The 113,523-nt window shown below is 49.5% G+C and overlaps 6 protein-coding genes and 1 non-coding gene across 21 annotated transcripts; 1 reads left to right on the top strand and 6 right to left on the bottom strand.

Moving 5' to 3' along the window:
* Positions 1–2,390: 2,390 nt before the first annotated feature.
* On the bottom strand, positions 2,391–22,667 carry BBS1 (Bardet-Biedl syndrome 1). Of its 3 annotated transcripts, none has more exons than XM_042905534.1 (17): positions 22,595–22,667; positions 22,185–22,261; positions 22,016–22,050; positions 18,356–18,628; positions 18,194–18,240; positions 18,016–18,054; positions 17,824–17,896; positions 14,813–14,944; positions 13,973–14,079; positions 12,277–12,397; positions 11,952–12,110; positions 10,488–10,557; positions 9,846–10,004; positions 7,089–7,222; positions 5,952–6,086; positions 5,246–5,332; positions 2,391–5,021 (listed from the first exon to the last, which is right to left on the bottom strand). In XM_042905534.1, exons 1-17 carry the CDS (start codon positions 22,639–22,641, stop codon positions 4,935–4,937), a joined length of 1,782 nt encoding a protein of 593 aa, XP_042761468.1. In that variant the 5' UTR covers positions 22,642–22,667; the 3' UTR covers positions 2,391–4,934. The 3 variants fall into 3 exon arrangements, with proteins under 3 accessions (XP_042761468.1, XP_042761467.1, XP_042761469.1); XM_042905533.1 differs by having other exon boundaries at positions 22,185–22,288; positions 22,595–22,651; XM_042905535.1 differs by lacking the exon at positions 2,391–5,021 and having other exon boundaries at positions 5,249–5,332; positions 5,873–6,086; positions 22,185–22,288; positions 22,595–22,651.
* Positions 22,668–23,591: 924 nt separating this feature from the next.
* Positions 23,592–58,903, bottom strand: DPP3 (dipeptidyl peptidase 3). 9 transcript variants are annotated; one of them, XM_042905592.1, is made up of 19 exons: positions 58,836–58,866; positions 58,105–58,282; positions 57,447–57,721; positions 48,065–48,154; positions 47,322–47,459; positions 46,417–46,491; positions 45,694–45,787; positions 41,964–42,094; positions 41,723–41,853; positions 41,589–41,647; positions 38,433–38,627; positions 38,124–38,236; positions 37,698–37,790; positions 36,253–36,315; positions 36,034–36,158; positions 35,792–35,912; positions 34,536–34,715; positions 27,234–27,396; positions 23,592–24,113 (listed from the first exon to the last, which is right to left on the bottom strand). In XM_042905592.1, the coding sequence occupies exons 3-19, from the start codon at positions 57,714–57,716 to the stop codon at positions 23,941–23,943; spliced, it is 2,214 nt and encodes a 737-aa protein (XP_042761526.1). In that variant the 5' UTR covers positions 57,717–57,721; positions 58,105–58,282; positions 58,836–58,866; the 3' UTR covers positions 23,592–23,940. The 9 variants fall into 9 exon arrangements, with proteins under 9 accessions (XP_042761526.1, XP_042761525.1, XP_042761524.1 ...); XM_042905591.1 differs by lacking the exon at positions 58,836–58,866 and adding an exon at positions 58,500–58,573 and having other exon boundaries at positions 57,447–57,724; XM_042905590.1 differs by lacking the exon at positions 58,836–58,866 and adding an exon at positions 58,500–58,573.
* Positions 49,478–49,584, bottom strand: LOC122201598. The gene has a single exon (XR_006194278.1). It is a non-coding gene; the product is annotated as a U6 spliceosomal RNA (small nuclear RNA).
* A 3,516-nt stretch (positions 58,904–62,419) lies between the features above and the next one.
* PELI3 (pellino E3 ubiquitin protein ligase family member 3) lies at positions 62,420–71,458 on the bottom strand. Of its 2 annotated transcripts, XM_042906700.1 has the most exons (8): positions 71,296–71,458; positions 69,987–70,139; positions 69,384–69,455; positions 66,915–67,044; positions 66,177–66,278; positions 65,185–65,379; positions 64,677–64,865; positions 62,420–63,393 (listed from the first exon to the last, which is right to left on the bottom strand). In XM_042906700.1, exons 2-8 carry the CDS (start codon positions 70,136–70,138, stop codon positions 62,824–62,826), a joined length of 1,410 nt encoding a protein of 469 aa, XP_042762634.1. In that variant the 5' UTR covers position 70,139; positions 71,296–71,458; the 3' UTR covers positions 62,420–62,823. The 2 variants fall into 2 exon arrangements, with proteins under 2 accessions (XP_042762634.1, XP_042762635.1); XM_042906701.1 differs by lacking the exons at positions 69,384–69,455; positions 71,296–71,458 and having other exon boundaries at positions 69,987–70,242.
* A 9,280-nt stretch (positions 71,459–80,738) lies between these two features.
* On the top strand, positions 80,739–84,220 carry MRPL11 (mitochondrial ribosomal protein L11). Of its 3 annotated transcripts, XM_042906773.1 has the most exons (6): positions 80,739–80,826; positions 80,942–81,132; positions 81,506–81,601; positions 82,421–82,514; positions 82,601–82,777; positions 83,926–84,220. In XM_042906773.1, exons 2-6 carry the CDS (start codon positions 81,010–81,012, stop codon positions 84,087–84,089), a joined length of 654 nt encoding a protein of 217 aa, XP_042762707.1. In that variant the 5' UTR covers positions 80,739–80,826; positions 80,942–81,009; the 3' UTR covers positions 84,090–84,220. The 3 variants fall into 3 exon arrangements, with proteins under 3 accessions (XP_042762707.1, XP_042762706.1, XP_042762708.1); XM_042906772.1 differs by lacking the exon at positions 80,739–80,826 and having other exon boundaries at positions 80,837–81,132; XM_042906774.1 differs by lacking the exon at positions 80,739–80,826 and having other exon boundaries at positions 80,840–81,132; positions 82,601–82,760.
* A 9,572-nt stretch (positions 84,221–93,792) lies between these two features.
* On the bottom strand, positions 93,793–98,755 carry NPAS4 (neuronal PAS domain protein 4). Of its 2 annotated transcripts, XM_042905963.1 has the most exons (8): positions 98,421–98,755; positions 97,550–97,701; positions 97,262–97,364; positions 96,881–97,142; positions 96,590–96,699; positions 96,107–96,242; positions 94,552–95,987; positions 93,793–93,821 (listed from the first exon to the last, which is right to left on the bottom strand). In XM_042905963.1, the coding sequence occupies exons 1-8, from the start codon at positions 98,593–98,595 to the stop codon at positions 93,793–93,795; spliced, it is 2,403 nt and encodes an 800-aa protein (XP_042761897.1). In that variant the 5' UTR covers positions 98,596–98,755. The 2 variants fall into 2 exon arrangements, with proteins under 2 accessions (XP_042761897.1, XP_042761898.1); XM_042905964.1 differs by lacking the exons at positions 96,590–96,699; positions 97,262–97,364; positions 97,550–97,701; positions 98,421–98,755 and having other exon boundaries at positions 96,881–97,052.
* Positions 98,756–107,062: 8,307 nt separating this feature from the next.
* On the bottom strand, positions 107,063–109,657 carry LOC122200801. Its single transcript, XM_042906558.1, has 4 exons — positions 109,603–109,657; positions 108,830–109,204; positions 108,117–108,294; positions 107,063–107,468 (listed from the first exon to the last, which is right to left on the bottom strand). Exons 2-4 carry the CDS (start codon positions 109,139–109,141, stop codon positions 107,308–107,310), a joined length of 651 nt encoding a protein of 216 aa, XP_042762492.1. The 5' UTR covers positions 109,142–109,204; positions 109,603–109,657; the 3' UTR covers positions 107,063–107,307.
* Positions 109,658–113,523: the final 3,866 nt, after the last annotated feature.

Below are 113,523 nucleotides of genomic sequence, written 5' to 3'. Positions count from 1 at the left end.
TGAGCCCCAACACTGGGTGTAGAGGTTATTAAAAAAAATCTTAGAAAGAAGAGATCAACCTATAAATGGATTTTTAAATCTAGACAACACTGTCTTCCAGTTGAAACAGTCATTTATATTTATTGTAATTGATGTACCTGGAAAGATTTCTACTTTGTTATTTGTCCCACCTTTCCTTAGCTTTTAGTTTATCACCCTTCTTACTTAAAGTTACTTTTTACTGGGTACAGAATTCTAGGTTAATAGTTATTTCCTCTCATATGTTGAAAATAATATTCTGTCTTTTGGTCTCCATTGTTGCTATTAATAACATCAGCTGTTATCTATTTGTTGTTCCCCCTTTGAAGACACTTTTGTCTCCAACACTTTTAAGACTTTTTTGTCTTTGACATTCTGCAGTTTACTGTGATGTGCCCAAGTGGTGTTGTCTTTGTATTTACCCTAATGGTATTCCTTGGGTTTCCTGATTCTATGAATTGTCTTTCATCTGTTCTAGAAAATTCTTAGCCACACCTTCACCTGTTTTCTCTGCCTCTACTGAAACTGATTGGACCTCTCTACTCCATCCTCCTTGTCTCTTAATAACTCATATTTTTTGTTTTTTGCATTCTGGATTATTTCCACATATCTTTAGGTCTTTCTTCAGCTCTGAAACCAATCTATTTAGTTTTTTTTTTTTTTCTCTAAGTGGTTGTGCCGACTCTTCCATTGAGTTTTACATGTCAAATATCTTATTTCTCCTTCTAGTTGTTTGCTTTTCAGATTTGCTTGGTCATTTTATATGCTCTCTACTTCTATTTTAGGATCTTTTTCTTTAAATATATCAAAAACACACATCTTATATTGTTTGGTAATTCCAGTACTTTTTTTTTTTAATTTTTAATGTTTATTTTTGAGAGAGAGAGAAAGAGAGAGCATGAGCGGGGAAGGGGCAGAGAGAGGGAGACACAGAATCCGAAACAGGCTCCAGGCTCCGAGCCGTCAGCACAGAGCCCGACGCGGGGCTCGAACTCACGGACCCTGAGATCATGACCTGAACCGAAGTCGGATGCTCAACCGACAGAGCCACCAAGTCACTCCTTAAATTGCCCTTCTTTTTCTTGTTTCCCAGAGTGGAAACTTCTAAATTACTGATTTCAGATCAATGCTACCAGTTTCCCTCTAAGCACTGCTTTTGCTGTATCCCACAAATTTGGTAAGTGTGTTTTCATTTTCATTTAGTTTAAAATATTTTTAAACTTCCCTTGAGATTTCTTTTTGACCCACATGTTATTTAGAAGGGTGTTGTTTCATCTCCACGTATTTGGGGGAAATGATGAAAAGTTAGGGGATTTTCCAGTTACCCTTCTGTTAGTGATTTCTAGTTTAATTCCATTTTGACCTGAGAACAGACACTGTATTATTTCCAGTCTTTTAAATTTGTGAAGGCCTACGTTATGGACCAGAATGTGGTCTGTCTTGGTGAATGTTCCACGTGAGCTTGAGAAAAATGTGTATTCTGCTGATGTTGAAATAAGTCTATAGAAGTCACTTGTTGACTGATGGTTTGGTGACCTCTATATCTTTTCAAAGACATTATAGTTAAAGATTGACCACAGAACAGAAAGAGCTGAGAATTAAAATAGTGGAATTTTAAAAAACAGTTCCAGAGAAGAGCTGAAAGAAAAATTTTTAGAACATAGGATAGAAAGACAATATGAGAGAAGAGAGAAGAAAAACAGACAATCAATCCTGTTCTCTCTGGAATTCCCATTTATCAGGTGCTCGGTTAGTGAGAATTCCAGAGAGAAGAGAGAAAATGGGAGGAAATCGCTTAAGAAACAAAATTTTGTAGAAGTGAGGGATATACATTTCTACCTCAGAGCACAACAAATAACGACACACATGTAAGTCATGTCCTGACATTTCAGAACAAGAAGGCCAGGAGCAAAAATGGCATGCAACTTCTCAACAGCATTACCAAAAATCAGAGCACAAGGGAATACCGCCGTAAAAATGATTTTCTTGCATGAAAACTATTTTCAACTTCAAATTTTATGACCTGCTATCACACATGTATGTGAATGGGATAAAGAAATTTTTAGACAGTGTACTAAACTTTTTTAACTCTAGTGACTTTTTAAAGGCAGTACTGTGGATACACTCCACCAAATGAGGGGTAAAAGAACTATAAGGATGAAGAGAAGGGGTCCAGGAGTCAGAGGCTCTAGTCAGGAGAAATAGTCTGCAGTAGTTCTAGAGAGCAAACAGTCCTCACTGAGGCAGGGGATGATGGAAAGTATCCAGAAAAACAAAGTAACTGTCAGAATGGATGAGGGAAGAATGAACAATTGCTACATACAGAAAACTAACCAAATGGGGGGAAAAAAAAGGCAATTATTAACTCCATGAAAAATTAAAAGGTAATTTAATTATATCCCAATTTTGGCTCTGCAGGGAATAACTTTCATATAGTAAGATAAACAGCCATCTAAACAGTAAGTATTGATTTACCTAAAAACTGGGGAGAAAAGGCGCAAAGTACTCCACAAGAGAGCTAAAGCCTCGCCTTTTACAATAGGGACCCAACAGATAGTGTCTAGAATGATAAATCAAGCAAGAGTAGTATAAGCATATTTTTAAGATAAATAGCTAATGGATACCTGGCTGGCTCAGTCTGTGGAGTATGCGACTCGTGATCTTGGGGTTGAGTTCAAGCCCCACCACTGGATGCAGAGATTACTTAAAAAAATAGCTAAGAGAACTGAAAATGATTGTAGCAAGGGAGCAGTAGTGGGGAATGGGGAGAATTTTCTCGTTATAAACTAATTCCATAGTACTAAGTAGGTACGTGGTTTTAGATAAATACTTTTTTAAAAGATAATAACTTCCCTCATCCCTAATGTACACAATCTCCTGGAGCTCCAACCAGTGAGTGCACTGGGTACCATGACTGTTCCTGGTTTCATATTGCTTTATGTATACTTGTCCACATCAGTGCAGTTCATGTATTTTTAATAATAGATACATAGTATTACATCACACAAACTCTCTTTAGGTGCTGGGCATAGGAAGCTTCTCCACTTCCATCATCATGAATAGCTACAAACTAGACTTGGTGTTCCGAGCTCACACAGTCATCACATGATCGGGGAAGAAGAGATTGTATGGTCATATGGCCCAGTGAAGAGCTAGCCCAGCCCCAGTGACAGAGCTCCAGCGATAAGGGGCTTACTACCTTCTAGAGCAGGCCTTTCCATCTCTGCCAAGCTCTCTTAGGAAGCTCTGCAGGTTAAACCTCCTGCTTCGTCCAACTGTGACTCACTTGGCTTGATCTAGAGACCCTTCACCACCCTGACCCAATTAATCTATGTCTACAAGCGGCCAGGCTCTGCACAGAGGAGGGGGATGGGCTCTTTCTTTGGTCCATACCCCAATTCTTTCTTAACCTGGCCCCAGAATGCATTCCTTGGGAGGGTTTGGGGTGAGCTGAGAGCTGTGTCACCCCAATCCCTTGCTGGGGTCCTGGACAAGAGGTTATTGCCCGGCCATGGCAGTTAGTGTGGGGCCCTTGGTCTCAAGGGCAAAAGCCCTGCAGTTACTCCTGTCAAATCCCCCCTTTCTGGAGTGGAGTCCTCATTTCCTCTAGAGCGGCTGCCAAGCTCACAGGATGCTAGAGCTCAATTTGGTCACAAACTGCCTCATTTTACATGTGGGGAAACTACAGCCTAGAAGGATTTGGTTACTTCCCACAAGCCCGAGGTACCATATGCTAGGCTGCACCTGATCATACAGAGGAAAAGACAGGTGCTCAGGGAGCAGGGTTCCTGGCTCCTAAGTGCTCAAGGTGGCCCTGGTAGCACCAGCCTAACACTGGCCAGGGCTCACGAGGCACTGAGGTCCGGGACTGTGGGTCTAGGGCCTTTGTGGTCTGAACATGTGCTTTCCCTCAGTCTTTAGCCTCACTCAACACCTCTGGTCCATGCCTTTCCAGCTAATGCCACTGCCCAGTAAACTTTCCACTTATGTGATTGATCTGGGCTCCAGGGCACAGAAGAGCAGTTCTGGGCTTCTGCCTCCTGTGCCACCTCCCCAGGGCCCGGAAACGCCTCTCCTGCGCACCCCAGCCCCACTTGTGCTCTAACTGAGCCTTCCTCTCCTGGGACGCTCTTTCTGGACACGAGCGACAAAGTCAGGAGCGGCAGTTGTGTGGTGTTCAGAAGCCCGGTGGGGGCTGGGGCCACTAGCTCCTGGCATGGGCGCCCTATGCTTTCCTGGCACCACCTCCTCCCTTGGCGATCTTCATGGAGCATCACAGGCCTGAGACTTTGGCTGAGCCCAAGATTTCAGGAAAGGCCCCTGTGGGGAGGCAACTACTCCCTAGGCTCCCTTGTTTGGCTCACAAGGAGAAATCAGAGCATGTGTTTTGCCTGTAATCTGACCAGCATCAGACAAGCCTCTGGAACCCCAGGGAGCAACAGGGGACTCAGTCTCACCCAAGAAAAGCCTCTGATTACCCCAGGCCAGGCCGTGGCCAATTCTGGCCTGGGCCTGCAGCAACCCAGGAGTAATGTGCCTACAGAAAGCAGCAAAGGAGAAGGCTGGGCCCGAGCCCCCTCATCTCACCTTGACCACTTCAGAGATCTTCCTTCAGCCCTGGGGGTGATTTCTGGACAAAAGTGGGGAGGATGAAGGGCAGCAGTAGTCCGGTGGGCAAATGCCTGGGTTTTCCTGAGGGGGAAGGAGCTGAACCTCCTGGGTACTCACTGACCTGCTGCTATCAGTCACCCAGCAGTCAGGGTGGTGAGAAAGGGGACACTTAGGAGAGGAGAAGGAAACCGTGACCCCAACATACTGCTGCTCGGGGACTGGGCCATTGACTCTGCCCAGCTGAGTGGAAGCGGCTGAAACTTCCTGGTCCCGATTCTACAGGGGCTTTAACACCAGTCCAGGGGTCAGGCGGCTGCCAGCCCCTCGCTCACAGGCATGTTGATGTGGGCACTCAGGAGGGGTGCACTCTGGCCTTCACGAAGCACCAGCACCTACGGAGGAAGTGCCGTGGCAGTAGGGGCATGCCCCCTTTACTTCCTGCTCCCTGCAAAGGCCAAGCCCAGCCTGGTCTGCACTGGTCCCCGTGACAGGCCACCAGGGCTCTGTCAAAGGGGATGGGGAGGCTGCAGACACCCACCCGGACCTGGCAGCCATGTGGGGGCCTTGTCCACCTCACTCTGTCTCCCCGACGTGGTACCAACAGTGGGCGACCTACCTTGATCATGTCCGAGATGCCCTTGTCACTGAGACTCTCCACAAAGGTCTCTAGTGGGTAGCTGAGCCCTGGCACCAGCAAGGGGACCTGGGTTTGGGGACAGACAGGTAAGGAAATCAGCTCTCATGCCTGGACAGTGTTTGGCAGATTCCAAAGCACTCTCACACCTGCTATAGCAGCTGAATTCAGCACAGGCCTGGCAGGGCGGGTGGGGCTGATGGGCCCATTCACAGGGCATATGGGTTCAGTGAGGGGAGTGGACGCTCGAGGACCACATGTATGTCCAGGATTAAACTCAGACCAATCCCAGAGTCTTTCTCAGCCTCTGGTCCTCCCAACTTAGGATCAAATTGGATCTGGGGGGGAAATTAGGCCCTTCACTCTGTGGAAAATTTTCCTTGGGGCAGAAAGAGGCTCCCATTCCCACCGCAGGCATGGCTGCGAGGCAGGATGGGCTCTGGGTTCTGGCTCTTCTCCTAGAACCTTCTGTGTGGCTCCTTGAGACCTCTCTCAGGCCGGGAGAAAAGCAGCCAAGGCAGGTCTTGGGCATTCTCCCCAGGGGAGGACCCTGCCATACCCCAGCCTGGTCTGTGGCTGTGGCCACCTGCCAGCTCCCTCACCACTGACCTGTTAGGGCTCTGTGGGCACCTAATCAGGCCCCAGCCTGGTCTTCCTCAATCCATGTCTCAGTGGGGCAGCCCAGTACCTTGAAGAAGGCCCGGGGCAGGGCGTAGAGCACCTCGTTGTACAGGAAGCAGACCAGCAGCCCCAGGATGGGTCGGGCTGCTGAGGTGTTCTGCAGGTGAAGTGTGAGCTTAAAGGTGGGACCCAGGCCCTGAACCTGTGGAGAAGGTGGGGTGGGTGGAGGAAGCCCTTAGGAACAGTGGCCTTGGGCACTGAATCCCACGTGCCCTGGCCCTGTCCTCCTGCTTTGTCATCAATGTTCTCGAGTTACTCTCTGCCAACTGCTCTAATGTATCGTCCTGCCCCTCAAAAGGCCCCTCGGAAGGCCAGAGGCTAGTTCCTGTTTGTACAGGGATCAGCAAAGGCCAAGTGGGGGAAGGGGCTTGACGTAGACTGCTCAGGAAGCTGGTCAGAGGCAGAGCTGGCCCAGAGATGAAAGCCCAGCTCCCACCTATGGCCTCACCACTGTCCCTGCTGCTCTCTTCCCAGGATCTGACTTCCTCCCACTCTCACCCTAGGGTAGGCACAGGGATTTCATGTTCCTGCCTTTCATTCTCAGTTGCTTTGTAGCCTCTCCCTCTATCTATCTACTTCCTTTAGGGAAAGAGAAATTGGAAACCCATTTGGGTCAGACAGCACGCCTCTGGGACCCATCTAGCCCAGATGACCTTGAGGTTTCTTGTGTCTGAGTGCAGGGTCTCCTCCTCCCGTGCACGTCTCAGGACTTCCCTTCCCTGTAGCAGGCAGTCCTAGGCCCCAGGCTGCCCACAGTTACTGAAACAAACAGCTTTCTTCCTTGTACCGTAGCCGTCAGAGTCCCTCCAGTCCTGGGAAGAAATGTCCCAAGGTGACTACTTGTGTGCCCTGCCCCAAATGCGGGGGCTTGTTTTGAGGCACGGCATGGGCTGAAGGAGCTGGAGAGTGTGGCCCACTCCACGGCCCGCTGAGGGGAAGAGGCAGCACAGCAGAGGGGAGGAGAGAGAGCACTCTCCTACAGGAAGACAGACACTTGGTCTCTGGGCCTCTGGGAGGGGAGAAGGGGGCACAAGGCCTAGTGGGCTCAGAACTGGCTCTGGGGCTGAGGGGTTCCTACCCACCCTTGCCCTCTGCCCCTCTGGCCCTGAGGTGGCCTGACTGCCCCCTAGCCCTGGGTGCTCACCACAGCGTGCAGCTTGAGGGGCTCCCGGGCTGTCACAGATACAGGATTCAGGCTGGACTCAAGGGCCTGCACGTAGGCGCGGGCAGTCCGGAGGCGCAGCAGGTAGAGGTCGGTCTGGAAGGTCCGGTGCATGGCTGAGGAGAGGTGCACAAAGGGCTGGTGTCGGAGGGAAGGAGGGAAGGAGGGGGCAGAGGCAGGGGAGAGGGTGTCTTGCGCAGGCTGCTGTTCAGACAGCATAAGAGGAAGGCAGGGGCCGCAGGAGCTGGGAACGTGGGAAAGGGAGGACCAAGGTGCAATAGCCTGGCCTCGGTCCGGTGACACTGGACGCTGTGGGCCACACGCTGGCTGCCTCCTGCTTTCTGGTTTCCTACCACTGCACAACCCCCCTCTCCGGGATGGCTCCTTCGATTTCACCCTAAGGGCTAGTGTTCCCTTAAGTCTTGTCCTTGGTCCTCTTCCTCTATGCCCTGCCCCGGCTGTGAGCACTCCACTGAGGAACAGCTTCGAGCTCCTGAGGGTGGGGACTTGTCACTACCGAGGCTGCAGTGCCCCGCTCAGGACCAGGCCCACGTCCACTCTCAGTCCTGCTTCCAGCTGCCTGATGGTCACCACCCGGACGTCCCATCGACACCTCGAACTCAACACCGCGGACACGCACGTCATTCCCCCGACTCCGTCACTGCGTCCCCATCCACCAACGTGCCCAGGCTCACCTCTCACGGTTACTCATTTGCCAAGGTCTGAGGACTCTTCCTCAAAGCCGCCTCCAGAGCCCATGCCCTCTTCGTTCCCCCGGGACCCTCTTCCAGGCTTAGCACGCTGGCTTGCCAGTTGGTCCTCGCCCTTCCACGCGTGTCAGGCGCCTCCCACCCCTCAGAGGTCTCATGTCTGGACGTTAGCCTGTTAGCCCGTCTATTAGTCTTTCCTTTTTCCTCTAGTACTTTTACAACTTATTTTTAATTTACTCAGAATTCATTTTTGTGTTTGGTACGAAGCAGAGTTCTAACTTCTTTTTTCTAGAAGCATGCAGTCCCAATTATGTTTTTTGGACAGGCTTTCCTTTCCCCACTAATTTGAAACAACACCTTTAACATAAACTGACTTTTCCCATACACGAGGGTCTGTTTCCGGACTTTCTAAATGTGCCCTGGATCGATATCAATCTCTGTATCACACCACAGCTGCTAATTCCTACAGCTTTCTAGTTCATATAGTTCCTTCTGCTGAGAGGCTATGTCCCCTCATTCTTTTTTTTTTTTTTTTTAATGTTTATTTATTTGCGGGGGGGGGGGGGGTGGTGGAAGGGGCAGAGAGAGAATCCCAAGCAGACTCTGCACCATCAGCCCAGAGCCTGATGAGGGGCTCAAACCCACGATGATGAGATCGTGACCTGAGCCAAAATCAAGAGTTGGATGCTTAACTGACGGAACCACCCAGGCACCCCAGAGGTCCCCTCATTCTTAAATTCCATCCCCCAATTTCTTAGATTTACTGAAAATCAACTGGTCAAGTCCTCAAAATAAACCCTATAGGGATTTTCACTGTAACGTTGCTATGTTCCTAGATTAATTTTAGAAGCTGTTAATTAATCAGCAGCTTTAAAGCATTAGGTCTTGCTACCCTGAGAGTCTCATCATTGAAATATTCAGATGGTCTTTTACGTTCTTGAGAGCAGTTTTATAACTTTCTTTCTTAGACTGACATTTTCTAGGGATTTTGTTGCCATTGTGAATGGAAACTTTGGATTTTCCAACTTGGTATATACCAAATTATTGAATTTTGCATATTTTACATTTGGTCACTTTAGAGAACTTCCTAATTATTTCTTGAATGTTTCAATTGTTTCTCTTGGATTCTCTCAGCTACAACAGCCTGCTAGCTCTTTTATCCTCTAATTTACCCTTTAAAACTATCAGTAAGGTCCCTTTATAAGACAGAGCTGGTCGAGTCACTGTATTTTTCGGCTTAACATCTTTCCCAGCCCCCACTACCTAGAATCAACCAAACATCTTAGCTTTGCACTCCAGGCCCTTTCGGAGCCAGCTCTGCCCTGCCTTTCCAGCCCCTGCTCTGGCCCCCCTGGCCTTCCTGCACTACACCCGCGACCACGTGGAAGATGCCACTTAAATCCAGGTAGGATCCTGTGACTCTACTCACGCCTCTGCCTGAATCTCCCTTCCCTATCCTTCTCTGGCTGCTGGACTTATAATCATTTTAGGGTGAAGTCCAGTGTCACCTCTCTCTAAAGCCTCTCCCAGGCGCCCAGGCAAACTTCCTCACTCTTGTGAGTCTCAACAGCCCTTTGCAGAGACCTCTTCTACATCTGTCACGCATGTGAAATTAGCAAGGTAGACTGAGTTCCTAAGGTAGGGGTCTAAACCTATTTCAAGGCATTTGGCACAAGGCCTGGCATAATCCTGGGTACTGAATGAAGGGAAGAATGAATGAAAGAGCAAGAAAAACTGAATAGGAAAAGGAAGAACCCTGGTCAAATTCAGCTTCTCTCATGAGAATTCCTGCATCTAGAAGCAAGTGTTCTCCCCTCTGCATTCGAAGGGCATGTGCCCTCACCCACGGGATCTCCCACCTTGAGGCAGTTATTGGAAGCAGGGGACACCTCCCAGGCTGTCTCTGGACTTCCAGAGGCAGGAAAGCTGCCTGGTTGCCCAGTGCTTGGGGCACCCAGGCGGGTTCACCCAGTTCTTGCTGCTTTAGAGCAATGGAGAAGGAAGAGGCAGGACCTGGCCTGAGACTCACCGGTGCCAGCCTCCCGCTCTCGCAGCGTCTGATCCACATAAAGCCGGGTCTTTCGGGGCACGTTGAGTTTCAAGGCCTGGGCTGGTGGGGGGCCCGCCTCACCTCCCCCTTCCACAAACACTGCCGTACGCTTCAGGATCTTGATAATCAGGCCACCGCCTAGGGAAGTGGACAGACAGAAACAGATCTGTCCTCCCCAGTTCTACCCTACATTCCCATTCTTTCCTCCCCAAACAATCTGCCTCATTATAGACCCAATTCTGTCCATGTTTGTCGTCCTGCTGAGATTCTGGGTATCTAGAAGGAATAAAGGATGTTTTAATGTCCTACTATCCATCCGTTCATTCAGTAGTTACTTATTAACTATTGTGATGTTAATAGTTAATTAACATAATAAATGTTGATTAAATATTGTGATGTCTCCTCAGACACTGAGGAGACTGGGGTGAACTGGAGACACTGGCGCCTGGGAAGTGAAACCAAACTGCTGATGAGCTGGCCTCAGACAGTACATGTGTCTACAAGCCTTGTTTCCCAAACCCAGACCTGCCTATGCTTCACGTCCACATCTTCTTTCCTAGGATCTAGCCTGTCACCTTTGCGTCTAACTCTAAAACTCTTGCCAGGTCTAAGTCTGCTCACCTCGTGTGGTCATGATGAGGGTGTTATCTTCCCGTCCATACCGGCCAAAACAAAGGCTGGTCACTGCATCCTGTGGTGGAGACACCAGGACTTAGTTGGGAAAATACCATGGAGAGGAGAGCAAGACTGGGGTGGAGTGATAAGGCTGGGAGACCCCAGATATGATATAATAAAGAGATGTGAGGTAAGGCCTGGGGCAATGCTGCCTCTGACATATTTCCTCTATTTCTCATCTCCCATCCAATCTCACTGCCGCAGTCACAGTTCCAGACTGAATGTCATTGGGCTTCTGGGGTCACCTTTCTAACAGGTCCCCAGCCTGGTCTTTCTCCTTAATCTGTCCTTCACACTGATGCCTTTCAAAAATATAAACAGGATCGTGTCTATTTTCTGCCAAAAAAATTCCCATGGCTTTTGTCCTCCTGGTTAGAACAACTTAAGGCCTTCCACATCAGACTCCAACCTCCCTTTACTGTCCCTCTCCTCTTTACCCTCCTCCCACCCCTACAGCAGGCCTATAGTTCAAACCAACTGCTCTCAAACTTTACACATACACATGTTTCACATGTGATATAACCTGAGCTTTCTTTCCTTTTTAATGCTTATTTATTTTTGAGAGAGAGAGAGAGAGAGAGGGACGGAGTATGAGCAGACAAAGGGTAGAGAGAGAGGGAGACGCAGAATCCGAAGCAGATTCCAGGCTCAGAGCTGTCAGCATGGAGCGTGATGTGGGGCTCGAACCCACGAACTGTGAGATCATGACCTGAGCTGAAGCTGGACGCTTAACTGACTGAACTATCCCGGTGCCCCTCTTTCTTTTCTTAAGTAGGCTCCACGCCCAATGTGGGGCTTAAATTTCCGACCCTGAGATTAAGAGTCACGTGCTCTACCCAGACAGCCAGGTGCCCCCTCTGAGCTTTCTTTTTTATGTTGCTGGTTGTGGCCCGTTAAATTAATTTAATGACCCACAACTTATGTTTGAAAAACTCTAATCCAAATTCCTCAAGCCACCTGTATTCCTTAATCAAGAACATTCATGCCTCTCAGCCTTTGTTCATGCTGTTTTCAGTCTGGAATATTCTTTATGTATTCACTTGGCAAATTGTTTCAAGGCCCAGAGGAACTGTCACTTGCTATGAAATGGCTTGTGAGTTCCACCCCCATTTATCCTTCACCACCACCCCCAGGTGCTAGGCCCCTCTGTGCTTTTTCAGTACTTTGTTCCGCTTTAGACTTGCTTGTATTTGAATTAGCGGTGTCTCTGGCTAGCTGTCATCTTAAATTATAAATTCCCTGAAGGCAGGATTTAGACATTGTTTTATCCCCCACATGGGCTGTGCACATGAGATGCTCAACAAATGTTTCTGAGATACATCAAAAGTCAAGGGCATCGGGTGGGGATCAGGAGAGGCAGCTAAGAAGCCCCAGAGGTGGGACCAGAACAAAGAGGAGTCAGCAGCTCACCGGGGTGCGGATGACATTGAGCAGGGTCTTATCACGGTAAATGCGGACTTCTCCATTGGCCAGCCCAGCCATGACGGCCTGCAGGCCCCGGGAGTGCTGCTCCAGGAGATTCATGGTCAAGATGGCTGCTGGCATTTGCACTGTCCACAGCTTTTTACCCTGGGAGAGAAGAGCTTCTTACCCTGGGAGCGTTCAGGACACAGCGTGGAAAGAAGGGGTGGCTGGAGTTGCAGGGAAAGAGACACCAGAAGGAATCGCTTGCTAAGGGGGACCAGAGACACATACATGGAGGGGCTGGGGGGTGATGCTTGCCCAAAGGCCACACCTTGTGGGTGAAGCCATGCAGGCTGTCTTGGGTGCTGCCCACCACCAGGACCTTGTGTACCCGGACAAGCCCCACAGGCTGGGCGCTCAGCTCGATGCAGTACTTGGGGCGCTTGGAGTCTCTGTGGAATAAAGACACACTCTCCAAGCTCCAGAGCCTCTCCAAGCCTCGCCTTCCCTGGCCGACACTCCTCTTTCTAAGCCCCACAGACTATCCCTGAAGGAACCTTGGCCCCAAAGTAGATGACCATAGTATTGTTTCCACGTTTACCACTTAGCAGCTGTGTGACCTTGGATAACGTGAAGTGTGTCTTCTTTCCCAGTCTCCCTGCTGCCTTTACTACAGTGATTTGTGTGATAACCTGGCATTTAATGGTTTACAGTGAGTGTACTTAGGTTAGGTGAAGTGCCACTGGACTTAGGCAGTGTAGCAATTTATCAGAAATGCATGAGAAGTCTGCTATGTGTAGATGCACTGTTTTCAGTTTCCCAGCTTCTAAATCTTTCTCTTATCAAGAAAGGAGGGGTAATTCCTGCCTACTAATCACAGGCTATGGCTCCCCTTTCTTCATATGATGGCCATCAGATGATCATATCCCATCTGATGACCCATCCGAGAGCCTCCCTCTGGTCTCTGGTCCTCCTTCCAATCTACTCTCCACCCAGCAGAGTAATCTCTTAAAAATATAAACGGCTCATAATATTCTTCTGATTAAACCCCATAAGAGTTTTCAAACTCAAAATCTTTATCATGTCCTAACAGGCCATGCCTGGTCTGCACACATCTCTTTCCACCCTCCCCCCTGCCCATCAAGTTTGAGGAGCACATGGCAATGTCTTTTCTATCTTGAATTTGCTTAAGTTTTCTCTGCTTACAACACTTCTTCCCCACTTTTGGAATAACTGGCTCCTTCTTAACCTTCCAAATTATCTCCATAGACAGGTGTTCACTGATCACCTTGGCCCTATTATTTTTGCCCACTGAGCTTGCATTTTTCCTCCAAAGCATGCATCCAATTCAAAATACATCTTGCTTTGTTGACTTTAACATCTGTCTTCCCCTGAGGGCAGGGCCTATGTTTAGTTTATATCATTTATTTTTTTTTTAACGTTTATTTATTTTTGAGACAGAGAGAGACAGAGCATGAACGGGGGAGGGTCAGAGAGAGGGAGACACAGAATCTGAAACAGGCTCTGGGCTCTGAGCTGTCAGCACAGGGGCCCGATGCAGGGCTCGAACTCACGGACCGCTAGATCGTGACCTGAGCCGAAGTCGGAGCTCAACCGACTGAGCCACCCAGGCGCCCCTAGTTTATATCATTTAGCAATACATCCTCTATGCTTTATATAATGCTTAAAACATGGTAGGTCCTCCAAAATATTTCTTTAATTAGAAAATGATTATCAGCCTAATGCATAAAGAAGTGTCACATACCTATAAAGCAATACAGCAAATGGGAGGCTGTTTTTGTTTCTTCCCATCACTGACTGCACTGCTCACGTGCTACAGCCACCTTACCCAGTCTCTCACTTTGCCTGCTCATCACACAAGCCTGCAGGTGGCCCCCTATGCACGTGAGCTCACCTTCCTAGCCAAGTTCCCAGCTCTTTCCACTCCCAAATACCAGCCCCAAAGCCCCTGAAACCAGCCGGTTTCTGAATGTTCCTTCTGGCCCCACAGACCACGATGCAGTTACCTTCTCAGGATATAGATGTTCCCGTTGCGGCAGGCAGCAGCAAGCCGGAACTCCACATCAAACTGGCCAGAAACATCCAGGAAGACGGGGACGCTGGGTAGGCTCATCTGCAAAGGAGAGGCTCAAACATCCCAATTTTTCTGGTGCCCATCTTTCCCTACCTTGAAATAACGCCTGTGAGTTGGTTCCTTGTCCAAAGTCCCAATCTCCTCATTGTCACCCTGCTGGTCACAGTTTTTGTATACTTTTCCCGGAGGGAAACTCAGCAACAGTTTTGTCTATACCTTTGACAAAACTATGCCACTTCTAGGAATGTACCCTAAAGACGTATTTAGATAAACATGCACAGGGGTTTGGGCAAGGAGGCCTACTGCACTGGTGCTGACAGTAGTGAAAACTGAAAACAATGTAAACATACAGTGAGTGATAAGGTAAATAAATTATGGTCCATTTATATAATGGATGTTGTGTGGCCTTTAAAGAAGCTAATGTGGTTTTATACAGATATAGAAAGACACTGATGAGTTCCTAGTATGTGAAAAGAGGTTACGTGATCCTTACCACAAAGCCGTTTTTGCAAAAAAAAATGTATTTATGAGTTATATATCTGTGTCTCAATATAAAAATGTCCAGAAAGACATGCCAAAACTTTAATAGTAGATATTGTGGGTGGTGGTATTTTTGGACATATACTTTTTTCTTTATGCTCATCTACATTTTATAATTTTTCTACAATGTGTATTACCAAGAACTAGGGGCAGGAGATGGGGGAGGGAGTAGAGGGAGGGAATGCAGCCTGGGCCTCAGCTGTGCCAAGGGCCTGGCCCCATACTGACTGACCTTGGCCAAAATGATGAAGGCCTCCGGGTCCAACACCAGGAGCTCCTTGTTCTCAGTGCCCAGCACCAGGCAGGAAACAGCATCCTCGTCAGCCAGGTTCTTCTTCAAGGTGGTCATGGTGGTGATGACTGTCTGTAGAAGAACTCCAGGAGTCAGCCAGGGGGTCCCCACCCACCATCCCCACAGATACCCCAAGGACACCACAGGAGGGAAGAAAGAGAGCAAAGGAGGAGGAAGAGTATCAGAGATGTGATGTAAGTTTTATGTACAAAAGTATTTATGGCAACAAACCTAAGTTTTTTTTTTTTCAAAAAAATTTTTTTGATAGTTATTTATTTTAGAGACAGAGCACAAGCCGGGGAGGGACAGAGAGAGCCAGAGACAGAATCCGAAGCAGGCTGCAGGCTCTGAGCTGTCAGGACAGAGCCCAGTGTGGGGCTTGAACCCACGAACCATGAGCCTGAGCCGAAGGCAGACACCCAACCGACTGAGCCACTCAGGTGCCCCAGCAACAAACTTAACTTTCTAACAACAGAGAACTGTTTAAGTCAATTACAAATTTCCATCTGATCAAAAACCACATAGTCATTAAAGAAAAATCACACTTTTAAAAGAAGATTCAACGACAGAGAGAACACTTCTAATGTATTCAGAGAAAAAATGGGTAAAATGTTATGTTAGTATAATCCTCGTTTAAAAACATATGAATAAAAAAGAACATGCTGGCAGGCGAAACTCATATTTATTCAAATTGGTTCTATCTGGACAATGAAATCACAGGTAATGTTTAATTTCTTCATTGTGCTTTTGTAGAATTTCTACAGTGGGCACATGTTCCTTTTATAATTGTGATTGGAGAGAAAACTTTTATTTTTTATTTATTTTTAATGTTTATTTATTTTTGAGAGACAGAGTGTGAGCGGGGGAGGGGCAGAGAGAGAGAGGGAGACACAGAATCTGTAGCAGGCTCTGGGCTCTGAGCTGTCAGCACAGAGCTTAGACTGACATGGGGCTTGAACTCATGAACTACAAGACCATGACCTGAGGACGCTTAACCGACTGGGCCACCCAGGCTCCCCTGGAGAGAAAACTTTTTTTTTTTTTTTTTTTTCAACGTTTTTTATTTATTTTTGGGACAGAGAGAGACAGAGCATGAACGGGGGAGGGGCAGAGAGAGAGGGAGACACAGAATCGGAAGCAGGCTCCAGGCTCCGAGCCATCAGCCCAGAGCCTGACGCGGGGCTCGAACTCACAGACCGCGAGATCGTGACCTGGCTGAAGTCGGACGCTTAACCGACTGCGCCACCCAGGCGCCCCTGGAGAGAAAACTTTTAAAAGAGAAGAGGATGATCCCTTTTTTAGAAATTTGTCCTATGAAAATAATTTAGCAGGACCAAAATTTTCTCTGGATAAAACTGCTCATTGTGTCTTTTTTTTTAATGTTTATTTTTATTTATTTTGAGAGAGAGAGAGAGTATGCATGAGCAGTGGAGGGGCAGAGAGAGAGGGAGGGAATCCTAAGCAGGCTCTGTGCTGTCAGCACAAAGCCTGACTCAGGGCTTGATCTCACAAACGGTAAGATCATAACCTGAGCCAAAATGAAGAATCAGACACTCAACCAACTGAGCCACCTACGCAACCCATGTGATTATCTTTAAGATTAAAAAAGAGGAATCATTCTCAATGCCTAGTGGAAAGAAAAAGGTTACAGAAACATGGATGTTAATGGTTCCCAATTATATAGCTATGACATATATCTTGGAAAGATTGCCTCACTCCCCTAAACTGCATCTTTGAAGCAATAATTAATTCATTTCATGATTTTATACGTACTCAAAGATACCGACAACAGTGGATTTAAGCTGCTGATCAGCAGGAGACAACAATATTTCCCACAGAATTGGTCTAAGGCTAGCCAAAAGCTGAGGCATGCGTTGGCCAATGTGTTGGCTCAAGTGGCTTCTACAGGAAGTGGAAGGTTCCCATGAGGCTTTCAAAAATGCAGAGAACAGCTCTGGGATGGGACTGAAGGTCAGCCCCTAGGTCAGGAATCACTAGAGTTTACTGAACAGGTTCATCAATAAAACCATTAAAATGATAATTAAGAAAAATATGAAGTGAACAAAAGGGATACATTTCTTAGCTAATGACCTGCATGTGAACAGTTACATAAACTATGAATGAAATAATTGACAATTAAGGAAATAATCAAGGGGCCATTAAGAATGGAGTTCTTTTCTTTAAATTTAAACCTTTTTTAAAAATTTATTTTAGAGAGAGAAAGAGAACAAATGGGGGTGAGGGGCAAAGGGAGAGAGGGAGAGAGGGGGAGAGGGGGAGAGGGGGAGAGAGGGAGAGGGGGAGAGAGGGGGAGGGAGAGAGGGAGAGGGAGAGGGAGAGGGAGAGGGAGAGGAGAGAGGGAGAGAGAGAGAGAGAGAGAGAGAGAGAGAGAATCTCAAGCAGGCTCCACGCTCAGTGCAGAGCCCAACATGGGGCTTGATCCCACAACCCTGGGATCATGACCAGAGCTGAAATCAAGAGTCGGATGCTCAACTGACTAAGCCACCCAGGCGCCCCAAGAATGGAGTTCTTAAAGACTGTTTAAATGCTCAAGATATAATGTTACATACTCAAGGAAAACAAATTATAAAGCATATTTGTAAGAAAATGTACCAAAATGGTAAGAATGAGTACCACTGGGTAGTAAGATTATAGTCATTTCTCCTTTATACTTCTCTTTATTCTCTAATGAAAATATGTTATCTTTACTCTTAAGAGAAGAAAAGGTATGTAAAGTTCTGTAACTACATATGTTAATTCAAAGCTGCCACTGTTGACTGGAAACGTAAGGCCCTGCCGCTTTGTGACCATTACGTGTGGTAGGGGCTGGAAAGGAAACTATAAAGTGACACTAGTGGGGGTTGGTTGTAGAATTTACCACTGATGTTATGAGGTCTTTAAAAAAATTGCCCACCTTTTTTACAGGGAAACAAAGAGCGAAGGGCCATTACCTGCCGCTTGATGGACTTGGATTTGTGCTGGCTCACAAATGCCTCCATTTCACTCAGCTCCAGCTGTAGAAACCTGCACACACAGAGAACTGGCACCTGCATGCCCTGGGCCTACTTCCCTCCACAGGCCATTCCACAGCCACTCCCTCCCCCTGGAGCTTCTGGAGACCCGGTCTTCCACAGGGCCCTTACCTGAGTGACTGTACCGACAAAGGCACCTCTGCCTTCTCCCTGAAAGGAGAGGGGCAATCGTGGCAGATTTAGTCGAGGAACAGGGCCCTGGGGTTCAGACCAAGCATGGGATGAAGGAGAAGGGGTGGGGGGTTAAGGGAGGGATGGGAGACATATGAAGGGGAAAGTGGGCTCTCACCGGATGCCTTCCAGCATCTCCTTCAGCGTCAAGGGGTCAATCCGGTCCTGTGACAGCAAGGGAATAAGGTTAAGTCTGTGAGCTCCAGAGGCAGGCAGGGAATGAGGATGACTCAGTGGCGGCCATCTTTGCCTTCTCATTCCCATCCCCGACATCACTTACCTCCTTGGCCTGGTTCCAAAGATCTTGTTCCAGGGGGTTTGGCGGCAACTGGGGCAGGCTGAACTTGAAGTAGGGCCTAAGATTCTTATACACATACACACAAGGGCCCGAAGCGAGTGCCAGAGCTGGTGTCCGGGGTTCATGTTGCTCCATAAGGAAGGTGGCGGCCGCAGCTGGCAGTGCAGGTAATGGGCTTTCAGTCAGCACTGTGGGTCCTTTGAGCACCTTCAGGCGGGGATGCTGCCCACCTGGGCCAAGATCCCCCACCACCAGCTGTAGAAAGAGGCTGGCTTATTCCAGGCTCAGGGTCTAAAGACCTCTCCACTGACCCCCTTCTTGGGCTTAGCCTTTTTGCCAGTGCACATTCATTCACTCCTGTATCAATGCACCAAAGGTGTGGGGCAAGGAGACTCTGCAAAAAGGCTTGCAAGTTATATGACCTTGGGAGAGTTGATTAAACTTCCTGAGCCTCAGTTTTCCTACCCGCAAAATGGGAATATCTATCTCATGACACTTGTAGTGAAAATCAAATGAGGTAATGAATTAAGCAACCTGGTAAAGGCTAGTAAGGAGTAGGTGGCAGATGATGTTTTCGTTATTCATTTGGGAATCACTTCTTCAGAGCCTGCTCCATACCAGGCACTATTCTAGACAGTGGACAGTGGCTAAAGTCAGTGAGGTGCTGGAAACTCATATCTGGGCCTCTGAAGCCTGGCTTCCGAATGGGAAGAGAACACAAGCATGCATGCAGACAGGATGTGCTCTGTGGACAGAGAGAAGAACCAAGCTCCCCGGTCTCTCTTTTCCACCCTCCAAACTATCCTCCAAGCTACCGTGTCTGCCAAGCAAGCCCATTCTCCCAAGTGAGGCCTTCAAGGCCTCTCTGATCTGGTTTCCAACCTGTTTTCCATCACCTTCCAATCTATGCTATTCTCCAGCCAGGATGGGGGCTGCCACAGAACATCTGGATTCTGAGAATGTACAGTGTGCCAGGAGCAGTGTGTACAGTGTGTACAGTGTGTACAGAATGTACAGTGTGCATGTAGTGCAGGCACTACATGCATCCTTTCATTTAATCCTTTCAACAACTCATGGGATAGGTACTATTATTAGCCCCATTGCACAGATGGGGAAGCTGTGACTTAGAGATGTTAGGTAACTAATTTACCTAACTTAGAGATGTTAGGTAAAAGTCACTCAAGCAAGTGGCGGAGCTCGGACTGGAATCTAGGTCTGTCTGAGTCTAAACCAGTGGTATTGACTACTAGTTTACTTACTTACTTACTTATTTATAGAGTTTGAGTGTGCGTGAGCAGGGGAGGGGCAGAGAGAGATGGAAAGAGAAAGGATCCCAAGCAGACAGCACTGAGCCCGACTCGGGGCTTGAACTCACAAACTATGAGATCCTGACCTTAGACAAAATCAAGAGTTGGACACTGAACCTAATGAACCACCCAGGTGCCCCTTAACTACTACTTTTATTGGCTTTTACTTTCTAACTTCAAATTTACTCTTTCAAAATATGCTATAAACTTCCAAGTCTCTGTGCCTCTACTTGTGCTGTTCCCTCTGACTGGAATGCTTCCCCCCTCCCCTCTTCCATACCTTCTTGATACATTTCTTTCATCCTTCAACACCCAGTTCACATGTTACTGCCTCCTGGTGCCTCCGGATAGATTTCACTATTCTCTCCCTGCTGCTCCCATAATACTTTCCATATATTCAATTTTAACATCCTTTTGTTTACTCCATAAAAATTTACCAAGTACCCAACTTGTGCCAGGCACTGGGCTAGATTCTGGGAATCAACAAACTAGCTCTTAAAAGTTATTTCACAAAAGCATCGAATATTTCACATTAGTTATTGGAGCTGTGATTTCTATACCTTTCACTGCTATAAATCCAGTGCCAAGCACACACTAGGTATTCACTCCATATCTATGGATAAATTAAGGGCAGTGTCTGTATCTCTTCCCGACTGTGTACTGATTCATTTCTTTTTTTTTTTTTTAAGCATAGTTTTTTTTTTTAAATTTTTAAGTCTTTATTTATTTTTGAGAGAGAGACCAAGTGTGAACAGGGGAAGGGCAAGGAGAGGGAGACACAGAATCTGAAGCAGGCTCCAGGCTCTGAGCTGTCAACACAGAGCCCGATGTGGGGCTTGAACTCACGAACTGTGAGATCATGACCTGAGCCGCTCCGATGCCCAACCGACTGAGCTACCCAGGCACCCCCTGATTCATTTCTGACTTTAGTGTCTGCACAATGCCTGACACACAGTAGAGGTTCACTGCACACTTGCCAAGTTGCAGAATGCTTTAAGGACAGGAATTGGGGGCATATGTCCACCGAATTCTCCTGTACTCTCCGTGAAGGGTAGGGTTCCAGACCTATCTTCTAACTGCCCAAATAACATGCCCACTGTGGGTTCAGTGCCCATGGTTGAGCCATAGTGGAACAAACACATGACTGGGAATGCAACCAGACCCAGGTCTGCCACTTTTTACAAACTCACTAAGCTTACTCACTCTGAATCTATTTTCCCATTAACAAATTGGGAATAATATGTATGTATGTACATATGTACGTGAAAATGTTCAAAGAGGGTCTAGTCCAGAAATGGACACTCAATATATGTTAACCCACTTTAAGCCCAAAATATTTCTCAACCTTTTAAAAACCTGTACCTTTAATTTTAAAATTTATTTATTTATATTTTACTTATCTTTATGTTTTTATTAAACTTACAATTTAACCTTTTTATTAAAGTTTTCAGTCATATACAAAAGCAGAGAGATTAATATAATGAATCCCCACATACTCACCATCCAGTTTCAATAATTAGTAACTCATGGCTAATCTTAAAATCTATGCTCATTATATATTTTTAATTTTTAATGTTTACTTATTTTTGAGAGACAGAGACAGAGCATGAGTAGGGAAGGGGCAGACAGAGAGGGAGACACAGAATCCAAAGCAGGCTCTAGGCTCTGAGGTGTCAGCACAGAGCCTGACGTGAGGCTCAAACCCATGAACTATGAGATCATGACCTGAGCTGAAATCGGACGCTTAACCAAGTGAGCCACCCAGGCGCCCCTATTTATTTATTATTTTAGAGAGAGGGAGAGCATGCAAGCGGTGGAGGGAGCAGAAAAAGAGAGAGAGAGAATCCCACGTAGGCTATACTCTCAGTGCAGAGCCCTAGGTGGGACTCCATCCCACGACCCTGGGATCACTACCTGAGCCAAAAACAACAGTCGGACATCAACGACTGAGCCAATCAGATGCCCCTTGCTCTTTTAATAAACATAAAGCTCTCTCTTCCCTCCCTTCTACTTGCTCTCCAGATTCCAATGCCCCACTCCCAACCAACGGATGTGCCCTTCCAGCAAGGAATTATGTCAAGTTAACAAAATTAAGAGGCTTTGTGTTGGTAGAATCCCCAGCAGCATTCTGTTCTGCTTTGCTTTCTGCAGTCTGTATTCTGAAATCAACAAGTTCTCTTCACTGTCCACATAAAAATAAAACTTAACACGAAATGTACTTTTTCAGGGTACATGAGCTCCAGATTACGCTGAACTCCTTTGGAGCCATCAGGAAACCTCATTTCTGATATCTCCCCACCCCCCAATTCTCTTTCAGCTGAGGGGATATGCTTACCTTGTACTCCCCATCCCCATGCAAATCTGCCAGCGCTGGAAAACACAAAAGGGCCATAAACCGGGGTTTCAGAAGCTTTGAGGCTTCACTACAGAACCATTATTTGACCCCTCCACCCCACCCCACCCCCCACACCCAGAAGCAGGGGTTCCTGGTCCCAGAGACTCACCCAGGCAGCTGGAAAAGGTGTGGATGTTGGCCACGGGGTCGTAGTGTGCGTCCAGCCATTTCGAACTGGCCTCGTTGCTGGGAGAGGAGGGAAAGAGTTGGGCGCTGAGTCCCAAGGGAGAGTAAGAAAACTTTGAGGGGGCTAGTCTCAGAGTGAAGTGTGTAGGGCGCTCTGAAATGGGGATACAGAACCTCTGGGTCCAAGTCCAGGCTCCACCACAGGCTCCCTGAGTGACCCCGAGTCACACACACGCATATTCACTCCTTGCGCCTCAGTTTCCCTACTTGATCCCTAAAATCCGTTCAAGGACACCCGGTGCCTTCCGAGAACCGCAGGTGCCCAGATCCCAGGGCCCAAGACCCCCTCTTTACATTTATAGGAAAGGAGGCCTCGAAGACCCCGGCCTTCACCTCTCAGCTCGGCCGCAGTCGGAATCAGACGAAGACGTAGCAGCCATCTTCGCAGACGTCGCCTTGGCAACCGGCTTCGGCCAGCCGCCGCGCAACGCCCAATAACTCCCGGGCTCGGGGAAGCGCGCGTACAAAGGTTCCGGGCACTCAGCTTTCCGGCCCAGGGCAGGGAGGTCACCGTGCGGCAGACGCTGCACTCGGTTGAGTTTCTGCCTGCTGAGGCGCAGTCTCTGGTCCCAGCTCATAGGTTTTACCTTTGCTCCTTCCCAGCTAGAACTTGGGGGCGCTGAATCTCTAGGCTATTGACAGGACCCTCTGGCCTCAAGGCCTGGAGGGAAGCCCTTCTAGTGTTTATGAGCAGTGAGAGTAACTGCTTACCCTCTTCATCCTCATGGTTAACCGGGCTGGAAAGATTCTATGTCCTTTCTTCCCATCTTACTCTAGCGGTCTGGGCTCGGAGAAACAAAACACGGGGTTAAGAGATTAAATCCTAGGATTGACTGACGTTGAGAGTTTCTATAGTTTTTAGTCTCCTGTAATATTTTATTTTATTTTTAATTTTTTTTAACGTTTATTTATTTTTGAGACCGAGAGAGACAGAGCATAAACGGGGGGGAGGGTCAGAGAGAGAGGGAGACACAGAATCGGAAACAGGCTCCAGGCACTGAACCATCAGCACAGAGCCCGACGCGGGGCTCGAACTCACGGATGGCGAGATCATGACCTGAGCTGAAGTCAGATGCTTAACCGACTGGGCCACCCAGGCGCCCCTCCTGTAATATTTTAAAATACAGGAAATGCCACAAAGGAGGACTGCAAAAATGGTTCTATGTTCCTCTTTGTGTTTGTCTTGTACCATCTAGAGGTGATATCAAAATCCTATTGTAGAGGGGAGCCTAAAACTGACCTTCCTTCCCTTCCCCAGGGCTCCCATTACCCTCCTGGGAACAAATGAGAAGTGAGGCAAACGCAAGGATTCACACAGATCACAAAGATGGTGGTTGTTTCTAATATTTATTTTTCTGGTTATAAAAGTAATACATGAAGAGCACTGGATTGGGAGAGGTTTTGAGTCCTGCAGGATCTAGACAGGTCACTTCTCACAACTTCCATTCCCTCACTTGGGAAGCAGAATAAGGAGCCTGGCCTTGCCCACTCTACCAAGGGCAGTGCAGATCAAATGAGCTAACACAGGAGAAGCACTTGGTAAACTGGAAAGTGCTGACAAATGGAAGAGGTTAGTGTCACCACCCTCGGCTGAGGTAGCACCAAGGTCTGAGCTCCTGCTCCTCCCCTAGCATACACGTGGTTTGATGGAGTTGAGGGAGGAGCTGCATAAATCGGTCTCAAGCCTGGCCAGATGGGGCCTCACTGGGGCACTTCCAGAACCGGGCATCAGCTGTGGCCAGTTGGGTGAGGATCTCCTCCAACTCGGGCCCGTCCTCTGGGAAGCGCTCAGAGAAGGATTGGATGAGACCAGCAGCCGAGGCCTCATACTCGAGGAGCTGCACTTCTGAGCCTGGGGAGGAGGATAAAAAAAAAAAAAAAAAAAAACAGCAACAGGGAAAGGTCTTAATAGGGAAGCAGATAATCATAATCATAGAAGCAGGTAGTTACCAGGTGCCAAGAATCGTGCTCGGTGTTTTATTATCTAATTTAATCCTTATAATAACTCTATGAAGAAGGAAGTGTTAAAGGGGGAGTAGTCAATAAATTGACTCTAATCTAAAGGGGGAGAGTCAATAACTTTATTAAGAAGGAAGTGTTAAAGGGGGAGTAGTCAATAAATTGCTGCACTCATTCACTCATTCATTCATTCATTCACTTAATGAGTATATACTCTAGTGCCATGTTAGGTTAAACAGATAGTCCTTGACCTCCAAAAGCTTACAGTCCAGCAACTGCTTCATCTCTGACTACTGTGGGACCTTGGGAAAATTTCACAAGCTCTCTAAGCCTCACTTTCCTCATCTATAAAATGGGAATGAGCATAGTACCTCTTCTCTCAAGAAGCTATGGTGACTAAATACAACAATGCACAGGGGTACCTGGGTGGCTCAGTCGGTTGCGCATCTGACTCTGCTCAGGTCATGATCCCAGGGTCATGGGATTGCGCCCATGTCATGAGTTCAAGTCCCACTTTGGGCATAGAGCTTACTTAAAAAATAAAATAAAAATAAATCCTCACACCATAACCCAATGAGGTAGGTATTACCCCCACTTTACAGTTAAGAAAACAAGCTTAACTGTATGTCAGTTAAGGCTCCATGCTAATCATGGAGCCTGCTTAAGATTTTCTCTCTCTCTCCCTCTGCCCCTCTCCCCCACTTGTGCACTCTCTCTCTAAAATGAAAAGATAAATATGATAATGCATGGAGTAAATGCCCAACAAGTGCTAGGTATCACTAGCATCGTTATCTCTGAACCCAGCAGAGTTAAAAGGGCACCCATTTAACTCACGGGCTGTTCTGGGGGTCCCCTGAATACTCATGGGAAGAATTTCCCTCCAACATACTTCCAATGCTTTACCACTCATAGAACCTTGTTGTGCTCTTGTGGCATTGTGGGGTGTATGTAGCTAATACCACAGGCTTTGGGTTCAGACAGCCCATGTTCAAATCCTGGTTCCGCCACCCACTAACTGTTGACCTCAGACAAATACACAGCTCCTCTGTGCCTCAACAGGGGTAATAACTTCCTCAGTGGGTTGCTGGGAGTTAATCACAGGAAGTTTTTACCCAGTGACTACCACATAAAAGTCCTCAAAAGTTAGTCACCACCACCACCACCACCGTATCTTTGAAAATCCAACCTGCTCTTCAGGCTTAGTTTAACCACTTCCTCCCCAGAAGCTTCACCGATTCCCCTGAAGGTGAATGTGACCTTCTCTAAGTGTTCAGATCACCGTTTGGGCCTCTTGGGTGCTTATTAACACTCCCTGGGTGTGATCATTTCTCTCTAGGCCTTATTCCTAATGGACTGTGAACTCTTGAGGCAAGGGCCTGGGTCTGATTCATTGCTCCATCCCCAAGGGCCCACATAGGGCTGGACAAGCAGAGCAATGCTGTTGTAGTGAGCATTTATTATGTGTCTGGCATGATTACTCACTTGACATGCATTGAGCAGCTCCGGTGTGCCAGGCCCTATACTAGCTACTTGCTGGGGATATGCCATTTTCGCTGACATGGAGGCAAGGCAGACAAGGAAAATAGCAGAGAGTGACAGTGCATGAAGGAATCACTTTAGGTTGAGGGGTCAAGGACAGCCTCTCCCAGGAGGTGCCATTTTAACAGAGACCAAAATGACAAGAAGGACCAACCAAAGATCGGGGGAGGACTGTACCCAGCAGGGGAAACATTGAGCGCAAAGGCTATGGCAGCGGGGCAAGCTCAGGGGGCTGGAGAAATGGAAAGGCCATGAACCTGGAGGCCAGTGAGTCAGGGAAGAGGGGTCCCAGAGGCCTGCTAGGGGTCCGGGCCAAATCCCCTGGAGCCTCTGGAGTGCAGCGTGAAGAGTTGGAAATAAGCCTCTTAAATGTGTTTTCCTTGCCAGTCGGAGGTAATAACTTCATTTAGCCTCCACGACTGCCCATGACTATGGTAGTGAGGAGCGCTCTTAATTCGGCTCTTGGTTCTTCCAGTAAAGAGCTGTAAGCCTTGAACAATTTAGTCTCTGTGCTTGTTTTCTTAACTGTAAAGCGGGGGTAATACCTACCTCATTGGGTTATGGTGTGAGGATTTATTTTTATTTTATTTTTTAAGTAAGCTCTATGCCCAAAGTGGGACTTGAACTCATGACCTCAAGAGCCAGCCAGGCACTGCTATGGTCAGGATTTAAAGGGTTAATCCAAGGAAAGCACTAAGAGCTTGAAGAGAGTACTTAATTTAGGTTTACTACAGCGTCAGCACACAACCAACACTGGCTCTATGACTGAAGACACCCAAGCCAAGAGAGGTTAAATGATAGGCCAAGGTCACAGAACAGCTCTGAAGCTCATGTGGTAACCACGGTATGGCACTAACTCATGTGACAGGAGTCAGGAACGATGGGTCAGGAGGGGAGCGGAAAGTGAATGCAGCAGAGGGCTGGGACCCCAGGGGCCTCTAACACAACAGGTACAAGTGCAGTGCAGACAGGGTCAAGGCTTCTGGAAACAGGATTATCATTTGAGGAGGGAGAGGGACCATGGGGCTGCTGATCTCTCTGCTGGGCTCTACAGAGTCACATTGTCCCCAGAGTTCCACCAGCCTGCAGGGTTCCAACTCACTGCCTGCCCTGACCTCTCCTCATCCCCAGGCACCGAGAGGCCTGATTCTCCAGGACTATTCCTGGCCTCCCATAAGCCTGAAGTCTGTCTGTTTCACTAGCCCCTGCTCTGCTGGCCTTCCTCAAACCTCCAGTCACTGTCTTATAAGCAGCACAACCGTGTGTGTAGCGGGGAGGTGGTAGATGCTGAGGTTTTGGCCTGGGGTTTGGTCTGGGGTTTGGCCTGGGGTTTTGGCCTGGGGTTTGACTATGGCAGGGAGGGAGAGAGGCAGGAGTCACTTCAGGTAGCCTGAGCCCAGGGATTGGTTCCAGGCCTCGTCTCTAATGGGGCCCTGAATGGCCCCCCATCAAAGGAGGCTCAGCAGTCTGTTACCTTCAAGACGAGTGTTGGGCTGAACGATGAGCTTCCGAGATTCCTTGCGGAGCAGCACGGTATCCCTGAGGGTGAGGAAGCACTCAGGGGGTGCATCAGTGACTGCTGCGTACCCCTCATACAGGGCCCGGCCTCCGGCCACATCTCCCGTGGACTTCAACACCTGTGGGAAGGCAGGAAGAATCAGTGCACCTCCCCTGCATCCATGGGGCTTTGCCAGGGGCTGCAGCCAACTGTGCCCAGCCCTGGACAGTATCTGCTCTCTCGTGGTGTTACTGTGCTGAATATGTGAGAAATGTAGATCAAGGGCTTAGCTCATAGTAAGTGCCCAGTAAAGTGAAGCGAGTATTTCTCATTTGGTTGTCTCATTTGAGCTGTGGACAGAGAAAGCATTACCATCACTTTTTTTTTTATTTCACATACACAAAATATATAGTATATATATTAGGTTATAACATATGGGTCATAAACAATGTAATACATGGGTTATAAAAAATAATAAGACACCCATGCAACCAGCACCCAGCTTGACTTAGCTCCTGCCTTTTTTTAAAAAATTAAATTTTTAAAAAAGTATTTATTTATTTTTGAGAGAGAGAGAGAGAGAGCGAGAGCGAGCATGTACATGAGCAGAGGAGGGACAGAGAAAGAGGGAGAAAGAGAGAATCCCAAGCAGGCTCTGCACCATCAGCATGGAACCTGATGTGAGGCTCAAACCCATGAACCATAAGATCATGACCTGAGCTGAAATCAAGAGTCAGACATTTAACTGACGCAGGTGCCCCCACACCAAGAAAAAAATTTTTTTTTATGTTTATTTATTTTGAGAGAGAGAAGAGACAGGGCATGAGCAGGGGAGGGTCAGAGAAAGAGGGAGACACAGAATCTGAAGCAGGCTCCAGGCTCTAAGCTGTCAGCATGGAGCCTGATGCAGGGCTCGAACCCACAAACCACAAGATCATGACCTAAGCTGAAGTTGAACACCCAACTGACTAAGCCACTCAGATGCCCCCAATTTTTAAAAATTAAGTAGGCTCTATGCCCAGCATGGGGCTAACTTATGCCATCAAGAGTCACATGCTCTATCCGACTGAGCCAGCCAGGCACCCCAAGTTAGCTCCCTTCTTGACTGCATCCTGGGGCTTCCTGTCTGAGGATATAGTCCCCGATTCTGTGCTTATCATTTCCCTGTGTTCCCTAAATTCTGCTCTCAACCATGTTATTTTAACTTTGGCTTATGTCCTATGATTTGCTTTTTCTGCTCAATTTATGTCTGAGATTCATCTGTAGCTATAGTTCACCCATCTCACTGCTGTCCAGTATTCCACTTATAAACACAAACAATTTAATCTCTTCCCATGCTGATGGGCAGCTTGTGCTATTTGCCATTTGGCACCGCTGTTGACACCCTTTGTATCTCCTGCTGAACAGAATGAACAGATGCAGGTTTCTCTAGGAGAATCATTTGTCTAGAGGTCAGGGGAATGCTCAATCTTAGATGAGCCCACCTTGTTCTCCAAAGTTGTTGGACCAGGCGATGCTCCCAGAAACAGTGGCTGGCAGTCCTGACCACCTGGTATACCCGGCTGGTGTTGGCAGTTCTTCATTTTTGCCAAGCTAGTGGTATAAACCTCATGTGGTTTAAGCTGTGCTTTCCTGATTGCTCAAGAGGTTGAACGTCTTCCCATAAGTTAATGTATCATTCATTTTCCTCTCCAGTTCATGAGCTTTGCTTATTTTTGTGTTGGGTTGTCCTTTCTTCACCTTTTTTTTTTTTTTTAAGTTCTTTATTTATTTAAATACTAACCTTTTGTTAATACATATGTGGTAAATACCCTATCTTAGTTTAAGATTCATCTTCTCACATTATTTATGGTAACTTTTGATGAGTAAAAGCTATTTTTGTTTTTTAAATTTTTTAATGTTTATTTTTTTTTTGAGAGAGAGAGAGACAGAATGTGAGCAGGGAAGAGGCAGAGAGAGAGAGGGAGACACAGAATCCAAAGCAGGCTCCAAGCCCTGAGCTGTCAAAACAGAGCCCGACACGGGGTTTGAACCCACAAATTACGAGATTGACCTGAGCCAAAATTGGACACTCAACCGACTAAGCCATCCAGGTGTCCCTTTTGTTTGTATTTTTAGTTTAATCTTAAAGATTTAATTTTAATTTAAATTTATTTTATTTTTTAACTTTTAAATGTTTATTCATTTATTTTGAGAGAGAGACAGAGCGCATGCATGCAGTGGAAGGGCATAGACAGGGAGACAGAGAATCCTAAGCAGGCTCTGTGTAGACAGTGGGACTTGACCCCATGAACTGTGAGATCATGACCTGAGCTGAAATCAAAAGTCAGACTTTTAACATACTGAGCCACCCAGGAGCCCCTAGAGGTTTTATTTTTTAAAATAATCTCTACACCCAACATGGTGCTTGAATTTACAATACTGAGATCAACAGCCTCACCCTCCACTGACTTAGCCAGCCAGGTTCTCCAATAAAAGCCAATTACTTTTTAAAGTTTTTATTTATTTATTTTCAGGTGGGGAGGGGCAGAGAGAGAGGGAGAGAGAGAATCCCAAGCAGGCTCTGCACTATCTGTGTGGAGCCTGACCCACTAACTGTGAGATCACGACTTGAGCTGAAACCAAGAGTCAGACGCTTAACCAACTGAGCCACCCAGGCATCCCAAAGCTATTTTGAATGTAGTTAAAAGGACTGATCTTTTCCCTGATAGCTGGTGCTTCTTGTGCTTAGAGAAATTCTCCTTCCCTATGAGGTCATAAAGATATTCTTCTCCCAGTTTAAAATTTTGCCTTTCCTATGTAAGACTTTAATCTCGTGGTGTTGACTATGTATTGCAGAAGGTAGAAATCCAGTTTGGCTCTCCATAAGGAGAACCTGTTGTCTCAGCATGACTTATTAAATGGTCCCTCCCTTGTCCAGTGGCCTACCATGTCCCTTCTATCATATACGAGAGTCAATGCCTGGTTCTTGGTTCATTCCACTGGTCAGTTTGTCTATTCCTGCCCCAGGGCTATACTGAACTTAATAATCTTAGAATAAATTTTGGTATCTGATGGAATGAGTCCCCCAACCGGTTTTGCTTCAGGACTGCCTTGGCTCTTCATCATGATCATTTATGCTCCCATCTAAGTTTTGCAATCAGCTTGTCAAGTTCCATGAAAAACCCTCTTGGGACTTTATTCAACCCTGTGAAACTCTTTATTAATTTCAACAATTTGTAGATTTGTTTGGCTTGCCTAGTCATATAATTTGCAACACGAAGAGTTTTGTTTCTTCCTTTTGAAAGCCTAAACTTAAGACCTTCAGTAAATTGTTGATCAGAAGTGGAAATAGGGAGCATTTTTGTCTTCTTTCTAATTTTTATTTTATTTTATTTTGGTCTTCTTTCTGATTTTAAAAGGAGTGTTGTAGTGTTTCAACAGTTGACAGCTATTTTCATTTTTTGAAAAATTCTTTATCAGTTAAGAAAATTCTTTTCAACTCTTGAGTTTTTGGGTTTTTAAATTTTTTTTTCTTAAATGTTCATTCATTTTTGAGAGACAGAGAGAGATAGAGCATGAGCGGAGAAGGGGCAGAGAGAGGGAGACATGGAATCTGAAGCAGGCTCCAGGCTCTGAGCTGTCAGCACAGAGCCCGATGCGGGGCTTGAACTCACAAACTGCGAGATCATGACCTGAGCCAAAGTCGGACACTCAACCGAGCCATCCAGATGCCCCTAAACTCTTGAGTTTTTAAAGAGTTGTTTTTTTTTTTTTTATCATAATGGATATAAAAGGTCTTTAAGAGTTTTTCTAAATTTATTGAGATGATTGTGGTTTTTCTCTTTTAATCTGTTAATATGCGATTTTCATAAATGTATTTTCTAATGCTAAATAAACCTTGCATTTCTGGGATAAATCCAAGTTGGTATTTTCTAGATTTGGTATGCTAGGATCTTGTTTAGAATTTTGGTATTTACATTTTCCTTTTTGGAACTATCTTTGACTTTGGTATCCAGGTCAAACTAGCATTATAAAATGAGGTGGAGAACATTCTCTCTTTTTCCATTATCTGGAAGAGTTTATGTAAGATTGATACCACCTGTTACTTGAATATTCTGAAGGATTCACCTATAAAACTCTTAGTATTTTTTGTATGAAGACTTTAGATCACTGATTTAATTTTTTAATGGCTGAAGGACCATTCGAGTCATCTACTCATGAGTGGACTTCAGTATGTTTTATTTGTCTAAGAATTTGTCCACTTCGACAAAGTAGTGAATTTTATTGACGTAAGTTTCTGATATATTTGTACTTACGTGCCCTTTAAGTTTCTACTTTTATTTGTGTCTTCACTCTTTTTCTTGACAAACCTTGTCAAATGTTTGTCGATTTTATTATCTTTTCAAATAATCAACTTTGGACTTGTTGGTCTTCTCCATAGTTGTATTTCAGCTCCTTTGTGTCTGCTCTTATATTTGTGATTTTTCCCCTTCTATTTTCTATGCATTTCCTTCTCCTCCCTGAATTCTAAAACTTGATGGACTTATGAATTGGGTCTTTACTCAGTTCTAGGAAATTCTCAGCCATTATCTCTTCTAATATGTCTTCCCCCTCCCTCTCTCTCTCCTTTCCTCTTAAAGTTTCAGTTTACTTCCTTAGACCTTTTCACATTGTCTCCCATGACTCTCCACTTCTCTTCTAAATTTTCTTTTTTTTTCCTTTTTAAGTTTTGTGTTTGTGTGTGTGTGTGTGCAGGAGAGAGAGACAGGGGGGAAGAGAGAGAGAATCTCAAGCAGGCGCCATGCTCAGTGCAGAGCCCAAAAACGAACTGTGAGATGACCTGAGCTGAAACCAAGAGTTGGATGCTCAACTAGTTGAGCCACCAAGACGCCCCTCTTTTAAAATTTCTATCTTTGTCTCTGTGCTACCTGCTGTATATTTTTTTTTTATCTTTAGCTGAATCTAAAACTTGTTTAACCTGCCTATTTTTAGTTTCATTGGCTGGATAGTTTATTTCTGGGAGTTCCATGTGACTCTTTTCCAAGTATCTGACATCTTGTGGGTCTGATCCTTACTTCTGCCGATCTGCAGGTGGCAAAGTAGGACTCCTGCTAGGGCTCCCACCAGGTAAGCCTCTTCCTCTTAGACCCAGGGTTACAAGGTTATGAGCTCTAGTAAAGAAAACCAACGGGGACCTTTGCCCAAATGTCCAAATATGGTGGCTCCTGCTTAGTTTCAGCCTCTTGTTCACATGGGACTTGAGCCTATTGATGCCAGTCCTTCCAAGAAGACAGAAATACAGATTTATACCCAACCTCGCCAATTTTCACAATACACGGTGGGCCAAAATGGACTGCGTGTGTGACCCCGGCTGAAGCCTCTCCTTATGGAAATGCCTTGATCTTCCCTGCTTGCGGTCTCCTTGCTGTGCTCTTGGCTTTTACTAAAGGGCTAATAAAACAAAGAGCCACACCAGAAATGCTTCCATATTCTGTTTCTTCTGTAAAACTATTGCTGAGGTCACTGTCCATCCTGCTGAATGATTCCTCTTATACAGAGACTGAACTTGTTCAGTCCCTAGAACGGAACACTTTGTGCTTGTTCAATACTCAGTCACAGTTCAATATTGGCCTAGGATTTGGGAGATTTGACTCCTTCACCTAGTGACGTGTTGTTGTTGTTATTATCATTATTATTATTAACAAACTATTTTGGAATAATTCAGATATGCAGAAAAGCGGCAAAGATAAAACAAAGAGTTCTCATATGCCCCTTGCCCAGCGTCTCCTGTTGTTAACATTGTACAAAATTGGTACATTACTAACAACTAAACTCTAGACCTAATTTAGATTTCACTAGTTGTCCCATTAATGGCCTTCTATTCCAGAATCTAAGACATCATATTGCATTTTGCATCTACTGACGTTTAATTTCTAATTTTACTTTAACGGCCAAATATCTTTTATTTAAAAAAATGCCTTTCTTGGGGCACTTGGGTGGCTCAGTCGGTTGGGCGGCTGACTTCGGCTCAGGTCATGATCTCGCGGTCCGTGAGTTCGAGCCCCGCGTCGGGCTCTGTGCTGACAGCTCAGAGCCTGGAGCCTGTTTCGGATTCTGTGTCTCCCTCACTCTGACCCTCCCCCGTTCATGCTCTGTCTCTCTCTGTCTCAAAAATAAATAAACGTTAAAAAAAAAAAAAAATTAAAAAAAAATAATACATCATTGTTTTAAAAAAAAAAAAAAGAAAAAAAAATGCCTTTCTGGAAATAGGCAGGAGTATAAACACAGAGGTATTTGCTGAATTGAAAAGCTGGGCCTTCTACTGGTTGAAAAAGCTGGCAGGACCCAGCTCCAATGGAAGTCGCTGCACCATGAAGAGCGAGCCTTCAGTGGCTCTTAAACTTTGCTGAGTGTCAGACTCACCTAGCAGGCAGGTAAACATGCATATTCCTGGACCCTGCTCTCACAACTTCTGAATCAGGTCTGGGGTGGTGCCCAAGAATCTGCATTTGTAGCCTGCTCCTGGGTGATGCTGATGCTGGTGATCCATGGACCACACCTAACGTCACGCTGGCTTGGAGAACACGACATTTTATCTCAGTATGTCGTTTCATGTGATTCCTGCCAGGGGACGCAGGGAATGTATCCCATTTAACACATGAGAAAAGTGGTGCCCAGCGAGGCAGAGTATGTTGCCCCAATCACACAGCTGGTTAATACTGACACCAGAACCCCCAAAGGTCCCGGCTCTAAGCATCCCGACATGGGAGAGCAGCCAGGGCCACGCTGACCACTGTCCTTTACCTACTAAGCTCCAGGCCTCCTCCTGTCCCTCAACCCACGAAGCTCATTCCAATCCCCAAACTAGACGTTGTGCTTCCTGTTTCTTCTGCTCTCACATCTTCTCACAGCCAAGGTTCCCCCTTGCCACTCGAGTTCCAGCTTAAATACCATCTCCTCCAAGAAGTCTTCTTTGACCACCCAGGCTAAGGGGGCTCTGCATCCCTTTCCCCTCCAATCTCGCTTGCTATCACATCACCAAGTTTTACTGCCTGTACAGGTCTTTTCATGATTTGAAATGATCTCATTCACTAATTGTTCACATGTTTATTGTTTCCCTTCTCAGTAGTAAGCCTTCCCTTCGTCTCAGTGCCTGGCACGTGGTAACACTTGGTATACAGACTTGTCGAATGACTGAATAAATAAATAAAAATAAATTAATAAATAAACGGATGATCAGAAGGCTACAAGGTGGTGCTGGAGAGCAAGTCTGGAGGGCGAGAGGCCCCTGCTTACCTGAAGCCTCCTGAGGAACCGCTCCAGGGCAGGCTTGCCCACAGACCGGATCTTGTTGCGGTCAAGGCGGACCCGGGCATCTGGCCGCCCGTCAGTGCCTGTGGTGGGAGTGACAGTGACGAGTCCCTCGCCAGCCTCCAGCAAGACCCTCAGGATCACAAACCGGGCCTGCATGTGGGCCTGCCAGAGCCAAGAAGAAAGGAATCATTTGCAGCCCTGATGGAAGACATATCAAGAGCTTGGGCCTAACATACAGTATGTGCTCATTAACTGTCAATTAATTCTTACCATTGTATTCTCCCTCATTCCGTGGGCCTTTTTCTGCCTTAAATGCTTCCTCCCTTCTCTGCTCACAAGGGAAGACAGGCTTTCCTGGGAAATAGGAAGGCCATTCCCAGGCAGAACCGTGAGCCCTGTGCTCCCCTTTACCAACCCCTATGCCTTTCTCTGCTCCAAACCCCACCCTGATGATAGCAGATGTCTCCGGGGGTCCCCCGCAGTCCAGGTCACCAAGCACCTTCTCCTCCACATCTTGTTTGCATTCAACAGTGGGACCAAGTGAGCATCAGGATCCCCAGTTTACAGATGACAAAACAGAGGCCCAGAGAGGTGAACTGACTTGCTCAGGATCACACAGCTGTTACAGAGAACAAGGACTTACACCTAAGTTTCCTGACTCTAAAACGTGTGCTCTTTTGATGACATAAGATCGCCTCCTTAGAACATACTTGTATAACTTTCAAAAACGTCCCTACTGCTTACCTTATTTCCGAAACACTTCTCATAACTGACCAGTCTAGCCTAAAGCTCTGGAGGCAGACCGCTTGGATTTGAATCCTGGCTCTGCTACTTACCAACAAGTTACTTAATCTCTTTGTGCCTCCATTGCCTTATGTCTACAATGAGAGTAATAACACACCTACCTCCTGGGGTTGACACTGGGAACAAATAAGTCAATTCAGGTAAAGTGCTTAGAAACGTGTGGGGCACAGAGTAAGTCCTACACAAGTCAACTATTAGCAGTCATAGTAAAATCACCTCATCCGATTTGCCATCAGAAGGGGGCAGGGGGATTATTACTCCCATTGCACAGACAGGGACACTGAGGCTCACAACAGTGTGACTTACCCTCCCCACCCCCCCTCCCCACCCCTGACCATAGGCAGTAGAGTCTGGGATTAAACCCAGTTCATGTACCTTGTAGGTAGATATGGTTGTCCAATCCCTGCACCTAGAATCCTGACCTTGGTCCTTACCTGTCTCCAGCTAGACACCTCAGGGGTGTAGAACTCCAGAGCGAGCAGCCCGGCCCGAACCATGTTGAGCCAGTTCACATAGATCACATCTTCCGCATCAGCCCCCTCAAAGCCAAAGATCCTGGTGGAGGGACAGGGTGGTGGCAGGGCCGGTCAGAGGCTGCCTGGGTTTTGACCCACCCCTCGGCCAGCACACCTTCCGTCTACACAGCAGGCCCACCCCCCATGCCTGGTGCTCATACTCCAGCACTTGGGGGTTGAGGCAGAGGTAGAGGCCCACGCTTTCAGCCCGGCATTCTTCATAGCTAGAGGCGATGGTGCTGAACTTGCTGTCCCAGGTCTCCCCGCTCCGGTACCAGCTCTGAATCTGGGAGAGGAGGCCCAGGAAGCAGACTTAGGGGCAGCTGCTCCCCAGTCACGCCCAGCCCAGCACCCTGGGGCTCCACCGAGGCCGCCCTCACCTGCTCCCCCGTCTCTGGGTTGATCACTGTTTCCTGGTCAAAGTTAAATGCTCCTTTTTCATCCTGCAGAAGGGTCATGACAGGAGGCGATGAGGGAAAGCTGCCTCTGCCCCAGCCCAGGACTTCAGCCCGGGGATTCAAGGGCCATCCGCACGCTACTGCCTCCAAACCTGAGTCCTGTGACACTGGCTGCCCTCTCAGAACCCCCCGTCACTTGAAAACCCAGACCTAGGATCTCTGGACCCCAGATATGTATCAGTGGATGGGCCAGAAAGCTTGGCTGCTGCCCCCTGTGCTTCCCAGCCCCTTGCCACGCTGGAAGAGCCCACAGCCTGTGATTCTCTGCCTCAAATAAGCTATCCACTCCGTGTGCCAAGTGTCTTTTATGCACCAGCCGTTTATTCCTCATAACTGCCCCCCCCCCCGGAGGGAGGTCCTATCACCCTCGTCCACAGGGGAGGAAACTGAGGCTCAGAGACTCTCAGCTCCAAAGTGGAATCAGAGCACATAACCTTCGTGCACACTATCTCAACAATAACACCTATTTTCAGAGGGCCTACTGTATCAGGCAAGCCCAAGGGCTTTGCTTTTATTCCTCACAATAGCCCATGTGGTAGGAGTCAGGGTCCCTGTTTTGCAGATGGGCCAAATGAGGCTCACTAAGGAGAACTGACTTATCCAAGGACATAGCGTGGCCACATTTATCCACATTTCCCTGTGACTTCAAAGCCTGGACGGGGCCCAATGCCAGGCTGCTGTCCCCACGAGCTGCTCTCTGGATCCTCCTGACCTCCGGCCCCTCCCCACTCAGTGAGGCGCCCCAACTCACAGGGCACAGGCCCAACCCAGAACCCCGCTCCCTCCAATGTCCCGGCCCCAGCCGCCTCTGGTCATCTCATTTGTGCAGTTCCATGCTAGAAGTCCAGGATGGGCTCTTCTCAGCCTGGCAGAAAGGCTGTCTGTCTTCTCCATACTCCCTGAGTGGTTGGCAAAGGGGCTCCAGCCATTCTGGCCGGCTGGCAGGAAGGGGCTGCCCTGGGGAGAAGCGACTCCCTGTAATACCTGGAGAGGTACAGGCTCCAGGGAACAGTAAGTAGAACAAAGACAGACCAAGCTGCAGCCTCAGGACTGGGTGCATCCAGAGACTGCCCCTCGCAGCCTCCCTGTCCCTGGGGCTATCTGAGTCACAGCCCCAGGGCAGGCTTCCCTGGCCTGAGCCTCGCAAGTCTTCCTGTTCAGACCCGTTCAGACCGCAGCTGGACTGTCCTGCAGGCCCTGCACCCTTGAGGCTCCTGGGACATCTTAGGGGAGGGAGAGATAGGAACTCCCCTCATTAAGGGGCCATTTTCCCCAGCTAACCCGGAACCCCTGAGCGCAGAGACTGAAGCAGACTCATCCAGGGTGGAGTTGATCCTGGGGGAGGGGAGCTGCAGGCGCGTTCTCACCTGCACAAAGAGCTTGCCGCTGCCGTGTCCCAGCAGCTCGTGCAGTCCCACCTGCACATCAAAGGAGGGCCCCTTCCAGCGGATGTACAGGTCCTGCCAAGACAAGTAGAGACCCACGCTGTCTGCCGCCCCACCACAGCCGCAAAGCCACTAATGCCCCTGATGCCAGGCAGAGGGCCCGCCGTCTACTTTATGCCAGGCTCTGCGCAGGGCACCGCATGGCCCACCTCACCCTTGCAACAACCCAGGAGGAAGGAATTGCCTCCACTGTTTGACAGGTGAGCAAACAGGCCAAGTCACGGGGCCACCAGGCTGGGAAGTGGTTGGCCCTGCTCTTTCCTCTCCCTGCCCAGGACCCCTCTGCCTTCCCGTGTCAGCTGAGGTCAGGCCAGGCCCAACCGAGACCCTCGGGCTGCCAGTGCCCACCTTGTCATCCTCCTCCAGGAAGGTAAGCTTCTCCCGCTGTGTAGCGTAGGCCACAGCCAGCACGTTCCCCAGTGACACGTTCTTAAAGCCTTCCGTCTGCCTTAGGTCGTCATCTGGAGAAGGCGGGGAGGGAACCGGAAGAGGGGCAAAAATCAAGGCCACAGACAAGGAGTCGAGACAAGGGGACCAGGCTGCGATGGAGAACTGATTAGGGCAGCATGTGGCCAGGGCGAGTGTGTGAGGGGGAGGGGTGACCCTGGAGGCTCAGGGGGGATACCGTGATGGCTTCAGGGGCCTGAGGAAGCTCACAGTTGGGGATGTTGATGCCAGCAGGGATGCCAGAGCCAGAGAAGGTGAGAACATCCAGGGAAGTGAAGTCGGGGCTGAGGAACTTGTCCTTCTCGAAGGCCGGGGGCCAGGGCAGCTCCTTCAGCAGCTGTTCTGCACTTGCCACCAGACACTCAAACTTGGCACTCATGGCCTTGTTCACCATGGCCACAAAGCCTGCAGGGAAGGAGGGGGGCTGTGGGCTGGCAGGGCTTGGGAGGGATCCTATACCCCACTTCCAGCCATCAGGCATGTATTGAATGCCTGCTGTGTGCAATACCCTTTGCCGGCCACTGGGGAGAACAGTGACCCAGGCCTGGCCCTGCCTTCGTGGAGGTCACTGGGGTGGGTGGGCTGTAAGGAGAAGGCTTCAGTGGGTAACACCTGAGATGGATTTTAAAGCAGATCGCGGGGAGCACATAGGGGGCGGTGGGTAAAGGATCGGATTCCCAGTGGAAGGGACTGCATGAACAAAAAAGATGCTCTTCTTTTTGGAGAAACTGAGCTGCCCTGCATGGCTAGAGCATCTGACTTGCAAGGTGAGGCTGCTATGCAGGAGGGCTGGGGCTGATCCTTTTAGATTTAAAGAGGAGTTTTTAAGCTAGGAGTTCCCAGCTTAAAGCACAGTTTCTAAAGTTGTACTCCATAAAATGCTGTTTCCATAAAGGCCTTCATAAAGAAAGAGCTTCCCGGTTAAATAAGTTTGGATACCACTATATGCTCTATCACTAACTTCTTAGAGATTCCTAATGTACGTTTGCATATTAGAGGTACTGAAGAGTCCTGTAGGCAAGACCCCTTGCTGCTTAGCACTGAACCCTTCGTGGTGTAATTCGTGTTAACCCTGCATGACCTATACCTTGGAAAGGACTGGCCTAGACTACTGCCTGGTCAGGCTCTTGCAAAGAATGGATTAACTTGGCCAAGGGTTAGACTGGACGAAGCCTCCCTGTCCGGAGCCACTCTGTCAGGTGGAATTGACCCAGGCCAGGAAGCTGGGATGATTAAAATAACAAAGAGGGGCACCTGGGTGGCTCAGTCAGTGAGGCTTCTGACTTCAGCTTGGGTCATGATCTCACGGGTTCGTGGGTTCAAGCCCCGCATCGGGGTCTGTGCTGACAGCTCAGAGCCTGGAGCCTGCTTCGGATTCTGTGTCTCCTTCTCTCTCTGCTCCTCCCCAATCATGCTCTGTTTCTCTCTGTCTCTCAAAAATAAATAAAAGCTAAAAAAAATTTTTAAAAATATAATAAAATAGCAAAGAAGAAAAAGCAATCTCAGGGACTGGTTAAATAAATTAGGGGGCGGCTATATGATGGCACACCATGTAACTGTTAGATGTGTAGACACAATATTGAATGTCATGGGAAATTATAATATTATGCAGCTACTGAATAGAACATGGGGGGAGCCTGGCTGGCTCAGTTGGTAGAGCATGTGACTTTTGATCTTTGGGTCGTGAGTTCAAGATCCACGTTGGGTGTGGAGCCTACTTAAAAAAATAAATAAGTAAAAGTGAAAAGAATATTGGGGCGCCTGAATGGCTCAGTCAGTTGAGCATCCGACTTTGGCTCAGGTCATGACATCACGGTTCGTGAGTCTGAGCCCCGAGTCAGGCTCTGTGCTGACAGCTTGGAGCCTGGAGCCTGCTTCGGATTCTGTGTCTCTCTCTCTCTCTCTCTCTCTCTGCCCCTCCCCTGCTTGCACTCTGTCTTTCTCTCTCTCAAAAAGAAATAAACATTAAAAAAATTTTTTTAATAATAAAAAATAAAAATAAAAAAGATAAAAAGAACATGGTAGGTCGATACATACTGATTTGAAAAGATATCCAAAACATTCAGTAAAAAAAAGCAAGTGGCAGAACAATATATACAGCATGACCTCATTTACCTGGACGAATTAAAAGTTGCATGTGTGTGTGTGTGTGTGTGTGTGTGTGTGTGTGCGCGCGCGTGTGTGTGCGTGCTTAAACAAAGCTCTGGAAAGACCTTTAGTGAACTGTGAACAGTGGTGACCTCCGGAGAGGAGTGTCACAGGGGAGAAATTTCACATTGTATCCTACATACTTAGGTATTGTTCCAATTACTTACAACAAACACGGATTTTTAAATCCCCCCCCCCACACATTTTGAAACATTTACAGCTCTATATAAAAATGAAAATCACAATGTACATTCCCAATTTTAACCTTGAGGTGGGTGCAATCACAGATGATTTTTTTTCCTCTACTTTCAAAATCTGTGACCACGAACATGGACTAGTTTTCTAATAATCACAATGAACTGGGGTAAAAAGGGGAGCCTCTGAGATCAAGGCTGCTTAAGAGATTCTGGGGTCTTGACCCTGAGAGAAGCCTGGAGAATCAGGACCCAGGCACAGAAGCTGCAGGTGCACACACCTGTCCTCCCCTCTGGTACCTGCATCACCTGCCCCCTCGGCCTGCATCTATGAGCACAGATCTAAGCTGCCCCCAGGGGCTGTTGCGGCTTTCCTCTCTCCTCCCACGCTAATCTCTCTGGCTTCTAGCAGCTGGATGCTTCAGACTCTATCTCCAGGGGCTGGGGAGGATAAGGCTTGGCACAGAAGTCTAAATCCTCAGGCTGGATGGCTGGGGATATGGGCATAGACATGGAGGCTAAGGCAGCTTCCCACCTGCCCTGGGATGACAGCAGCCAAGTCAAGTTCACAATCATGATGTTAATTATGCTCCCACTCACCCAGCACCTTTCATGTGCCTGGCATTGCGTTGACAGCCTACATAGAATACCTCACTTCCCACGACACCCGAAAGGGAGTGAGGGATGCTCATCTCTGGGTTTACACAGCTGGGGAGGTCACACAGCCGGTGAGTGGCAAAGCTGGGCTCTGGACCAGACAGCAAAGGCAGAACAGCAAAGTGGCTCAGAGCCGAGGTTCCAGGCTTAGCCACTCACCAACCTCTGTAACCACCTCTGTACAGTGAGGATAGCAATTCTCATGGGACGATGATGTCCAAAGGAGCTAATACAGTTAAGGGCTACGTGGTAAATCATCAACACTGGTTCTGATTATTGTTGTTATTACTGCCAAGGGGGGAGGGGAGAACTCTCAGGGGACATGGGATAAGGGTTTGTAAGCTGACCCCCTTCTCCCAGAAGTTACCTTCAAACTCTCCACGGGAACCAAAGGGGTCTCGGTAGCTCTCGATGAACCCGATGTAACTGGGGGAGAAAAGGGCAGAGATAGAAAAGGGGCAGGCAGGAGGGGGGCAGCCGGGGTGAAGGCTCGTGCCTCACCTCTCTACGATGGGGCCTTTGTCCTGTATCCAGAAGCGGGAGCCCCTCTTGTGGGCCTCAATGGAGCCCTGGGTGAAACTCTCTATGTACTGAGCCAGCATCTGTTCCTGCCGGCTGTTGGCTGCATATGCCTGGGGGGGCGCAAGGGTCGGTCAGTCTCAGGCCACCCACTTGTCCTGACTTGTCTCTGATGCCCAGAGGGATCTGGAGCTTGCACGCCTCAGCCCCCAGCCAGCCCTACCTTGGCTTTCTCCAGGTGCTCCACCACCTTCTGGAGGATAGGTGCATAGTCCCCCCGCGTCACCTGAAAATGGTTCCCACGGAATTCGTAGCTCTTCAGCCTGGACGTCATTTCGGAATGCAGAGCAGACTCTGAGGGAAGAAGGATTGCTAGTGTAAAACACCCCAGGCTTCGCACCGTGACACTCTTTTATTCTAAGATCTTCAACAACTCCCCGCTGCCTACGGAAACTAGTATAAACTTTCATTTTCAAATATACATATATTACCTAATATGAAATGTTCTTTTTCTCTTTTTAGAGAGAGAGAGAGTGCATGAGCGTGGGAGAGGAGCAGAAGGTGGGGGAAGAGAGACAGAGAGAGAGAGAGAGAGAGAGAGAGAGAGAGAGAATATGAATCCTAAGCAGACTTCATACTCAGCGAGGAGCCCGACACAGGACTTGATCCCACAACCCTACGATCATGACCTGAGCCGAAATCCAGAATCAAACACTCAACCAACTGAGCCACCCAGGCACCCCATAATATGAAATGTTCTTGGGGCGCCTGGGTGGCTCAGTCAGTTGAGCGTCCAACTTCAGCTCAGGTCATGATCTCATGGTCTCTGAGTTCAAGCCCCGCATCGGGCTCTGTGCTGACAGCTCAGAACCTGGAGCCTGCTTCGGATTCTGTGTCTCCCTCTCTCTCTGCCCCTCCCCTGCTCACGCTCTGTCTCTCCCTCTCAAAAATAAATAAACATTAAAAAAATTTTTTTGAAATGTTCTAAGTATTGCACACATGTTAAGTCATTTAAGCCTCACGTCAACTCTAGGGGGAGTGATCTCCATTTTACAGATGGGGAAACAAAGGCACCAAGAGGTAAAGTAAGTTTCCGAAGGTCACACGGGCAGCAAATGGCAGAGCAGGATTCAAACCTAGGGTGGCAAACTGTATTTAAAAAGACAGCTATCCCCTAAATGTAATCACAGCGGGTCTTACAAGGAGACAAGAGGGTGAACAGGAAGTAGGAGACGTGATGAGAGAAGGAGGTTGGAGAGAGGGGAGGAAGGGGACGTGAGCCAACGAGAGCAGGCAGCCTCTAGAAGGTGAAGCTGAAAGAGTATTTCCCCTGGAGGCTCCAGTTCCTTCTGGAACTTGTTTTTGACTTTGGACCTCCAAACAGTGGCCAAATAAATGTGTGTTGTTTTATGCCACCGAATTTGTGATTTGTTGTGTTTTGCTTGTTGTTCCTGAGCAGTACGATGTACTTCTAGATTATGTTTAAGAAAAAAAGATAACCATGGTGTTTCCCATGACCCAATGTGACATTTCCCATGTCCCAAATGTGACATCCCCCATTAGGATGCGGGGGCTCTTTTCCCTCCTCTTGACGCTGGGCAGACTTGCGACTATAGCAAAAGTGATGCTGAGACCAGGTCATAGATGGTGACGCAGCTCCTGCCCGGCTCTCTGGGAACGCTAGCCACCATGAATGACGCAAAGAAACCACGTGGGGTGCTTTGGCCCCTGCTGAGGTCCCGGCCGGCAGCTAGCATCTTCCACCAGATGTGTGAGTGACAGCCTGCGGGTGATTCCAAACCCCTGGCTATTGATGACCCCCCAGCCTCTTGAGTTTTCGCAGCTGAGGCCTCGGACATCGTCACCAGGGACCAGCTGTTCCTACCGTGCCGCAGCCAAATTACCGACCCAGAGACTCTGTGAGCATGAAAAGGTGGGTTTCCATCACTAAATTTGGGGGGCATCTGTACAGAGCAATAGATAACACAACAGGTACACCCAGGCAGCCTGGCTCTGAGCGGTGTTCTCAGGCACCGTCCTGTACGCAGTAGAGTATACGTAAGTACAGGTCCAGCTTCTCCTCCCCCGAACCCAATATCCCTCTCCTTAGTCAAATCAAACTACTCGCCAATCCTTAAACTCCCCTTCCACCGTGCTCTGGGGCTCACGCTGTTCCCTCCACCAGCAGCGTGGGTCTCCAGGCATCTTCACCTCTTCACACAACCAATATCTGAGTCTCTGCCACGTGCTGGCCAGTGGGGAGACGCTGGTGAACGAAACCTACAATTCCTCCCCTTGAGGAGCCTGTAGTCAACAGCAACTGCAAGAAACCTGGGGAATTACTGGGTGTTGCTGGTGGGAAAAGAGAAGGAAAGTCATCGAAAGGCAGGGAAAGGTCCTGGAGGTGATGCTCAAGCGCAGTCTTAAGGATGAGTAGGTATTCATCACATGAGCGAAGGGAGGGAAGCATTTGAGGTGGGAAAGGGATCCGATTGTGCCAAGTCCTGGACAGCGTACATGAGAACAAGGGGTTTTCAGAGGACTGGAAGCTGCTGAGTGTGGCTGGGGCACAGAGTCTAAGTGGGAGGCTTGCAGGAATATGAGGCTGGGGGCTGGGAGGAGGCAAGTGAGTGGAAAAGGGAGGGCCGGGTTGCAAAGGCCCTCACAGGGGCCTGGATATTTCTGTCCATACTGAATACATTTCCTTCTCACCTGGGAACAGACCCCAACTTTCCTCTGAGAATCCTCCACCAGGACCACCTCCGGTTCAGGTGAGTGGGAGGGGCTGACCTCATCACCTGGCTCTGAGGTAGGCTTGGGATCAGGGTCTAGACAATGAGATACCCGTCCCTGACCACAGGGATTGGTTCACAGATAAATATGGTATGCAGGATAGGGAAACTGGAGCCACTCCCAGACCTTATGAAGAAACTTCTGGGAGAAGAGGGCTCTCTTTCTGCTGGACTGGCCAGGCTGGTCCGCTATCAGGCCCCGTGTGGGAGGAACATGCCATGGATGAAGTCAGAGAGCTGAGCCAAGACACGGAGAGAGAAATTTCTCAGGATACTGTCTGAGCAGCTGGATCCAGCTGTGCTTGAAGCCATCCTACTCCAGGCTTCTTAATTACCCAAGCCTGTTAAGTACTTGGGTTCTGGTTCAGGCAAATTTGAAATAGATTCTTCATTTGCAAAGAGTTCTGAATGACAGGGGTGCCTGGGTGGCTCAGTTGGTTAAGTGTCCGACTCGTGGTTTCAGCTCAGGTCATGATCTCTTGGTTTGTGAGTTCAAACCAAGTCCCCACGTAGGACTCTGCACTGACAGTGTGGAACGTGCTTGGGATTCTCTCTCTCTCTCTCTCTCTCAAAATAAACAAACATTAAAAAAAAAAAAAGAGTTTTGAATGATACAGCCCTTAGGGTTGGATTTGGGCTTTACCCTGAGGGTACCTGATAGTTAGGAAGCAGACTTTAGTACGTTAGCCATCTCAAACTTTCTAGATTCCCCCCCAGCCTCCAAGACATATATGGTCTTCACTGATGTATAGTCTGGATTTCTCTTCTAGGCTGTCAAGGGGCATATGGCCCAGCCTCTCTTCCCATTATTTACGTGGGTTGTTATTTTTTGTGATGGGGATCACGCCCAACACGGCTCCCGTTAGAGGCTTGCAGCAGTAACATCTGCCAAGTGGAACGGAACCCCTTTCCCTGTCGTCATGTTTCCCCCCATTTCTTTACTGTCACAGCCAGCACTGGGGCAAGCATTCCCTCACAGGTACCCCTGTACACAGAGCACGGCACCCGGTGAGTCTGCAGTCAACATGCGCCGTGACTATTATGACCGTTCTTCCCTGCAGCTCCCACGTAACCCACCAGCCCCTGTCCTCAGTCCAGCCCCCTCTGCCCTGGTCCAGGAGCACTGAGGCAGGAGTAGAAGGGGTGTGTGAAGCAGCTCACCCGTGCCAAGCACAGAAGCCAGCCGCACCTCATAGCGGGGCTTCCCATCCTGGTCGACATCCTTGAAGAGCCGCGTGTTGTAGGCACTGAGGTTCTGGAAAAGACCAGGGCATGGGTCTGGGGAAGGGTAAAGTCCAGAGGGGGCTGCAAGGTGGGAGTAGGGAAAGGGTCACACCAGGGAGAGAAGATACAGAAGCAAAGCCGGCCGGGGCCGCTGGGGGAAGCTGCCCAAGGCAGCTGGACGGGGGTGGGGGGAGCAGGTGGGCAGGCGGGCCAGGCTCTCCAGTTCTGCTCTACACGCTGAGCACTAACGTTTACTAAGTGCTGACCCGACTGTGCCCAGCACTGCATGCCCTCAGCTAACCCAGGGCTCTGCGAGGCAGCAGACGTGAAACTGGTCACACAGCTTCTGGGAGGTTCATGTTGGCTTCATGTGGAAGCCAGGGCCCAACGGGAAGCGGCTCTGATGCTCTGTGTCGTCCTGCCCTGAGGCTGTCATTAAGGCCTTCAGTCTGGGGCGGGCGGGGGCAGCTCTGTCACAGCCACGCGTGGGAATGTCGTCTTCACTGGGGCCAGGCCGACTCTTGGACAAGGATTCCCAAGTCTTGTCCGCCTCAAACACCCAAGATGCCAGTGTCTCTGGGCCCAAGCTGAGACCCAGAGTGGGTGCTGGCGATGAGGGGGTCCCGTCAAACCACTGTCCTGAGTCCCCAGTCCTCAAACCTGTGAGTCCAGAAAGTCTTGGGCCAGTTTGGCATCTTCCATGGTGCAATCCCCGGAGAAATAGGTGGTGATTCCCTGTCGAGGAAGGGGATGGACGGGAAGGAGGAATTGCTGAGGTGGGGAGACTCCCTTCCCGGCACACTTCCCCCCACAGCCCCAGGTTTCCTGTACCTCCTCCCAGCAGCCTCCACCCCGCCCCCTCCATCTCTTTCCTGGGGGAAAAACTGTAACACAAATAACAAAGAGAGGTCCGTCTCTAGCTTTCCTGCAGCTCCGCTCTAGTCTTTCACAGGCTGGCCCCTCGCACAGGCTTGTCGCATCCCTCACACCACGCAGCTGCTGCGTGGCCTCCAGGGGCGGGAAGCCTAGGCTCCCTCCTGTCCCTTCTTCCCTTCCTCAGCTCCCTCTCACTCTTGGCTCCTCTCCTTCCCTTCTGCACACACCACCCCAGACTTCAGAACTGGAAGGGCTTTCAGAAAGCTCTCCATCCAGGGGCGCCTGGGTGGCTCAGTTGGTTAAGCAGCCGACTTCGGGTCAGGTCATGATCTCACAGCTTGTGAGTTCGATCCCTGTGTCGGGCTCTGTGCTGACAGCTCAGAGCCTGGAGCCTGCTTCAGATTCTGTGTCTCCCTCTCTCTCCATACCTCCCCTGCTCATGCTCTGTCTCTCTCTCAAAAATACACAATAAGCATTTAAAAAAATTTTTTTAAGTATTAAAAAAAGGAAAGAAAGCATTCCATCCAGCTTGCTTCCTAGTTTACAAATGACCAAACTGAAGCCCACAGTCGTGTGAGCAGCTCGGCCTTAAGACTGTGAGGCAAAGCCCACTGCCTATCAGGTACCCTTCCCTCCATGCCAGGTAGCTTCAAAGCATTCCTCTCTCCTGTATGGTTGGGGGGCCTCACCTCCTTCCCCAGCCCGAGGTGTCGAAGCCGCGGCTCCAGAGAGAACATGAGCTCCCCGCAGGTCTGCCAGAGGCTCCTGACTTCTGCCGGGTTCTGCTGAGCAGCCTTACTTCCCAGGATCACATGTTCCAGCTTCTCCTGCAGGAGAGGAGAGGCCATTGGCTCGGCCACACCACCCAAGGCTGTCTTCTGGACCCTCCACACCCACCCCGCAGCCCTTCTCCCACAGCCTAAGACCTTCCGGCTCAAAGTGCGGTCGATGGACCAGCAGTGTTGGTGTTGCTGGAGAAATGTGGATGCTCAGGCCCCGCTGCAGACCTGTTCAGCCAGAAGCTGCGTTTCGACAAGACGGCCACGCGATTTATGTATGCAGTTAGAGCTCAGAGCCCTGGTGTAAGAACTGCATCTGCCGGATGTGCTTGGTCTCCACAGTGCCAGTGAGGGACGCCCGTGCCCAGGCCTCTCCACCATCCCCAGCGATGACCAGGCCCGAATTTTACAAGCACTTCACAGTTCACAGAACATTTCCACATCCTTCCCCCGTGTGACGCTCAGGTCAGCACGGTCAGGAAGAAACACTGCTTTCCCCTTATATGTGAGGAGGCTACAATGCCCAGCAAGGCTGGCTGGCTTACCCAGAGTCATGCAGCATGGCAGGGACATGGTCAAGGCTCCGCTTAGGCTCCCCCTACCATCCCACTGGCCCCCAATTCCTCACCTTCCCCAGCCTTCCCTCAACTCACCTTGGGCAGGTTGGGAACAAACTTGGTGTCGCCAAAGGACTTGTAGTTGCCCATGTTGGAGTAGATACCTGCAGCATAGACCAGGAACGCCTAGGGGAAGGTGGGTATCAGAGACCTGGAAACACAGCCTCCCCCACCCCAGGGAGGTTCCCTCCTGAGATGTCAACACCCCGAGGAACAAGTATAGGTGAGGCTGGGAAATCTGGGGGCAGGATCCAGATCCCAGCAGGACCCAGTCTGGCCGCAAAATACTTTCACAGACCAATTTTCACACACCCATTGTCCAGCCAAACCAGTCTTTTCGGCAGCCCCCAAACACATCCACCTTTGTTCCCACTCTGCCCAGCACCTTCTCAGCTACCTGCAGCCATCTCACCTGACCTCAAAAGCCCAGTTTAAACACTGGCTCCTTCCAGGAAGCCTGGGTGGCTCAGTCAGTTGAGCGTCTGACTTCAGCTCAGGTCATGATCTCATGATTCGTGGGTTTGAGCCCCACATCAGGCTCTGTGCTGACAGCTCAGAGCCTGGAGCCTGCTTCAGATTCTGTGTCTACCTCTCTCTCTGTCCTTTCCCACTAACGCTCTGTCTGTCTCTCTCTAATATAAACGAAAAAATTAATAAAAAAACAAACAAACAAAAAAAAAAAAAACGTTGAAAAAAAAAATTTTAAAAAAGGGGCGCCTGGGTGGCGCAGTCGGTTAAGCGTCCGACTTCAGCCAGGTCACGATCTCGCGGTCCGTGAGTTCGAGCCCCGCGTCAGGCTCTGGGCTGATGGCTCGGAGCCTGGAGCCTGTTTCCGATTTTGTGTCTCCCTCTCTCTCTGCCCCTCCCCCGTTCATGCTCTGTCTCTCTCTGTCCCAAAAATAAAAAAAAAAAAAAAAAAAAAAAAAAAAAAAAAAACGTTGAAAAAACAAACAAACAAACAAAAACACACTGCCTCCCTCTGCAGAAAGCCTGTCCTCTGCCTCCAACCTGCCAGAAAGCGGTCATTGGAAACATCGAATGTTACAGCTGGAGAGGCCTTGATCATCTGCCCTATGGCTTTCACAGGCCCAAAACTTAGGTCTCCCTTCCTCTGGCAACAAGACCTCAGTCTTCCTCTTGAGAAGGGAGGAACTCTCCCTTCCCTAACTCTGGGGGTAGGCATAGGCTCAGGCTAGAGTGTAAAAGCCCTACCCGGCCAATTTTCAAGTGGTAAAGAGCCTCTGTTTTTATACTAGGGATCAAGTCTGGAGTCCCTGGAGCTCCACTACTGGAGGAAAGAAAGCAAAGCTGAGAGATGAAGACTGCATCACAATGGCATCACTGGGCCCCTGAATGTAGCCATGCCTGAAGCCTGCCCTAGCCCCGGACTTTTCAGTTGCGTGAACCAATAACTCTCTTTTTTTTTTTATTATTTATTTACTTAATTTTAAAAAATTGGAATGCGTCATGAATTTGTGTGTCATCCTTGTGCAGGGGCCATGCTAATCTTCTCTGCATCGTCCCAATTTTAGTATACGTGCTGCTGCAGTGAATACACTATCTCTTTTTTAAAATATCTTATTTTTTAGAGCATTTTAGGTTCACGGCAAAACTGAGCAGAAAGTATACAGATTCCCTATGTACCCTCTGCCCCCACACATGAACAGCCTTCCCTGTTATCAACGTCTTCCACTAGAGTGGTATATTTGTTACAACTGGTGAACCTACATGGACACATCATCACGCAAAGACCAGTCTACATTAGGATTCACTCTTGGCCTTGTGCACTCTATGGGTTTAGACAAATATTTGACATATATCTACCATTATGTAGATTACTCTGTACTATAGAATAGTTTCAGTGCCCTAAATATCCCTCCCCTCACTGCCTGGCAACCACTGATTTTTACTCTCTCCGTGTCCAGAATATCATATTGTTGAAATCAAATGCATGTAGGCTTTTCAGATTGGCTTTTTTAAGTTTGTTTGTTTGTTTATTTATTTATTTAGAGAGCAAGTAGAGGAGGGGCAGAGGGAGAGGGAGAGGGAGAATCCCAAGCAGGCTCTATGCTGTCAGCACAGAGCCCGACATGGGGCTTGAATCCATGAACCCTGAGACCATAACCTGAGCCGAAGCTCGGTGCTTAATTGACTGAGATACCCAGGCGCCCCTCTTATTGTTGAGTTTTAAGAGTTCTTTATATATTCTGGCTAACGGTCCTTTATCCTATATCCTATATCTCAGTCCTATATCTCTTGCAACTGTTTTTTCCCAGTCTGTGGCGTGACTTTTCATTTTCTTGACAGTGTCTTTGACAAAGCAGAAATTTTTAATTATATTGAAGCTCCACTTATCAATTATTTCTTTACAGGTAATACTTGACATGGTACCTAAAAAGTCATTTCCCTACCCAAGGTCATCTAGATTTTCTGTTCTCTTCTGGGAGTTTTTTAGTTTTGCATTTAAGTTTGTGACCCACTTTGCATTAACTTTTGTTAAAGATGTAAGGTCCACATCTCGTCTACATTCTTTTTCTTTTCGTCTATATATTTTTTTTTTAAGGCTTATTTATTTTGAGAGAGAGAGAAAGCGCTTGTGCATACATGCACACAGGGGAGGGGCACAGAGAGAGGGACAGAGAATACCAAGCAGGTTCTGTGCCATCAGCACAGAGCCTGACATGGGGCTAAAACCCACAAACCATGAGATCATGATCCGGGCTGAAACCAAGAGTTGGTGGCTTAACCGACTGAGCCACCCAGGTGCCCCCCTTTTATTTTGCATGTAGATGTTTCAGAACTATTTGCTGAAAATTTCAGACTATTTTTACCCCATTGTGTTGCCTTTGCTCCTTTGTCAAAGATCAGTTGACTATAATTATCGGGGTCCATTTCTTGGCTCTTTATTCTATTCTGTTGATCTAGTTGTCCTTTTGCCAACACCACACTGTCTTGATTACTGTAGCTTTATAGTAAGTCTTGAAGTTGAGTGGTACTGGTCCTCTAACTTTGTTCTTTTTCACTACTGTGTTGGCTATTCTGGGTCTTTACCCTCTTTCCTCAGTATTGTGTTGAAAATAAAATAACTTGCTGGGATTTTTATTTGGGTTGCACTGAATCTATAAAGTCGGGAAGAACTGACATCTTTTTATTTTTATGTTTATTTATTTTGGGAAAGAGACAGAGGGAGCACATGAGTTGGGGAGGGGCAGAGAAAGAGGGAGAGAGAAAATCCCAAGCAGGCTCTGCTCTCTCAGTGCAGAGCCTGACTCAGGGCTTGATCTCACGAACCATGAGATCACGACCTGAGCTGAAATCAAGAGTTGGACGCTTAACTGACTGAGCCACCCAGGTGCATCAACTGGTGTCTTGACAATGAATCTTCCTGTTCATGAACATGGAATATCTCTCCATTTATTTAGTTCTTTGATATCTTTCATCGGGTTTGTAGTTTTCCACCTATAGGCCTTGTACATTGTTGTATTTTTAACTTATGTATTTCACTTTCTTGTGTGCTACTGTAAATAGTATTATGTTTTTAAGGTCAAATTTTGTTCATTGCTGCTGTATTGAAAGCAATAGACTTTTGTATATTAACTTTATATCCTGCAACCTTGCTTTAATTGCTTATGAGTTCTAGGAGGGTTTTTTTGTCAATTATTTTGGATTATGTAGATGATCATGTTTTCTGTGAACAAAGACAGTTTTGTGTCTTCCGTCTCAATCTGCATACTTTTTATTTCCTGTTCTTGCCTTATTGCATTAGCTAGGACTTCTGGAACAATGTTGAAAAGCAGTGGTGAGGGGACTTCCATGCCTTGTTCCTGATCTTAGTGAGAAAACTCGAGTTTTTCACCCTTAAATACGATGTTAGCTGTAGGGTTTTTGTAGATAGGCTTTAACTTTATCAAGATGAGGAGGCTCTTCTCTATTCCTAGTTTACTTAGTTTTTATGATGAATCGTGCCAGATTTTGTCAAATGTTTTTTCTGCATCTATTGATACGATTGTGTGGTTTTCTTCTTCAGCTTGTTGATGTGATGCATTATTTACTTTCAAATACTGAGCCAGATTTGCACTCCCAGGATAAATCCTACTTGGTCATGGTATATAATTTTTTATACATTGTTGGATTTGATTTGCTAATATTTTGTTGAGGATTTTTGCATCTATGTAAATGAGAGATATTGGTCTGTAGTTTTCTTTTAATGTCTTTGTCTGGTTTGGGTATTAGGATAATGTTGGCTTCATAGAATTAATTAGGAAGGATTCCCTGTCTCTCTCTCTTTTGAAAGAGATTATAGGGAACTGGTATAATGTTATCCCTAAATGTTTGGTATAATTCACCAGTGAACCCATGTCAACCTGGTATTTTCTGTTTGGAAAGGTTATTAATTATTGATTGAATTTCTCTAATGTCCACGGGATCTATAGTGATGTCCCATCTTTCATTTCTGATATTAATAGTTTATGACTTCTCTCTTTTTCCCTTAGACTGGCTAGAGACTTTTTACTCATTATGGTCTGAATGTTGGTGTCTCCCATCCAATTCATACGTTGAACTCTAACCCCCAAAGTGATGGGATTAGAATATGGGGCCTTTGGGAGGCAGTTAGGTCATGAAGGCAAGAGCCCTCACCATTGGGATTAGTGCCCTTATAAGAGACACCAGAAAGCTAGTTCACCCATTCCATGATAGGACACAGTGGGAAGTCAGTATTGTGCAAACTTGAAGAGGGTTTTCACCAGAACTTGACTGTGCTGGTGCCCTGAATTTGGACATTCAGCCTCCAGAACTCTGAGAAATAAACTTGTTTATAAGCCACTCAGTGGTATTTTGTTATAGCAGTCCAAATAGACTAAAATATGTTTTGCTGATCTTTTCAAAGAACTACCTTGTGGTTTCATTAATTTTCTCTACTAATTTCCTGTTTTCAATTTTATTGATTTCTGCTCTAAAGTCAGACACTTAACCGACTAAGCCATCCAGGAGGCACCTATTTATTTTTAATAAAGTTTTAAAAATTTTATTTGAGAGAGCACACAAGCCGGGAAGAGGAGCAGGAGAGAGAGAACCTCTCCACACTGAGTGTGGAGCCTGACACAGGGCTCGATCTCACAACCCTGGGATCAAGACTTGAGTCAAAAGCAAGAATTGGACTCTCAGCTGACTGAGAGGGCACCCAGGTGCCCCTAGATCTGTCTATTTCTGATGTAAGAGTATTAAAGTCTCCAACTATAGTACTGGATTCATCTAATTCTCCTTGCAGTTCTATCAGTTTTTGTCTCAAGTATTTTGATGCTCTGTTAGACACATACATATTAAAGACCATTGTCGTCTTGTAGAAATGACTCTTTTATCATTATGCAATGCCCTCTTTATCCCTGGTAACTCTTCAGACTCTGAAGTTCACAACATTAATATTGCTACTACCACTTTCTTTTGATTAATGTTGGTATGGTATGTCTTTCTCCATCCATTTACTTTTAATTTATATGTATCTTTAGATTTAAGTGTGTTCTTGTAGACAACATATATTTGGGCCTTGTTTTTTGATCCATTCTGACAATCTCTGTCTTTTAATTGGCACAATTAGACCATTGGCATGCGAAGTGATTATTGATACGGTCGAACTAATATCTACCGTATTTGTTACTGTTTTCGATATGTTGTCCTTGTTTATTCCTATTTTTGTCTTCCATTATTTTTCTGCCTTTTTAGTAGTAACTGAGACTTTTCACATGAGTCTATTTTCTCTCTTTTCTTAGCTCATTAGTTATACCTTTTCACTTTTTAGTGACTGCCCGAGATTTTGCAATATACATTTCTAACTAACCCAAGTCCACTTTCATAGAACACTATACTGCTTCATGGATAGTGAGTACCCTATGATAACAAAATAATTTTAATTCCTGTCTCCTTTCCCATGTATCCTTGCTGCCCTTTATTGTACCTACATACAAGGATACAGAAATATATGTATGTATAAATATGCATAAGAATAAGATAAACATAAGCACATATAATTGAATACACTGTTGCTATCATTATTTTGAACAAATGGCTATCTCTTAGATCAATTAAGAATCAACAAAAATAGAGGCAGCTATCAGTCAGAAGAGCATGTAACTCTTGATCTCGGAACTGTGAGTTCAAGCCCTATGTTGGGTGTAGAGAATATTTAAAATAAATATTTTTTAAAAAGTTTTAAGTGTTTTATTTTACCTTCACTTACTCCTTTCATGCACTTGCTTTCTTAATGCAGATTTGAGTTTTGGACCTGTATCTCTTTTCTTTTCCCTGAAGAACTTTTAACATCTCTTGCAAAGCAGGTCTACTGGCAATACATTACCTCAATTTGTGTTTGAGAAAGTCTGTTTTTCCTTCACTTTTTTTTTTGAAGTTTATTTATTTATTTTGAGAAAAAGAGAGAGAGAGAGAGTGGCACAAGAGGAGGAGGAGCAGAAAGACAAGGAGAGAGAGAATCCCAAGCATGTTCTGTGCTGTCGGCACACGGAACCCGACGTGGGGCCCGATCTCACGAACTACGAGATCATGCCCTGGGCCAAAATCAAGAGTCGGACATTCAACCGACTGAGACACCCAGGCGCCCCTTCTTTCATTACTGAAGGATAATTTCACAAGGTACAGAATCCTAGGTTGGTGGCTTTTTCTCTCCACACTTCAAATAATCCAATCCACTTTCTTCTTGGACGTGTGGTTTCTGAGAAACTGGATGCAATTCTTATCTTTGCTCCTCTAAAGCTAAGATCTACTTTTCCTCCAGCTTCTTCCAGGACTTTTTCTTTGATTTTCTGTACTTTGAAAATATGCCTAAGTGTAGTTTTTTTACGACATTTAATATTCTGCTTAGTGTTCACTGAGCTTTGTGGATCTGTGGTTTAGTATCTGGCATTAATGTGAGGAAATTCTTGGTCATAATTGTTTCAGATATTTCTTCTGTTTCTTTCTTCCTCTTCTGGTATTCCCGTTACGTATACGGTTCCTATAGTTGCTCTACGGTTCTCAGATACTCTGTGCTGCTTTCTTCAGTCTTTTTTTTTCTCTTTGCTTGTCAGTTTTGAAGGTTTCTATTGGGATATACTCAAGCTCAGCGAGTCCTTCCTCAGCTGTGTCAAGTCTACTAATAAGGCCAGCGAAGACATTCTTCATTTCTGTGTTTTTAAACTTCTAGCACTTTTGGTTCTTTCTTAGGATTTCCATCTCTCTGCCCATCTGTTTTTTTTTTTAATTTTTTTTTTTCAACGTTTTTTATTTATTTTTGGGTCAGAGAGAGAGACAGAGCATGAACGGGGGAGGGGCAGAGAGAGAGGGAGACACAGAATCGGAAACAGGCTCCAGGCTCCGAGCCATCAGCCCAGAGCCTGACGCGGGGCTCGAACTCACGGACCGCGAGATCGTGACCTGGCTGAAGTCGGACGCTTAACCGACTGTGCCACCCAGGCGCCCCACTGCCCATCTGTTTTTGCATGTGGTCTACTTTACCCATTAGGGCCCTTAGCCCTAATCATAGGGCTATTAATCATAGCTGTTTCAATTCCTTACCAGTCCACCATACCTGCTATATCTGAATCTGGTTCTGATGCTTTCTCTGTCTCTCCACACTGCGTTCTTTGCTTTTTTTTATTATGTTCTGTTATTTTTTTCTTGATAGCCAGACATGACGTACTGCATAAAAAGAACTGCCGTAAATAGGCCTTTCCTAATGTGATAGCCAGGTGTGGGAGTCCCAGAAGTATTCTACAGTCCCATGATTAGGTCTCATTAGTCTGTTAGTGAGCCTTTACCTCTGGACTGTGAACTCCTCTCATGGGCTTCTCGGTCCTGTGTCCCCACCCACCCTTAGGTGGGACAGGATGACTTAGAACTGTCTGGAGTGGGATATTTTCCTCTGCCCAGGTCAGTTAGGCTCTGATAAAACCCTAGAAGGTTAGGTTCTGGTGAAATAGTTTCTCCTGAGAGCAAACTGTTAAGAACAGAACGTTCTGGCATTTTTCAAAAGCAGTTCCCTTTCCCTTACCCCTGTCAGAAGCACAAGGGGCTTTTTCTCTGAAACTCATTGTGAGGCCCCAGTCAAGATCCTGGAGGTAAAACTCCCAAATGTGTGGGGGCCTCTCCTGTGACTGGGTTCCCCTGGAGTTTTTAACTCTCAGAGCTGTCCACACTGGAGCCTCCAGCAATTTTTCAGTTACAGTTTAGGTTTTCCTACCCTAGTGCCGGTTGTGGGGAAGGCTTCTGCTCATGAATTTCTGCTGTTGTGATTCTCTGTACCCACCTGTCTGTCTCTCCAATTTGGGAGCGGCAGCCCTGTGGCCTCATTTCTTTTAAGGACGTAAGAAAAGCTGTAGATTTTCTGGTTTGTCCTGCCTTTTACTTGTCAGGACAGATCGGTGACTTTTAAGTTCCTTACATGCTGGACTGGAAACTGGAAGTCATGAATTTCGTTTTCACCGAAGCCAATTTGAGGTGGGTTTCTGCTCTTTGCAAACAAAAATATCCCACTGGAAACAGTAGCACTCGCAGCAATTTTCTATCTCCAAGCACTTGTCTCGCTGTTAACTCTTTTCGTGACTAAATCAAGGCCTAGAGATGGGATGCTGATTACTAAAAGTTAAAACAAGGTAGAAGAAACAGCCTGGGCCTCAGCTCAGAGAGAAGCAATCCAATCCCTTTATTTTACATATAGAAAAACAGGCCACATTCTCATACATTCTGGGTGAAACCTTGGTAGAAGATGATTTAACAACATCAATCAATTATAAACGTACAGAGCCTTTGACCCAGCAATGCGACTTCTAGAAATAGATCGTACTCACACATGGCATGATCTCATTTATGTAAAGGACAAAATGAGGAACTGATACACATGTGCATGTACACATGTAGGTATGCAATACACAGACAGAGGAATTAAAAGGCTGCACACCGCACCATCCAATGAGTGACCTTTGTATTTTGTGTCCTTCTGCGTTGCAACAATGCACTACAAATGTATTCACATATTTGGCCAACAGACCCACGAACAAACAAAAACCAGAGGACAGGCAGGGACGCACAACATGGTGGAGGAAGATCTGGTCCAGAACTCAGACCTCCCGATTCCTACCCTGGACTCATTCCTCTACTGCCTCTGAATCTCCACAGCTGTTGCTTTTACTCACAGCCCCTGTTAAATCACAGCAGCCACTATTTACCTTGGAGTCAGGTCACTGCAGCCCTAGGAGGTACAGACTACCCTCATGCATGTTTTACAGGTAAGACTGAGACTCTAGAAGAGGAGGTTCCTGTATATGCAACCTTTGGTCTAATCTAAAGAGAAAGACCTTTGTACCCCTGCTTGTGGTCCCTCATACCCAGAAGCCCCTCAGGAAATGCAGGATGACCTAAAAGAACTGACCTGATACTCCTCCTCGGTAAGGCCCTCAGCCAGGGCATGCTGGCGCAGCTGGTCTGGGTCCTGGGCACGGAAGAGGCGGCTGAGCAGGGCATAGATGTAGGGGGCCTCAGGGGAGGTCTGCAGCAGCACAGCCAGGCCTCCGTACCAGGCGGCCCGTGACAGATGGTGGGCATACAGGCGCTCTGTGGGTGACAGCAGGCGGAAGGCCTCACGGCAGTCCAGGCTAGACACACCGATGTCATTGGGCAGGATGTACTGGGCGTCCGCCATGGGCCCTGCTGAGAACCATCACCATCATCACAGCCATCATTTACCACACACCTAGCTCTGCACTCTCATGGTCTCATTTAATCCTCCCCCAAACCCATTCACCAGATACGTTAACTGAGGCTCAGATGTTAGGTGACTCACCCAAGGATATTACAAAATACATTGGTGGGTCACATTTGGCCTGGGGCCCCTAAACCTTAAAGAATGAATTCGACTACCAGTATTACAGATGGGGAAACTGAGGCCCAGAGAGGCTAGGAGCTTTGCCTAATAACACAAGTAATAACACAAGGGAGAGATCAGAAGCAGAGACCTGCATCTCTAGACTCCCAGCGGGGGTGGGGGAGGGGGCACTCAGCCTCCCCTCCTCCTTCTCTGACTTCCTCACCTCCTCTTCAGAATTCTCCTGAATTGTGAATTCAGAATTCTTCAATTCCACCCACCACTGTGTTCAAAAGGACAGAGTTCCATGCTATCAGCCGGAAGACCCAGGTTCCAAACTTGGTTCAGCTCTAGACTTCTAAAATCAAGTCAGTTTTCACTTTTCCGTGCCTCCGTTTTCACCTCTGTAAAATGGGGGTGATAATAACGCCAACCTCACCAGGACAGTGTGCAATCTGTCTCATTCTCATCCTTCTAACTGCCTTTTCCTTGGCCCTCCATCCTCCTACCCTCTCCCCCGTGCTCGGCCAGGGGAGCCACAGAGCCGCATAAGTTCGGAGCTGGAAGAAAACTCATTTTCCAGACAGAGAGACTGAGGCTTAGAGAGGCCACGAAACTTACCGAATTCTCACAGCCCCGTTGGGACCCGGGACCTCCCAACCCAGGGCATTTTCCACACCGCCCACACCCCCCCCCCCCCCCCTTAACCGGGAATGAGTGTCCAGCCTCCCCCACCACTCCGGATGCTCCGCCCCAATAGCACTAACCCCACCCCCCGCCCCCGCCCCGGGTTAACTCTTTGCTGCCCGGAGGGTTCCTTGGCATAGGGGCCACAATGAATGTGGAAGGGGTACTGGATGGAAGGCAGAAAAAGAATGATCTTGCGTTCGGTCCAGACTCGCCCTGTCCCCCGAGGATGACGCACCGTGACCCCAAAACCCGGGCGCCGCGCCTCACCTGCAGCAGCTGCTAGGATCGCAAACTCACTTCCTGCTTCCGGCTCCCCCATTCATTGGGGCTCCGCGAACTCCGCCCCCCGCGGCCAATTGTCGGGCCTCGGGGCCCGGATGGACGTCAGCTCCAGCCAATAGGCGCGCCTCGGCGCAGTCCGCCGGCCCGCCTCTCCCCGCCCCCGGGCCCTTCAGGGTCGCACGGGGGCGGCCCCTGCGGCCTTGGCCTTTGTCAGCGAGGGTGCTCTCGCGGGCCACTGGAACCTGAATGGCTGGCCTGGCCGCGGCGTGGTCCCGGCAGACTGGGCTGACCAGGTCCCTCCGAGTCCGGACGGGGCGGCGTGGGTGTCTGTACGGAGCACAGGGACTCCCCGTCAGAGTCCCAACCCGACTCTGCTTTGGGTCCCCCACCTCAGTTTTGCAGGTGGAAACCTGCACAATGGAAGTCATGTGGCTCCTTCTTCCTCACTGGATTCGAGGGTCAGGCGGTGGAGATGCTTAGGAGACTGCGACCCTACAGGGCGAGCTGCTGGGCTTAGGCTGAGGTGATCACACCCTTGCGGAGACACGGAGAAATGCCCTCAAGTGCTTCACTGCCCTGCCATTGACTCTCCAGGGTCTTGGGATGCAGCTGCTAAACATCTCTGAGCCTTTGTTTCCTCGGCACAAAGGGGCGAGGGGCCTAGCAGTCTGTTGGTGCTTGGCCGATACCTCGATGGATCGGAAAGCTGCCTGTGACCCCAAAAGGCAGAGCTGGGCCTGAGACTTTTGCACGTCTGGGTAGACTCACAAGATATCCTGGGTGGAGCTTGGCATGTAGAAGTGCTGGCACCAGGCCTGGGCTGAGTGGGGAGCACTGTGAAGGTCCTGGGTCAGTGTGGGAGGAGCCAGGCCATCTGAGGTCGAATCCAGCCTCCATTGCCTACTGGCTGTGTGGACTTGGGTGGGACACTCTGCCTCTTGGAGTCTTTGGCTCCCTCAGCCAGAAAACCGGGCTGGGCTAACACTTGTCTCCACTCCAGGGAGCGAAGTGATGAGTGGACAGTCTGCCCCCTAGTGTTGTGCCCAGAGGAACTGGGGAAAGGGAATACCTGAAATCCACATCCTCTCCTCACCATACCTTTGCCACACCTGTGTCTAGGCCCACGGCAGCATCTGCCCAGCATTGACACCAGTTTCTCATTTACGAAAGTGCCCGAGGCCCTGCTTGACACAACAGTGCTACTTACTGTTGGCTCTGATGATGATTATCATTACAAGGAGCTCAGTAAATTGATCTATGTCCTTAGGAAAGTCACCCTCTTCTTCCCTGTGCTTCAGCTTTGTCTTTAAAATGGGTACACTTCCTTGATTTGAGTGAATTTGAAATGTGCACCAGTAAAGGAGGTAGTGTTCTCCAGCCACCAGTGGGCAGCTCAGGCTAGCAAAAGATTCCAGCCCTCCTGGGACCCTTAACCAAACTGTGTTTTTACGATCACAGTTCATTTGAACACACGAGGTCCTGTGTTAGCAGCTTGACATGGAGGATATTCCATTCTTGCAAAAACCCTGGTAGGATATCATTTTACCCATTGCAGGAGATGGGGAAACTGAGGCTAATAGGTTTATTGACTTCCCTAAGGCCACCCAGCCTATCCTCAGGTGTCCCCGAACAGGAGTCTAGCCTTCCTGACACCTTCCACCACACTGTCCCCTCCACTTGCCCCAACACACACACACACACACACACACACACACACACACACACACACACACACACACACATATCATATGGAGCAGTCCACTCCCTGGAGTCATGACCATCCCCAGCCTTGGTTCTTCCCCATGGAAATGCAGGAGGGGTATGTAAGGAAGTAACATTAAGTACCTACTGTGTTACAGGTGCTCTCTATACAGTCACAACCATCTGGTGATGTAGTAACTGCTATTCCATTTAACAGGTGACTGAGGTACCAAGAGCTGGGAAGGGGCAGAGCTGGGCCAAATTCAGGGCTGTATTACCCCCCACCACTACCTCCGAGTTCTCCCTGGGATGGTTCCATGCTCTCTGCTTGTCTCTTCTCCCAGAGACTAAGGTTCCCTGCTGGAATGGGACTGGAACATTCCCCTGACTGGTTCCCAACAGGGTCAGAAGAAAGAACAACTGGGAAGAGCCGGATTCCTAGTGGTGTGTGTGTGTGTGTGTGTGTGTGTGTGTGTGTGTGTGTGTGTGTCGCAGTACTCCCACATCCACCTGAGCATCCCATCTGGGCTCCCCCACTGTGGCAGTGTGACGCACTGAATCTCATCACATCCCCTTTTCACCACCCACCGGTGCCCTCTGTCCTCTCGAGAGCCCTACATCTGATCTCTGTGGCCCCCACCAGCTGTGTGGCCCGGGGCAGATCCCTCCCCTTGGAATCTGTACTCCCTAAGGTTCTAACAGCTGTCTTCAACTGGGGATGATGCCCGGGTCAGGCCTGTACTTAGAGCCTCTTTTTCAGGTTTTTGGATCTCCAGAACTTCCACCTACCTGTCTCCCAAGGTTGCTGCCCCCAGGAATGGTCTGGAAGCAACCCCAGCAGCACACCGAGGCTGCCTTGGCTCTCAGGAAGAAGTGGCACTTAGGATGAGTGGGGGTCCAGTTCAGACTTGGTCTTCATGGCAACCGAGGGCCATCAGGCCCCAGCCCAACATCCACACCCCTCATTCCTCATCCCTCCAGACCTGGCTCTCTGTCACCAAGCATTTTTCCTGCCACACCTTTGCACATGCTGTTCCAGTTACCTGAGCTGCCCTCCCGACTTCTCCCACCCCCGTTCAAGGAAAGCAGCACAGTGTGATGGAGAGGAGGGCGGGCTAAGGCCAGGATTTGAATCTTTTCTAGCTGTATGACTTGGTGCATGTGCCTTAATCTCAGAATCTTAGAAATGGTAACACCTTCCTCCCTGGGTTGCTATGAGGATCAAATAGCAAAACCTCCTAGTTAATGCTCCATTAACAAAGTTATTAGCAGCAGCACAGCAAGGGGCATGGTGGGCACTTGGCAATACCAGCCCTTCCGTCAGCCAGCGCACTGTGAGAGTCCCCTCTCTTCCCCCTGCTCCTGACTGTCCACAAATGAGGTCCCAAAGCCTCCATCCGGCATCTTCCCCATCAGCACAGCCCCAACCTCTTGTTCCAGCCTCCTTTCTGCCCCCTGTTGCCACTGCCCCAGACACTCAAGCGCTCGCTCAGTTCTCTGCTTCCTCCTACCTGAGCCTGTGCTCAGTCTCCCTCCTGCCCACAGCACACTCCCCTTCCTGTGGGGAGTTCCCACCCGAGCCCCCCTCACCCTCCCACCTTCTAGTGAGACCTGCTCCACAGCCTTTGGCCATTCTCTGATCCTGGCACACAGGAAACTGTGCTGTCATTCACTAATTTGGTCTGTCGTCCACTAGACCGTGAATTCCACCGGGCAGGGAACCAAGTCTGATTGTCTCTGTCCCCAGAGCCCACTTGGCATAGTGGTCCAGCCCACAGTGGGTATCAGCAGATGCCAGTCCCAGCCTGCTGCCCACCCATCACTCACGCAGGGGCTGGCGGCACTGCACTCATGCTGGACACGCGGGATTTGCGAGGGCAGCTGAGCAGCAAGGTTTATAGAGGAACCCAGGGCAGCAGCAGGGTGAGTATATCTGGAGCTGGGTCGGCAGGCTCGGGGCACAGCCAGCCTAAGCTGGGGGTCAGGGGCCCACGGCCCCTTCACTCCCCCAGGGACACAGTGTAGGCGGCATGATGTAGGACACCCCAGGAAAGCCCAGGACAGAGCTGGTGCTGAGGGCCCCATCATTATGACTGGGGTAGGGGTTTGGGGGACCAGAGATAAGAGGGAGGAGCACAGCCCATCCAACACGTCCATCCGGTGTGGCTATGTGCCAGCAGGTACAGTCCCACATGCAGAGCTCCCTCTGGGCTGCAGAAGGTGGGGGACCTAGGTGGGCAGGTGGGCACGGCATCCAGGGCCCCGGGAGAGCCTAGTCCAGTGGCCCCTGGAAAATGAGGCGGACGCAGCCATGCTCGCCGGTGAGCCAGGCCCCACAAAAGGGGCAGGCAGCATGGAAAGCATGGGTGCCATGGGGCAGTGGTGTCTGGGCCCAGTAGCGGGCAGTCTTCTCAGAGCAGACATGGCCGCAGGGTGCAAAGGCATGGCTGGGTGGTCCAGGGTCCAGACAGAGGCCGGCCTCCTGGCCGAGCCATAGGGGGACATAGGGTCCCACGAGGCGACAGAGAGGACACTCGCGCTCCTGGGGGCCCCGCTCTCTCCTGCAGCCCCAGCCGTGGTAGCCGTGGACGTGGCCACAACGGACGTAGACCCAGGGCTGCTGCTTGTCGGGTGCTGTGCGGCCCCGGGCCGGACTGGGGAAGGCCAGGGTGCTGAGGCCCACGGGGCACTGGGGCCGTGCTGCGTTCGCCTCCTGCCGCTGGGCCTCCAGCTGCTTCAGCGTGGGTGCCCTCAGCAGCCCTGCTGGCGTGCGCCATAGCAGCGTGGCCCCACACAGGTCAATGAGGGAGCCGTCCTGCAGCACATTAGACTCGTTTTCCACCTGCCAGAGACAGCAGAAGGGCCTTACTGCTCAAGAGGCCCCCGAACTCCTGGCCATTGGGCAGCCGTCACCCCAGCCAAGCCACCTATCCATCCCACTGAACCTCCCTGGAGAGAACACCCTGGGCCAGTGGGGTGGGCTGGGGCAGAGGAGCCAGGAGGTCTGAGAACCCATGTGGGAGAGCAAGTCAGTGCTCCCAGGCATGCACTGTCCCTCACAGTGTGACATGGGCCTCGGTCACTTTATCTGTCAAATCAGGAGAGCTTGACCAAAACAAGGTTGTTCCCAGGGTCTCCCCTAAGGGCAGAAGTGGGAAACTCTTCTATCTGAGAAACACTGGGGGGCTTAGCCCAAGGCAGCTGTCCCAGTGGCTGTGGTTAAAAGCAATGATTCTAGAACTAGCGTGCCTGGGTGTGATTCCTGGCTTCGCTGTTTACTAACTTTGCATCCCTGGTCAAGTAACTCAACCTCTCTGTGTCTTAATTTCCTTATCCTCGAGATGGAGTCTGCGTCCCATTATCTCAAGTGGTTCCCAGGAATCAATCAACGTAAACATCTGGAACAGTGCCTGGAACACAGTAGGTACTCAACAAGTGTGTGCCAGTGAAATATTCACACGCACCGATTTTAAAGATAATGTTTCTCCAAATCTCCCCGTAGAATTGGTGCTCTGGAAAGAGAAGCCATGCTCTTCCCCGAGATTGTACATCTGTTTGCCGGGTGTGCTCGAGCCCTGGAAGAGCTCGGAGAGGCCCGTTTAAGGAGCTTAGCCACGTGACCATGGGCAGGCCCCTGCCTCTCTCTAGGACTCTGTCCCAGCTCCTAATGTTAGTTCTCTGATCTGTGCCACGTGGAGCATTCACTGTCACCTCCGTGAGAACTACTCCAAGGGCCCTTTCCCGCTAGTAGAGGATAATAAAGCTAAATCCATCCGAACGTGAGAGACACGTTGCAAACTGCCAACACTTTCGGCTATAAACTGCTCACACATGGGCCAAGTGTCATCCTCGCAGGAGGCTGGGATGTTTTAAGCTGTCGGCATCCCTAAGGCCACTTTCTACCGCACGGTGCATTTATGTGTGCTCTATCTCACCTCACCCCATAGACCTCCAGCAGTATGTGGGCTACATTTTGGAGCCACTGGTCTGGTCCTCTCTGTGGGGCAAGTGGGGCATGACCCCCAAATGGAACCTGTTGGAGCTCCCTTGTGTAGGAGGGCTGGAGATCAGGGGGAAGGGCCTGGGAAGGAGTCGGGGGCGGGGAGGAGGGAGCAGGCCACCTACCAGCTTCCCTCGCTGCTGTGCCGAGCGGCTGTCCCTCAGAGTGTACACATTCCCACAGACTGATATCTCCCTCCAGACACCCGGGGCCGAGTCCTCAGAGAAGCCGCCTGCTGGGTGCATCACCAGGACCCCATTGGTGGTTAAGCCGTCCATCAGGCCGTCGGGGGTCCGCCACTTGGCTGCCCGCTCCTGGGACCACATGTGGGATCAGATCATATCCCCGAGTGGCCCCCAGCAGGCCGCGATCCCGGGATGCTGCCCCAATACCCTCGCAGTCAGAGGGAGCCCAGAGAGGACTGGAATGGGCGCTGCATGGCCGGGGGCATCACCTGAAGTCCTGGAGTCTCACTGTGCTCATGTTTTAAGTGACATTGCCACTGCCAGCATAGGTCACGGTTATGACGACTGCCCACTGGTCCATCACCCCAGGACACTGACCCTCCCCACCCTACCCCTCTGCTCACTCTCAGATAAAGTGCCGGTCCCTGCCTAGGGGGGGCTCACTCACTCCAAGGAAGATGTTGCTGGAGGCATCAAAGCCAGCAGCATAGATGCGGGCAGTATAGGGCGGCCGGCGGTCACAGAGGATGCGGCAGGCATAGCGGGAGATGGTGCTCTGGGCAGAGGGGCCCTCGGCGGCCCCTCCTCCAGGCGATGTGTCCGTTACCACAAAGTCGATCATGTTCTCGGTGGAACGGCCGATCTGTGAGGAAGAGGAGGGCGAGCACAGGGATACTGTGCACGGCTCAATCCCACAGGCTTCCTACCCCAGGGTTCCGCCTGCGGGGTCACCAAACAACGAGGAGGGGGAGGTACCACCCCGACTCCCTAAGCACTCTGGGCTCTCAGCTGGGGTCTCCAAATCCAATGGCTAGGATCTGGGGCTTCTCTGTCTCCCCCACTCAATAAAAATGAGTTTATTTTTTTTTTTAATTGACCAGTGAAAACGTGACACCCACGGTCTGGGAGTCCTCAAACATTAGCAGCACATAGTGAATTTTTTAAATTTACTAGATACCGTGCTAAGCCCTTCACCTGCCATATCTCAGCTAATCTTCCCAATAATTCCATGGGGTGGGGATACTGTGGGCCCCACTGTACAGATGAGGAAACAGAGGCCCAGAGAGTCTAAGCAACTCTTGCCCAAAGTTACCCAGCTAGTAAGTGATGGAGCTGGGATCTGACCCAGGTAGCATGACTGTCGCACCACACTCTGAACTCTTAAGCTGTATGGCCTCCCGTGGCCTGGGAGTCTGGTCTCGAGTTTTAAATTTTGATACAGCCACTGATTTGCTGTGTGACTCCAGGAAGTCAAAGGCCTCATAGGACATCCTGCTTCCTCATCTGAAGAGTAGTTGATTACACTGAGTCCCCCCATGCCCCAAAACACCCTCACCACGGCCTTCAGTCCTCCAGGGTCACCCTGGGATGCCTGCAGTGCTGGATGTTGAAGCCCGGTGGCTCCGTGGCCAAGAGGCTTACAGAGGGGCCTGAGCATACCTGGAACATGTCTGTGTCACTGTCATGTGTGTATTCAACTATGACCGAGTGGCTCCGGGACAGTGTGTACGAGATGCTGTGCTGGCCACGGTTACTCAGTGCCTGGTGGGGAGAAAGGAGAAGTCACTTCCCAGGGCATGTTGCCAAGAGAAGTGTGAGCCTCTGAGCCACAAGCTGGAACCCAACGCCCACTGGCCAATCCCAAGGAAGGGGCAGTTCTACCCTCGCAGAGGATGTCCTGTGCAGCTGGCACTATACTCAGGCTTGCCTTATCTGATCCCTACAGCCACCCCAAGAGGGAGGCCTGGTTATTATTCCCATCTTATGGCTGAGGGAACCGCAGCTCAGGGAGGAGAAGAAACTGGCCAAAAGTCACACAGATGGAAACAGGAGAGGTTGTATCTTAACCCAAGGCCTCTGAAGCCAAAGGCTTTCCTTTGCCATTGCTGTGTGACCGTCACATCCCTTCTCTGAGCCTTGGCTGCCTCTAAATGATGCTGATCGTTTCCATTCAATGGCTGGGATCTGGTCATCAAAGAAACATTCTGCAAACTGTAAAGTGCGGTACGCTGCAGGGGATCTCCTCTCGGCACCACTTCCCTGGTAGCCCCAGAAGACACAGAGGGCTCCCCTGCTCCAGCAGGCCTGTGGGCAGGCAGCACCGGGAAGGCTGAGGACCTGGGATCTGGGCAGGGAGCACAGGACTTTTGTCCAGGTCTACTGGGACAGGCTGCTTGCCTTGGAGACGAGCGGTGTGGAGATGTGGTGCATGACATCTGGCTTCACTCCGTTGGCATGGGGCCGGCGGCTCAGTGCCAGGCGGCTTCTCCGGCGGCCCTTGTCCCCACTTGCCAGACACCCATTGTAGCTGTGGATGTGGAGGGTTAAAAAGAAGGAATTGAAGGGAGAGAGAGAGAAAAAAAAAAAGAAAGTGAGCCCCTGAGAGATTTGGAGGAACTGCTAACTTCTGGGCAGATTCTACGGTAACAAACAAACACTAGAAGCATCTGAAATTAGAAGACCCTCCCTACTATATGAAATCAGTGCCTTTGGGAAGTAGGGTGAGGAGCAGAGTAGCTACAAAAGACTTTGCATTCAATTAACCAGTGCTTCCTGGATGCCTGAGCCATGTGTGGCCAGATGCTGGGCGGTGGGGTGGCATCGGGGGCACACCACAGGTCAGTTCTGTGTCCTCAGTGGCAGGGAAGCGGGGGTCCTGAGCTTTTCAAGGAACCTGAGTACCAACTGTGCCATAGGCCCAGAGGCAGCAGAAGGGAATTCTGGCCTCAGATCAGGTTTCTAGAAGAGGAAGCTGGGCTTTGGAGAACTAGAAAGGATTCACCTCTATAGCAAACTGTCACTTGTTACACCACAAGTATGACTGGAAATCAGAATGAAAGAAAAAACAGAGGGGTACCTGGGTGGCTCAGTTGGTTAAGCATCTGACTCTTGGTTTCAGCTCAGGTCATGATCTCACTGTTCATGAGTTCAAGCCCTGTGTTGGGCTCTGTGCTGACAGTGCAGAGCCTGCTTGGGATTCTCTCTCTCTCTCTCTCTCTCTCTCTCTCTCTCTCTCTTTCTCCTTTTCTCTCTGCCCCTCCCCTGCTCATGCTCTCTGTATATATCTCTCAAAATAAATAAGCCAACTTTAAGAAAAGAAGGAAGGAAGGAAGGAAGGAAGGAAGGAAGAAAAGACAGACCCACAATGCCACCACCTCCATATATCCATAACATGTCAAATTTCTACCTTCCTTCCAGCTCTTATCCAGAGGGGGTGATTGTGGAAGGCAAAGATGGGGTGAGTCACAGCCTTGGTCACTGCCATGTACTGGAGCCTCCCGAGTTCCCGGTGCTTCACGTTATTAATTACCTAATGGAATCTGTGCAATGTCCTGCCAGGCAAGTACCTTTCTTCCCATTTTACAAATGAGAAAGATTGAGGCTCAGGGAGGTAAAATGACCTGCCTGAGGTCCCAGGCTAGTAAGTGAAAAAGTCAGAGATTTGAACTTGGGTCGTCTGACTCTGGCCTTTCTTGCAGAGGCCCTTTCCGAGGGAAAGCTCACCCCAAGCAAAGGTCATGAGACTGGCAGGGTTTGGTGAGATCAGGGAGTGGCGATTTGGGTGGTAAACTGCAGTAGAGGAAGATGAAGCTGCTGGAAGGGCCCTGAACACCAAGCTTAAGAGCCTGGACTTTTTTCTGGAAGACTAGGGAGCCATGGAAGGATTTAGAGCAGGCAGTCCCAGGATGAAGAGCTGCCAAATACAGATAAGGCCCACTTAAATCAGGGTCTTCTCATAAGCTCGTTAAAATACAGATTTCCTGGCTCTACCCATGGAGATTCTGATTTTGTAGGTTTCGGACAGGCCTGTCAATGAGTATTTTCAACATGCTCTCCGAGTGGCTCTATAACCAGTGTGGGGCTTCACTGCTCTACAGAGAACAAACAGCTGTCAAGAGGGCCTATACCCTTAGGTCTGCACTCTCCCCCCATCAGTGGCCTCACCCTCAACTGGAAAGCCTGCCCTTCCTTTGGGACACCAAGCAGCTGCTCCTATCATGCAAACATCCCTGAGAGGGGGATCACTTTTGCCCTTGTAAAATCTTCCCACCTATGGGGTGTGGGCCAGTTCAGGACATGGGCTTGAGGCTCAGGTGGGCCTGGCTTAAATTCTGGCTTTTCCACTTATCACATGACCTCTGTAAAACGGTGCTAATTAATCAGGACCTACCTCACAGGTTCATTGCGAGAACTAAATGACATAAAGCATTTAAAAAACGTCCGGCACAGAGTGTGACAGATCTACAGCAAGCCCTTGATAAACGTTAACTATGATTATTAGGGGAAAAGCACATGGTATGTACATGTATAACAGCCCCTATTATTTCTAAGTAATCATAATGACGGCATAGCTTCTCAAATATTTTCTTCGGGGCAGATGGCAGAGAGAGAGGCCAAAAGGTGTGGATGGAGGAGGAAGAAGAGGGATCTGTGCCTGGGGGTGGAGTTAAGCGGGTGGTGCAGGGATCCCGGTCAGGCAGAGACCAGGAAGGGATGAAGTTTACCCACGGACCACCAACTCACATGGCTTCCTCTCTCCTGGCCTCGGTTCTCATCTGTAGCATGAGGGTCAGCTGTGGCTTAGTGAATGTGCACTAGACCTGGAGTAAGAAAGCCCTGGGTCCGAATCCCAGCCCTGCCACTTACCAGCTGTGTGCCCTTGGACCAGTCACTTCCCCTCTCTGAGCCTCGGTTTCCTCACCTCCTTCCTCACAGCATCTTTGTGAAGATTGAAATGAAATAATGTCCATGAAAGGGCTTGGCACAAGCCTGCCTCCCAGAACACTTGATACGTGCCAGGCACTGTTCTACGTGCTTTACAGAAATCACCTCATTCATTCCTCCAAAAACCCTCTGAAGTATTATCATCATCCCTATTTGGAAGGTGGGAAAATGGAGGCACAGGGAAGTTAAGCTACTTGCAGAGGCAGGATTTGAACCAAGTATTTTTGCTGGAGAACCAAAGTGCTTCACCCCAGACTACATATACTAGGTGCTTTATGAAAGGCAGATGGTGCTACTTTATTTCTGATCAGAAACTGAGGTGGGCAGTCGGAGTTTTCTCAGTAATTTATTAAAAATGGGAAGATAAAATAACAGGAATTGAGGTGGGTTTGGTCAACTCTCTCAGTTGGGGAGGTGAGGAGGGACAAACAGCAGAAGGTCATATGTGGGGAGAGCTGGGGCCCTTGATCTGGTTGCCCTGGGGGATGCCTGGTGCCCTGCCCCACCTGGGCCAGGGTCGCTCACCCCAGGACGATGAGTTCGCCATACTTGATGGGCTCCTCGCCTGGCTGCGCATCTTCACCAGGAGAAGAGAGGACACAAGAGCCCTGGCTCCCTGGGTGCCCGAGGTCTGAGGTTCGGGGAGACCCCACTTCAGGGTTTCCTTCTAGCACCATTCTGGGCAGAGTGGGAGAGGAGAAAAAGAATTTTGCAACCTCTCATCCCAACCCCCTCAATGCCAGCTCAGGCCTGCTGCCAGGACCACCTAGGCAAAGGCCAGAGTGACCTTTCGCCACCTCTGTTGCTATGGCAACCACTCCACCTCTGTCTCCTTTAAACTGCCCCGGGGTTGCTGGGATACCAGGGCAGGGAAATGGGTGGGATGGAACCAAGAGGAAAGGGCCCCACAATCAGAGGGTCGGGATATCCGGTAGGGCCAGAGGGGTAGACCAACTTGGGGTGGCCAGAGGCTTCTTTTTGGCTAGGACCCCAGAGTCTGGGATGTGCTTGGAAGACAGACACCTCAAGAGTTAGAGGGCCCTCATTCCTCATCTTAGACTCAGTTCCTGGGTTTGACTCTTGGCTCCGGGGCCTCAGAGTAACCCTTCCGTTGGGCTCTTGGAATCTATCTATCTTAATCATTTAGTCCCTTGCAGGTCTAGGCCTCTGTCTGTCTTTTTCCTCAATGACTCTCTGTCCTCCCGGGACTGTCCTTTTCGCCCGTCTCTCTTCCCACCCTCCTCCTCATGTCATCCTGTCTGGCCACCTTCTCCCCATCCATCTGCCTCAGTCTCCCCATCTTGGCTTCGCCGGGCGGGCGGGCCTCCGGACCCCTCCCGGGTGCGCGCCCCCTCCCTCCCTCAGGTGTCTGTCTGCAGTCCCAGGGCCGCCCGGGTCTCTGGAGGCCTGTGGGGGCGGCGCTCCCCCCTCCGGCTGGGGCTGCAGCAGAGCCAGTCTCCGCAGGAAGCCTGTTTGGAAAACATCCCCGCGCAGGAGGGACTGCGCCGGGGCAGGCCCGCGCCCCAAGCCCCGAGCCCCGCGCCCCGCGCCCGGGGCAGGCACAATGACGGCCCAGCGCATACGCAGATACACACCCGGCGGCCCCTCGCCACAAACACGCGCGCGCACGCACACAGTCCCGCACACCCCGAGCCCCGCGGGCAGTGCCCGGACGGGCGCAGAGCCCACTCGGGACCCGCGAGCGCGCAAACAACCCCCTGCGCCAGCCCTCGGACCCACTCCCCCTGCCACCCTCAGACACGCAAACACGCCCCCCGCGCCCGCCGGGGCCCGCCCGGCGCAGCCCCCGCCCCCTCCGCCCCGGCGGTCTCACCTGGCCGCGCTCCCGGCCCCACTCGGCGCCGCTCCCTCCGCGCCTCGCCCCTGCTCGGCCCCGGGGCCGCTGCGGTGGGATGGGCCCGGCCCGCGGCGGCTCCGCGCTGCCTCGTCACGGGGACACCCGGGGCCGGGGGAGGGGGCGAGCGCGAAGCGCCACACTCCGCCCCTTGTCCCGATGCCCCGCCCCCTTAAAGCCCCGCCCCACCCGAAACTCCGCCTCTTGCGGCGCAGCTTAGCCCCAGTCAACAGAGCTCCGCCCCTTCGTGGGAGACCACGCCCCTCCATAGCCCCGCCCCCAGGCCCTGGGAAGCTCCGCCCACGCTCCGTCTCAGGAACTCCCTAGCGCATCTTCACTGGTTCGGGGACTCCCCGGTATCTGTGAGATCCATCCCCCAGTTCAGGCTCCCTCAGACCCCGCCCTCATTTCTGGGGACTTCCGGGTTCTCCTAGAGACACGGGCGCCCCCTCCCCCACCGCAAGCCGGAGCCTTTGTACTGCGCGGGAGGCGCCTTTCCCCACCTTGGGCCGGGGACTATCCACCTGCTCCCCCACCCCCACGCCCGTCACCCCGAGACCCGTCTTCCCACTTGGGGTAGCTGCAGAATTAGAAGCGGGGGCGGGAAGGAGAGAAGGAAAATACTAGAGAGTCGGAGGAGGGGGTGTGCGTTAGCAGGGAGGCTGAGGGAAAATGCTACAATTGACTAGACTCAAAGACCTGTCTTTAGCCTCGCTCCTCCACTCTCTCGCTGGGTTGCCTCTGGACGACTCTAGGCCCCGGGGTGTCCGGGAACACTTCCCTCCTTCCAGCTAGCACGCACATCATACCCAAGAAGCCACAAGGGGGGCTTTGGGTTGGGTGCAGTTCCTTCTGGGCCTGGGCTTGCAAGAGATTTGTCAATCTATGCCAGGTATTATGCTCTGTGCTTTGAGCAAGATAAGCCCTTTAATTTCTAGGAGGCAGGCACGATAATCACCCATTTTACAGATGACGAAACAGTTGTACAAACCTAACTTGGTCGTGGTTATCTTGCTAGAAAGGAGCCAAGAGTAAGTCTCAGCTGTGTGACTCCAAAATCTGGACTCCTAACTTCTATTCTATACCTTGTTGTTATGATGAGAAATGGCAGGATGGGACTCAGAGGTGCAGAGCAGGAGAGACCCAGAGATGCATCAGATAAGAACCCTACGGCACATTATTTCTCAGTATGTTTGGAACCATAACCAAGAGCTGGGGGAAGACCAGAGGGTAGCCCTTAACCTGAGTCTTTGGTGCATTTATTGAAGAAATCAAGGAAGGCTGTACAGAGGAGGTGGTCTTTGGCCCCAGTCATGAAGGAGATGTGAAAATTTGCCCACACATTCCTGAGAGAGAGCATCCTTCCTGCTCTCCCCTCATCTTGTTGCTTGTGATGCTCCCTGTCTCCTGGACTCCCCCTGGGCCCCACCACATCCACCACCCCACTAACTCCCCCACCTAAAAATAGTCCATGATACCAACTGCTTTGCCAACTGTTTGGGGGCCTTAGCAGCCAGATGAAACATGAAGGCAGCCAGCAGCTCGTCCTTTAGGGACAAAGGCACTCATTAATCAAAGAGAGGCTCCCTGAGAGGCCACCACAGAGGAGGCTGGACTGCTGGGCTGTCAGCAGCAAATCATGCAAATCCTGCACCACGGGAGAGCTCCCTTCCTTGAATGCCTGCAATATGTCCACCTCCATGCCAGGTAGGCAAGCCACTGTGGGACACGGGGACACTGGGACAGTCTCACTCCCCTTTGCATTCCCAGCTTCCAGCACATTGCCTGCCAGAGCAGGCCCTCAATGAACACATGCTCAATAACCACCAGAATCCCCAGGTCACAGATGGGGAAACTGAAGCTCAGGGGATGGGGGAAGAGATACTTGCCCCAGGTCACACAGCCAGGCAACTACATAGCTGAGGATTGATCAGAGCCCCAGTGCTACCATCTGACACCAGACTGCAGGGAGGAAGGGCTGAGAGAGATTGCAGAGTACTGCAGGACGCAGAGATTTCTCCTGTGGTTTAGTGTGCTGGCACCGGAGCTGCATGATGAGCATGGCCAGACCACAAGGGGCCTCCCAAAGCCTGGGGAGGGCCTGGCCCCAGCATTGTCTAGGTGGGGGAGAGGAAGGGAGAGTTGGGACACCGCCAACAGACACAAGTGCCCAGCTTCCAGCCTTGACTTCTGGCTCTGTCTCAAAAACTCCAGCTTCTTAATCTCTCTAGATCTCATCTTCCTTATTTATAAAATGGGAACAATAATAGCACTTACCTATGGTGGGATAAAAATTTGCAGTACTTTTCTGAAATCAACCCCTCCTTTCTTTCTCTTCAATCTACATCTTAACCCTATTGGGGGAAAAAAAGTAACAGAGGAACAAGATACAATCTTTATTTCTTCAATTCTTGGGTTCAGGTGTCTGAAGACAAGGGACTAGCGTAAGCAGTTTGGAAGAATATTTGTGTATCTATTTCAGAAAAGATGCTGAAAACAACAACAGCAACAACAAGGAACTCTCTGGACTGAGAGATTTGGAGAGAGGAAGGAAGGGCCTATGATGCTGAGCTCTGCCTTTGAGGCCCTGTTGTAAGTGGGAATGGGGGCCGAGAAAAGATTGAACCCTCAGGTAGATTCAGGGATACAAATCCTATTCCTTCAAAGAATCCAAATTTGATTGGATCAGTTTATGGAGCAACTTAGGTCCCAGGACATTCATTGTTGAAAACAAAAGAGGGGGCGCCTGGGTGACTCAGTCAGTTAAGAGCCTGACTTTGCTCAAGTCATGATCTCACAATTCATGGGTTTGAGCCCTGCGTCAGGCTCTGTGCTGACAGCTCGGAACCTGGAGCCTGCTTCAGATTCTGTGTCTCCCTCTCTGTCTGCCCCTCACCCGCTCATGCTCTGTGTGTGTCTCTCTCTCAAAAATAAATAAACATTACAAAAAATTTTTAAAGAAAACAACAGAGGACTCAGCTGGCATTGAATGGAGCTTAACAGCTGGGTGTAGCCAGGGAAAGAGTCAGTCAAAGAGAGCCTTGCCCAAACCACTGTCATCCCAGGGTGACTGTAGGAATACCCAAGGCTGCACTTCCTGAGGACCAATGACAGAGGCTTTGTATTTAGACTGTGGGAAGGAGGGTAAAGACCTCACTAAAATAATCCAACCAGTCACTAAACAGACAAATAACAATAATAAGCCCTGGAGGCAGTGGACTAGTACCGAGTTGCTACAACATATTAATTAAAATCTTCAGTTTCCAACAAAAAAATATATAATTCATACAAAGAAACAGGAAAGGATGACCCATAGAGTGGGACAAAAGCAGGCATCATCATCCAGATGTGGGGAATTCGGCACCTTCACACCCTGCTCCCGGGAATGTAAAATGGTGCAGCTGCTTAGGAACAGTCCAGCAGCACCTCAAGCAGTTAAACATAGAGTTACACATGAGCCAGCAACTTCACTCCTAGGTGTATATCAAGAGAAATGAAATGTTAGAAATAAAAATAAAGAAAGTCAAGGAAGTCAATAGCACAAAAATCAGAAGGGTCAGTTGTAATTGGGAAGGGGCACAACGAGAAGCATTAGGGTGCTGTCCAGGGTACTGTTCAGGTTCTTGATGCAGTGATATCACCTAGATACTTGTTTTGTAATAGTTTGGTAAACTGTATATTTATGTTGTATAAGCTATTTGTTTATGATATTTTATAATAAAAATGTTTAAAATAAGATGAGCTGGTTCAACCAAACCATTACAGTCTGCAATTTGAACCAGCAGGGACTTGTTCCAGTTGAAACTACAGTGGCTTTTTCTTTTCTTTTCTTTTCTTTTCTTTTCTTTTCTTTTCTTTTCTTTTCTTTTCTTCTTTCTTTCTTTATTTCTTTCTTTCTTTCTTTCTTTCTTTCTTTCTTTCTTTCTGGGTATTAGTAAGGAAGACTTTTTATTGTGATTCAATATACACACAAAGGCACACAAGGAAAACACAAGTTATGGGACAATACATATCTTTACTCCATGCAGTGTATTTGGCTATGTTTTCTCCTCTATTCTATTTCATTAACAATGTTGGCTGAACTCATGAAATCAATTTAATAACCCACTGATAGGCCACAATGCTAGCCTTTAAAAAGTCTTGTCTAAGATCAAGATGTTAGCAACTCTGGTTTCTCCTGAGGCCTCTCTTCTTGGCTTACAGATGGCCACCTTCTTGCTGTGTCCTCACATGGTCTTTCCTCTGTGTAAGTCTGTGCCCTGGTCTCCTCTTACGAGGACATCATTCAGATTGGGTGAGAGCCCACCCTAAAAGCCTCATTTTAACTTACTTACCTCTTTAAAGGACTTATCTCCAAACACAGTCCCATTCTGAGGTACTGGCAGTTAGATCTCCAAGATACTACTTTGGAAGGAAGATAATTCAGCACATAACAGGCATGACTTCCTGAGGGATAGGGAGGTAGAAAGAGTCAGGAGGAGAGGGGAGAAGGAGTGTCCAAGCCTGCACATCTACAAATGGGGACGAACAGGCAAATGCAGGGCAGCAGGGAACTCTACACTCTCTGGTTGGTCAGAGGGTGAGGTAGGGAGTATCAGGTTGGAGGAGGTGGCAGGGGAGAGGTCCTGGGCCTTGGATCCCATACCAAGCTTTGGTTTGTAGAGCGATGAGTCACAGCAAGATCTCCTGGGACACTGGAGGAGGATCCCAGAAAGTTAAACTTTAAGGAGTGTCTCAGATGGACCAAGACCCACACTCTGGGCAAAGAAGCTGTAGCTTGACAAGTTTTAGGCAGGGGCCAGACCCTGACTGAGTAGGAGAGAAAGACTAGACAGGCAAGAATGGAGGCAGAGAGGCCATAGTGGGGGCTGCCCTGAGTGTCCAGCCAGGAAAAGATGATGTCTGAACTGACAATACTAAAAGTTGGCTTTCATAGAGTGCTTATTATATCCCTCGAGCCGGGCCTGAGCTAAGTACCCTGCCCAGATAATCATGTTAAATTCTCTCAACAGTCCTGTGTGGTAGGTACATTATTATTCTTATTTCACAGTGAAGAAAACTGAGGCCAGACAGGTGAAGAGACTTGCCTCAAGTCACACAGCCAAGGAGAAATGTGTGTGTCGGTAGAGGCAGAGCCTGCGTGTCAGCCCCGCTCTCTGGCAGTCACTGAGGAGATGGCAGGATTGGTGGGAGCTGTGGGGACATAAGTGGGCGGGATTAGGGACAGATTGAGCATGGGGGCTAAGGGAGAGCAGTGAGCTGTGTGTGGGTACTTCTAGGTCCCTAACTCCCTGTATCTGCAATCAAAAAGCTGAAGGGAGCTCAGCCTGCTCCTTCTCCCTCTGCCTCCCCCTTCTCTGCCTTTCCTTCTCAGCATCTCCAGGGGGCTCCCAGGATGCCAGGAATAGGGCTGAGCATTGTTTGTGTGACAGGTACAGATCCCCGTTCATATCGTCCTGCATGTAAGATACAGAGCTTTCTGGGGCGCCTGGGTGGCTCAGTCAGTTGAGCGTCCAACTTCGGCTCAGGTCATGATCTTATAGTTTGTGAATTCGAGCCCTGGTTCGGGCTCTGTGCTGACAGCTCAAACCCTGGAGCCTGCTTCGGATTCTGTGTCTCCCTCTGTCTCTGCCCCTCCTCCCACTCCCACTTTGTGTTTCTCTCCTGCAAAAATAAACGTTAAAATTTTTTTTAAAAAAGATACAGAACTTTACTTTTCTCTGACTCAACTTCATCTGTTTCTACTGGTGGAAATTCAAGAGTTCCTTCCCTTTATCCCAGCAGGACACAACCGGCACCCAATGCTGTCTGTTCACACGGGTCCCCAGTGAGATGGCCCACCTGGACCTCCACCCTAAGAAGGCCTCTGCCTGGTCAGCCTTTCCCTCTAGGGCTGGTGGCTTCTCTGCTCTCTCCCCTTCACACTTGAAAGCACAGGAGCCTTTTTGCTGCACAAGGGCACAGGCATTTCTGCCAAGCATGCCTGGGTCACTACACAGCTGTTCCCTCTCTAAGGTCTTGCTGCCTCCTTGGGGAAAGGGATTAACTACCCACTAACCCCTGGCCTTAACTGCTTTTCTGGGCCCCATTAGTCACCTGGAGGGCTGGCTGCAGGCTTTGCAGCTGAGACCTCCTAAGTCTCTCTCCCTGTCACTCCACATCCCTCTTTTCTCCTTCTCCTCGCAGCCCAGTGAATCTTTCTAGACCATGTACTTGGGGGTCACAGTATAAAGCCCCCTACTTGTAACAGATTGTCCAGGCTTTTTCATTTTCTGCTGGGCACAGGCTCAGTTTGAGCTTGGCTTCCACTTCTTCACTTCTTTTTCTCCAACTTTTCTCCTGAAGGCTCAGGTGCCTTATCTCCTGGCCTTCTCCTAACTCTGTGGCGGCTCCTTCTTGGTTCCCTTTGCTCACTCTCTCTTCTCTTCTTTCCCCTCTTTAAATGCTGACTTCTCTTCTCTCCTCCTTGGGAGATCTCACTCCTGACCCTGGCCCCAAGGACTATCAGTCTCTATGCTCAGGCTTCCCTCCCAGACCAGGCTCTGTAGCTGGATGGCCCACAGGCACCTCTGCTGTGTGCTGGTCTCAGCTACTTGACAACCAATGTTGTGGCTGGACTGGCCCTTCCGGTTTTTATTATGAATGCGAGATGCCCTCAGCAATAACCATCAGGGAACTTTGAGGGGAGAAAAGGTCTATTACTCACAGGTCCTGGAAATTACATGCCACACCTGGGACCACACAGTCAGTACCCGGAGGGAGGGAGAGAGAGAGAGAAGTGGGGAGCACCTTGGGTTCTGCTTTTACTGGGGTCCAGGGTGGAGCCTAGAGTTTCACAGGCTCACTATTTACTGGTGAATTTAAAATGAAAAGAGTAGGAATTGAAAGCACCCAAAGAGTGAAATCAAACAGCCCAAATGCCGGGTTACCAAGATCTGATCTCTGAAACAGGAGCCTCAGGGGGAGATGGGGCCTTGACCTGGCTCTTTATATCTAGACATGTGGCTGGCAACGTGGCTGGCATCCATCTCAAAGATGGTTATCTCCTTGAAGTGGATACCTCTGCAATCAAAGCTTAAGTCAGGCACTGACCTTACAAAAAAGACAAACCAGCTGTCAGGGCTTATACTACACCCCCTAACGCAACTCACAGTCATCCGTCCGCACCTACGGCACCTGTGTGCCAACACTAAGCAGGAAGCTTATCATTCATTTACCCAAACTCTCTATGCCACAATCTTGAGTATCACCCTGGATGCCTCTCTCCCTCTCCCCCGACAATTTACCTCTCAGGCACAAAGTTCTGTTAATTGACAAGGCAGCCTAGGGAGTGTCAAGTGCAGGGATACTAGAGCCAAAGGTCTGGGTTCAAATTCTGACTCTGCCACTTTCTAGTAGCGTAAGTTTGTGCAAGTGACTTCACCTGTCTGGGTTTCGGTTTCCTAATCTGTAAAGTGGGGATGATAATAGCACCTATACCTCACGGGATTGTAATGAAGTTTACATGAGTTACTATTCATAAAAATGGACACAGTACAGGCTGCACAAGCATTTATCGACTAAAATAGATTTCTAGCTTCTAAGGATCTCTTGAATTGGTCTCAAGCCACCAACGGCTTTCCACTGTCTTCCTGCCCTGGCCTAATGGGTCTTCCTGCATCTACCCTTGCCCTCCTCCAATCCCTCTACATACCCAAGCCAAGGTCACCTTTCAAAACGCAACCACTTAACACTCTTCAATGACCTCTACTCACAGCCACATACCTTAACAGGATTGACAAGGCTTGCATGATGTGACCCCCATTCACCTGTCGCACCTCACTTTCACCACTGAACGCTCTGACCTCGCACATTTCCAAAGCTAGACTAGGGAATTGCTTCTTTATAATCTGTAAGAGCTGGAATAATCAAAGCCATCCTTTCATTGACAAGAAGCAGAAACTGACAATGGAGCCCAGTTTATGCCAGGCTGCATTCTTGGCTCCCTGAGCACCTGCTGTGCCCAACTGTTTTCTGATTCCTTCATTTAGAAAGGATTCATACCTTTATTTGTAAATAAATTTGTAAATAAAGGCTGGGCAGTGTGTGGCACCCAGAGATAAATCATACCTACCCTGGCTTGTTCTGGGCCAGGCTCTCTTCTAAGTACTTTACCTAAATTAACTAATTTTCTGTGAGGTTGGTACTGTTATTAGCCCCATGTTATTAGTGAGTAAATTATTTTGCCCAAGGTGCTTAAGGCACTTGGGGGGGCTGAACCTCTGACTTCGGCTCAGGTCATGGTCTCACGGTTGGTGAGTTTGAGCTCCTCATCGGGCTCGCTGCTGTCAACACAGAGCTGGCCTCAGATCCTCTGTCCCACCCCCCGACCCCCGCTCCTCCCCCAGGGGCACCCTCTATCTCAAAAATTAAAAAAATAATAAAAAACAAGAGCCAGTGTGATTCCAGAGTCGTGCTAAGGTTAATGAGGTTGAGTGTTAATAAAGAACTTGATAGACTTCAGAGGCAGGAACAATCACATTTAAGTATTGGAAGTCCAAACAAACTTCATAATAAAACATCTCACAATTCACAATGTGGTTTAACCAGATTATTTCCTTTTACCAGATGAAGCACTATAGTCATGGTAAATGGCACAAGGTCTGGAGTCAGGTGATACCAATATTCATTTCCTAGCCCTGTCACATTCAGAGTAGGTGTTCTTGACCTCATTTTTGTGCTTCAGTGTTCTCGTTTGTAAAAGGGGTATAATAAAATAATATACCTCGTGCCATTGTGAGGATTAAATGAGATAACAATGCCTTTAAAGTGCTTAGCACCCTGCCTGGAACGTAGCAAGTGCTAAAAAAAAAAAAAAAAAAAGATGAAATAAGATGCTGGCTTTTTTTATTTTATTGGGCACAGATGATGTATCAAACATGTTCTGGGCCTGTTAAGCCTCACAACAACTCCGTGAAGGTTTTGTCCTCATTGTACTGCTAATAGCGCATGCTCACCAGGTGCCACGCATTGCTCTAACATACTTCGCTAACTCAACCCTCACGACAATCCCTAGAACTGCGTCTACATATCATAACCCCCGTTGTACAGGGGGAGGAAACTGAACCTAAGTAACTCGAACAAGTCCACGGCCAGCATGGGGAGCAACCGGGCAGTATGCTTCCAGGGTCTGTACCCTTAACCATGGTGCCTTTCAACAACTGGCGAGGAACCGACCGGGCTCAGAAAATAAAGAGATTCCCACGCCTGAGAAGCTCTCGGTTCCTTTCAAACCCACGGATTATAATCGTGTCCAGCAGATGGCGCCTCAGAGCATAGCAACGTGCGAGATCGGCATTAGCGGTCAAAACCACCATGCCCACAATGCTGTGCGGGCATTAAGGTCCTCCTCCTCCTCCTCCTCCTCTTCCGGTTTAGCTGTCCGAGGCACCGCCTATGTGCTCTGCAGGCGGAATGTCTGTATCTGAGCCATTCAGGTCCTTCCCCTATCTTCAGATGGCGAGTTAAAAGGTGTTTTCCCTCATGTGACTCTCCTTGCTTTACTAGTTGGAGGGTAGAAGGGCCGAAACAACGCTGCCTTTTTGTTGGCTTCACCTGACGCGAGGACCCTTGACCTCTGACCCAGGATGGCGGCGCCCAAAGCCGTCGCTCTTGCTGTTGCCCTGAGGTGAACTGAGGCCGGAGTCCCGCGTCATGTCGAAGCTGAACCGGGCCACTCGGGCTCTCAGGAAGCCCGAGGCTGGTGGCGTCATCCGGACCATCGTGCGGGCAGGCCAGGCCATGTCTGGGCCCCCTCTAGGCCCCATCCTGGGTCAGGTGCAGCGGTGGCTGGAACGCGGAGCGGGAGGCGCCGTGGGGTGGGAGCTAGTACCCGGGTGGAGGGTGCGGGGTCTGGAGCCAGGGAGGCCTCGGTGCAAAGCGCGGCTCTGCTACCTACACGCTTAATGCCTTTGCGTTCGTTACATGGGTCCTTCGAGGCTCATCTTCCCCCGTCCTTCCTCACCGGCTGTGGTGAGGATAGAGGGATGATGCATACAGATCATCTGGCGCGTAAAGTGTTCGTTGAATCTGGGCGGCCAAAAGAGGATGGAAACCGTAACGAAGTGAAGACGAGGGAAGGGACGGACAGAACCTCCTGGGTGGTAGGAAGCCGCCCCTTCCCACACTAACGCCGATGCTCCCCTCCCAGAGAGGCGTTTCCATCAACCAGTTCTGCAAAGAGTTCAACGAGAAGACAAAGGACATCAAAGAAGGCATTCCTTTGCCCACCAAGATTTATGTGAAGGTGCACAGTTGGGACTCTGATCCTGTTTGGTTTTAAGGTTTTATTTTAATTCCAGTTAGCACACGGTGTTACGTTAGTTTCGGGTGGACAATACAGTGATTCGACAATTCCCCACATCACCCGGTGCTTATCGTGGCAAGTGCCGGCCTTAATCCCCATCACCTCTTGATCCTGTTTGTTTTTCTTCCTCCTTATTCTCCCTAGTTCCTGGGGGCTGGTCACTTGGGGTTGGTGCTCAGCTCCTAACTTTGGGCGAGTCTCTTGCTTTTACCGAGCCCCACCTTCCCCATTAACACAGCGGAGACCAGACCATATCTTTTCTGAGCCTATCCTACTATATTGCAGTTCCTTCCTTTGCCTCTCCATTCCACTGGGCTTTTTTTTTTTTTTTTTTTTTTTTTTTAACATTTATTTATTTTTGAGAGACAGACAAAGCATGAGTGGGGTAGGGGCAGAGAGAGGGAAACACAGAATCCGAAGCAGCCTCCAGGCTCCGAGCTGTCAGCACAGAGCCTGACTTGGGGCTTGAACCCTTGAACTGTGAGATCATGACCTGAGCTGAAGTCGGACCCTTAACAGACTAAGCTACCCAGGCGCCCCTCACTGGGGCTTTTAGAGCAGAGTTGGGCCTGGACTAGAAGTGACAAAGCTGTTTGCTACAGATATATTTTCCCTGTGGTTTTGTGGTCTGTTAGATGGGCACCATCAGGAGGTGAATCAAGGGAAGCGGGGGATAGAAGTTAGAAGTTCTCTGGGCCAGGGCAGTAGGGGTTAGGGGAGGCAGGAGACATATTCTCATGTATGTCTTTTTCCATTAAGCCTGACAGGACATTTGAGATCAAGATCGGACAACCCACTGTTTCCTACTTCCTGAAAGCAGCTGCTGGGATTGAGAAGGGGGCCCGGCAGACAGGTAAGGGTCAGGGTGGGCTCCCGGGAGTCTGGGGGCTCTGGAAGGAAGCAGGGGCACCTGAAGGTCTACTTGTTTCTTCCTCCCAGGGAAGGAGGTGGCAGGCCTGGTGACCTTGAAGCACGTGTATGAGATTGCCCGAGTTAAAGCTCAGGACGACGCCTTCGCCCTGCAGGATGTGCCCCTGTCCTCTGTTGTTCGCTCCATCATTGGCTCTGCCCGTTCCCTGGGCATTCGTGTGGTGAAGGAGTGCGTGTCCTGGGAAGGTGCAATGGGAGGGGAGGGCTTGGAAAATTCTGGACTCTGGGGCAAAGCTGAGAGGGCCCATTACAGTGGGAGGGTCAGCTTCTGAGTCAAGGACCTTAGACTTCTTAGGAGTGGGGAGCCTTATTCATCTATTTGGAACATGAATATTAAATGCCTGTTACGTCTCATTCTGGACATTAAATACAGCCAGGAACGCGACAGCCATGCTTGGTCCCGCTCCTGAGTTCAGTTCAGAGCTGGAGGCAGATGCATAAATGGAACATTAGGCTGCTGAACAGTCACTGTTGACAAAAGTAACTACAGGTGTCTTGAGAACAGAGAGTAGAGCTCCTGATTTTGCCTGGAGTGTCAACGAGGACTTCATAGAGGAGGTGACATCTAAGCAGAGACTTGGAAAAAGAGGTCACGGATGGGGGAAAGATCCCCGTGAAGGACAGAAGGTGAAGAAGTGAAGCAAAGAAGTGCAGTGTGATCTGGTATACGATGCTAGAAGCAAAGTGGGGAATAGGAAGAGAGGTGAGGCAAATGGACCTGCTGGGAAGGCCGAAGGCTGTCTATAGCTGTCTCTAGTTCAGACTTGATCCAGAGGCCAGAGGGGGCCTCCTCCTAGAGCTTGGGATGACCTCAGGAATTGTTTCTTTGAGTGAGATGTTGAATGGAAGGGCATCTGGCTCAGGCAACAGCAGGGTCAGTACTTGGTCCTTTATGGGCCTCTTGCTGGTTTGCGTCCCATGCTGAGGCTGATGGTTGTTTCCTAAGAGAAGTGAGGTTAAGCATGGTACAGGGATGGACTTGACTTTTCTCAAATCTTTACTTTTACTAGGAGTACAGAGACGAGCCAATCTGACCCCTGCTTGCGGGGAGGCATGTGCGCACAGCCAGCTGACTTCTTTGTACATAGTGTTCATGGGCACAGAGGAAGGGGCAGTTGATCTGGACTGGGGGATAGCCGTGACCTCAAAGGACTAGTGGGGCTTTAAAGAGGGAATAAAAGGCAGAGGTGGGGGGGTAGGAGTGGGGTGGCAAAGGTGTGGAGGCTGGGGAGTCCAGGAAGGGAGAAAGTGTGCTGAGACAGTGCCATGGGCCCTGGTAAGCTCCCCAAAGGTGACTGGCCACTCACTCACCATCTGTTTTTCTGCACCTGCAGCCTCAGTTCAGAAGAGTTGGCAGCTTTCCAGAAGGAGCGAGCCGCATTCCTGGCTGCCCAGAAAGAGGCAGATTTGGCAGCCCAGGCGGAAGCTGCCAAGAAGTGACCCCCATCTCCTGCCCTCCAGGATTTTGAAGGGAACAGCTGGAATGGAGGCCAGTTGAAAAGCTGTGCCAAAGGGGAGGCAGGGAGGTGACACCAATCTGATTGTTATTTCCCTGACTTTAAATTATATATTTTTTTATGTATGACAGTATCAAGGGCTCAAGCCTAAATAAACATCCTGTGTCACCCACTCTCAATTTCTGTCTTGGGACCCCAGGGGACAGGGACCAATGCTGACAGTCGCCAACATGGACAGACCTCATCTACCCTAAGGAAGGAGGGTCTTCCTACATGCTATGGAATCCGATGCTCAGCCAAGCAGAGCACCTTGCCCAGGTTTTGAATCGGTGGCAAAGGGAGGAGTTAGAGCTGCTGGCTTCCGATTTGAAATCTGTGTTTTCTCCTCCCCGGGGCCGGGAGAACAGGTGGGGGCCATGGAAGCCGAGACTTGGGTGTACGGACGCAGCAGAGGTATCTCGTGCCGCCGTCAGAAATCTCTCTTCTCTCCTTGGAGACTTCCCACCTCAACAGAAACGGCCTGCTGTGGGGACTCGGCGGCGAGCAGAGTCACTGCAAAGAGCACCTCAGGTCCCAGGCACTGCTTCGGGCCCCTCTCCTAAGCTGACCCCCGGCCTGGGTCCGGTGTTAGCTGAAAGTGAACCACGGTGGAGTTAAGGGCTGCAGACCTACAGAAGAAGCAGAGCTTCAGTGGGTACCCGCCCAGGTTGAGGGAGGTCTTTGGGAAGCCCCTGGCCTTTTGTTTTCCTCACTATCCAGAACGCCGAGGATTCCTGTCCTGTCAGCGAGAGGAGGAGTCAGGGCAGGAACGGGATTCACGTTTACCAAGCATGTTAGGCGCTAGGCACCCCCTTTTACCCTGAGATTTGGAAAGCATGGGAAAATAGAACTGAAACCCTCATGTAATCCCACCGCCCCGATGAGACTCCTGCCGGTATTTTGGTGTTTATCTTTCCCACTGTTTTCTTTGTGTATGTATTTATATATAAGACTATTTAAGAAATTGGAGGGGCACCTGGTGGCTCAGTCGGTTAAGCGTCCAACTCTTAATTTCGGCTCGGGTCGTGATCTCACAGTTGGCGAGCTTGAGCCCCGTCTCAGGCTCTATGCTGACAGTGCAGGGCCTGCTTGGGATTCTCTGTCTCACTCTCTCTGCCCCTCCCCAGGTCTCTCTCTCTCTCTCTCTCTCTCAAAATAAACTTAAAAAAAATAAAAAGGTGGGGTCATACCCTGGATACTGTTTGATTCTACTTTTTTTTTTTTTTTAATTTTTTAACGTCTATTTATTTTTGAGACAGAGAGAGACAGAGCATGAATGGGAGAGTGTCAGAGAGAGAGAGGGAGACACAGAATCCGAAACAGGCTCCAGGCTCTGAGCTGTCAGCACGGAGCCCAACGCGGGGCTCGAACTCACGGACCGCGAGATCATGACCTGAGCCGAAGTCGGACGCCTAACCGACTGAGCCACCCAGGCGCCCCTGTTTGATTCTACTTTTACTTCTAACGTGGCAACTAAGAATATTTTCTGGGGCGCCTGGGTAGCTCAGCTGGTGAAGTGTCCAACTCTTGATTTCAGCTCAGGCCATGATCTCGTGGTTTGTGATATCAAGCCTGCATCGGGCTCTGTGCTGACAGCACAAAGCCTGCTTGAGATTCTCTCTCTCTAGGGTGCCTGGGTGGCTCAGTTGGTTAAGAGATTCTCTCTCTCTCTGCCCCTCCTCCATTCTCTCTCACTCAAAATAATAAACATTTATAAAAAACATTTTCTGTTATTCTTTTCCTCAAGTGATTTTTAATGACTCCCTAGTATTTTAATGACTCCCTAGTATACAGGGGTGCCTAGGTGGCTCAGTCAGTTAAGCATCTGACTTTTGATTTCAGCTCAGGTCATGATCTCACAGTTCATCAGATTGAGCCCTGCATCGGGCTCCGTGCTGACAGTTTGGAGCCTGTTTGGGATTCTTTCCCTCCTCTCTCTGCCCCTCCCCTGCTCACGTATATGTGTGCTCTCTCTCTTAAAATAAATAAACTTAAAAAAGATATGTATGCATGAAGCCTTGTGATGAACATCATTTGGATAACAGTTTTGAGCGGCTTATGTGTCAGGCACTGTTTTTTTGGCACTAGAACCGAGGACACAAGAATAAATATGACAGACATTTTTCCCTTCAGAGATGGCATTTAATAATAATTACCCAGAAAAAATTAGTTACAATTACTACTGTGACAGGAGAGGTATGACAGGCTGGGAGAGTGTACGAGGGGTACAGCCAAGCCTGGAGATTCAGTGAAGAGTTCTCAGGGGAGGTGATTTTAAGCTAGAGGGGTTGAAGGCAAGACCTGAAGGATGACCCTCACAGCTGGGGGTGAGTTCAGCATGGGATCTCAGGCAGAGCTGTGTCTGTTACCTATCACTGCATGATGACATTATCGCACACCTAGTGGCTTAAAACACTGTCTCCATTTCTGTACATCAGGAGTCTGGGCATGGCTTAGCTGGGTTCTCTGCTTCAGGGTCTCAAAGCTGCAATTGAAGTGCTGGCTGGGGCTGTGGTCTCATCTGAGGCCCAACTAGGGAAGGATCCGCTCCTGAAATCATGTGGTTGTTGGCATATTTCCGCTCTTCCTTCCTCTCACCTTGGGCATTGCACTAAAGCTGCCTTTTGAAATTAAATGAGGCTGTTTGACTTGCTTTGGCCAGTGAAATGTGAGCAGGAGTCATGCGGGCAGAATTATTTACTAGACCGTGAGGCTCTGCAGTGCTGTCTCCCCCTGCTGCAGCAGGCATAAGCCCATGTTGATGTGGATGGGGAGATACGTGCTGAGACCCCCGGGGGGCAGCTGCCCTGAAGCTTTGCCTGTACCCTGGCAGTCCTTCTGTGAGCAAGAAATGGACCCTGTTAGTTTAAATCTGGTATTTTGGGGTTTGTTACAGCAGCAAGACTTAGCCCATCCTGACGGTTTGGAGAGAAGCTTGTGATGTTGGAAAAATGGAATGAAACCCAGCGTGGCTCGTCTCAGGTCATTTCCCTTCAGGTGAAGTCTTCGAAGCGAGGTGGTTGAGTTGCCCTTCAGTTTGCATTTCTTTAGGAATCGTATGATGTAGGTGCCTGTATCTCCATTTTGCAGATGAAGAAAATGAAGCTTGCCCAGGGTCACGCATGGCCCCTTACTTCACTTGAGGAAATAAAAACCACCAGATGGAAAACTCCCACAACTTTGGCCAAATCTACAAACCTACTATCCTTCACTTCTTCCTGTCTGTAAGAATGGAGTTTTTTCGTTCCATCAGAGACAAATCGCTCCACCTCTGCTGGTGGCCCTCTTTCACCCTCTCTGTCACCACCACCCTCTCTGTCACTAGTTTCTCCCAGATGCAGTGATGTGGAAGGGTTCAGGCTACACAGGAGCTCCGTGCTTCTTCACTGTGTGGTCTTGGGCAAGTTACTTAACTGCTCTGTACCTTAGACTCGTCTATTCGACAGGGAAAATAGTGCTGACCTGAACAGATTGTTGTAAAGATTAAATGAATTAATGCACGTAAAGCCCTCAGAACAATGACTAGCATATTACAAGTTTCCAATAAATGGGAGCTGTTATTATTCCTGGGTTGTTTTCTTGAGCAAATACGCACACTCCAGTATTATTTAAAAAAAAAAAAAAAAAAAAAAAAGCTACTTCTCTGGCTTCACATCTCCTTTTAGCCACTGTCCCATTTCTCTGTTTTTTTTTTCGCTGTAAAACCTATAAGAATTGTCCAAAAGTAGTGTCTATGTTTCATCTTCCACTCACTCTTTAAGTCTTCTAATGCTTTTTGTCTTAAACTCTCCTGTGGCTGTTATTAAATATGCCAACATCAATCTCCCTTTTGGTTAGCGTTGGTATGACTACTCTTTTTTTCCATCATTTCAACCTTTTTCTATCCTTATGTTTTAGATGTTCTTGTAACAGCACTAGTGGATATGGTAGTCACCTTCTGAAACTGTCTCCAAAGATTCCCACCTCTTAGTAATTAACACCCACCACACTTTCAGGGTTGGCCTATGTCACCATAGGTTGTTTTTCCCCCCCTTACTCAGCATAATACCTTTATGATTCGTCCCAGCTGTCGTGTGTACCAGTAGTTCATTCTTTTGTATTGCTGAGCAGTATCCCAAGGTGTGGATGTACCACGGTCTGTTAATCATTCATCTGTTGAAACGTATTTTGCTGTTTCCACATTTTTGCTATCACAAATAAAACTGTTATGATCATTCCCGGAAGACCTAATTTTCATTCCTTTGAACAAATGCCCAAGAGTGCAATTGCTAGGTGGTATAGTATGTTTAGTTTTGTGAGACTACAAAGTTTGGGTTGCCTGGGTGGCTCCGTTGGTTGAGAGCATCTGACTCTCGATTTCAGCTCTGGTCACGATCTCATGGTGGTGACGAAGTCATTGAGCCCTGCATCGGGCTCCGGGCTGAGCATGGAGCATGCTTGAGAATCTCTCTCCCTCTCTCTCTGCCCCTCCCCTGCTTGCACATGCTCTTTTGGAAAGGAGGAAGGAAGGAAGGAAGGAAGGAAGGAAGGAAGGAAGGAAGGAAGGAAGGAAGAAAAAGGAAACTGCAAAATTTCTTTCCAGAGTAACTGTATCATTTTACATTCCAACCAGCAATATGTGAGTGATCTAGTTTCTCTGCATTCTTACCAGCACTTGATATTACCATAATTCTTGTTCTTATGTAGTTGTTCTGACAGGTGGTTAATGATATCTCACTGTGATATTAATCTATGTTTTCCTAATGGTTAGTGTTTTTTAATATCTTTTCACATACTTATTTACTATACATACATGTGCTATGGTAAAATGTCTCTTCATGTCATTTTTTTCCATTTTTTAATGGATTGTTTGATTTTTTACTGTATGTCTCAAGAGTTTTAGATAGGAGTCCTTTATCAGATATGTGGTTCACAGATATTGTCTCCCACTGGGTAGCTTGTCTTTTTATCCTCTGAACAAGATCCTTCACAAAGCAAACACTTTTAATTTCAACAAAGTTCAATTTAACATTTTTTTCTTTTATGGATCATATTTTTGGTGTCATGACTAAGAACTCTTCACCAAGCCCCTGGCGCCTGAGATTTTCTTTTGTGTTTTCTTCTACAAGTTTTATATTTTATGTGGTGTTGTTTCGTTCAATTTTGTTTAGCTCTCTGTCCACACCATAAAAACTTTATTTACTATGGCCGTGTCCTCTTAAACCATATCCGGAGTATAATTATGTGTTACATTTAAGTCTGTGACCCATTTTGAGTTAGTTTTTGTATAAGATGGGAGGCTTTGCTTGGGGCTCTCCCTCTCCCCTCTCCCCGCCCCCAAGGATACCTAATTTGTGCCATTTGTTGAAAATATTGTTCTTCCTCCACTGAATTGCTTTTGCAATTTGAAAGACCTATTTTTCTTCAATCCTGAAAGGCTGGGAGAATTTCATTCTGCCCCTCACAGTATTTGAGCTTAGCATTCCTCCCCATGCAGGTTTGGAATCTGGTATATGTCTAGTCTATGGCCATACCACCCTGAACGTGCCCACTATTATCTGATCTCAGAAGCTAAGCAGAGTTGGGCCTGGTTAGCACTTGGATGGGAGATCAGGTATATGCCTTGATGGGTTGACATCATGGGGGTCTTTCCCCTTTAGCACCATGAGACTATGGGGGATTATCTTTGCCTTTTAGCTTTCATCTCAGTCTGGAATTTAGCAACTACTCCATGGGGGGAAAGGCCATGATTTTGGGGGCACATCCAATTTCCAATCCATTACACCAGCCCCTCATGGCCACCCCAAAAATTCACTGCCCAAGGATTCCCTCTTCCCACTAAACCAATCAGCCTGCACTCAGAACAGGAAATTTTTTCCAGGGAAGAAGATGATGTGCTCATCAACTCACACACGAAAGGCTCTTTTCTCTCTGAAAATTTAGTTCGTCTACTTCTTGTTGTTTCTATGTTCTCCACACAACTTCCAGAAGGATGGCTTAAACATGTAATCATACCATATCCTTCCCCTGCTCAAGTCTACTCAATGGATTCCTAATGCACATGAAATCAAGTCTGAGTTTCTTAAAATGTTTGAAGTAATCTTTTCCCTCATATTGTTGACCTCGATCCAGCCACGCTGATTTCCTTGTTATTCCTTTTTAAAAAAAAAAAAAAAGATTTTATTTTCAAGCAATCTCTACAGTCAGTGTGGGGCTTGAACTCACAACCCCGAGATCAAGAATTGGATGCTCTGTGGACTGAGCCAGCCAGGCGCTCCAATATTATCTCCGCGTAAAGTTTTTCCTGACACCGCACTCAAGTTAGAAGACTCTAAACTAGAGCTATGGCTCTTCGTCACAGCACTCTGGTTCTTTCCCTTACTGTACATATTGTATACTCTTTTTAGGCTGCTTGTTTACTTTTTCTGTTGTCTCCTCGCAACTAGAATGTGAGCTCTGTGAGCCCAGGGACCTTGTCTTTCTTGTGTGCTGCTGCCGTCCCCAGCACACAGAACAGCTTCTGGCACATGCAGGTATTGTAAATATTTATCACATGGAAAAATGAAGCCCTTGAACACAGTCCTTATGATCCCCAGACTTGAGCCCCTTCTCCTACATTCTGCTCCCAGGGAAGAGTTAGTATTGGTGGGGAGGGAACTGACTGAGAGTAGAGCTGGCTTCCGCAGTGACTCTGGGAGTGCCATTGGGCGACCTCTTTCCTCTCTCCCAGCCTCAGTTTATCCGTTTGTTCTTAGCTGTGGCGCCCTGAGCCACAGGGACCTTGGCAGAGAGAGGAACAGAAGCAGATCCTTCTCTGTCCAGCAGGCGGAGCAACTCGCTTTCTAATTTTTTTTTTTCTCTGCGCTGGACGTGCCTGCCTCTCTCTCTGGTTCTGAGTGATCTCTGGTGCCTCCTCGTCAAAATGCACAGTCTACTGTCACCCACCACCACCAGAAACCTCCCGTGAAGTGCTTCTTTTTTGTCACATATTTTAATTTTTTAGATTCTCCTTTATTTGGTTGAACTTTTAAAGAAACTTTTAATTTCAGAATAGATTTAGATTCATGGAAATGTTAAATATACTCCATGCCTATCATTTCCCCTGTTATTAACGTCTTACACTTACTGGTGCACTTGTCACAATTAATGAGGCTATATGGATACATTATTATTAACTAAAGTCCATAATTTATTCAGATTTCTCTCTTTTTTTTAAACCTCTCTTTTTTCTGTTCCAAGATCCTATCCAGAATATCACTGTGTATTTCGTTGTCATTTTTCTTAGGCTCCTTTCAGCTGTTCACAGCTTCTCAGACTTCTCTTTCCTTTTTGATGACCACCAGGGAGGTTTTTAGATGGGGCTCCAGTGTGTCTTGAGCTTACATATTCCCTTAAGACTCGAAGCTGAGAGCTATAACCTTTTGCCTTCCGGGGAACTCAGGAACAAGTTTTTGTGGTAGAAACTGGTGACTTTCGACTCAAATCCTTGGGCTGATCTTCAGAAATGGTCCCTCTCAATCTAATATTTCTGGTGTGTCTGTCGTGTGCTCATCCTCGTGTACCGTGCCAGCAGAGGAGTGGAGCTAAGACTGGGTCCTCCCAGGGCTTATGGTTCACTTCTTCTGTCCAAGTTGGAGAACAGAGGCACAGGAAAGAAGAGGGCAATGCTTTATCCGTGTTTCACCCAAGGATCCATCCAAGGTGGAAAAGGGGTGACAGGTCCCTAGAATGTCTTCCTTCTTGTGGGACCCTCTCAAGAGCATGGCCCTGGAGCTGGAGGATTTGGAATGAGACAGAATTTAGGTGACTCTCAGTGTCATGGTCTCAGCTACGGGAGTCCAGTCCCATATTTCGCTGGAGGAAGATTGGAGTTTCCTTCCTCTCCTTGAGAAAGAAACTTCTCTGAGACTTGGTGGTTAACAGTGCCTTCTAATTCACTTTAATAACTTATGTCTGTTCTGTGCTCCTCAGCTTAGAAAGACCCAATCAAATTCTAGTAGCATCTTTGAGGGGTAAGTACCTTTTTTTTTTTTTTTTTTTTTTTTTGCTTTCAGTCCTATTTTACCTGTGAAGAAACTGAGGCTCAGGTCTGACACAGCAAATAGTGGTTGGACATGGGATTTTAATCCACCTCTTTCTGTCCCCTAATTTTCATTCTCCTACCCCCCACCAAGTTCTTCTCTTGACCCAGTCAGTTTTATTCTGCTCAAAATTTGGGGGTCTTCTCTAGCTTGTGGACCTGGAGGAGGAGAAGAGGCACCTGGTCCAGCCCAAACCTGACTTTCTCAGGTCATCTGGGATGGGACGATTTGAGATGGTGATTCACTGGCTTTGGGAACAGAGGGAACAACCCAGAACTCAGATGTAGATGATGCGAGTATGTTGCCTACCCATGCCTCCCACCAATGGTAGAGGCAAATCATTTTTTACCTGAGATCATCAGTTTCTCCTTCTGTGAAATGGTGCTAATATGCCTGCCTAGAGGCTTTATTGCAATGAATAGAGGATGTAAAAGTGTCCACTGAAAGCCCCACGCAGAGATTACGCAGATGGGCATCATCTCCAATGAGAAGATCCAGGGCCCCAAAGGGAAGTCGCTTCCCTGCAGGACAAGGCTGAAGGAAGAGACTCATGTCTGAAATTTCAAATCAATGTGCAGGAAAATGCCAAGCTGAATCCCCTACCCATTCCCGGCCCTTCTCCTCCCTCCCACATCGTGAGCGCTGCAAGCCTAGAGCAGGGAGGAGAGTCCAATACCCTCTAATATTTTACACCAAAGCACCTTGAAGGCAAGTGTTTCAGCTCCAAACTCTCCAGCTTCTAGCACGGAGTGGGCCACACACTGTATGCCCATGTCAAGTGAAGGAATGAATGAGTGCATAAGTGAATGAAGAAACACCAGGGCTGTCAGCAGATCTAGACTTTATCTCCTGACCCCCGGGCTCCCAACCTTCTCAGATCCCCACCCTTCCCTTTCCACAACAGTACATGACACCAGCAGTACCAAAAAGGCAAACTGGACTTTATTATAAAGTTGGCTACAAAGTCACCGCAGCACCACGAAGTGGCCACCTGGGCAGACCCAGGCAGTCTGGCAGCCGGGTGAGTCCCGCACCAGGTACACGCACTCGTGCAAGCACACGTGTGACAGCGGCAGGTCTGCCTTCCTCCATCGGAAAGGAACGTAGCGTCTCTTCGCGCCCCCCACCCCAGGCGCGGGGCGCAAAAGTCACAAGAAGGGCCGCCAGGGCGGCAGAGTCCATCGGAATTGAAATCCCGTTACTGGTGTGTAGAGAATTCTACGTGGGTGTCAAGAGCCCCTCGGGGCACAGGCTGGCCCAGGTGGGCACTGCCTTTCCCCCACCAAGGCCCAGGGGTGGCTTGGCCCCCAGGAGTGGAGAACTGGCCCAGGCCCATGGGGTAGTGCGGGGAGTGGGGAAGTGAGACTCCCCCATTCTCCGCTTGAAAATCCCATTCAAGGAAACTCACTACGAGTGAATACAGATTGAAATGGAAACTGAGATTGCTTGAAGTCTCTAAATTTTAAAAAGAAGCTCCCCTCCCCTGCCCTCCCACCTCCCCCCCCCAAATCCTGCAGGGCCTAGGGAATCAGATATATCCCCCTCTGGCCCCCAGAATCCCCCCAACTGTCCCGGGGGGGTGGAGAGCGGCTCCACGTCTTGATGACAATATGCCATACTTGACGACGTTAAGTCACAGACTTATTCAAAACGTTGGTTCCCCTCCACTTCCATCTGCAGAGAGAGAGAGAGAGAAAGAGAGAGAGAGAGAGAGAGAGAGAGAGAGAGATGACAGTCAGTAAGGCCATTAGGAAAGATAGATTGAGAATGTGGTGTACTGTTGACACATAGTATGGGCTTCAAATATGTTGGTCCAATGACCGAGTGATCACCAGAGGCTCGGCAAGATAAGGGAGCAATTCGGGAGGATGGAGTGAAACTACAACTGTAGTTTTGGAAAGGATGGAGCCATGAGCAAAGAGCCCCCAATGGGCCAGGGGCTGATCTTCACTTTCTGCCTTTCCCAAACTTCTACCAACTCTTGCTCTGTATTCTCTTTAAGGAGTAAGAATACTGAGATAGAACTCTAATCCCTCATCCATCAATTTGTTATGTGACCTTAGGCAAGTTTCTTTAACTCTGGGACCTTGGTTTTCTTCATCTGTAAGATGGGTGGTGATAGCTGATCTAGGTCCCTCACAGAATTAAGAAGCACAAGCCATTACCAAGGATTCTCTTGCATTTTACACTGCACCCCTGACCCCTGCCCTCTAGGCTCACTTGCCCAGAATAACTATGCTAAGTTTTTCCCTAGTTCTTATCCTCACTGCTACCCTGGGCAGCAGGTGTTGTTATCCTATTAATAAAATTCAGGCACAGAAAGGGGAGTTTACTCATCTAATTCCACCAGCATCTCATTGGCAGAACAGGGACTTGAGTTTCTCAACATTTTGGTTGGACTTACCTTCATGGAAGCTGTCTTGAACTTGGCTCTGGAGTTGATGCAACTCATCAGTAAACCCATCATAGGGGAATGCTGAGACACCTGTCTCAAAGGCGGTTTCATATGTGGCCAGGTCCTCCAGGAAGCTGTGGTCTTCTGGGGACAGGTTGTTGCAAGGCGATGAGGCCCCTCCTGGGACCGCTGCCTCAGGATCCCCTGAACTCCATTCCCCATTGGGGTCTGGGGTAGAGAGATCCATGAATATGTCTTCCACGGGCGTCTCTTCCAGGAATATGTTATCAGGGTCAGCCAGGAAATCCAGCTCCTGGCATTTCCAGGGTTTCAGGTCCAGGCTGAGCACAGGGGGACCAGCCCCCGGCAGGGACAGGTTGGAGTCTAGGGGCTCCAGACCTCCAAGTGGCTCTAGCCCGCCCGTGCCAGCCTCAGCTGAGAAGGGCCTGTCCATGCCCTGAGCCAACTGGCTGATCTGCTGGATGAGGCGGTCTATCTCATTCTGCTCCTTCTCAGAGTAGTGGAAGAAACTCTGCTTGACTGGAGAGGCCTCAGGTGTAAGCAGGCCTTCGGGTACCAGAGGGACATCCACAGAGAGGGGGCCCCGCAGCTGGGCTAGGGCCAGGAGCGTGCAGTCCCCATTACCAGGGCTGCTAGGACTTGGGGGCAACTTCTCATAGAGAAAACTGCATCCCTCCTGGGTGAAGTAAGTCTTGGTGGGATTGGGGCTCAGTTGTTCTGGGAAGGTTTGGCTGGGGCTGTTGAGGTGTGCTTGGAATGCTGTGCTGGGAGGAGTCAGTTGTTCATGGGCAGGACTGCCCAGAGGCTCTGGAAAGGTGGCAGTGCTGGGAAGCAGCTGGTCTGGGAAGGTAGAGGTGCAGGGAGTCAATTGATCTTCATAGCTTCTGGCTGAGGTTTCGGTCATCTGGCCTTGAAGTGGGCTCATCAGTGGATCTGGGAAGGTTGCACTGCTTGGAGTCAGTTGATCAGAAAAGGTGGCAGTGCTTGGAGTCAGCTGTTCTTGGAGAGAGCTGGATGGAGTGGACAAGTGGGTCTGGAAGGGCTCGTGGAGGCTGAAGAGGAAGGCACAGCCTCCTGGCTGGTGCGGTGTGTAGGGTGGAGTGCACACAAGATCCTTGCTCAGGTCTGCTTGAAGAGAAGGCTCAGGGCCAGACGGGAATGCCAGGTAACTAAAGCCCAACTCTTTTTGGGATTGAGGAAGCTCTTCTGATGTTGAGGCTGCACCCAGGTCTGGAGCACTAGGGAAATTGGTGCTTCTGGGAGCTCCCAAGGCTGGGGGGAAGAGTGGGTTGGGGCTGGAACACTGCTCTTGGGAGAGGATGTTCTCTGGGAACGAGGGCAGCATGGCTGGGGTGCCCAGAACATAGGCTGCCTGGGTGTTTTCAGAGTTCAGCTGCTGGCGGAGGCTCCAGGCTTCTGTGTCACTGGAGAGGAGCGAAGAGGCAGACGGTAAGGGTCTGGTGGTCTTTCCCAGAGCAGTTCCTGATTTTTACCTCTCCATGCCCACCTCAGTTGCCCTCCAAGCCCCTGCCTTGCAGCTCACCTGATTGGGTAGTTATTAGCAGTAATGGGGCCCTCTGGACCTTCTGAGTATAACAGGCAATAAATCCATGCCCAGCCTCCAGGCTTGGCCTGCAGTCTCACCACCATCTCTGCCTGAATATCTCCACTCTCAGCCACTGAAGGAAAAGAAGAGATGCAGAGTTAGGATGTCCATCAGGCGACGCCACCTAAACTTCCCTCTTATTGACCTTTCCACTGAATTGGGGTATCCATGACATCTCCATTTCTGACTACCCTCACCTGCACCACTCAGCTCCCCACATTGACCTCACCACTTGGAGTCCCCCAGTCCTGACTCTATTCTCACTTTGACACCTCACCCTAATGTTCATTCTATAATATCCAAAAATTGTTGGCCTCTGTTATCTCCCCAGCATCATTCTTGACCACAGCCCTTCTTGGTTGGGTCTCCCATGACCTTTCCCAGAGCCCTGTCTTGTCCCCAGCCTCTCTGGACACTCACACAGGCGGTAGTGTTGAGCAGAAGCGTGGGCCAGGTCCTCGGGGTGCAGCAGTCCATACCATGATTTACAGAGCAGTTCACTGCGCTCAAAGCCCAGGTAGATTAGGACACTGGGAAGGTGGAAAGGGTGTGGTCAGCTTTCTGTTTTCTCTGCTTTATACCCAGGCATCTCACTCCCTCCCAGGTTCTCTGCCCCCTTACACCCCATCCTCCCTGCTCCTGACTCCAGAATCTAGGGTGCCCTCATCTCTGGCTTGCTTTCCTCCTGGAGTCTGAATGCTCTGAACTTACCTCTCAGAGATGTCCAGTAGGGCCAGGTCCTTAGCATGACGGCTCTGGAACATGGCCAGGAAGAGTGAGGCAGGGCCAGGGCCAGGGCCAGGGCGAGGTCTTGGCTCCAGTGGAGCACAGAAAGCCGTGAAAACAGGGTTTCCTGCCCAGTAGGCTCCAGGTGGATGAGCATGGAATCGGCCTCGAATAAGCACCAGTTTGTTGCCTGCACTCTGGCGCCTGAGGGACTTGGAAGTGTTGAAGCGACAGCGGAAGAGGCGATCTAGGTAAATTAAGAGAAAAGCTGATAAGAGGGTGGATTGTTGAGAGAGATAGCAGGTGGAGAGGAGCAGGGAAGCAGGAAGGAGGTTTGATTGAGAGAGGGAGAAAGGGAGTTCTTACCGGTGTCCAGGGCAGAGGGCAGGGTGAGTTGCTGGCGCACAGTTAGGTGGTCAGCTGGGTCAATGATGTCGTAGATACTGTCACCCTGGGCAACGAGGTCCACCTGGAGAAAGGTGAAGAAGAGATGAAATGACATTTAGTGATGGCAGCAAGAATGAATCCTTAGCACATAGCATCTGGCAGTGTATAACCTCTCCGGCCTCAGTAATTCTCAGATTCTCAAAAGTGGAAAGCTCATTGTATCCCATACGTGCTCTAGCCCAACCTAAGAGGACCCTCAGCACTCACCATGGAGTGGCCCAGATGTTCGCTCACACTCTCAGACAGATATAGCAGCTTCCCCTCAGCTGTGAACACAAGTAGAAATCCAGGTAGTGCCGCCACTATGTCTTCAAGCTCTTGAGATGAGAGAAGCCCTGTGGGGCCCGCCAGAGGAGTGCCTGCAGGGTAAGAAGATATGGTGGGTCAGGAGTAAAACTGGGAAGCAAATCATAAGTAAGGAAGGCATGGACTGAGTTTCAGAAAATCCAGAGGAATTTCTCATGAACCTGCCTCTGCACACACCTGTTGACCCGCTACCCACAGCTCTTGCCCAAGGAACCTGTTGCTGGATTTCCCTAGCCAGCCAGCCTTTGACTTCTAAGTCGGAGCTGGGTCTTTGCTGGCCCTGAATTTCAGACCCTCGGACAGCGCTCAAAAGACAACCGGGAGTTCAGCACCGCGGGCAGCGCCTCTCAACACGGTGATGCGGTCAGCACCGCGGACAGCGCCTCAAAGGCTGCTGAAGAGCCTTTTCAACGTAGAGAACAGTGGCCACGCTTGCCCCGGTTTGGGTGACTCCATCCCTGCAACTTCCCGGGCTTCCCTCCTCGGGTTCCTGGAGTGCCTCTACGCTGTGGGAACTGGGGCCATTCTGTCCTGGCTTTCTTATTCCCATAAATCTGGCACCAGGGACACTATCCAGGCTCTTACCAGAACTAAGGTGAGGTCTGAACAGAGCTCAGGAGGAAAAGTAGGAAGACCTGAGTTCCCCAAGTCCCGTCTCTCCCCAGCTCGCCGCCACGCTGCCCTAGACATGCATCAGTCCCTGCTGGTTCCCTCAGCTCCACTGTCCCCGGTGCCCGCCAGCTCTGGTCTCTGGCAGCCCCAGTTTGCTCACCTCCAGCGAAGAAGACGCCCTTGCGAGTGTAGATGCAAGCAAGACTCATAATGTGCAGGTAGGAGAGCCGGACCTTGTCCGCTTCAGCTAGAGGCAGGAGCTCCTTGAGGTTCCGGATCTCAGCGTTGATCTGGTCGCGGCGCGCCTTGGAGGCGCCCTTGGTGGAGCGGTACATGACTAGCGGCTGCAGGGCTCCAGCTCCGGTGCTCCGAACACCTGCGTTCCCGTCCCGACGCACCGGTGGCTTCTTCCTCCTTGCTTCCCCGTCTCTCGCTCAGGCTCTCTCTCTCTCTCTCTGTCTCTCCTCTCCTGGGCTCCGCTCGGCTGCGCTGCCCCCCTCGACTGCCTCGTTCCGCCTTATATAGCTCCTGCTAGGCGTGGGGGGCTCGCTTTACAGAAAGGGGGGGGCGGGAAAGCAGGAGGCTGGGCTAAGCAAGCTGCAGCGGGAGCCACTGGCTGGGGAGGGGGGAGCGCTCCTCCTCCCTCCCGGGCTCCCGACGTCATCCCATGACGTAGAATGAGAGCGGGAGGGGGGACGGGGGGAGGGGGAGAACTGAGGCTGCGGAGGGGGCCGCGGCTGGCGGCAGCTGAACCGAGAAACAGGCGCTGCGTTAGGAAGGCCTGAAAGAGGGTGCAGGGACCCAGGGGTCCGAATGTGTTCAGCTGAGGGAAAGGACAGGGCAAGGGTTAAGGAGGTCTGAAGCCCCTGGCAGGAGAGTCTGTAGAGAGGAAGGAGGGGTTGGTTCCAACAGGGATTTTTCTAAGGAGATAAGGAAATGGGGGAGGGGGAGGGTAGTCTACAAATTCTTCCTTGCTATTTGCCAGGCAAAGGTCATGTTCACATGGGGAGGAAAAGAAGGACCCTCCTTGGCCTCTGAGGGAGAGGTCGCAGCTGGGGTTTCTCTCTAGGGATTACTCAATCTGGGATTCCCTTAGTCACTTTCAAAGAACAAATCTCCTCCCCCTCCCCCGCCCCCCCCCCCCCTCCCCGCTTTCCAAACCCGGGCTTGGCATTTAGCAAGGGGCATTATATGGAAGTCTAAGTCTCTAGGGTGGGGTGGAAAGGGGTTCCTGAGAGAGAGGAACCAGCTGAATTTGGCCTTGGTTCCATTTTCCCACAGCCAAGAATAGGAACACCAACACCAACGCTGGAGTCTGCAGTGATTCTCTGTTCCCCTGTCAACTAATTAACTGCAGCCACTAACGGGGGAAACTGAGGCAGGGTCCCAGGGCACGGTGAGGATCTGGGTCTGCATCTAGGTATCCCTTCCCCCACCCCGTTGCCAGCCCCAAAGCGAGCGGTTCCCCCCGCCCGACTGCAAGCCTCGGTCTCCCGGCGGGCCGGGGGCGGGGGCGGGGCCGGGGGAATCCCAGCTCCATATTAGGACAGGAATCCTCCGGCGGCTGCCGCGGCGGCGGCGGGCGGGGCCTGCCTGCCTCCGCACCGCTCCGGAGGGCTCCCCCCGTCTCCGGCGGGGAAGATGAGGAAGCAGCATAGAAAAGAGGGGGCCGTGCTGGACCCGCCGAGATCCCGCATCTGTCAAGGACCCCTTGACTCCGTCAGGCTGTCCTCCGTACCCCCCTGCAACCCCCTCCCCATCCTCGGCGCTAGGACTCCTCGTTCTGTCTCCTAACCTTCAACTCTCCACATCCTCCTTCCACAGCCCCGACTAGTTTCAGATCTCATTGCCTGCTTGGTGGTCTGTCTTACCTTTGTGCGCCCTCTCCCCCCTCCCCCCACCGCAGAAAAATGTTCCCCTTCTGCTCTCCAGAGACTCTTCCAATCTCCATCAGTTTTGTCTCCATATCATGTCACCTTTGCCCTCTCTCCTTCTTTCTTTTTTCTCTTTTCAGCACGGATGATTGCTCTCTACAGGGGATGAGGGGTGCCTTTCTTTCCCCCAGCATCACATCTGGGCTAGGGGACATTTTATGTGAAATCTTATTTGGTGGAGTAGGAATCTGTGTGAAATCACTTGAGAGGCTGGAAATGAGACCACTTAAAAATTGCGGGAGAGGGACTGGATTGATTGTAGGAAGTCACATAGGAAGGGTGGGGATAAACTTTGACACCAAGAAGCAAAACTTGGGGTCAAAGAACCCCTCATTCCCATGGGAAAGGGTGGTGGCAAGAGTGGCAGAGTGGGAGCAGGAGACAGCCGAGGAGAAGGGTGTCTGGGCATCTGATCCTGACCTCTTGTGCCATTTTGGCAAAGGTTGGGCCATCTCCATCAACTATCCTGTGTTCAGTGGTACAACTGAGATGAAGGGAAGAGGTGGTGGGGGGGGGGGCTGGCTGTCTGCCACTCTCTCTAACCCTATTTATCTGGATTTTAGAGAAATGGTTCCTTCAGGAAGCATATCTCTGTTCCTCTTTCATCTCCATCTGACCCCTGATGTATCCATCCCTCTAGCTTCTGACCTTTGGACCCCTTGATCTCAAGCACTTGATCTTTGGACCCCATCCTTGTATGAAAATCCAGGGAAGTATTCCTATTTTCTTCACCCACTGATGCTTTAGCCTTGGGTGGGAGACAGACTTAGTGTCCCTCTCTATGATAAGAACTATTTGTTGGTTGGGTGCAGCCAGTCTCCAGCAAGGTGAGCAGAGCTGCTGTGAAAGAATGGGGCATTGGCCGCTGTCCATGGTTCTGGGGGGAAAAAAAATCCCTGAAGTCATTTGGCCATAGTCTACCTGGACATCAAAAGAGAGCGTGAGTCCACACAGGCTTCAGAGTGAGGCCCCCGTTAGCTGTTCCCTTCTCCTCTGAGGATGAATGTGGGAGGGGGCTTTAGGGGCCCAAGGGGTCTGAGCTCGAGGAGTAAAATAAGCATGCGAGGAGAACTAACCAAGGGAAGAATCCTTGCATTTTTCCAGAATGGGCTGGGGGGGGAAGGCCTTCTGGAAAGAAAGAAGGGTCTAGAAAGGGACAAGGGAGGGGGGAAGATAAGGGCTTATCCTAGTTCACCCACTCTAATTCAAGTTGAGAAGCTCTATATGCCCCAATGTCTCCTCTCCCTAGGCCAGCTCCCACTCCCCTTGCCTCCCACCTCCGTGAAGCTATTTTTAACTGTGCAGAACCAAAAATAGCTTGGCAGCAGCTTCAGGCCGTGGGAGAGGAGCTATTTATATCACCAGTGACGGTTCCAAAATAGCAAGCAGGAGGAGGGGGGCGGCTGGCACGCTAGAGAGCTCCTGGCCGCTGCTAAAAATACTGGCAGTGTGAGTCATCCCGGCCTGGCTGAGTCACCCCATTCTCCCCCCCGAATCAGCAGGCAGCAGCAGCAGAACAGAACAGGCTAAGAATTGGAAGCTTGAGATGGGGGAGGTATCAGAGCCCATCATCTATGGGAAAGTGGGCAAGAAGCGATTTGATTCAAGAGGGGCTTTGGGGTGAATGTGTAGAAGGAAGGGGGGATGCAGCTAAACCCACTGGGTGAGCCTGCAGTATTCCCAGCAATGCACTGCTGTTTAGGGATGCATGGGCAATTGATGGGAGGGAGCCAGACTGAGGGTGTGCATGTGTCTGTCTGTCCATTTGACTGTGACTATATTTGTATGTCTGTGTCTGTCTGCATGTAACTTTGTGTTTGTGTCCCTGTGTATTTATGCATTTGCCTGCATCTATGTCTGCCTTTGTAAAAAAAAATGTCTACCACTTCCTGCGTTATGGGTAGTTCCATGTTTGTGTCTGTATGTGTTCATGTGTTTGCAGCTTTCCGTGCCTCCTTGTCTGTGTGTGTGTTCGTGTCCATATGTGAGTCTGCTCTGTGCCTTTTATTCTCAGCATCCAATGGAGAATGTGAATTTGCATGCATCCCCAGCCTCAATGCATCTTCTGTTGCCCTCTCTGATATCACTTGTTGGGCTCTTACACCACCTATCCCTTACTCACCTCTCTCCACCCAGCATCTTCCTTTCTTTCTGACACTTGGCCCCCAACCATTTGTGAAAGTGTGTGTTGCATGCAATCTCTAGTAAAAAGATGGAGGAAGTGAGCCCCATATGACCTCTCCCTTTTCTCTTGAATTATCCTGAATCCTCCCTGGCCTGCAGGAGTAAGTGGTTTTCCATCGCTCCATATTTGGGGCGCTGAGGGAAGAGAAGGGCTTTCTTTAGTTCTAAAAAAAAATTCCTGGTGTGGGCACAGGCATGCGCAGCGCGCACACACACACATACACACACAACTGAGAGAGAGAATGAGAAGAGAAAAAAATATCAAGGTCCCTTCTTTACTGAGACAAGCTCTTTGCATCTGTTGCCATGGCAACCCGCCCACTCCTTCCCCGAAAAATCACCAAGAAGAGGTGATGGCATTGAGGACGGATTGGCTGATTTCTTTCTTTATTATTTTTTTCTGAAAAAGGTCTTTTTATAGCAAGAACAGGCCGTGAGATCCCTTGCTCCTGTCTTGCATAGCTTTATTGGGGACCTGGAGAGACATCACCCCTTACCCACTCTCAAAGAGAAGGTGTATCTTTTCCAGAGATTTTGGGGAGGATGGCCTCCTGAGAGGGAGATGGAAAGTGATGGGAAGGGGGGGGGGTCTGCTTCTCTAGAAGAGTATGGAGACTCCTGGTTAGGGCTGCTTTTCTGGATATTTGGGGCAAGGATCTTTCTTGACAGGACTGTTGCAGTGTATTCTGTCCTGCCCTGGATAAATGTGTTTATGATACAAGAAGGAGAAAGAGAGAGGAAAGGGAGGAGGGGAGGGAGAGAGAGAAGGAGAGAGTGTGTGTGTGGAGGGGGTGTAGAGAATCACTTTATGGGTCTTCAGAGCATATGACAAGATGCCAAAGGACACGAGATCTCAGTGGTGGTCAGACCAGACAGGCAGACAAGATGGCTCAAGAAACATCCATTAATGCAATTGATGGTGCTGTGAGTCACCGCCAGATCGCGACTGTGTCTTCTTGCCATGCACCCCAGCTTCCCTGATACATAGATAAATGATCTGGGGAGCACTGAATCTCACCTTTCCTAACTCTTGATTCTCAAAAGCCTCCTCTAAAGCCTGGCCACCAGCCACTGCAGCCACATCACTTTCTCAAGTGAACTGTAGCCTCCTGCCAAATGACTGGATGGTGGAAAAGAAGGGATTCCTCGTTTCCTCCTGTGCTTGGCTTGCTACAGAAATGGGGTCACTTGAGGATGGAGGTTGGAAAGCCAGACTAAGGATCTGACTCTAGAGAGAAACACCTCTTCCTTCCAGCAGGCTGCTGCCACCCTTAGCAGGCAAGGGTATGGCCTTGGGAGGGGAGTTAGCTCTACTTGAAGTGATGGAAAGACCTGAGATTTGCTCTGACCTGTTAGACCTATTCTCATGGCAAATCTGGCTGATACTGTTATAGCAATTTGATAGATGGTGAAACTGAGGATCAGAGATAGATACTGACTTACCCAAATTCACACAGCAAGTCATTGGTGGTTCTGGGTCTTAAGCCTAGTTCCCTGCCCCCAGCCCAGGCTCTTTCTCTTGCACTATGGGGTACAGCAGGGGTCTGCAAACTCTGGCCAGCATTCCAAATCTGGCCTACTGAGCGTTTTTGTAAATAAAGTTTTATTGACACACAACCACACCTATTTGTTTATGTATTGTCTATGGCTGTTTTCACCCTACAATGGCAGAGTCGAGCAGTCACAACAGAGACAAAATGGCTTGAAAAGCCTAATATATTTACAGACTGACCCTCTGCAGAGCAAGTTTTCCAACTTTTAGGGTAGGATGACTTCATACAAGGAATATCTCCACTTGTCTCTCTCTTTCTCAGCCAGAAGCTCTCCGGGCCCAGGGCATACCAAGCTGTCAGTTTATCTCCCTTTATTCTTCCAAATGCCAAGAAGCAGTAGTGGTGTCTCTGCACTACTAGGGGAGGAGAGATTGGGAAGCCTCATGGGCTGGGCTCCTTACTAGGCTAGAAGCTAGGCTTTGTAGCTAGGTAGATGGAGCCTCCCCATGCAGGAGTGATGCTCCACATCCTGCTGCCATGGCAACAAAGTTGGAGTTGGCAACAAAAAATCAGGGTACTCCTTTCCATCCTTACCTCAACCCTAGTCTCAAGACTGCATTTTGGGAAGGGGGGGTGTCCCATATTTGGTGATTAAGGTATTTTCCGGAAGACAGAAAGCCCTGATGGGAAGAGAGTCATGGTATTATGAGGACTCGGGCCTCCTGGAGCCTCCAGTCTAACCACGGGGAAGAATCTCTATGCACCTTCTCAGAGAGGTTTATTAAGTTGTCCAGGGTCACAGCTAGAATGAAATAATTCCAGAATCAGAAACCAGGTTCCCCGATTTCTATTTCTTTCCATTTTATTATTATTATTATTTTTTTACCAGAGTTTTCTTTTGAATCCATGAGCTTGAAACCACATAAAATTTCTCTAACAGATTCCCAAGTATCACCCCAGTCCCAGGCCTAGGGTTCACCAGTCTGTGGAGTCAAAGTATAATCGCTGTATAGAGCTGGTCTGTGCAGTGGCTGTCTAGTCTTCAGCTGCGTCTTTAGCAGCCTGTTTTCTTTCTCCCAAGGCCTTTTCATTATGTGATCACTCCCCCAATCTACTTGCACAGGGAGATATTCAGAACATTTTATCTATTTATGGTTATGAAATCAACAAATCTCATGTGAAGAGGGTACATGCCGGCACCCACACGTTGAGACGGTCAGAGCTGGGTGAGTGGGCTGAACCGTGAAGGTGAGGGACACGGAGACGTGGAGTGGGTGGGGAGGGGAGAGTGTAGCCAGGTGGGAAAAGATGAGGCTGCTTTGGGCAAGGACCTGGAGGCAGGGCTGGGAGAAGAGGGCACAACTAATACAATGAAGAGCGCGTCAGACCACCCGTGTTCCAAGGAGGGGAGGAAAATCAATCACCTAAAATGCTCTATGAACGCACAGCAGAGACCCAACACTCCTGTAAGCCTCAAGTGGTAGACAGGAGTTCAGGACACTGGCCTTGCCCTTGGGGCAAGGAGGTCTGGAGGAAGAGACAGACCCTCCACCCTTCATTTACTAGTTGGGCCCAGTTTCAGAGTCCTCCACCCCTCCCACCCCCACTCCCTCCCACCGGTGAATTCCTCCTGGCCCTACTGTCCTCCTGGTTGGGTCTGGGACCCTTTCTCAGTGCCCCCACAGCTTCCTGCATTTCCTCATCCTACGCTGTCATTGCTGGTTTACTTGGCTGTCTCCTCACCAGCATCTCTGGTGCAATCTGGTCTCCACATTCTCGGCATCTAGCCTAGGACCCGGCTCAGAGCAGGGCCTCAGACATGTATTTCATTCATGCACACACATCCGAGCGCTGAGTTTGTGCCAGGCTCTGTGCTAGGCACTGGTGATGCAATGTGTGGAAACACAGGCCTGGCGTTAACTTCATGGAGCATCCAGGCTGGTGAGAAAGCGAGAAACACCATCAAGCCATTTAAGCCACGGATGTGAAATGATTGCTGCAAAGAAGCGAGGCAAGGCGTGTAGGGAGAGCCAAACGAGGACTGACTGAGCCCGGGGAGTCCAGGGTGGTCTCCCTAAGGACGTGTAATTGAGCCGAGTTGCTGGATGTCTAGTGACTGGCCGGTCGAGCTGTGCTGTGTGGGGTGGGGTAGACAGAGGAGTGCGGAAATGAGACCCTTTACAGGGATGGGGAGCTGTATAATGTAAGAAGCCCTCACAGCCTGAGGCTGTGTTAACAGGTGTGCGGAGTGCGGGTGAAGAGGGGGCAGCCTCTGCTAAGGGCAGCTGAGCCCCCACCTTGACCAGGAGGCTTGGCTCCTGTGTACGGGCAGGACCAAGAGGGGGCCCATCGGGGAGAGCAGACGGGTGTGTGGGGAAAGCCAGTAACTTCTTTGTGGGAATGCAGGTGAGTGGGAGGGATCCTGGGGCTCAGAGAGGCAGGAGAGGGTGGGCGTCCAGCGAGGGGCTCTGGGGTGAGACTTCCATGTGGAGTCCTGGCTCCTTCACATTGGGCAAATGGCTCAACCTCTCATGCTTCAGTTTACCCATCTGTTAAACAGGGATGTGAGGAGAATAATAGCTCCTGCATCAAAGGCTTGAGGGAAAGTTAAATGAGTTAAATCATTAAAGCACCTGGAACAATGCCCGCCGCATGAAGGGAGCACGATCAACGTTGAATGACGGACTGTCGGCCACCATTACTTCACCTTTATGAAAAATATAATTTTGAACAAGCCTCTGAAGAGATGGCATGGGCTGCTTGGGGAGACAGCACATGCTCTGTCATTGTGGAATGACAGGACCCAGGCACCCACTGGCTTTTTGTAGCCTCGGCCCAGCTTGGTCCGAGAGCACCAGATGGGCTGGGCTGGGGTAGGGGCTGCAGCGGTTCCAAAGAAAAGGACACGGGGGGCTGGGAAGGTTGAGGGACACACACAGAATCACCCTGAGGGCTCTGGCCCTGGGCCCAGGGTGGTCCTTCCCGGGTACCACCAGCTCCCATGGTACTCAGCAAGTCCAGGCAGGGAGGCCCAGTGAGCCCTTTCGGTGCTCAGCAACTCAGCTCCCCTTGCCGTTTTTCTAGAAGCCAACCTAACCAACTTCTTCCCCAACTTAAAACACTCCTGGTTTCTATCACTCCCAACTACCCCAGATTCCTCCCGGCCACCTTCCCTCTTCTGCCCCCAGGTGCCTAGGCCACCATAGGCGCTAGCTTCAAGGATCTCCTTCTTATCACCTGAACATACCTTGCAACATGAGAGTTCACAGATGCACCTTATATACCTAATGCGGGCATTAACTCACTAAAACCTCATGGCAACCCCACACGTGAGCTCTTATCGTTCCCACTGGCCCTGGGTCCAGCAGAGAGGGAGTCTGCAAGGAATGGTCCGCAGCATCCCAGGAGAGACTGATGGGGTTCAAGGCTGAGGTGGTCATGGGGAAGTAGTAGACCTGGGACTGGCCAGTGACAGAAGGGAAACCCTAGGAGCAACCAGAGACTCCCCATCCTTGGAAATGCTAGAGCTGCAAGGAGTTGGTTGGACCACAGCAAGAAAACAGGAGCGGCAGTTATGGCCTGTTGATGGAGCAGATCCTGGAAGCAGGAAAAGATTAACCCTGAGCAGATGGGGAGGGAACACCAGGAAGCTTTAGGATAAAGGACCATCCAGCTGAAGGGAAATCTCTCGAATCACCTAGAATAGACAGGGGATGAGCTGAAGGAGCCTTCTGTCAAGGATTATCAAGGTTCTGGAGGATTGGAGGTGGGCTCAGCCTAGATCTCAGTGGATTGTGTTTGATGCAGGGGAGAGCCCTGGGCAGGAGACAAAGATTCTGGTTGTAACCCTGCCACCAGTGTTATGCAAGCTCCTTCCCCTCTCTGGGCTCAGTTTCCCTGATTGCAAAATGTCAGTGGTAGTGGGTTGGACCACTTGGCCTGGAAGGGACCTCCCCTCTCTGGCATTTTGAGCATCTCTGGGTCCAAGACCCAGCTGGCCAGTGCCTCTCAGGCTTTGGAGGTTGAATGTTGCCTCTCTGAGGCCCAGTGTGAGGTAGGAAGACCCCACGTGCCTAGTACTAGGTTCTGGGTGGGTTTGAAGTCTCCCGGAGGATGAAGTCCTTAGCCCTGGACAAGCAGGGCCACCTTGGGCCTTGGAGACCTGGCCTGTGTGAACATTGATGGAAGCAAGCACCATCAGAGGCCATTCTCACAGTTCTGTGCCAAGTGCATGAGGGGACTTACCATTGGAGAGATCCGCAGGGCTCCGAGGTGTGTAAGACAGACCCCAGGTCATCCTCGGAGAGGTCTGCACAGCCCGCGGCTGAAGCAAGTACTGTCTCTTTATACTCCTCCTTAGCTTCAGCCTGGAGGAAAACACCCCAGCAGTGTCCCACAGACTGCCATAGAGGGACGCCACAGCCTGGAAAAATACCACATTTCAGAGAATCCCAGACTCACAGTTGGAGTGGGGGGCCCCTTAGTCATCCGCCTTGGGTGACTGAGACCTAGTACAGAGAATTGAGTGGTCCAAGTGACACAGCCATCGTTTAGTAGAAGTGGACCCTGAACCAGGTTCCTGGCTCACAGTGCAGTGACCTTTGTGTGCCTTGTAAAGGCTGGCCTCTGGGACCAAGAGGCAGAGAAAGAGCCCAGGCCAGGAGGCGGTGTTCTGGGAACCAGTCTCAACAATGTACTGACTTGCTGTGTGAGCTTGGCAAATAACGTCTCCTGGAGGGATGCCTCAGTTTCCACTTGTGTTCATTTAAAGGCTTGGCTCTGGCAATGGATACCCCTAGGAAGAGCCGTTCAAGATTCCAGGGCTAACTTCTCCAGAGCAGGAACCTCTCTCCTTTGCCAGGCTTGGTGCTCACAGCCAGGCTGGGTTGGATCCACCTTTGGGTCCCCAGCCCTGGTCCAGAGTAGGGGCCCAGAGACGTCAGGAATCTATACATCACCTTGGGCATGGTCAAGTACTTCACAGAAGTCTTCGGTGAGTTCTGGTCAAACACCCTTGTGATTGTTACAGGGAGAGTGCAGGCACCATTAGGATTGGGCAGGGGAATCCAAAAAGCTGGGTCCACATGGCTCTGGGGAGCTCTGCCAGAACCGGCAAGCCATACGTCCATCCAGAAACTAGCTGGTGCTTGTAAGCAGTCTGGAAAAGGTTTGGTCCCAGAAAATTCCAGAGAGCTGGTGACCTGTAGGAAGCTTTCGATGGAAGCAGACATTTGCAAGTAGCAACCTAGTTGGTTGGCCATAGAGTCCATGGGATCCAGAAGCTTGTCTGGAGTGATTAACGGTCCGGAAAGCCCATCTAGGTCTGGACTGTCCTGGGGAAGAAGAAGCAGATGCCATGCTGGAAGAGGAGATGTCTGGCTCCGCTGTTGGGTACAGGGCAAGGGCCAGAGGCTGACACACTGTGCCAGCTATTCTCAAGGTTAAGGAACACAGGATTGACCTCTGGCTCCGAAGCCTACATCATTGGGCTCTGGCTCATCGCTCTCCAGGAACATCCCATGTGACCCTGGTTAAGTCACTACTCTTCTCTGGGCCTCAGTTTCCCTTTCAGTTTAATGGGTGTTCTGGAGAAACTGATCAGGGGCCTTCCAGCTAAGATCTTAAACCAACCCCAGGCTAAGCCCGGGACAAAAAGGCTAAGGCAGGAAGCTGGAGGGGGGCACGGGTCTCCAGAGACCCGGGGTAGCCCCGCCGGCAGTGAAGTTCTCACCTGATGTTTTCACTCTGTGGCCTTGTCCAGAGAGGATCCCCAAACGCGCTAGGCCTGGCATCTTGTTTCCTTCCAAGGCTCCTATGGAAGAAGAATCTCCCCTGTTGGAGGGAGGAGGAGGGGGACGAGGGGCAAGGGCAGGACCTCCTTTCTCATGGTTGAAATTTCCCTAAAGTGAGTGGAGGGCGCTAAAATGGGGGTGGGGTATATGGCACGGGGGGCTTCCCGGGCCCAGGCTCCGCGCCGGGCTCGCGGCTCGGGGGCGGGGGCAGCTCCCGGCCTCTAGCGGAGCCGCCACTCCGCCGGTTGCCTTTAAAAGGCGCCAGCGCGCGCGCATCAGCAGAAGGGCTGCGGCTCTCTTCCAAAATAGGCAAGAACTGGGAGGCCGCGGGAGACGAGCTGCGAGCAGCGCGGACGTCACCAGGGGCCTCCCTCCCACCCCCGCCTGCATCACGTCTCCGTGGCAACGGCGTACCGCGGCCGCAGATGAATGAGCTAGAGCTAGGAGAGGAGGAGCGCACCGAGACGAACGATCCCTCTTCCAGCATCCAGGCTGCCCTAGGGAAGGGGATGCACACCCGGCGCTAGAAGGAAGGGGGCGCCCTCTTATTCAAAAAGACTCCAAAACCCATTCATTCCCAAATGATCCTTCTGTGTCCCGGAAATCTGGAAGCTACATGGTCCAGGGACCCCTGACCCTTCGGTTCAGGGCTCCTCCAGCCTCAGAGCTCCCCTTTACCCCCCTATCCTCTCTTATTCCGTCAGCTCTTTCTGTTCCCCAAACTTTGCGGAAATATCAGACATCGTGTGTCTTAGCGCCACCACGTGGCCAATGGTGGCGCTGCGTCAGGAGTGCTTGCAGCTGGGGTCTCGCCGTCTATGTCGCCCTCTGGCGCTTGCTAGTGGGAAGAGCACAAAAGATCTTAGTCTTCGCATAAGGACTAATTAACAAAGGCATCATTGAGACATTAGTAAAGTTTAGTGAGTGCTTTCGATATGTCTAAGTTGATAAGTGCTTCATTTCATTCTCACAGCAGCTCTGCAATTCAGACGATGACGACGATGACGACGATGATGATTACTATTTCGATTTTACGGGTGAGAACAGGCTGAGGGAAGTTGCAGCTTGCCTAAGATCTCCCAACTGTAGGGCAGAACCGCCACCTGAACTCGTGCTGTGAAAAGCAATTGTGACCCCCTCACTTCCAGATCAGTGGTTTCTGTTGGTCCACCCCATAGTCTCTTGATATAAGCAGCACAACACTTATTAAAATGATTCCCATTTTACAGGTAAAGAGACTGAGACTCAGAAAAGTGAAATGTTTTGCCCGAAGTTTCAGCAGCCATGGATAGAGCCCAGGTCTCTAAGCCCCTGATCTAGGGATTTTTAGGCAGTGGAATAACAGGGAATTCAGCACACCCCTGTGAGACCCTTAGTAAGAGAGACTGAGGAGATAGCTCATCCCGGGCTACCCCCCCCCCTCCATTAGCAAATGCCCAAGGTCAGCAGAGGAGCAGGGACTCGCCCCCACCTCCCAGGATTTTGAGAGTTCATAGGAGTTAGACGCTTGTTTATCTCTGCATATATAAAAATGTGCACCGTGCATCATTTTAATGCCATCTTTTTTTAAGCTTATTTATTTTTGAGACAGAGAGAGAACAGGGGAGGGGCAGAGAGAGAGAGAGAGAGAGAGAGAGAGAGAATCCCAAGCAGGCTCCAAGCTCTCAGCACAGAGCCACACGCCGGGCTCCATCTCACCAACGATCTCACCAGTCATGAGATCACGACCTGAGGCGAAATCCAGAGTCCCACGCTTACCCAGCTGAGCCACTCAGGCACCCCATTAGTGTCATCTTCTAAGAGACTCTTCCTACTAATGCAGGACCCCTTGCATTTATCTAGTATTGGGCTGAGAAGACGCTTCCTGGTTTCAGCTTGCTGCTTTTAAATTGACCTGCCCTATTTGCCAGTGAATAACTGTTCTCAGGTCTGTTGCTTTCTTGTTTTTCCTGCGGAGATGCTGACTCCATGCCAGTCTCGGGGTGGCGCCGGGGGCGGGGGGATGTTGTTAGTTTGTTTTTACTGGCTTGTCTTTTGGAGCTCATGGGTATACCATGTTATCTAGTTTTGTTGCAAAACTCTGACCATGTGATTTGATTTTATTATATAGTTGCTCTGTTTTAAGTGGAGATTCAAAATCTGGCCTCCACTGCTGCTGCCTCCCCTGTTATTCTTAGCTAACCCACTTGGGGATGCCAAGGGTTTGAGTGTAAACCATTAAAGGGAATCCAAGAGGCTGGTAGTCACACTTTCTAAAGCTCCAGTTTAAAGACACTGCTTCCAGTGTGGTTTAGATTTTTCAGGAATCTGAACCATCAGCAATGGGCACATTTCCCCATTTTGTTGACACTCACTCCACTTACCGGATCCTGGACTTCCAAGGCCCATTAATGGCTTTCCTGTCCCCATTCAAAGGACACCAATTCAGTCAACATCTTTCCTTCATCCTGGATGGTTCTGTTGTTTTCCCATGAGCTTGTTAACAGGATTTGCTGCCATTATGGCAATCCTAAAAGGTCTGGAGAAATCCATCCATTTATTTACTCTAGACAAAGTAAATCTTTATCTAGATTCACTCAGATGTGTATCTAAATAGCTTCTCCTAAATGCTTTCCTACTGTTTCCTCCAGTAGGAAATGCTGAAGGATATTGGGGTATTCCCTCTTTTTGATCCCAAAGTTTTTCTCCCAAGGTGTGTTTACAGTTGTCTGCATAGACCCACTCTGCCTCTTGATATGAATCTCCTCTGGAATAGCCAGTCACTCCAGGAAGTCCACAGAGTTGGGACAATTTGGGACAGTTGGTAAATTCCCTCTGCACTCACTATTCCACCATTGGGTTATAACCATCCATGTTTAATTTCTTACCCATCACATATCTGCCCCCAAGTGGCTCCCATGGGTATGCTCCATGCCCAAGATTTTAGTATCATAGCAGTGAGGGTGGGGATGGGCACAGGAATGTGGCCTCTCAGTTGGTTTTCCATAACTGTTCAGTCCTGACTTCTACTGGGCAGAGCCAAGAACTGTCTCATGAGCATTTTTTTTTTAGTTTATTTATTTATTTTGTGAAAGAGAGAGAGTGAGAGCAGGGGAGGAGCAGAGAGAGAATGAGAGAGAGAGAATCCCAAGTAGGCTCTGTGCTCTCAGTGCAAGAACCCAACATGGGGCTCTAACCCACCAACCATGAGCTCATCACCTGAGCTGAAATCAAGAGTCAGACACTCAACCAACTGAGCCATCCAGGCATCCCTCTCATGAGGATTTTCAATTGGAGCCATATCTAGTAAATTCTTATAAACAAAGCATCCTCCATGTGGTACAGATAGACTACAGATAGAAGAAAAATCTTTTCACATTATTCCTACAGTCAGTAGGGCCAATCTTTGTGGCATGGTACCCATTCAGATTTGTTAATCCTTGAGGTTCTGTATCAGTTAGCTATTGCTTTATAACAAACAACCCCAAAACAGTAGCTTAAAACACTGCACATTTATTGTACACAAGTCTATTGATCAACTGGGCAGTCTGGCTTTGGATGTATTCAGTTAATACTTTGTGGTCAGGTAGGCAACTCTGTTGGTCTTGTATTGTATCTCTCACATACTTTGGGATCAGCTGGCTGTAGGTTGGTCTAGCATAATCTCAAGTGGGACCATTGGGCTCTCCTTTACACAGTCTCTCATCTTCCAGCAACCTAGCCTGGGCTTGCCCACATGGAGGTGGCAGTGTTCCTAGAGGGAGGTGGAATACAAAGCCTTTTGAGGCCAAGGCATGGAGCATGACACTCCACATTCTATTTGACCAAGTCGGTCACAAGTTCAACCCAGAGTCAGAGTGGGAGGAGACTACAAAGCTACA

Source organism: Panthera leo, chromosome D1, assembly GCF_018350215.1.
Source record: "Panthera leo isolate Ple1 chromosome D1, P.leo_Ple1_pat1.1, whole genome shotgun sequence".
NCBI lineage: Eukaryota > Metazoa > Chordata > Mammalia > Carnivora > Felidae > Panthera > Panthera leo.
The sequence above is the reverse complement of the archived record's forward strand: the minus strand, read 5'-3'. Positions and strand labels throughout refer to the sequence as shown.

Bases quoted from the DNA above. Each gene is read 5' to 3' on its own strand.
- BBS1 (XM_042905533.1), bottom strand. From the start codon at position 22,641: ATGGCTGCTACGTCTTCGTCTGATTCCGACTGCGGCCGAGCTGAGAG. The intron at 18,629-22,015 runs GTAAGCATATCC...CTCTTTCTACAG, and splicing joins ATGGGGATGGGGAGTACAAG to CTGGTGGTGGGGGATCTTGG. The intron at 18,241-18,355 runs GTAAGTGATGTC...TTGCTGTCACAG, and splicing joins TTTGGAACCAGGCCAAGGAG to GACCGGATTGACCCCTTGAC.
- DPP3 (XM_042905588.1), bottom strand. From the start codon at position 58,887: ATGGGGGAGCCGGAAGCAGGAAGTGAGTTTGCGATCCTAGCAGCTGCT. The intron at 41,648-41,722 runs GTGAGGCACGAG...TTTCTCCCCCAG, and splicing joins AAAGGCCCCATCGTAGAGAG to TTACATCGGGTTCATCGAGA. The intron at 37,791-38,123 runs GTGGGCACTGGC...TTGTCTTGGCAG, and splicing joins TCCTGGAGGAGGATGACAAG to GACCTGTACATCCGCTGGAA.
- PELI3 (XM_042906700.1), bottom strand. From the start codon at position 70,138: ATGGTGCTAGAAGGAAACCCTGAAGTGGGGTCTCCCCGAACCTCAGAC. The intron at 65,380-66,176 runs GTATGCTCAGGC...TCTTCCTCACAG, and splicing joins GTGACACAGACATGTTCCAG to ATCGGCCGTTCCACCGAGAA. The intron at 63,394-64,676 runs GTAGGTGGCCTG...TGTCTCTGGCAG, and splicing joins CACAGCAGCGAGGGAAGCTG to GTGGAAAACGAGTCTAATGT.
- MRPL11 (XM_042906773.1), top strand. From the start codon at position 81,010: ATGTCGAAGCTGAACCGGGCCACTCGGGCTCTCAGGAAGCCCGAGGCT. The intron at 81,602-82,420 runs GTGCACAGTTGG...TTTTCCATTAAG, and splicing joins CCACCAAGATTTATGTGAAG to CCTGACAGGACATTTGAGAT. The intron at 82,778-83,925 runs GTGCAATGGGAG...CTGCACCTGCAG, and splicing joins GGAGTGCGTGTCCTGGGAAG to CCTCAGTTCAGAAGAGTTGG.
- NPAS4 (XM_042905963.1), bottom strand. From the start codon at position 98,595: ATGTACCGCTCCACCAAGGGCGCCTCCAAGGCGCGCCGCGACCAGATC. The intron at 96,700-96,880 runs GTAAGTTCAGAG...CCACCTTCCCAG, and splicing joins CTACTGGACATCTCTGAGAG to TGTCCTAATCTACCTGGGCT. The intron at 93,822-94,551 runs GTAAGTCCAACC...CTCTCTCTGCAG, and splicing joins TCAAGACAGCTTCCATGAAG to ATGGAAGTGGAGGGGAACCA.
- LOC122200801 (XM_042906558.1), bottom strand. From the start codon at position 109,141: ATGGACTCTATGGCCAACCAACTAGGTTGCTACTTGCAAATGTCTGCT. The intron at 108,295-108,829 runs GTGATGTATAGA...GTATTTTTCCAG, and splicing joins AGTACTTGACCATGCCCAAG to GCTGTGGCGTCCCTCTATGG. The intron at 107,469-108,116 runs GTAAGTCCCCTC...TCCTGCTTCCAG, and splicing joins CCCTGCGGATCTCTCCAATG to GATCTGCTCCATCAACAGGC.